We start from the raw sequence: 144179 nt of genomic DNA on the forward strand, positions 1-144179 counted from the left end.
GTTCTGACATAAAATGGCCCATTTGGATACCACCTAAGACCCAGTTAGAAACACACGTAAGCCCATATGGGCTAACACAGGTGGGCCCTTTTTGAAAAGTGGGTGCACGGCCCACTTGGAGCCCTTAATGGGCGGACACAAGTGTGGCCTACATGGGTCACATATAATTTACCCAGCTGGTACCCACTTAAGGCCCAATCAGATCCCAGTTAAAACCCATATAGGCAAACACAGGTGGCGCACACATGGTTCTGACATAAAATGGCCCATTTGGATACTACCTAAGACCCAGTTAGAAACCCACGTAAGCCCATATGGGCTAACACAGGTGGGCGCTTTTTGAAAAGTGGGTGCACGGCCCACTTGGAGCCCATAGCCCATAGCCCATGTCAATACCCAAGTGGGGCCCATATGGACATGTTAGCTGGGTTCAGATGCAAATAATAACATACAAATAAAATGTATGGTAGGCTATTTCCTATAATATCAAAGCAGCTAATGAACAGTGCAACACTGATCCAACTATTGTAACTTCAACGGGGGAGAGAGTTGCATCAGAGAGAGAGTTGCGTTAGAGAGAGAGACGCGAGAGAGAGAGAGACGCGAGAGAGAGAGGAGTAGGAGGAGGAGGGGGGTAGTGAGAGCTGTTTGTGACATGAGGTGCTGCGAGCTCGCAGATCTTACGCTTTATGCAACGAATGTACTGTAGCCTACGTTCGTTCTATAAGGCTAGATCCACTAACGTTTGGGGGCTGCTCAGCATGCAGCCCCCAAACGGTAGCGGATCTACCCGTTATGGAACGAACGTAGGCTACAGTAGCCTACATCCGTTGCATAAAGCGTAAGATCTGCGAGCTCGCAGCACTTCATGTCACAAACAGCTCTCACTTGCTTGGTTTTGTGTCATTTTCCTCCCTCCGCAGTTAGATTGCTGCTCTGTGCTGAGTGCTCTCGTTAGTTTTATTGTCCGTGGCCATGAAAAGTGCTTATAGTGGCGTTCTCTCCCGAAGTTTGTTGCGTTGTGCGCGAGTGTGAGCAACGCGACCACCGGCATCTGGACACTATAGTGACAGCCAGCCAGGGCAGCGAAGGTAACATATAGGCTATACGGCACTTGAAAAAAAAAAAAAACACAAAAAACCCGGCTAATAAAAGAAGGACGGTTTTTATTTAGTTAATTCAACGCCACCCCCGTTAATTAATAGGGGGACGGCTTTTTATTGAAGGAAGGAATGTATTTGAGGATTTACGGTAGTTACGTTAATAGTTACTGCAAAAAACAATACTGTTACTTCTACTAAAAAAGTGAGCACTTTTAACACCACCACTTATAGGCCTATGTATATAAATCAGGCATTATGACGCCAAGATAGATTTAGTCTGTCTGTCAACAAGCCCTCAGGGCTTTCATGTAATCCTTTAAGATCATGGTTTTAGATAATTTTTTAGATTATTGTGCAACTGTACCTCTGTCCTTTCTTTCACAAACTGTTAATAAAGTATTCATCCGTCCGTCCAGTTACACACCTCCTCCACCAGGGGGCGAAAAGCAGAGCCTTTGCATTGAGCAAACGGCCTGGAGGATCCATTGTTGCGTATGCGCTCGAAACACGTTGATCCGGAAACGCGTGTTGTTGTTGCTGTTAGCGCTGCAGCATTGAGGTTGTTAGTCTTTAGCTCTGGTTGTTTTTCACCGTGGTGTGAAATAAACCGATTGTTGCTAAAAACAACTCATAATGGAGGTCAAAACGTGTCAAATGGAGTCTGTGTGGCTGAAGATAAATGAACACATGACGTCGGTGGGAGAGGACATATTGTGTGTTTTGGACAAACAGCAGCAGAGTGGTGGTGCTGATGTTTGTTGTGTGAAGCTTGATGTCAGAGTGTTTGTGTTGGAGCGTCTCAGTTTGGCTGCTCAGGTCATGGTCAACCTCTTCCAGAGAGAGATGGAGACACTAGAAACTCTGCTGGAGAAACAAAACAAAGTGCTGGACATTGATGTTGATATGGACATCGATCTACACACTGCAGGTATGTGTGACACACACGCACACACACACAGCTAACTGAACTACATTTCCCAGTTGCTTATTGTCGTCACCTGTGTGTGTGTGTGTGTGTGTGTGTGTGTGTGTGTGTGTGTGTGTGTGTGTGTGTGTGTGTGTGTACGCCTGATGGGCCTACTATTGCCTATCATTTTGTTATTAAACCCCTCTGGCATCTCACTTTTTTCTGTGGTCATAAGTGGTATGGCCGACTTGGTACTGTAGCTTAGGGGATATTGCTCATGTTATTTTAAAGGCTTAAAAATGCATCTATCAGGAAGCTTTACAACAGAAAGCCAACTATTAGGGGACTATATATTAGAGCATTTGAACATAGGCCTATCTCACACTCACAGCCCTCTTTCCACGCCCCCTTCCGGTAGCTAGTGGTGTCATTTAACATTAGGCATTTACACTTTTTTTCTCTGGAGAATCTAAGTACATTTCCTAATGTTAAAATGTCAAAGACCGATAATAATATGAAGAAAACACAATGGTATAACAACTCAAATAAGTAGAATAAACCTTACCTTTACAAAACGGTAGTTTGTGGCTTGTGAATTTACACTTTTTTTCTCTGGAGAATCTAAGTACATTTCCTAATGTTAAAATGTCTAAGACCGATAATAATATGAAGAAAACACAATGGTATAACAACTCAAATAAGTAGAATAAACCTTACCTTTACAAAACGGTAGTTTGTGGCTTGTGAAAATACCTCTTTTAACATGGAAGTCTATGGACCGCAGAAAAAATAACACCATTAGCTCCAAAAGGGGGCGTGGAAAGGGGGCGGGGAGATGCTGTGAGATAGGCCTATTGATGCCTGTCAGTCACAATGTGGAATAGGGTCCCATTTTGTGGGACGCTTGAAACGTCTTAGAAATGAGGGACTGTCCCACGCAAAGGGAGACATCTGGTCTCTGTTCTGTGAGGCCCTCACCGTTTCCATGTGAATCCTGAGATCTACATGTTTCTCACTGTTCTATATAGCAGCTGGGTTTACTTTTTATCATTGCTGCCGGGCAGAGAAACCTTGTAACTCCATAATTCAGAAGGAGCGAGTGCATTCTCCCACACCGGCGATCAGACTCAGCACTGCCGGGGGGATGGGCGACACCTGCCCAGGAAGGTGGGGAGATTAGTGGAGTTCCGCGTCAGTGTTGGTTCGTTTCGTGGCCGACGCCGCAACTGCCGACAACAGTCGCGGCTCCCGATATGCGTTGCCAGTTAAAAATCACCCGTGTCTTCCCTGTGAGGTTAGAGTTAGGGTTTGGGTGTCAGCGTCGCTGGTTAAAACTCACCCATGGCTCCCGAGACAGCCGTGTCTTCCTTGTGAGGTTAGGGTCTGGGCCCTGGGTAGGGTGTCAAGACTGCTGCCGCCGGTGCCAGAAAATGCGCTCTCTCTCACATAATTTAACCTTTTATGTTTTTTTGTAAATGAATGTCCTAATCATCATTCTAGTGTCACCCAAAAGTAACCAAAATAGCCGATTTACAAGCTTTTCATTTTCATTTTTTGAAAAGTAACAGTTTTGGACATAAGAGGTTTCCACCTCACAGCAACAATATTATACCTACTTCTGTTATCTATTTCAGGTTCATTAATATGTTAATAAACTGATTGGCTGTTTCAAATATGCAATGAAAAAATTCTGCTTGCTAGATGTTCTTTCATTTTGTTCTTTCATTTTTAATTTAAAAAAAACAAACCAAAAAAACATGCTGATTCATAATTTAAATTAATTTAGTCTGGTTCAGTTTTATACAGGAGCTGTTTATAAAGTTTAATATCATAAATATATTATAGTCATTATTCATGACACATGATCAGCGGAAGCCTTTTTATGAAAGTTATTAATCTCACATGAAAATTCCTTATTCCATTATTTATTGTATTCCTTTAGGCTTTATTCCAGACCAGTGTGTGGAGTCCAGTCAGTTGAAGATCAGTTCTCCAGCCACAACTGTTTCTATTAAACAGGAACCTGAAGACCACCTTAAACAGGAACCTGAATACCACCTTAAACAGGAACCTGAAGACAAACAGGAACCTGAAGACCACCTTAAACAGGAACCTGAATACCACCTTAAACAGGAACCTGAAGACAAACGGGAACCTGAAGACCACCTGGCTCTCAGTAAGTTTAAATTACTCTGTCTTTATTTGTTTTATTGGTGAAAGTGGGTCGGTACTGAGAGTGTAAAGATGAACCGATATGACCCTGTTATGGGACGACGGTTCGGCAGTAAAAGTATGAATGGGTTCACTGAAGCTTGCAGTTAATTCTACTTCAGTATTAACTAACCTGCTGAAGAATACTCACTGACCTAACATTCAGCTCGTCTCACATCTTCTATGAGAACACTACAATGTAAACAAACGGCCATACAGCACAGAGCGCAGTCAGCGCACCATCAAAGTTAAATTTAGGAAAATGTGGCCAAAGAGTAATCTGTTGATACTCTTTCCAGCCACTACTCCGCACTGAGGTACAAGATTCAAACCTTTTATAGAGTCTTTGTATTTTTTCCTATACTTTCTGCACATTCTTGTGTGTAAAGAGGAGGTCTCACCTGAAGAGGAGAGGAGCTCCAGTCTGGTCCAGGAGGAACCACAACCTCCACAGATTAAAGAGGAACAAGAGGAGCTACTTCAAAGACCAGAAGAGGCTGGTGGGTCAATGACTGTTTTCAAATACGCAATAAAAAATACTGCTTAACTAAATACTGCTTAAAGAAATACTTTTACATTTTGAAATACATTTTAAGTAGGGCTGTCAAATGATTAAACATTTTAACCAGATTAATCTGAGTTTATAAATATATTAATCACGATTAATCAGCATTCAAACTATGTCCAAGATTATGCCATGTTTTACTAGCTCACGATACCACACACGTTGAGCAGCTTGTATAGATCAGGTATTTGTGTTACTCCTTGACTTTTTTCAATATAATTTTCATTTTCACCTGATGTTTACATACTATAGATAGATAGATAGATAGATAGATAGATAGATAGATAGATAGATCTTTATTGTCATTGCTTGCACGAAACAATGCAAGTTGAGCTTCACCACTGGCATACAAATAAACGCACTGTAATACATAATACCCAAAGTGCAACGCAACAAATATTATTCACCATTAATCAGCATTCAAACTGTGTCCAAGATTATGACATGTTTTACAAGCTCACGATTCCACACATTTTGAGCAGCTTGTAGATTGGCTATTTGTGTTACTTTTTTACCTTTCTTTCCCTTTTACAAATTCAATAAACAATTTATTTTCACCTGATGTTCACATCAGGATGGGGACAATTATTTTAGCACTTGAACAACTCCTTTATACTAAACTAGATATGATAAAGTTTGATTTGAATTTCTACTGGTGATTTCCACAGAGCACCACAGGGAGAGGTCTACAGTATCTAGAGAGATGGCCTCCAAAAGACATTCAGCCTTGTCAGAGGAACAGCCAGAGATGGACCAGAGATGTGGACTGTTTGATGCAAGGATGCAACCTGTAGTAAAATTGTACAAGATAGGTATGTAGTGTTTTATTTACTGTGGTTTAAACCTGTAGTAAAGTTAGACAATTTAGGCATTTAGCAGACGCTCTTAATCCAGAGTGATTTACAGTAATCAAGAACTGTCTCATGGACTAAAAACCTAAAAGAACCTTAACCGGTTCCCATTGGGAACCAACCGGTGGAAAGGGGGTCTCTGAGCTTGCTTATAGGTTAGATACTTTCAGCGAGCAACGCCGCCATAAGGCAAAATATAAATGCCTGAAGTGTAAAGCCAAATGTATTTTTGCCATATGACGGGGTCCTGCAGCGAAAATAGCCGCTCTACAAGCTAATCTGGTTGTCTTTTTGAATATGTTGCAGGGACTTTGCTCCTAGACCATAAGGGTCGTAACACATTGTATTTTTTGTGTAGACTTTCTGCACGTCCCTGTGTGTAAAGAGGAGGTTCCACCGGAAGAGGAGAGGAGCTCCATTCTGGTCCAGGAGGAACCACAACCTCCAGAGATTAAAGATGAACAAGTGGAGCTACTTCAAAGACCAGAAGAGGCTGGTGGACAAATATTGACATTACTAGCAGTGAAAAGTGAGGATGATGATGAAAACAGAGAGACAGAGCCTGTAGCCGGCACCTCAACTGTACACATGAAAACACAAGCTGATGTAGAGGACTGTGGAACATCACAACCAACTACTGACTCCATTAGGAGTCACACACGGAAGAAAAGTTTCAATTGTACAGAGTGTGGCAAAATGTTTAATCTAAAGGGGAATTTAAAAACACACATGATGACTCATACAGGCGAAAAGCCCTTCTCTTGTACAGTTTGTGGTACAGGCTTTTCTCAGCCGGGTACTCTACAAACACACATGATGACTCATACAGGCGAACGGCCATTCTCTTGTACAGTTTGTGGTACAGGCTTTACTCAGGCGTGTAACCTAAAATCACACATGATGACTCATACAGGCGAAAGGCCATTTTCTTGTACAGTATGTGGTAAAAGCTGTGCTCACAAGGGTGATATAAAAAAACACATGATGACTCATACAGGCGAAAAGCCCTTCTCTTGTACAGTTTGTGGTACAGGCTTTACTCAGGCGGGTACTCTAAAAACACACATGATGACTCATACAGGCGAAAGGACCTTCTCTTGTACAGTTTGTGGTACAGGCTGTGTTACCACAAGTGATCTAAAAAAACACATGAGGATTCATACAGGCGAAAAGCCCTTCTCCTGTACAGTTTGTGGTACAGGCTTTACTCAGGCGTGTCATGTAAAATCACACATGATGACTCATACAGGCGAAAGGCCATTTTCTTGTACAGTATGTGGTAAAAGCTGTGCTCACAAGGGTGATCTAAAAAAACACATGATGACTCATACAGGCGAAAAGCCCTTCTCTTGTACAGTTTGTGGTACAGGCTGTGTTACCACAAGTGATCTAAAAAAACACATGAGGATTCATACAGGCGAAAAGCCCTTCTCCTGTACAGTTTGTGGTACAGGCTTTACTCAGGCGTGTCATGTAAAATCACACATGATGACTCATACAGGCGAAAGGCCATTTTCTTGTACAGTATGTGGTAAAAGCTGTGCTCACAAGGGTGATCTAAAAAAACACATGATGACTCATACAGGCGAAAAGCCCTTCTCTTGTACAGTTTGTGGTACAGGCTTTACTCAGGCGGGTACTCTAAAAACACACATGATGACTCATACAGGCGAAAGGCCCTTCTCTTGTACAGTTTGTGGTACAGGCTTTACTCAGGTGGGTCATCTAAAAACACACATGATGACTCATACAGGCGAAAACAGTTTCTAGTACCACTCGCTACCAATTACCAGTTGAGGCACTCCGCTCAACCCTATTTTTCTGTCCAAAAGTCTCCAATGCATTAGGTAAGAAAGCATTCATATTTAAAGCCCCCTCTGATTGGAACAATTTACCAACGCATATTCGAACTATTTCATCTTTTTATATGTTCAAAAGTGCACTGTCTTCTTATATTACGACCTCTTGTACATGCCCATGACCATCTCACTCCATTGTATTTATTATTTATACATTCATACACTATTACTTAATATTACTTACTTACTTACTACTCCTATTCGTCCTCTATGGACATAAGGCTTCAATAGGATTGTTCATTGTAGTTTCTTACTTTATTACTATATTACTTAATATACTCTCATGCAAACAATGAACTTACAATCAATGAGATTAACTAAATGCTTCTTTGTATCAGAAGTTCTCCAATGCTGAAAACCAAATTAAATGTATCTTAATGCTGACCTATAGTGACAATGATACTGACGGAACAACTTTTCCATCTTGCTGCTACTCTGCTTGTCTAGTGCAATACCCTGTTTTGTGTTGTTTTGTAACTGTTTGTTTTGTGTTTTGTTTTGTTTGTTTTATTTTCCTTTTTTTCTTTTCTGTTAATTACCCTGTACTGTAATTACTTTTAATTACCTTGTACTGACTGTATACTGTGCGACTGTATACTTGTGGACCCTCTCGAAAACGAGATATTGTATCTCAAGGGGTATTCCAAATAAAGAATTTCAATATAAAAGCCATTTTCTTGTACAGTATGTGGTAAAGGCTGTGTTTCCAAAAGTCATCTAAAAAGACACATGAAGACTCATACAGGCAAAAAGCCTTTAGTTTAAGTCATAATGATCAGTCAGTCTAATCCAGGATGACAATGATGCAAAAGCAGAGGAATTGCATGTATGATCTGACAATATCAACATGACTGAATAAAATACACATTAATAGTTCCTTGTGATGGAGTTTAATTTGTATCTTGTGTATGGATCTTATTTTCTATTCTTTTCTATTTTTTTAGCTTGCATTATTCCCTCCAGCTCATAGGTTACTGTTAGTACAACATGAGCATCAGTGTGTGTCCACATTTGTCAGTATTTAAGTCTTATGCATTCACATTCATGCAATAATTATGTTCATTGCTATGCAGTAAATGATGGTGCAGTAAAGTGCTCACAAGCTGCTGGGTTTGTGCAGATCAGGGTGTTGCTACATCTTACATGATGTACCTTCAGACCATAACAGCCACATACATGTATGCATTGCAGTTAAACAATTCTATTTGTATTTTACTATCATCATTATTTAATTTCAATACTCTTTTGTCACGTGTGTGGTGTTAACAAAAAGTATAACTTAGCCTTATTACCAAACCAGACATTCAAGGTAAAGTAAATAAATAGCCTATTTTTATTGATCCCTTCAGAATGACACAACAAGGAACAATAAATCCTGACAAATTATACTCTGGGAAATGCCCAGGTTAATGAAAAACACTTTGGGCGCCCGCTGGCCTAGCGGTCCAGGCCCATGCCACATATAGGCTCTGGCCTAGTGGTCCAGGCCCATGCCACATATAGGCTCTGGACTAGTGGTCCAGGCCCATGACAGCGCGTTGTGTGTTCGAGTCCCACTCATGACTACCTTTGCTGCATGTCTCTCCCCTTCTCTCTCTCCCTCTTTCCTGACTATGTTCACTTGTAACTATCAATAAAGGCAAAAAGCCAAAAACAAATCTTAAAGAAAAAACAAAACAAAAAACAAGTCCCTTAACCGTTTCCGTCCATCCGACGTGTCAGCACGTCCTAGGGGTCCCAATTGACGCGTCCTAAAGACGTCTGTAGACGTCCTAGCGCATCCTCAATGATACGGGGCGAGATAAGAATATTCTGAATTTTTCCCTTTTTTTTATTTGTCAGTTCGCCTTTCGGCTACCGTATGCTCCGCTCTGTCCAGCGGATTCGACCGTTATCTCTGCATTGGAACGGCAAAATCATCCGTTATCAGCACGTTTGAATGGTGCCAAAATGTCCATACTGGCATCCTCACCACATAGCCTGGTCAAGGTTTCCCCCTGTTGGACGTGTCATTTCCAACTATTGTCGGTGCATGGAACTAGGAGCTACTAATATATACTATTCTCTGCCTATCAGGACGTAACTCGGACGGCGCTGAGTCAGGTCTGGTGGCCTTCGCAACGCTCGGCACGGCGACTCGCTCGGCTAGCGACTCGCTCGGCTGGCGCCTCGCTCGGCGGTGCCTCACGTAGCTCATGGCCACCAGACACGGCGTGCCTCCGTCAGGACATCAGTGATAATGATAATGCTACAATCGCAGATAATGACATACTGAACAGTGAGGATGCCAGTATGGACATTTTGGCACCATTCAAACGTGCTGATAACGGATGATTTTGCCGATTCAATACATGATACCAGTCGAATGGGGTGCTCTGTCCCCATGTTAGCTTATCATTGAGTTAGCCGTTAGCGCGGCGGAAAGAATGACTTGTCTCTCCTAATCCAGGGCGCTTTCCGTGGTGTTGAACGGATCGATATACTGGCACTGCTCCTCATTCGTCTCTCCCGCAAAATATGAACGCTTTTTGGATCATATATCGTATAAACTAAAACGATCGCAATGTAAGCTAGCTATGTAAAGTGAACTTTTTTTAGTGGATTGTTTCCGGGTCATGGCTTTCCGGGTAAAAGCGGCCATGTTGTTCCGGCACCCCAGAGCTCCTATTTTGAAGGACTTCCGGCACTGATTGTGATGTTGGTGGGCCGTTCATAATACATTTCAGGTATGAAACCACGGACCGTATTTATATATTTTTGTTTTGATTTGTCTGCCTGCACTTTTGCCCCCCAAAAATGAAATAATATATTTCTTATTGTTGCCCTGCCCAACACAACATACGTGGCCCTTTTCGTTTGTACATGGTAATGAGAACGTAGGCCAATGATATGGACCAAGTTATTGTGGAACACCTTTCCCCATTAGAATAATAAGACATACAATGCACCACATTTCTTGTGTGAAATGGCACGAGGGATCCCCACAAAATGACCACCCCAAAAACCGGCAGATGTGCCGTTTTGTGGGCTTTGAGCACCTGTCCCCTCAGTGCTCTCTGCACGGCCCTGCAGTAATATATATGTTACGGATCTCACTGTAGGTTCTGGGGGTTCTGGGCACTGTAGGTTCATTGATAGTCCATATTTAGGTGAGAACGGTGGTTTTGGTGGCGCCGCTCATAGTCCATCACCGTGCTCATATCAGTAAAAAGGGAGACATGGAAGAGGAAGGATGGATGAGGAAGGATCAACCTAACCTAACCTAACCTAACCTAACCTAACCTAACCTAAAATGTATTCTATTCTAAATTCTGACAGTTTTCTGAAATACCCATGTTTCTATGTCAGTGGTATCAAAAATAGCAGACCTACAAGCTCATAGCGCGCCACCGAGTGGCACGCTATGAGCTTGTAGATCTGCTATTTTTCAACAGCTAAAGCATCATCATCATCATATCATCATCATATCATCATCATCATATCATCATCATCATCATCATCATACTATAATCATCATCATCATCATCATCATCATCATACTATCATCATCATCATCATCATCATCATACTATAATTCAATCAATGTCTGAATGAATGTGTGTCTGTCTGTCTGTCTGTCTGTCTGTCTGTCTGTCTGTCTGTCAGAAACACCGCCGTAGCTCCTCACTGCCTGCACCAATCACTCCCACATTTCACACAGGCATTAACCATAATAATATGGAGGTCTTAACGAAGCCCTTTTTTCAATTTAACAAATTATAGATTAATAATGAATTTATTAGTGAATTAAAAACGCACCCAGGGCGCAGTACCCCCCACGGCCACAAGGGAGAGGCAATATCTCACAACGGGTAGGGGCTAGTCATGCTTAAAACACCAAAAGGGGTTCCCGCCTAGAATGGGTTAGAATAAGACATCCATTTCTGGTGTGAAATGGTGTGAAAATTAAAACCCCAAAAACCGACAGATGTGGCGTTTCGTGGGCTTTGAGCACCTGTCCCCTCAGTGCTCTCTGTACGGCCCTGCAGTAATATATATGTAACGGATCTCACTGTAGGATCTGGGCACTGTAGGTTCATTCATAGTCCATATTTAGCGGTGCCACCAAAACCACCGTTCTGGTGAAGAGGTGTCGTTCTTCCTCTGCTCTGTTTCAGGAGTTTGTTTGTTTTTCTGTCGGGAGCTCAGCTCGCAATGCCACCACGGAGCAAAGCCACACCGAGCACTGCTGTCGACCCCTGTGTCCTCCTGGCCGTGACGTGTGTGTGTGTGGAATGGGTGGGGGAACGGGGGGAGCTACGGGAGGCAGTTTAGGAATAGCGCGTTTGCGTTGTACTGGCTATACTGCAAGCCTGGGAACCCCGCCTCCCCGTTCCTCTGTCCCCACACACACTCATCTCTAATTACAGAGATCCGATATCCAATAATATGCAGCAGGGTCAAATCGTCCGATACCGATATATTACATTATTAGATATTATATTTATATTGAGCTCATTGCTGAAATATCAGTCAATACCGACGGAAAATATCGGTGAAAATCGGTTCAATACCAATAATGCTTTTATAATTAAATATCGGCAGATATATCAATATGCTACTGATAATATTGTGCATCACTAATTGCTATGGGACATGCGAGTTGGACCTAGAATACTCTGACAAGCCTGACAATAAAGTGTCTGACAACAATACCAAGTAATGAATATAAGAAACAACAACGTACCTTTTTATTTTGCTACCTTTATTGAATACAACAATATATCATATTTTATGACATTGTATGGTGAGTTTAACAGAACCTACTTAAGTTGAAAGTTTAAATAACCTATTCAGAGGCTTCTTTTCCCTGTGAAAAGAGTAATATACTAGACCACATTCAACATTCATCTTTAGTTAAATCTAAGCAATGCTAATCAACATGTTGTGACATTAGTAGGCCTATTGCTCGATGCACTTACCTTGCCGGCGGCATGGTGGCTTTTAGCTCTCATCTTGTTGACCTGGGCTTCAGCCATGTTGGCGCGCTCCTCTGCCTGCTCCAGCTCATGCTGGATCTTCCTGCACTTGGACAGATGCACGTTGGCCGCTTCCTCCTGGAATGTGACAGACAGGCGCGTAAACGTGGAAAAGAAAGTTCTCAGTCGCCACGACGGATTTCAGTCATTTGGATTCCATAGAAGCCATGCAGCGTCTTCTGTGAAAGCATGCTGTGCACTGAAAATAGCAGATCTGCAAGCTCACGACACGTCGAGCTCGTAGATCGGCTATTTACGGTCATTAGCTATTTTAAGTTGAAAGAGTATTTGATGTGATCAAACTAGGAATAGGATACAAGTTTAGAAGCATCTTCCATTAACATGAATTGCCTCAGAAATGTCATAAAAGCAAAGAGTTTTAATGCCGCAAAATACAATTAAAATAAAATGCTGTTATGGTTCCTTCCTACAAAAACAGATAAGGCAAAAATGTCATATAATTCATGAGCTATGCGTGGTCAAAGTTTGCATTTTCAATTGAGTGCTATAGCGCCACCCTTTGGCCAATGGTTGTGGTCTTCGCATCCTCACCGTTTGGCATGGCCCTCTACCATATTTCCAAATTTCGCAAAAAAGTGGAAGGAGAAGAAAAAGAACTAACAACAATAAAGGACCAAGTCCTTTCAGGACTGCTTGGTCCTTTAATAATATATTTTTTTTAAACCAAGGCTTGTTTTGGTCCAGTATGTTAAAGTGAATTTGCTATTTTTGTTTAATAATTAATGTTACATAGCATTGCATTCAGAGTTTTTTTGTTCAGTAACAGGGGTCTTCTTGTCTCTCCAGGTGTTATGTAGAGCTATATTGGATCACTCCAATATATGATATTTCCGCCACCAGGCGGAGCCATCGAGGGGACTTACGGATGATTCCCGTGCTAATACACGGGAAGTGATGTGTGGCGCACGCGTGCGTGCGTTAAGTATGAGCATGACACTGGCAGTGTTGATGTAGGAGTATAAATTGTAACACCTCAAATGCAGCTAAAATTATGATTTAAATTAAACTTCAGTTTTATGAAATTGAATCCAAGCAAAACAAATAAATACAGAGTGACAGCCGCGGCTGTCCACCTCTGAACAGCGCTCAGCGGGTCAATGGAGACCCAATTGGTCTCCGGTTCTTACTCCGATGTTGCGGATTTACCCCCTTTACCCCCCTGGGGTTTAAGAGGTTAAAATGCCTATAAACTGGGATGTAATACATACAAAATCATAACAATTATGCACTTGGTGACAAGTTTTTACATTTTGGCATGGTGTTAGGTATGGGCATAAGGTTTTCAAAAACCATTGCAAACGAGTTGGGCTCGCCCCCTAGTGGTCCGTTTGCAATGAATCCTATGTTCATCATCATCATTTTTCGACCGCGGTCGAGATCGTGGATTTCACAATATCACGCCAGACTTCCCGGTCCTTCATTGCCATCCCCAGTTCCTGCTTACTGATGCCTGTGTCCCTAGCGATGACATCAGGGAACGACAGTTTTCTACCTCTGGTCTGCTTTGAGGCAGGACTCCAGAGAAGAAGGGAAGATATAACCTCTTTGTTAGCTCTGTAGCAGTGGTCGGCAAACTGTGTTCTTCTGGATCGGACTAGTGAAGAAACACGAGGAAGGTTGATTAGTCGATGGGTGGCTCTTCCAAGACAGATTTTGCTCTCTCATTAGAAGGCGGGTGTAAGTGCCATCCAACCGTTTCTCTAGTTTCTTTGAAAGTGTCCATGTCTTGGAGCCATAGAGTAGAATTGGCTCAACGGTCAACATACATTTTTGACTAAATTTTACTGAGGGACTGCCATTGGATTTTTTTGAATTTTCGTTTTTTCATGTCAAGTGAAAGCAGGGAATCATAGCTTCAAATTTACATATTGGTTGTTCAGTTTGACCCTCCAGTTTTGGAGATATGGCTTATAGAGTAATGTCTTGCAGAAAACAACGAGTTGAGAAAACAGGCTTGAAAGGATCACTTCTGTGGACTCTAACATTACACCTAGCTACATGTTTAAGCATCTATTTCATATTTACATGTCGATTTCAGCTCTGACACTTATTTCAGACATGCTCTAGGATGTGAAGAGTCTGCCTGTGCTATAAACTCATTTTGGGGAAAAAAAAAAGAAAAAGGTTTTTCTCCTCTGGTGAAAAGCTGGAATTTGCACGATGGCAGTCTCTCAGTCAAATCTGGTCCTATGTTAAATAGGCCAGCATTAGATTCATTGCAAACAGACCACTAAGGGGCGAGCCCAACTTGTTTGCGATGGTTTTTGAAAACATTATGCCCATACCTAACATCATGCCAAATATCTAAAACTTGTCACCAAGTGCATAATTGATATGATTTTTTACATATTAAATCCCAGCTTTATAGGCATTTTGCAGCTATCGTGGATGCAATCTTGAAAATGATGCCTTTCCAGAAGTTATTATTTCCTACATTTTTACTATGTTATTTAGCACAGGGGTTCCCAAACTGTTTTGGACCAGGTACCCCTTTTGGGGTAGACATTTTTCCAGGTACCCCCTCATCTGAAGCGGCTGCAGAAACCTTTCAAGTGTCCTGAGTCTTTTTTGTTGTTTTTGCAGCATGCGTCCTGCTGTTACTGTTTGGGGTCACGACAGGTTGACTGATGTTGTAGTTTTAGTAATCATGTCAGCTATTGGCCCCAAAGCAAACATGGGAGAAACACAATGAACAACACAAAAAATATGTTTATTGCGCAACTTGGCAGAAATGACCACGTAGATAAACATAATTTGAATGTTAAAAAAAGTTAAAAAAAATAAATAATAATAATATATATATATTTTTTCTGGGAATTATTTCAAATGCAGCTAAAATAAAAATCACACCCCTGTGAAGTGAGCGGTGCAACTGTTCTCTACAGTTGCACCGCGCAACTGTAGAGAACAGTTGCACCGCTCACTTCACAGGGGTGTGATTTTTATTATTACAGTAGAAGTTTACAGACCAAACTGTAAATAAAAGGTTTACATGACTTTCTGCCTCAGTCCGTATATAGCGAGCTGTAGTGAATAAGTACAGAACAGTTGCAACGCTCACTTCACAGGGGTGTGATTTTTATTATTACAGTAGAAGTTTACAGACCAAACTGTAAATAAAAGGTTTACATGACTTTCTGCCTCAGTCCGTATATAGCGAGCTGTATTGAATAAGCAGAGAACAGAATATGGGACAGAGTTGCACCACTCACTTCACATGGGTGTGATTTTTATTATTACTACAGTAGAAGTTTTTGAGTGGTGTAAACCACTCCTACAACTGGCTTTTGTGTGCAGAAAAAAATGAGCATGGTTGCTATGTTCAAAATAATTTCTGACGTAATTAAATCACACCCGGGTGAACTGGATGACCGTAGCAACCGTGGTCATTTTCTCTGCGCAGAAAAAGCCAGTTGTGAAATCACATCCAGGTGTGATTTCATTACGTCAGATCAGAGCTGATCAGGCTACACAATACCTTACCTTATTTCATTACGTCAGACATTACGTCAGACCACAGCTGATCATGCTATATAAAACCTTACACCACTCAGTTCACACGGGTGTGATTTTTTATTTTCTTATGAAAGCAGTTCACGTTCACGTCCATGTCTTCTCTGAAGTTATCTGGTGGGCACAAGCTGCATTCAATAACCAATTACTGTCTAACTGTAGATGGGATCAATGTATACTGTTTTCCTCGTAATAGTACACATTCAGGGCTTTCATTCGGTGTATAGGATGTATAGGATATTTATTGGGTTCAATTTTATATCTGCCTGTCAATGTCTCTGACTTTAAACCATCCATAACTCTGCTCGCTGTTCAAGATAACCACTTCCAGGCAAATGCAGGTGTTGCAAAAAGGTCAATATCTCCAGAATGGAACATGGTAAAATCAAAATGTATTTTTTAAATTGAAGTGGACAAGTTCAGCTTTCTTTTGATGTATGCGTGTGATTCTCGCTATAAGAGAACATTTTGCTGTGGGCCCCCGAACAAGGCCTTTGTGCAATGTTAAACGGTAGCAACATCCAAATAGGCCTGCCGAGATCTTGTAGCAATCAAAGTGTTAATATTGTGTAAATAGTACATGGATTTTATCTTCATATCAGAAATTATCTTGCTATCTTTCAGTAGACACCCCCTATTTTGTCCATTTTTTCATGTCCCCAATGGCCTTCAATGAAAGTGGACTTGAGATATCACTATTAAAAATGTACAAAAATCCATAATTTATGCCATTCACATGTAAATCTATCGGTGCTTTATTGCTGGTCATGTTTAGTTTTTGAATAAATAGATGATTAATCATTAAAATAGCATTATATAGCTCTGTCCCCCAATCGCACAAGTCATTCTCCCCTCCAATCTCATGCATGCCATGTGGTCTCCTCTTAATCACCACAGGTAGAGTAGTGGCCTTCTTGAGTAAAAAATCACAACCCCGTTGTAATTTTCAACCAAATTACTATATTATTATATATACAAATACATACAAATATTAATTGAATGCCTGAGATGGGAAATAATGTTTTTCTGATAGCTAAAGATGTCCATAATATTGTGGGCTATTAAGAAAAGTAACCTTTCGGTCAATAAAAAAAAAAGGCCAAATCGTACCGGTTTCGTGAAATGACTCAATTATCTATTAATGTATTCCTATAGGCCTACATACTGTACTGTTTTATATATTTTCATGATATTGTATTTTGGTGTTATTTCTGTCTGAAATGGAAACAAGCCCCAGCTCTCAGGGCTTTTATATAATTATTTTAGATAATTGGTTTTAGATCATTGATTTTAGATTATTGTATAACTTCTGTACCTCTGTCCGTTCTTTCACAAACTGTTAATAAAGTATTCAATCCGTCCGTCCAGTTACACACCTCCTCCAACAGGGGGCGAAAGGAAGAGCCTTTGCATTGAGCAAACGGCCTGGAGGATCCATTGGTGCGCATGCGCTCGAAAGTTCGAAACACGTTGATCCGGAAACGGAAGTAAGTGCGTGTTGTTGTTGCGGTTAGCACTGCAACATGGAGTTTGTTAGCATTTAGCTCTGGTTGTTTTTCATCGTGGTGTGAAATAAACGGAGTGCTGCTAAAACAACGTCTCATAATGGAGGTCAAAACGACTCAAATGGAGTCTGTACGGCTGAAGATACATGAACACATGACGTCGGTGGGAGAGGACATATTGTGTGTTTTGGACAAACAGCAGCAGAGTGGTGGTGCTGATGTTTGTTGTGTGAAGCTTGATGTCAGAGTGTTTGTGTTGGAGCGTCTCAGTTTGGCTGCTCAGGTCATGGTCAACCTCTTCCAGAGAGAGATGGAGACACTAGAAACTCTGCTGGAGAAACAAAACAAAGTGCTGGACATTGATGTTGATATGGACATCGATCTACACACTGCAGGTATGTGTGTTACAGACACACACAGACACACACACCAACACCACCAAACTACACACTGCAGGTTAGTAAACTCAGCTTAGCTACAGGTAGCATTAAGCTAGCTGAACTGAACTAGATTTCCCAGTAGCTTCACGTTTTTCTTTATTGGTAAATCTTGTGTTCAGGTACATAAGAGTAAAACTTATTGTCATCACCAATTGCGTGTGTGTGTGTGTGTGTGTGTGTGTGTGTGTGTGGTGTGTGTGTGTGTGTTTTGATGTGCTCATCGGTGGTATGGCCGACTTGGTACTGTAGCTGGGTATATTGCTCATGTTATTTTAAAGGCTTAAAAAGGCATCTATCAGGAAAAGATACAATGAGAGAGCTTTACAACAGAAAGCAAACTATTAGGGGAGAGTTGGGCGAGAAAGGACGGATAGCTCACCCCGAAAGTCCGGAGTTGTCTTCACTTTCTGACATTGCGGGGTGAGTTGTCTGTACTTTCCGTGGCACCCACTACAGTAGGCCTAATTACATTTTGGGTCTAACTATCGGTTCCTACAGACGTGCGCAGTCACGCGCTAATTATTTATTTATTTAACAGTAAAATCCGGTGAAACAATGTTGTAAGTAAGGAGTAGAGCGTCTCTCTCACTCTCTATGCAGCACTGCACTCCCAACGCACGCATGATCAATCAATCACAGTTATAATAGGCTTATACTACTTATACTGACTGGATTACATCTGAATAGCAAAGCAATATTGACCCCCCCCCCCCCCCCCCCCCCAACAACGATGATGGTGGCATGTACATTAGCATGTGATAAATTACAAGTGACCTTATATAACCATTCAGCCATCTGTAGTAAATAAATTAGGAGGGGTTCAGGTAATATTAACATATTTATGGACAATTTGCCAACACAGTTTTACACATTTCTTCAGAAGTTACACACACACTCACACACACACACACACACACACAGCTGTTTTTCGAGAAAAAACTTTGTTTACAATGTTTCTATATTTAAATAAACTACATATACTACAAGTGAAGACATCGATCTCACCCCTGGTGAGTTGTCCGGACGTTCGGGGTGAGATGTCCGGACAACTCACTTGGAGGGGCAAAAATGGTGAGTTGTCTTGTTACCGGAATAACTATATTAGGGCATTTGAACATTGATGCTTGTCAGTCACAATGTGGGACAGGGTCTCATTTTGTGGGATGCTTGAAAAGTCTTGGAAATGAGGGACTGTCATCTGGTCTACGTTCTGTGAGGCCCTCACCGTTTCCATGTGAATCCTGCGATCTACATGTTTCTCACTGTTCTATTATAGCAGCTGGGTTTACTTTTTATCATTGCTGCCTGGCAGAGAAACCTTGTATCTCCATAATTCAGAAGGAGCGAGTGCATTCTCCGACACCGGCAATCAGACGCCGGCGGCACTGCCGGGGGGAGGGGTGGCACCTGCCTGGGAAGGTGGGGTATTAGTGGAGTTCCGCGGCAGTGTTGGTTTGTTTTGTGGCCGACGCCGCAACTGCCGACAACAGTCACGGCTCACGATATGCGTTCAAAATCACCCGTGTCTTCTTGATTGCCTGCAGACAGTTTGTGATCAATCAAAATTCAAAATTCAATTAGAAAATTGTGAAATCATGACATTGACTTCCCTGTGATGTTAGGGTTTGGGTGTCAGCGTAGCTGGTTAAAACTTTCTGATTCATAATTTAAATTAATTTAGTCTGGTTCAGTTTTATACAGGAGGTGTTTATAAAGTTTAATATGATACATATATTATACTCCTTTCATGACACATGATCAGCGGCAGCCTTTTTATGAAAGTTGTTAATATCATATCAAATTCCATATTAAATTATTTATTGTATTTCTTTATTCCAGACCAGTGTGTGGAGTCCAGTCTGCAGGTGAAGATCAGTTCTCCAGCCACGACTGTTTCTATTAAACATGAACCCGAATACCACCTTACACAGGAACCTGAATACCACCTTACACAGGAACCTGAATACCACCTTAAACAGGAACCTGAATACCACCTTACACAGGAACCTGAATACCACCTTACACAGGAACCTAAATACCACCTTAAACCGGAACCTGAATACCACCTTAAACAGGAACCTGAATACCACCTTACACAGGAACCTGAATACCACCTTACACAGGAACCTGAATACCACATTAAACAGGAACCTGAATACCACCTTAAACAGGAACCTGAAGACCACCTGGATCTCAGTAAGTTTAAATTACTCGGTCTTTATTTGTTTTATTGGTGAAAGTGGGTCGGTACTGAGGGTGTAAAGAAGAACCGATATCACCCGGTTATCGATTTTAGCATTAACAATGTGACTACATTCATCGTATTATGAATGGGACGACAGTTCGGCAGTAAAAATATGAATGGGTTCACTGAAGCTTTGCAGTTAATTCTACTTCAGTATTAACTAACCTGCTGGAGAAGACTCACTGACCTAACTTTCAGCTTGTCTCACATCTCCTATGAGAACGCTACAATGTAAACAAACGGTCACACTATTTACAGCACAGAGCGCACCATCAACGTTCAATTTAGGAAAATGTGGCCAAAGAGTAATCTGTTGATACTTCTTCCAGCCACTACTCCGCAATGAGGTACAAGATTCAAACATTTTATAGAGTCTCTTTGTATTTTCTCCTAGACTTTCTGCACATTCCTGTGTGTAAAGAGGAGGTTCCACCTGAAGAGGAGAGAAGCTCCAGTCTGGTCCAGGAGGAACCACAACCTCCACAGATTAAAGAAGAACAAGAGGAGCTACTTCAAAGACCAGAAGAGGCTGGTGGGTCAATGACTGTTAAAGGCAATAAAACATACTGCTTAAAGAAATACTTCGATTTTGAGTAGGGCAGTTTAAAAATGTATTAATCACGATTAATCAGCATTCAAACTATGTCCAAGATTATGCCATGTTTTACAAGCTCACGATGCCACACATGTTGAGCTGCTTGTAGATTGGCTATTTGTGTTACTTTTTGACTTTTCTTTTCCTTTTACAAATTCAATATACAATTAATTTCAACTGATGTTCACAACAGGATGGGGATAATTATTTTAGCACTTGAACAACTAGTGACTGCTCTTTTTTTACTGAACAAGACAACAGACTTGGTAAAGTTTGATTTGAATATGTAGTATAATGAAAGGTCTTTCTACTGTTGGTTTCCCCAGAGCACCACAGAGAGAGGTCTACAAGTATCTAGAGAGATGGCCTCCAAAAGACATTCAACGTTGTCAGAGGAACAGCCAGAGATGGACCAGAGACATGGACTGTTTGATGCAAGGATGCAACCTGTAGTAAAATTGTACAAGATAGGTATGTAGTGTTTTATTTACTGTGGTTTAAACCTGTAGTAAAGTTGAATACAATTTACAATTCAGGCATTTAGCAGATGCTCTTAATCCAGTGATTTACAGTAAGCAAGAACAAAACATGGTAATACATCAAATACATTAAAAGAAAAAATCAAGAATCATACGTAAGATAAGAACAGTGGAATATATCTACAGGGGCGGTTTTTAGCACTACGCAGCTGCGTAGAGCCCCGACGGCTAGAGGCCCCGAGAGTTCTCCCTGAAAAATGTCTAACCGTTCAGTCGCAGCGGTCGGTTTGTTTGGGCCCCCCAGGGGGGCCTGCGACGGCCGTCGCTTCCTCCTCCCAAGCGTCACTTCTTCATCCTCCCGGACAAGCGACGCCCGGCCGTCCCGTCGTGGGGTCCCCTGTTGTCCCCCTCTGGGGCTCAGTACCTGCTGCCTGGCCGCATCATCAGCGGCGCGCATCGCATGTAGTATGAATCCACCCGTGCCGTGCGCTGCAGAATTAGAGCAGATCTACAAGCTCACAACGCGTCGCGCTGCGACGCGTTGTGAGCTTGTAGATCGGCCGCCGCGCAACGCAGTCGAATTATACACACAATGGAAACCGAACATAAACAAGCTGAACACATGTAGGTTAGTTGAGTGCACAACCGCTCACCTCACAAACAAAACGACTCGTCACTCGAGTGAAGTGAAAAAGGTAGGCTGTGTCATGTATATGACTGTGGACAAAAAAAAGGTTTAATTTCAAATAATTTGTCACGCTGCACGCATGGACCGACGACCAAACAAGAGGGACCTCTCTCTCTCTCTGTCTCTCTGTCAGTCCAGTCAATGTCATGATTTCACAATTTTCTAATTGAATTTTGAATTTTGATTGATCACAAACTGTCTGCAGGCAATCAAGCAAATGTGATACTTAATAATTATAACAAATAACAGCAACACAAGCTGCTGTTCATTTTACTTTGAAAACCAGTAATTTGAGCTGCACTGCAGGGTTTATTTAACAGGGACAATACAAAAAACAAGTTGTAAAAACATGAAAACATGTTTAAGTTAAAGCAATTTATTCCCGAATCCCCATGTTCCTAAACATTTTCTCATACTTTATCTAAAGCTTCTGTGTTGCTTTAAATAATTATATTATCTGTATTACATGAATGTGAATCAGTGAATGTATTTGTTTTGCACTGGCATAGTAATGGCATCTTCTTAATTAGCCTATTTCTTTTCTATGATCTCATCAGGGAATTGAAGTTATTAATATATCTTGGTCAATAATATAGCTTTGTACTGATTGATAAAATCATAGACAAAATCTGAGATGCTTATTTACTCAATGTTCATATCTTGCTCAATACTGAGTGTAGATTTGTACTGATTGACTCAAGTATATTTAGTATAACCTTGTATCCCCATCCCCCGCAAAATGTGTCTAGAATCCCTAAAGTGCCCTTTTCAAATTTTGGCCCCTGCCCCTCCAAATCCCTGTGCACGTCCCTGAGCTAATGGCACAGTTTTTTCAGTACATGCATTGTACAGTTGGGGCGTGGGGGAGCTCACACTGTACTTTTTCTGCTATGCCGTTTTGCCTGGTAGTCTGCTATGCTGTTTTGCCTGTTAGTCTGCTATGTCGTTTTGCCTGGTAGTCTGCTATGCCGTTTTGCCTGGTAGTCTGCTATGCCGTTTTGCCTGGTAGTCTGCTATGCCGTTTTGCCTGGTAGTCTGCTATGCCGTTTTGCCTGGTAGTCTGCTATGCCGTTTTGCCTGGTAGTCTGCTATGCCGTTTTGCCTGGTAGTCTGCTATGTCGTTTTGCCTGGTAGTCTGCTATGCCGTTTTGCCTGGTAGTCTGCTATGCCGTTTTGCCTGGTAGTCTGCTATGCCGTTTTGTCTGGTAGTCTGCTATGCCGTTTTGCCTGGTAGTCTGCTATGTTGTTTTGCCTGGTAGTCTGCTATGCCGTTTTGCCTGGTAGTCTGCTATGCCGTTTTGCCTGGTAGTCTGCTATGCCGTTTTGCCTGGTAGTCTGCTATGCCGTTTTGCCTGGTAGTCTGCTATGTCGTTTTGCCTGGTAGTCTGCTATGTCGTTTTGCCTGGTAGTCTGCTATGCCGTTTTACCTGGTAGTCTGCTATGTCGTTTTGCCTGGTAGTCTGCTATGCTTTTTTGCCTGGTAGTCTGCTATGTCGTTTTGCCTGGTAGTCTCTGCTCCGGTAGTCTGCTATGCCGTTTTGCGCGCACACGCAAAGCACACATGGCCAATCTTTTGCGCGCGATGCAAGGGCCCCCTGACAATCCTTTGCTTAGAGCCCCCTGAATAGTAAATCCGGCCCTGTATATCTATATAATGAAACTATGTGTATACACTATAGAGTACAATGTCTACATTAAATGTTATCTTAGTTACGTAAATTGAGTCTTTGCATAGGCCTTTAAGGTCATCGAGGCTAGGGTAAGTGCTAAGGCAAGTGCTATGGACTTAGATGGAGTCTGAAGTTCTGATTGCAATGGGAAGTGTGTAACGGTTTCCTCAGTAGCTTATTTGGGGTGCCAGGCAGGCGTGTACCCACCAGAGAGGAACTTAGCCTCTCCTTTTTTGTGTAGCCAGGTGGTTTAAGGAAATCGGACAAAGGACTCAATACAAAATAATGAACCCTTAAATTAGATTGGAACAGTTTGTATTGAATGTTTAGAAGCAGGGATTGGCTTTCAAAGAAAATAACAAAATCAAACAAATAGCATTCAGTATTCAGAGCGAAAATCAACAAATAACGAAACAAAATATATTTAATTAATGTTCAACTCAAAATATTGGGCACAAATGGGATTATTAATTCTTTGGTCTTTGAGAGTTCAGTTCAAACAAAACAAAGGGACACAGATCATCCTGCTGTAGGGAGTGGGTTAAGAAATTACCGATCCTCGGTAACCCTTTCTTTTACAGTACAGTAATAACCATGAAATGACATGGTAATTACATGGTTATTACAAGGTAGTAAGGAGTAATTAATGGGTATTTACTAGGTAATTACATGGTAACTACAGGGTAATAAACACAACAATTACTAGGTAATTATCAAGTATTTTCTTGACTACTACCCAGTAATTACCATGTAATTATGAGTATTTACCAGGTAATTACATGGTAATGTAACCAGTAATTACTATGAAAACTAATCAGTAATTACTAGGTAATTATCAAGTATTTTCTTGACTACTACCCAGTAATTACCATGTAATTATGAGTATTTACCAGGTAAATACAGGAATTTACATGGTAATTACATGGTCATGTAACCAGTAATTACTCAGAAAATACAAAGTTTTCCCCAGTAAGTACTAGGTAATCCTTAAGTATTTTCCTGCCAACTACCAGGAAATTATAACCTATATACTAGGTAGTTACCAGTTAATTACACTGTAAATACTGGATAATGGCCATGTAGTTACCTAGTATTTACTATACAATTCACTGACGACTACCAGGTATTTACCCATGAATTATTGAGCCATGTGTTATCAATCAATTGGTGCAGTTGACCGTGAGGCTGTTAACGACGGTATTTACATTGTAATTACCAGATATTAACCTGATAACTACCATGTATTACCCAGTCCATTACATGTTAACTACAGGAAATATACCCAGTAAGTACTAGGTAATTATCATGTATTTTCTTAACTACTACCCGGGAATTACCATGTAATTATGAGTATTTATTATTGATTCATGCCTTATCAATCAACTGGTGCAGTGGCCGTGCAGGTGTTAATGACTATTTACATTGTAATTACCAGATATTAACCTGATAACTACCATGTTTTACCTGGTAATTACTCAGCATTTACCCAGTAACTAGAAAATATTTAACCGGTAATTACCTGCTATTTACCCAGTAAGTGTGATTTGTATTTACCTAGTATATACTAAGTAATTAAAGTGGAACTGTGACTGTAAAAGAAAGCGTGGTTTGTTTCCATATTACTACCTGGTACTTTCAGTATTTACCCAGTAATTACGGTAGAACTGGACTGTAAAAGAAAGCGTGGTTTGTTGCCATGATATTACTTGGTAATTACTCAGTATTTATCCAGTAACTAGACAACTATTTACCTGGTATTTATTTACCCAGTAATTAAGTTGGAACTGGAGTGTAAAATAAAGTGTGGTTTGTTTCCATGTATTACCCTGTACCTTCCCTGTAATAACCATATTTCAGTTTGTAATCAACGAGTAGCCCATGAACTCAAGAATGACACAATGATGACAGTTTAAGGGTTTTTATATAGAGATGGTTGCACAGCCACAGACAGACATGGATGGATGATTGTATGAATGGTATCTGAAATGACTAACCTTAACATGCGTTCTTCAGGAAGTATGCTCATTGTTTGTTTATACAGTGCAATATTAATTAATGTTGCAACAATTAATTCATCTATGTGTTCTCTAAAAAGTTCGTTTTTGCCTGTATTTGCTATGCTAAATCATGTTGCTAGGTTAACATTGGCAGCCATCTATGGTAGCCTAACAGGGCTCTAACAAGCTAAGTTAGCCTCAGCTAATGTATTTGAACTTTACAGTGATAAGAAGTATATAGGTTATAATTTCCTGGTAGTTGGCAGGAAAATACATAAGGATTACCTAGTACTTACTGGGGAACACTTTGTATTTTTTGAGTAATTACTGGTTACATGACCATGTAATTACCATGTAATTACCTGGCAAATACTAATAATCACTGGGTAGTAGTCAAGAAAATACTTGATAATTACCTAGTAATTACTGATTAGTTTTCATAGTAATTACTGGTTACATGACCATGTAATTACCATGTAAATTCCTGTATTTACCTGGTAAATACTCATAATTACATGGTAATTACTGGGTAGTAGTCAAGAAAATACTTGATAATTACCTAGTAATTACTGATTAGTTTTCATAGTAATTACTGGTTACATTACCATGTAATTACCTGGTAAATACTCATAATTACATGGTAATTAATGGGTAGTAGTCAAGAAAATACTTGATAATTACCTAGTAATTGTTGTGTTTATTACCCTGTAGTTACCATGTAATTACCCAGTAAATACCCAGTAATTACTCCTTACTACCTTGTAATAACCATGTAATTACCATGTAATTTCATGGTTATTGCTGTACTGTAAAATAAAGGGTTACCAGATCGGCTTGCTGTTAATTAAGTGGTTTTCATCCAAATGTTAAAGTGTTTGTATTTCTCCTGTTGTCAGTGACAGTGTCTGGGTTACCTGTGAGTGGTTTAGGGTCCCACTAGGTCAACTCAAAAATAGGGAAACAATCCTCCTGCAGCAAATCACCTCAGTGTACTTCTCCTCCCTGGATTTCAGCACAGTGGAGTTGGAAGAATCTCGGCAGGCCTTCTTATGCAGTGAGTGAATTTGTTTCTAAAACATGCTCCAACTCGAGCTACTTAAATGACCAAAATAAAAAACAGGTAGAGAAATTGCAGAGAGAGTGCTGGACACTGTCTTTGAGAGCTGCTGCCAGCATGCAAACTGTTTCTCCCACACCGAGTGACACACCTGTGGCAACTTTATCCTGACCAGGGAGATTGCCAGGTGTCAATCATCGTTAACAGGTTTACTGCCACCTGCTGGACGCAAAGCCAACGTCAGACTGCCAAGGGCTGCGGGGGCGATTTAGAGGGTGCACACACACCACAGAAACGGATGTTGTGGGCGTCCATCTTATGCTAAATAAATAGCGTCAATGCTAGCGAGCTAAAATATAGCCATCGTTGCTCTAGAAAGCGCCAATGTTTCCATCTACACCACCGGATAATCAGCAAAGACCTCCGAACATCGCGCGTTTTATCCAAACCACGGAGAGCTCCGTAGATTAGGAGTTATTCAGCTTTTAGTCAGCCTGTATAATGGGAGGTGGACGGCAGCACGGTTGCGCAATCCGGTCTAAGATCGCTAAAGAAGGAAAGGCAGAGCCAAAATAATAATAAAAAAATAGTAATCAGCGATCCGGTTTGATATCAATAATAAAGCTTATCAGACGGAGCATTCCGCCAGGAGCGGAAGGTAATTACATTCCTTATGGCGGAGCGTTCTGCCAAAAGCAGTAAGTCTGTTAAGTGGTGATGACCTGTTCATTATCCAATTAGTCAATTAAGAGTAAATTGTGACTCTGGCCGTCACAAGTGCATTCCATAGTTTTTGTTTGTTTGTTTTTTCTTTTTAGATATTTTTTGGGGCTTTTCTGCCTTTATTGATAGATTTACAGTAGGTAGACAGGAAACAGGGAGAGAGATGGGCAGAGAAGACACACAATAAGTTTGTTGGGATCGGGACTCGAACCCGCGACACACTGTCATGCTGGATTACCAGCCAAGGTTTCAAAGTTTTGGAGCCAGAAGGGAGAAGAGTGTGGAGCGCTGTCCGGCGCTTTTAGTGAATGTGCTTCCAGGTTCCCCGGCGTTGACTGATCTGAGCACGCAGGATGGTTTGTAGGGTCTGATAACAAGGATGCAAGAATACAAGAAAGCAAACCCCCCAAAAACATGCTCACTCCAGGTGTGGTAGGCTACTTAAAGGAACAAAATCACACCCGTGTGAAGTGAGGGGCGCTCTTATCATCTTACAACATGATGATGTAAAACAAACATCGAGACAAAACAAACCTTAAATTCGCTTTATTGTCAATGGTGTTTTTAAAACAAAACAAACATTAAACCTGTATATAGTTGGGTCTAGCGCCCCTCAACAATTAGGTGTGAAATCATGAGTGAATCAAGCGGTGGTTTTTGAAACATTAAAGTCATGCAAGGTAACACACATCACAAAATTCCAGCCGCCAGACCACAAACATGTCAATAACGCAAAGGCTATACTAGTGCAGCGCCAATCAACATCATCCAAAGGGGCCTGAGGGGTTTAAGTGTAAATGATAAATATGCTACAATCGATAATATGCCGTTCTTACAACTTTGTTGCATTACCTCAAACGACAGTCATGACTGAACTGAAGAAGTTCTGTCGACAGACAAAGTCCACAGTGTGTCTCATCACAACACACTGAGCTTGCTTGTACGTCAGATACTTTCAGCAAGCAACGTCGCCATAAAGCAAAATATAAATGCCTGAAGTGTAAAGCCAAATGTATCCTTTGCAGCGAAAATAGCCGCTCTACAAGCTAATCTGGTTGTCCTTCTTTTTGAATATGTTGCAGGGCCTTTGCTCCTAGACCATAAGGGTCATAACACATTGTATTTTTTTTTGTAGACTTTCTGCACGTCCCTGTGTGTAAAGAGGATGTTCCACCTGAAGAGGAGAGGAGCTCCAGTCTGGTCCAGGAGGAACCACACGATCCAGAGATTAAAGAGGAACACGAGGCGCTACTTCAAAGACCAGAAGAGGCTGGTGGATCAGCGTTGACATTACTAGCAGTGAAAAGTGAAGATGATGATGAAAACAGAGAGACAGAGCCTGTAGCCGGTACCTCAACTGTACACATGAAAACACAAGCTGATGTAGAGGACTGTAGAACATCACAACCAACTAGTGACAACCAGCTCCTCTCTTCACACTGTTCTGAATCTGACACTGAAGACAGTGATGAGTGGGAGAAGACTAGGGGAGATCAGTCAGCTTTAAACACACTGATATCACAAAACACACAAAATGTGGGAGGACAGCACAAGCTGTCCCAGGACTTGGAATCGTCAAAACAAATCACTCACACACGGAAGAAAAGTTTCAATTGTACAGAGTGTGCCAAAATGTTTAATCTAAAGTGGAATCTAAAAACACACATGAGGATTCATACAGGCGAAAAGCCCTACTCTTGTACAGTTTGTGGTAAAGGCTGTGTTAACACAAGTCATCTAAAAACACACATGATGACTCATACAGGCGAAAGGCCCTACTCTTGTACAGTTTGTGGTACAGGCTTTACTCAGACGAGTACTCTAAAATCACACATGATGACTCATACAGGCAATTGGCCATGTTATTGTACAGTATGTGGTAAAGGCTGTGTTACCACAAGATATCTAAAAACACACATGAGGATTCATACAGGCGAAAAGCCATTTTCTTGTACAGTATGTGGTACAGGCTTTACTCAGGCGGTTAATCTGAAAAGACACATGAAGACTCATACAGGCGAAAAGCCTTTAGTTTAAGACATATGGTCAGTCTAATTCACTAAAGTATTTTTAAAAAAATCAGACTTTTTACGTGTCAGCGTTCTCAAATAAACATGATAAATTGTTGCATCTGAGCCAGTCTTGCATTTTGTTATTTTGGAGCGCTGCTTTTTCCATTTAGTTGGTTTATGAGTTAAGTTATTTTCAAAGCTGAGCACCCACTGCCTTAAACAAAGGGCAGTCTCCAGAGGAAGCACACTTGTTCTTTCTTTCTTTATCTGAATTATATGTATAATCTGACAATATCAACATGACTGAATAAAATACACATTAATAGTTCCTTGTGATGGAGCTTAATTTTATCTTGTGTATGGATCTTATTTTCTATTCAACATGATGGAACTTCATTTCATCTTGCATTATTCCCTCCAGCTCAGTACAATATGAGCCTCAGTCTGTCCACATTTGTCAGTATTTAACACATCATGGTAACCCTTCATTGTACGGTACGGTAATTACCAGGTAATTACCTGGTAACTTCATGGCAATAGTAGGTTTTACCTGGTAATTACCTGGTAAGTTATGCAGTAATTACTAGGTAATTACCAAGTATTTTCCCTGACAACTACTAGGTAATTACCCTGTATGTATAACTATTATTACCAGGTAACTACCCAGTATTTACCCATTAGGTACCAGGTCATTACCAATTATTTCCCTGACAACTATTAGGTAATTACCCTGTATGTATAACTATTTACTGTACCTGGAAATTATATGGAACTTACCATGGTAAATGACCCACTTGTTGCCAGGTAATTTCCTGACAACTACCTAGTAATTACCTAGTATTTACTGTGTAATTACCAGGTAACTACCCAGTATTTATAAGTATTTACTCTGCTACCATGCAAGTTACCCAGTAGGTACTAGGTAATTACCAAGTATTTTACTGACAACTACCAGGTAATTAAACTGTATGTATAGGTTTTTACTATGTAATTACCAGGTAACTACCCAGTATTTATAAGTATTTTCTCTGCTACCAGGTAACTTACCCATTAGGTACCAGGTAATTACCAAGTATTTTCAACAACTACCAGATAGTTACCGGGTATTTATAAGTATTTACTGTGTACTTACCAGGTAACTACCCAGTATTTATAAGTATTTTCTCTGCTACCAGGTAACTTACCCATTAGGTACCAGGTAATTACCAAGTATTTTCAACAACTACCAGATAGTTACCGGGTATTTATAAGTATTTACTGTGTACTTACCAGGTAACTACCCAGTATTTATAAGTATTTACTCTGCTACCATGCAAGTTACCCATTAGGTACCAGGTAATTACCAATTATCTTCCTGACAACTATAGGTAATTACCCTGTATTTATAACTATTTACTGTGTAATTACCAGGTAACTACCCAGTATTTTAAGTATTTACTCTGCGAACAGGCAAGTTACATGTAGTTACTATAGGTAATTACCAATTATTTTCAACAACTACCAGATAGTTACGGGGTATTTATAAGTATTTACTGTGTACTTACCAGGTTGTCCAGGTAAGTTACCCATTAGGTACCAGGTAATTACCAAGTATTTCCCTGACAAGATTGCCAGTTGTTATTAAGTAATTCCCTGACAACTACAATGTAATTACCTGATAGGTACCCAGTAAGTAAGGAGGAACTATACTGTGAAAGGAAGTGTGTTCTATTTCCATGATATTACCATGTACCTACCTGGTAATTGTAGATTATAATCCTCCATTACCCATCATGGTGTATTTTTAATATAACAGCTAATAACTAGGTATTTACACAGTTGGACCACATAGATTTACAAAACGTTAATAGGTAAAACCTTTCACGTTACCCTGTAAGAAAGGTGGAACTGTACTGTGAACGGAAGCATGGCTTATTTCCATGATATTACCATGTACTTTCACTGTAATTGTAGGTTATAATCCATCATTACCCACCAGGATGTTTTGAACATGTTACCTGGCAATTTCCAGTTATTTACACAGTAATAGACAGTTGGACCACACACATTTACAAAACGTTAATAGGTCAAACCTTTCAAGTTACCCTGTAAGAAAGGTGGAACTGTACTGTGAACGGAAGCATGGCTTATTTCCATGATATTACCATGTACTTTCACTGTAATTGTAGGTTATAATCCATCATTACCCACCAGGATGTTTTGAACATGTTACCTGGCAATTTCCAGTTATTTACACAGTAATAGACAGTTGGACCACATACATTTTCAAAACGTTAATAGGTAAAACCTTTCAAGTTACCCTGTAAGAAAGGTGGAACTGTACTGTGAAAGGAAGCGTGGTTTGTTTCCATATTACTACCCTGTACTTTCACTGTAATTGTAGATTCTATACCCACACTATTGACCTAGCCTGGTATCCAGCCTGCTTCGCTACGTTCGGCGGATTTTTTTTTCTCTCTTCGCTTATCAGTCTGGAAAGCCTCCCATTGGGAGGTTTTGCAGAACTACACTAGAACTACATATGTTACGTAGTCAACGTCGTTGCTGATTGGATGTTGTTCCAACGAATGAGAGTAGCGTTAGGCAACCTACGTCATCAGCCAGCGCCACCCTCCATGCTTTTCACACTGTTGTTGATAAATGTATCGCTAGTTCGAGACTCGATCAAAAAACTATAGTAAAAACTAAGTAAACACTAGTTTGACATGTCAGATACAGTAGTACAAAAAACCTGCCGGCTGTGTGGGGTGAGCTTACTGAACGTTGGTGGGACGTTGCAGAGCATGCGTGCACTTTTTAAAGGCAATAAGAAAAATAAACCCTTGTGTGAGAGATTCGCCGAAGTTGGGGTGTCCTTAGTGGACAAGCCTGATCTGTCTCCACGCATATGTATACCATGCTACCATGTCCTTGAAAAGGTGGAGGTATATTTGCTCACATTAAAAAAATGGCAGTCAGTGCACAACCGTCTAGCCGACGCTGATGGTGTGAATAGAGAGAAGAGGACGAGGGACACTCCTTCTAAAACCCCTCGGTCAATAAAGAAGATGTGCTCCGTTGCCAGTCCACAGAAAACGACCGAGGCAGCGACCACAACCAAGCAAATGTTGCCGTCCAGAAGTACTACAGAGGTATGTTACTTTAGTTTGCTTGTTTATTACTTAGGCTAACTGTAAATTGTTTGTATAACCTTAGTTAATATGATCTTTAGAGTGTTGTAAAATTATCTAAGCAATCAAGGCAGCATGTAATACTTTAATGTTAAATTAGTGTTTGATTTAGTCCAAAAGACAAAGTTTCATGTTAAGCTTTCATTAAGTATATTTAGTTTAAGTTATTTGTAGATTTAGTTTGATTACAAAAACAAACAATAAGTAATTAAGCCCTATGTTATACTTGATAATAGACAGTGGTGGAAAAAGTACTCAAATGTCTATATTGCAATGTAGAAGTACTCTGTTACAAGTACAAGTCTGGAATAAAACATTTACTTGAGTAAAAGAACAATAGTATTGGTATCAAAATGTACTAAAGTACTGTAGTAAATGTAGTAAAAGTACAAAAATGTTTTAAAATAGCAGATCTACAAGCTCACTAACTAGTAACTAAAGTTTTCAAATAATTGTAGTGTAGTAAAAGTACAACATTTTCCTCTGAGTTGTAGTGAAGTAGAAGTAAAAGTATAGACAATTCAAAATACTCCAGTAAAGTAAAAGTACCTCAAAATTGTACTTAAGTACAGTACTTGAGTAAATGTACTTATTTACTTTACACCACTGATAGTAGAGCTAATAGAACAAGCTCACAATGCGTTGTAATGCAATGCATTATAAGCTAGTATGTAGTCTATAAATGGGGGAAAATTACATTTTGAGATTTTAGAATTTATACTTAGGTACTTACATTTGTTGTTGCCAATACTTTTGTACTGTCAAATTTGGATTACAGGCTTTTTACATGTAAAGGCCTGTAAAGTTTATTTGTATATTGTGGTATTGCTACTTTCACTTTACTAAAGGAATCTGTGTACCTGTCTTCCACCACTGATTTTAAGATCCCATAGATCATTTTTTTATTAACCACATGAACCCCAGCATCCATATTTTAGGGGTTTCATAATAGGAGTAAAGAGACAAAGATTTGGTGTAATTAGTTGAACATTCAGTGAGCAGATCTACAAGCTCACATTGTACCATGTTGAAATGTGCTGTGAGCTTGTAGACAGGCTATTTACTTATTGTACTTGATGTACAATCAATAATATATATTTTAAGCGGTTAAAAGGGAAGTTATCTGTATTGCACAATGCTGAATAATCTTCTGTCCTTGACCTTCTCATAGCTCCTCACAACCGAGGCAGCAACCACAACCAAGCAAATGCCATCCAGAAGTAGTACTGCAGAGGTATGTTACTTTAGCTTGCTTGTGTATTACTTAGCTGTATATTGTTTATGTATAACCTTAGTTATTATGATCTTTAGAGTGTTAACATTATCGAAGCAATGAAGGCAGCATGTAATACTTTTATGTGAAATTAGAAATTATCCAAAATGCAAAGGTTCACATTAAGCATGATCTGCTCACTGAGCATTCAGTGGGCAGATCTACAAGATCACAATGTGCCATGTTGAAATGCGCTGTGAGCTTGTAGACAGGCTATTTACACTATTGATGTACAATAAATAATATGTTTTAAGTGGTTAAAAAGGAAGTTATCTGTATCGCAAGATGCTGAATAATCTTCTGTACTTGACATAGGTGTTTGTCCAGTACCCAAGCAAAAGAGTGAGGCTGCAGTGTCATCCAGATGTGGCCGGAATCATTGAACATATTGCAAAGGGGAACTGGGAGGCAGCAGCCAAGCAAATTGTGCTACACAGGGCTCTTGTTGAGGAACTGAAACCTGAGGTCTTACAAATTGTTGAGGAAGAATGCCGTGTTCTCTGTGACCAAAAGCAGAGTTTTGTGCTGCGGCGGTCTTCCCCTGATCAATTAAGGACATTTTCATTTGCTGCCCTGGACAATGACCTGAGGCGTCTGGCTCCATTTATCTCCTCCATCTTCTCCACCATCACAAGGCAGTCTCCACATACTGCCTGTGCGGCTGCAGCTATTGCTCTCAGAGGGAGAGAGAACCGATTATCTGCATTTTCCTACTATATTAACAGTGTGTTGCAGTATGGTGGTGCCAAGAAGTCAGTATTCCAGAGATTGTCCAAACTTAGCATAACAACAAGCCATACCTGTGCCATTAAAAAGCAGAAACAGATGGCAACTCTCTGTGGAGAAGCTCTTTATCAGCTGAAGGTAGAAAATGAGATCTTCCTGAAGTACAAAACAGTCTTTGCAGCTAACCTGTGTCCAGAGGAAGAGGAGTCGCTCCAAGTTTGGAACAGTTCAGCTGAATTCACCTACTCTCAGTTATCTCCGTGTGACATATCTGATTTGGGAATAGGTTTTTTGAACATCACATCTCACAGTGAAGAGGGTGTGTCAACACAGTCTAACCCGCCACAGCCCACTGCACTCCAGCCTACTGCACTCCAACATACTGCACTCCATTCTCCAGCCTTACAGCCCATAGCACGCGAGTCAACAGTGCCCCATCTTACTGCACCCCAGCAGTCTACAGCACACCAACCTGCCACAATACAGCCAAATCCACCTTCCACCTTTTCTATTATTTTGGACAATATTGATTTCTTTTTGCATGTGCACCACCAAACCACTAGCCATGCTAACAAGTCTATTCACTGGACTCACCTTGTGGCTGTGGAAGACAGAGTCCCAACTCACCACCTCAGCGATCAGAAACCAGTTCAGAGTGTGATTGACTATGACATTTATGACGCGCTACCGACTGTTGAGACACAGGCCCACATGAGAAGGGATTTAATCATTCTCGCTAGTCGCATTGTCACTAAACATCTAGCTGCCTTCAAGCCCCTGTCTGCAGCTGTGGTCAACCATATTCCTCATGCATATTCTGATACCATGACAGAGGCTTCCACTTCAGTACGTATAAACACATGATGGATATATTATAGACATGGACACATATATATCAATCAGTTGATATATTATAAAACAGCCAGGTGCATAGACTGCACACAAGAGGAGAGCGTAAGTTGGGACAGCTGTTTTTCTATACAATGCAATCTGTGGCAACTGGCTCACGGTAAGATCCTTTGAGATTACGCTTAGTTATTTACAACTAGGCTTGAAGAAACAGAGGGGGTAATTAAACCCCACAGGGGTCTGCGTGAACTCCTTACCCTAGATGCATCCATGGGATAACAGCTGCATGGCATATTTTAGGTCAAGCTCTGCTCGGCTCTATCTGTCTGTCCTGTCTGTCATGAATGCAACGTATCTTTGTCAAATATGCATCTAGAGTCAAGAATACAGTCTAACTATTTCATTGCAGGTGTCAAATAATGTTCTGTATATTTTATATGGTACATTCATTCTTATTAGTATAGTTTCATCTGTTGCTAAGTTCTCATAGGAACCCTTGCCTGACAGTCCTGGCTCACTGATTGGCCAGTAAGTAAGGACAATTCTGAGTCCCACCCTCATGAGAGAGGGGGGGGAGTTTTAAACTTGCATTAGTATATAGACTACCTGTTTTCGTTCCGATGGTGTGCTCACTCGTACTAAGCTGATTTGAATAGGCGTGTGCGTGTGACTCCAAGGGCCTTTGTTCCCGAAAACTGCCTTGTAAAACTGCATTCGTACCTCTTTCAATAAAACTTGGATACGACTTTTAAGACAAAGAGAAACTCTCCGTTTGGACTTCCTTGACACACCACACCACTGCAAACTACACAGAACCGTTATTAAATATTCTTCAGATGGTGCCGATGCCCGGTTGCTGAAGGATCCCTCGTCGTCTTGAGCTGGGTGAGTTTAAAATTATTATTACAGCTGTTTTCACGAGGGGAGCCTGGTAAATTCGATCCAGGGTCGGATCTGTGCAAATAGGCCAGTGGTGAGGTGTCTCAGAGCGCGAGAATTTATCTTTTTCTTGCTAGGCAGTGGCAACGCATTCCATTTACCATTGTTTTATTTTAACTGTAAACGCCGGGCGAGCAAAAACCTCGTCCTAAACCCTGGTTTAAATTTCATTTTTTACGACAATTAAGTTGAAACTAGTTTTTGTAATGTTCCGCCGTCAAAGTGGCGGTTCATTATAAAAACACATACCTGGCCAAACGTGCAGAAGATATGGCGTAGCCATATAGAACAATACCTTTGCTTCCTGTGGGGGAGCGTGGATTCTGATATACCTTATAGGCTAAAGCGATTTCAAACGGCACACGTTTTTCGGGGAACCGGTGGGGTTGTGGATAGTAGCATGCGAGCAGACACAGTTGCCGCAGTGCTGTTCTGCCCCGCTGGGAGTCCCGGAAGGCGCGCGCGGTTTGCGAGCGTTTTTCATGACCAAGTTCTATTTTCGTGGCCGTCCTCGTATTACATGGGGTGCACAATATTTGGACGGTTTTGTGCATTCCTGAGGGCTAGCCGAAAGTGTTTAGTAGGGAAACTGAGGCCCTACGTTATTGGGCGTATGGAATAGGAATCTGAAATTTTGGATATTAATATTAATATTTATTAATATTATTCTTCTGAGATTGTCTGGATTACGCACGGCCCAGTAAGACGAGCCGGCGAGCGTATTGCAAAACAGGGATTTTGTGACGTATATATATATACGATGCATAAGGTGCGCGCACTGCTGTGTACTTGTGTTTTTTTTTGCTTACATTGCTGCTGGGGGTATGTGCCTGCATTTCTGGTGATTGTTTGGTTATGATCGCTTTGTGCTGGCACTATTTCCTCCTAGCGGTGATTTGTGGAAAAACACGGGTGTACGTTTAAATGTTTTACACCTTCGTATAAGTGGGGGTGGGGGGTCTCTGCTCGACGGGGTATGGGGTCCTTTGTTTAAGAAAAGTACAGGGGCTTTTGCTGAAACATCGCGTGGGTCTGTGTGGAAGTGCGGCTTTATTCTGGGATTAGATGAGTATTTCTCTTGTATAAGGGCTAGTCTGTTTTGAGCAGCGCTACACACAGATGCGTGGGATGTGATGGCAGAGTCGTATTCCTTTGTCCTGTGGACAAGGGTCTGGACAGGTAAAGTATGGCGATGTTATGTTGTTGCTACACTTTTGCCAATGATTTGTCGTCAGCGTACTGCTTTCCACGTTTGGGCGTATTGTTTTGGGGGAGTGGGTAACCTATATGAGGAGCAAGTGTTTCCAGGAATCGGATCTTTTTTCGCTTTTTAAATGTTTCTGCATTACTAAACGTGCGTCTTACATTCGATTAGGTTACGCTTTGCTTTTCATTGTGTTTATGGTTGCTCTTCCTGTGAGGCCTGGGTGGGACGTGCGGCGTGCTGATTTATTTTTGCTGTTTGTATCATTGGGGTGACGCTCATTTGGATGTGCTCATCTTGTTGTTAATATCTCTTCGTGGCCATTTTGGTTTTCCCAGTGGCATTGCGGCTCTTTGAGTACTGGCTATCTGGTGGCCGTACTGTCTTTGTTCCCGTTCGGGAGCGTTTCTTTATTTTTTACAGTCTCCTCATACTTCCGGTGTGTGAGCGGGTTTGTTCTGGGTTGGCTAGGGGCGTGGTTTTTGTTCTTTCTGTCAGCAACTACTGCTCCCTTGTGCCGTTCCGTGCGCGTGCGTGTGCGTGCACTCCTCTCTTTCGCTCCCGTTTTCCTTGGGAAATTATGACGTTTCCTTTGGGGTGGATCAGTTTTATTTCTGATTTAATCGACGTTATTGGGGTTACGTGACCGCATGTGTTCTGGTGCTGCCATGGGTCGTTTGACTCGTTTCCTCTGTCTTTGGCTTGACAAACTAGCCTTTTGATGCGTGTATGTGTGTGCCTGGGGCTGTGGGTGTCTGTGTATGTCTGTCCGTATGGGTGATTGAATGTTTTATGGGTGGCTTATACCTGTGGTGATGCCCGGTGCTTTGGCACTGTTCTTATGATGGACAGAATCCTGTCTATCTTTCCTATGGCTGAGGCTGCATGTTATTGATACATGGAGAAGTTTCATGTCTCAAATGGGGGGAGGTGTCGTTAGAATTTGTATTGATTTAAGGCATTGCAATATGTCTGTATACGAAATACGAGGGTTAAAGATGGTTTTAGATTACTCTTTATGTGTGCTTTTGTGGATGTTGTCTGTCTGTGTTGAGTATTCATTGAAGGAACAAAACAGTCTAGAAGGCCTCTAGGATGTTCATTTTCTGGCTGGACCAGAGAACGAATTCTGTTGGGTTTTGATAATGTTATTTATTCACTTGGACGGCATGTGTATGGGCACATATTTAGACGTGGTCTGGATCTGTTTGTTTGAAAGTTGTATTTTGAATACGAAAAGATGGGTAGGCTACATTTTTGTGTCATTCCTTTCTACATATTGTTTTTATTCAACCCGGGTGAAAATAATTGCTAGAATGACTATTATGATCAGACCATTTTTGAGTTGAGTGGTGCGGTCTTGAATGTGTACTGAATGGGTGTTGGGCTGTGCAACAATTTTTGCCAGCCAGGAGACATGCATAGCTCTGCACAGTAAGGATGGCTTCACCGACAAACAAAAGTTTGGTTCAGTTAGGCCAGGCAGTATAGTCTATTTTTTGATGAATTGAACAATGGTGGACCCTCTTGTAGGCTGTCCACTCACAGTTAGCGGCCTTTGGGTTGAGTTTGTGCTTAAAGGGTACTGTAATTCTGCGAACTGTTGATAAATATTTCAATCAATCAATTATCTTTAGGACTCGAACGGCTGGTTGCATTAATTGACAAGAGGCTAGCTGTGGAGTCACTAAAGATGGCCTAAGATAACAATCTGTTAGAGCTTACAATAGCTGTGAGTTCATCCTGTCATATAACAGACAGGGACCTTTTATTACTTAGGAATGCTCTCGGAATAGACCACCTGTGGTGACGTGTTGACTGAGGCAACGGAGGGTCAACACACACACACACACACAAGATGGGACAGAGTACATGGACTGATTCCTTGTCCTTCTACCTTGTCCCATGGGTGAAGTTATACGTGTGTGTGTGAAGTGGTTATGTTTGAAGAGTTGGAAAATAGTACTACTGAACCGTGGTAGTGATTTAAATCAACTCTGTGAGAGTCCTGCGTGATGAGTATGTATGACTGTACTCAATGTGTGTAGTGCGTGCCTGTGCGTGGGTGCGTGATGGATGCGTGTGTCAGTTGGTTTGTTCTGCTGACTATGGTTGTACTGAGCGTGATGTTATGGATGGCGTAGCACTGTTTTCTGTGATGATCAGATTTTTGTCATGAGCCATGTTGGTCATGGCTCAGGGGGAAGTGATAGGTTAATACATTTATGAACAAACTAGATAAATAAACAAAATTAATAGGAGGTTAACAAGTAAACTGGATGCATGAACTAGATTAGATAAGGGAACTATAATATGGCTATTCATGTACGTTAGAGTGTATAAATGTATAAGAGTGAAATTATATTTGAGAAATTATTTAAAGATCAGTGACTGTTTAAAGGTGGATTGACTTTTTTCTTAAATGAATAATATAGATATTACAGTAGGGAGGTTCATTTAAATTTTGACGGAGACAACAGCTCAGTCTATTTTTGTTGTCTTGTGCTCAAAAACTCAGAGATTGGGGACAATTAAGGTTTAAAAATGTGGGTTTAATTTGGGGGTCCAAATAAAATTTAGAGGGTAAATGACAAATGCATCTCAAATTGGAAATGGTTACATTTAGGTAAAAGTTAGGTTAATTAGGGATTGTTAAAAATACAGTTCTTATTAGTAAAATTTATATATAGTTCTGCATGAGTAATTTGATTCTGGGACAAAAACAGTTGCGTAGGGTGAGATAAATCTCCATTTACTCAGTATGGGGTTGGTTGTATGCAAATGAGTGTGGGTGATGGGGTAACTATTCCCCTGCATGTGTGTGTGTGTGTGTGTGTGTGATATCACGATAATTGATTGAGAATAATGTATGTGTGAGTGAATGAATGGTTGAATGTACTTCATACTAGACTTACTTCAAAAAGGTTCTAGCTATGTCCGGTGAAATATTGCTAGTAGAAGCCATTCTAAGAGTGATAGTTAAATGAGCGAATACATACAGAGCTACGTGTGAGGAATTGCAATGACAATTTTAGCATGCTCTGACGGAATGTGCTTTTAGGGAAAGAGGGGGAGAGAGCTAAAATCCCTTCCTTACACCCTCAATAAATAACTTGTTTAGTTCCAGAAGGAGGGGGGATCGCTATCGCCCTGAATCAACACTATGTTTCAGGTGAAGAGAGCTTTAGGGCTATCTCCTCTCCTTTGTTTTAAAAAGACCCACTGTGAGCTGTGAGCAAATTTATTGGGGGGCTATTTACAGTAAACAGATGGCTACCCCTGTTCAAAGATCTTTACTATAGTTAGGTTTATTACATCCTTTCTGTAGTAAGATGACATTCAGCATACCAGCTGACAAATATTTTTTATATATTTTGACCACTAAATGGCATATTGTTACAATGTTTCCTTCATCTCTTTCTGAGAGATCTTTCATGTCACCTTACTGTGACATGTGGTTGAAATTTCATTTGAGGGTTACTGTGAGGGGGGTTGAGGGGCAATGTATTTCATGTGTAGGATGTACCAGTCATTTCCACAACATAGTGGATTCTTTGTCCTTATGTTGACAAACGTCAATCTGTAATCCGTTCGTGGGCACGTCTTGTGCAAATATACAATAGTAACAACAGAGTGAGTCGTCATTTGGCGACCAGGTTATATTATCTTTGGGCCTTGTAGTTGTTCTCTTCTGTTACTGATGATTTCGGAATCAGGGGATATGACTACTACTCCCTTTAGCTCAAATGTTTGCAGGATACAGATACACATGTCTATTAAATCCGTCATTAATTATAAATACCATTTCTGTGGCTGTACTCGACAGTTTACATTTTTATAAAGTTAATCTGTCGCTAGGATGGATTGATCGTAGGTTAATTGTTTCCTTTTTCAGGTGATTAAGTAGTAACATTTTCAGTTTTTATTTCTTTCAGTTGCATGCGTGGTGGACAATACATGGGTGAGTATTGGAACGGCCTTCTCTTTGACAAAGTTTTTGTCTTAATTTTGAACAACTGGTAGGAATATTCCCAGGTGTTTGGTGTGTATACTTGAATTTATAGTGTACATTTTTTAGGAGGCCGGTCAATACTCTATTCATGATATGGCCTACCACGTTTTTTGTAACACATTTTTGGCCCGTAATTATAGTTAGTTTTTTAAAACCCCTTCTCACGATTTTCTTTTTAAAAGTAAAACCATTTGGTAGTCCATTTGGATATACGTGAGTTTTAGTGTAGGGAGTTAGCCCCATCTTTTGTTTTCGAGTTCTATTAACCTGCATGGGTGATGGTGCATGACTGTTACATGACTAGACGTTGTTCTGCCAGTTTCAACTCACAGGGTAACCTTGTCTTGAAACATTCAGTGTGTGACATGTTCTAACAATTTGTTTGGTTTGTATTGTTTATTGTAGACTTAGTTTAAGTTTAAAGGGGGGCTATTGTGGGTACTAATACACAGTAGGATTTTTGGGAAGTCACTGCATTTGTGATTTTCCGGTTAATGACACCCTTTTCACTACACTATGTTATAGGAGGATATTTGAGTTTTATAATAGGTTAATTTGGTTTCTGTCTCTGAACACCTAAATTTCGTTGCTTTTGTTTCCGCCTGTAGATACATATTTTTGTATCTATTCGTGTGAATTGTATATAGCTATACAGTTCACGGTGTACATGCTTCCTGTGATAACCGCGTTAATAACTGGTTTTCAGGTTGACCATTGTGAATCAGTGTGTTTCCTTTAGGGTTTTGACAACTAATATATGGGGTAATTTTGCATCACAGGGGGGTTATTTTTGGACAATTGTGGGTGCTTATAGTAGCGATAGAAGTGACTATAATTGTAATTCAATATTCTCTGACCTTAAGGTGTGCCCATATACCGCTCCAGTATGAGTGGGTCACATACACACGCATGCTCCTCCCCACCAAATGGACTGATGGCCGAATTAACTTCAATTTTGGTCGAATGGGACTCTAAATGGGACTTATGGGGCCCTTCTGGCCCATGGCCACAGGATAGCGTATTTTCTCCAGTTGTCATCAATGCCTTGAACGTACGAATACAGGACTATAGACTGGTCCTGGAGCATAGGGTTAGGGCAGAACGAAGGTTGATGGATCTCTTTCTCCAAAGAGGACAGGAAATGTGTGAGGCTTATGCCCAATGTCATGTTGATGGGTCACCAGTACAGAACACCCTGTCCACATCCGTTGATGGGTCACCGGTACAGGACACCCTGTCCACATCCGTTGATGGGTCCCCAGTACAGGACACTCTGTCCACATCCGTTCGCTCTCCTGATGAAGGAGCCTGCGTTTTTGATGCACGTGACTTAGATTTTTCTAGCCCCGATCCGGATGACGCATCAACGATCGCGGTGCCACAACGACCGGACGGCGGAAGTGGTGGACTGATTCTGGGAGGGGGTCCTGAGGCCACGGACGTGTGGATGGTAAAGCGACGGAATCGTAAGGATGTTCGCCCTTCTGATGTTTTCTCTCCTTCTGATGTTGTTTTCTCTCCTTTGGATGCTACAGAACCTCCGCTGACATTTGTCTCCCAGCAGCGTGAGGATGAGGGGACGATAAGGCAGTTGCATAAGAGACAGTTACAATGTTTTCAACAGGAATTAGCCGAGTTTCTTCTGAGAGAGAAAATTGAACAAGGCCTGCCTGAGGGTGTGCAGACCGCCTTGAAGACTGCGGCCCGTGCAGTGGACTCAGCCCCGCTGCCTCAGAACGGTCCACCAGTCGTTCAGGCACCTCTCAGGGTGGCGGGGCCACATGACGTTCCATTGCTCGACAACCATTCTGTTCTTCCTAGAGACGTCCAGCCTCGTCAGCGTTTTCGCCGTGGTCCCAAGCCGCGATACCAAGGTTGCTTCAGATGTGGTGGTTTGTCACATGTGGAGCGGTATTGTGTACAGTTGCCGCCCGGCTCCTGGCAGGGACAGCCGTCGTGGGGAGCGTCATTTGGATGGCGTGGGGTGATGGCGCCCGTCCAGCCGTTGCGCACCTGTCGTGGTTGGCCTGTGCCACCACCTGACCCTCAGTAAGAGTTCCTGCGGCTCAAGTTTACCGGGCGGAGATCTGTGGACTACAACTATGACGGCTGAGGTAACGTGTGTCAGTCATTGATCGTCTATTTTTGTTTGACATTTCTGGGAAAGCTGCTGATTTTTTCTTTTGGACATTAACATTAGGGCAAGTGTTATTTTTACCGCTTGTACAAGAAAGGGGAACCCGTCCCCTTCCCTTTCATGGTGAGGTGATAAACTGGTGACTAACGAAAAAAAAAAAAAAAAAAAAAGAGCTCACTTTCTATTATCTTTGTGGTTGGAGATTACATCCTTTTGTGTTCTTAAATTTTACTTTGTTATAGGTGCTAAGTAGTTGTGATTTTTAGTGGGCGATGATGACGGTCTGTGATTCAATATCGGTGGTTTGTTCGGTCATGAGGGGTAGCATGTGCGTGTTGGTTGTTTTCTCTGTATTTTCCTGGGGATGTTGGATTCCCAGGAAAAAGGGGGGAGTTGTATTATTTTATACTATATACACGTTATATTATAGAGGTCAAGTCTCTTGCATTTAACATAGTCTAAATGTAATCTCTCTCTCAAAAACCATGGTTAATACACACTTTGCCATGCCAGAACAAGAGAGATTAATACAAAACAGTGGGATTAATGTCAGAGAAAGTCACACTAAATTGTTTTAGGGTTGTCAAAATAACAAAGGGAACATGCCATGATTTGCAATTGAGTTGTTGGTGCTTTGAGGGGAATTAAATTACATTGGAGGTATATAAATGAAAGTCAAAACGAGGACTAATATGTTATAACACACTTTCTTGATTTTTGCATGGAGGACTAATATTCTAACCGCATGATTTGAGAGGGACTTCTAACTTTCTTTGGAGGAAGGCTGCATGTCACCCTTTAATAGGTGGTAATAGGTGGACATGGGAGAGGGTTCCATTCTGGTCATCTACACCGGAGTGATTTCCCGCTCCAGGGGCGTGTCAACAACTGACATCTGACAGCACCAAAAAGGGGGAGTGGCAACCCGACAGCATCCAGGGGGGTGTGTCAACCGGCAGCTGCCATCACAACAGAATGCTTCTCGCCTAGCCTCTATCGTCAGCAGGTGACCTTCACGGCCACTGAGATAGCCGGAGAGGTGTCAACCCGACCACTATTCTGCAGCCGAGACTACAAGGATCTCCTATGTTCACACTGGAGAAAGGAGTGTTGTTCTCCTGCTGCTATGGAGAAGGGAGCGTTTTGATGCTTCTGCTGTCATGATTGACATGGCTAAAGCAATAAGCTGTCATTCAGAATCAGAGCCTTGTGATGCTCAAAGGAGATTCTGTTGTCTTCTGCCTACTACAGTCCACTTTTGCCCCCGCCCCAAACCTAAGAGATCTACGTCCCCTCATCAGTCAATGCAAACTATGCCGAGTTCTGAGAATCAAGGAGGATTTTCCAAGCGTTGTTATTCTATAGGCGAAAAAATAATTGTGGGATATTTCCTACCGCGCGTTGGACGTCCGATTGAACAGTTTGTGACATGGAAAAAAAAAAGAATCGTTGTTTTTGATTAATGTTGAAAGATGTTATGTTTTCATGTTTGTGTTTGTTGTTTTCTGTGCTGATACAGCTCAAGTAGATTTAACAAGGTACTGGTCTAGTACTGTTGTTAGAGATGTTTTATTTTCGTTGTCTAAATCCATTTTTTCATGTTTTAAGTGTTAACTTTTCATTTACAGGTATCTGAATGTAATCAATATAGGCATTTGATTTAGTCTAAATAGGATTTCAGTTAAAGAAGGAGTTTAATTTCTGTTTTCAGTTTCAGGTCTGTCCTACAACAGAACAAGCCCTATGCTTGTTCTGTTCTAATTTGATACAATTCAGGTAGTTAACAAAATGCTCCTGTATCTAGGGGGGCCTACATTGGGACGTGTCACGTCAAACTATGGTTTAATAATTAATTTTGCATTTTGGAAAAAAGAAAAAAAAATGATTTATTTTTGGAAAAATTAATTTGGCAGGTTATGAATTCTGATCCTGTAATTGTATTGCAACAGGCGTAAAAGCCTGTTGAGGGAGGAATATGATGGATATATTATAGACATGGACACATATATATCAATCAGTTGATATATTATAAAACAGCCAGGTGCATAGACTGCACACAAGAGGAGAGCGTAAGTTGGGACAGCTGTTTTTCTATACAATGCAATCTGTGGCAACTGGCTCACGGTAAGATCCTTTGAGATTACGCTTAGTTATTTACAACTAGGCTTGAAGAAACAGAGGGGGTAATTAAACCCCACAGGGGTCTGCGTGAACTCCTTACCCTAGATGCATCCATGGGATAACAGCTGCATGGCATATTTTAGGTCAAGCTCTGCTCGGCTCTATCTGTCTGTCCTGTCTGTCATGAATGCAACGTATCTTTGTCAAATATGCATCTAGAGTCAAGAATACAGTCTAACTATTTCATTGCAGGTGTCAAATAATGTTCTGTATATTTTATATGGTACATTCATTCTTATTAGTATAGTTTCATCTGTTGCTAAGTTCTCATAGGAACCCTTGCCTGACAGTCCTGGCTCACTGATTGGCCAGTAAGTAAGGACAATTCTGAGTCCCACCCTCATGAGAGAGGGGGGGGAGTTTTAAACTTGCATTAGTATATAGACTACCTGTTTTCGTTCCGATGGTGTGCTCACTCGTACTAAGCTGATTTGAATAGGCGTGTGCGTGTGACTCCAAGGGCCTTTGTTCCCGAAAACTGCCTTGTAAAACTGCATTCGTACCTCTTTCAATAAAACTTGGATACGACTTTTAAGACAAAGAGAAACTCTCCGTTTGGACTTCCTTGACACACCACACCACTGCAAACTGCACAGAACCGTTATTAAATATTCTTCACACACTAGTGCTATTCATGTTTTGTTTTTTGGTCCACAACTCTAGAAAGCTGTATGTTATGTTTGCCAATTTATATGAACTCTAATCCCCAAGTTTTATCTCATTAGCATCCCCTTGGACTTCTTTTCAAGAATGAAAATGTGTCAGCTGACTTGGTAGATATTTTGCAGCACATACAGAAAGAGTAAGTTTTTTTGTGCAATTGAGTACCACAGACGAAAAACAGTCTAAGTCCAAATTTCAGACTGACCCCTCCACGAAAAGGCCTCGTTGTCCTGAACCCTTATCTATCATTTATATATTATGGATCAATAGTGTGGACTTAGACTGTTATTCGTCTGTGGTACTCAATTGTAAAAGTATGTAGAATAGTACATTAACATTTCTGATATGCAACAGTTGAATAAAAATAACATTTTCATTATTTCATCTATTACTATTAATCTAATTACTCTGTTGCGGTCACTGTGTCTGCCACGTTCACATTTCTTGACATAGGTATGCCCCAAAGATCCCTTCTGATGTAGCACACGCACACCTCTTAGTTGGAGGTGACAGACTCACTGAGGCTAACAGTCGCAACATCCAGTGGGCATTTGCTGACGGAGAAACTAGAGAGGAGAGGCTGGAAGACCTCATTTTTATGTTTTCTGATTGGCATGCAATCAGAAATTTGTATGAAGTGAGTGGTAGCAAGTAAGGAGAATTTGTGGATGTACACACCAATAATGATAACTAAGAAGTCAACTATAATGATGATGATGTGAGCACCCACACTGATGAATGATAACGCCCGCCAACATGTTGAAACTGTAAGTTCTGTGAGATATTGATTGGCTGTCATCATTCATCAATCACTGTCATTGTCGTTATAGTTGTTCTGTTTACTGTGCCATCCACTTGTTACAATGATTAAAAAGTAATAATACTAATAATAATATCATTATTGGTGTGAACAGCCCTTTGGTCAGGTGCTTGTACTGTTGGTACAAACTGTTAGTACTGTTGGTACGGACCGAATCATCATGACATCACCACAATCACAATGTATTTCCAGGTAGATAATGCCAGCAGTGTCGCATTGGACCAGTATTATTCATTAACCTTATATTGTTATTGACAATTATATTATTTTGTTTTAAATGTCCACAGGTTGACAAACTAGACATAGCTAATGTTCTGGACACTGGAAAAAAATAGACATTCCACCTGGAAATACCAGTTTGTTTAACAGACATTAAAGCATGCTGTTCTGGTCTATTAGATAGGCTAGTTATCTTGCATGTCTATGAAGTGAGTTGTAAAATGTAGGATAAGTGCTCAGTGTTTGTATTGCAGTTGTGCTGTAAAGTAGGGTGGTGGGGAGGGCTTGTACATCTCATATATAATGGAGAGACAGAGAGAGAGGCTAGATGAAACAATGAAAATGTTTGATGTTAGGACTATTGAATTTGATCTTTTAGCTTTTAAGCAGTACCAAACAAATCATGTAATACACTGTAATATCTCATTTAACCCTGTCATTTGTTCTTACTTAAATCTACCATCGCATTTTCTTCAAGCAGTCATCAGCCAGAGACCATGGAACCCTATTCGCCAACATGAACAAGGTCAAGTGCAGCAATGCCAAACCAGGGCCTCATGCTGCCTACAACCCCTACAAGCAGTTTGTTAGGAAGGGCACAGAGGCTCTCCTCCTGGCTGCCACAATGGAGTGTTTTGGCTTAAAGGATGAAGCAGGTAAGAGAGAGCCTTGACAGTGTTACGTTGATGGGGTGGGCAATGGGCATGGCTGACTGAATATGGACCAAGGCCTAAAATAAATGATGCAATAGTTTGTGTCTGTCTTTACAGATGTGCCTGATCATTTCATCCCTGAGGGAGTTCGGCTGGGCACATGCCAGGAGCAGAGGACATGGCTGCACACCGCTTTGGCACGGGTCATAGACAATTTTGTCATGTTGAACGCTAGTGACATTGCTGCTGCTGCAAGAGAAACATCAGTGGGATGTACAGACAGGGTAAAGTTTCCTTGCCGTAGTTCAGGGTGCCAAAAGGTCTACACTTCTGTCAAGTGGCGGGCTCGTCATGAAAAACTAATTCATGATTTAGAGGACAATGCAGATCTCCAAGATGAAAGCATCTCCAGCTCTGCTGACTGTGTGAAAGAACACACAGAGGCGAGACTTGGCTTTGGGCTACTTCTTACAGATATGCAGGATGCAGTGAAAGAGGGCGATGGCGAACGGCTAATGGGTTTGTACAAGGTGGCCTTGTTATATTATAAGGCATACGGGCATACTCAGTATGCATACAGCACTCTGCTTCTGATGGTGCAGCTCAAAGCCACTCTATCACCAAAGATGGCCCACTCTCTAACCTGGAATAGGTTTCAGAATGGCAAGGGGGGAAAGGGCAAGAACATTCCATTAGATCTGCACCTGGAGCATTTGAATAATTTTTTGAAATCCTTCTTAAAAGGATTAGGCCCAAACATGACGGAGAACAGTGCAGAGAGGATCAGCATGTCCCTTGGTGTCTTGAAAGACCTGATCTGCTCCGTAGACAGCGAGCTGGAAGTGTCAAGGTCCTCTGGTTATCACGTAGATACCAAACGTAACAAGGACATTTTTCAACTTGTTGAGGTCTTTAGGGAGTCAAAGGTGTTCACATACCATCCAGGAAGAGAGTATGCATCTTTTGCAGGTTTTAACAGAAACCTTTTGTCCCAGCTGAAGTTGACGGAACTTCGGAGCTGGATGAAAAGCAAGGTTAAAGAATGGAGTGAACTTTATGTCTGAAAAATAGAGCAGAACCTGGTCTACTATGTATCAGTTTGTAAATATTAACCCGGTGCTCTGGTGGCGCAAAGGTAAAGAATCCACCGTGGTCCAGCTTTGTCAAGCGTCTATACGAACACAATTTGTCCATGTTTGGGGGAGGGAAGCTGGGCGGGGAGGGTGTCTCTGCATGTACTCCTACGTGCTAGGGCGGCACCTCTCAGCAGGGAGTGTTGGGCGGGAGGAGTAGAACGAAGGCTCTACTACGTCCTCCTGGTGGGGGCTTCTCACTGAGTCAGTAAGATACAACAGCAGTGACAACACACAAATGTGGAATTAATTAATTAAATTACTAAATTTGGGAGAAAAAAGGGTAAAAACTATTAAAAAAAATATAGACATATTATTAGCCCATGATTGGAAAGTAAAAGGTATTATTTCTCACTTCACCAAACCGAATCAGTCTCGATTCCAGGCTAATGATTAGTAGCCTGGTATCCAGCCTGCTTCGCTACATTCGGCAGACTTATTTTTCTCTCTTCGCTTGAGAGAGAAAAAAGTCCGCCGAACGTAGCAAAGCAGGCTGGATACCAGGCTAAATGATTAGTGCAATACGTCCTGGAAATCTCTGTTTCAGAGCCAGAAACTCTTCTAGCTCGTCTGAAAAGGTTATCATGCCATTACATGTAATGCACTTGAAACCTATCATCACTCTAGGGCAGGGGTCTTCAACGTTTTCAGGCCAAGGACCCCTTGGCTGAGAGCGAGATAAAGCAGGGACCCCCATTATATATTGTATAAAATATTATTTTTTTCATAGATTTCATAGGCTTTGTTTCACAGCACTATCATGTTGGATTCATGTTAATGTGTATTTCCAGACATTTAACCATGCACTTAAACAATACTTAGTATACCTGCTCTTTTTCCCCCCTATGCTAAACCACTTTGCCGAAAATACAAGCACACACCGCCTCGCTGCGAGAGGTGTTGTGTGCTTGTAGATCTGCTACTTTTTGGCTAAAGTTCTCCTCATAATAGGGATGCTTGGTTGAAGTGGTTAATGTAAAAATCACACAAAGATTTGGCAGACCCCCTGTAGTAACTTGAAGACCTCTGCTCTAGGGTGTGCATTCATGGAAAATAGCATATCTACAAGCTCACAATGCATTCTGTTTTTGTAGAATGGCTACTATCAGAGAAAAGAGCTGTGGTTCTCAAAGTGGGGTCCTTGAAGGTGTTCCAGCCCAGGGTGTCCCCAGCAAAATCAGTTTAAAAACTTTAACCCTATAGGCTATTACTTTGGCTATTTGAAAATAGATCTACAAGCTCACAACACGCCACAATGCAATATGTGAGATTGTGGATCTGCTATTTTCAGTAAATATTCAAAGAATACTTCTAATGTTTTAAACATTTTCATATCAATTTGGGGGTTCTAGACATGACAAAGTTTGAGAACCACAGATCGAGCATTTTCTACCTTTGTTCTGGCATGTAAATATTTTACATTCTTTTGTATACATTTATAATAAATGAAAATATTCAATTGACCAAAAAGAGCTTGATTCTGATTATTTGTTATTAACATTTAAATGTTATTTATGGGAAGAAAATATGCTTGTCAGTCTATACTATGAGACACAAATACTTTCAACATGAATCAAAACAGAGGTATTTGTCATCAATAATCAAGGTTTTATTTGTAACATGTGACATATGGTCAAAACAGCAGGCCTGGCCTGCCCTACAGACGTACCACCATCTAATTGCTCATGTACAGCTCCATTTAATCCATATACACATACATACAAATACACTTTGTAGCGTGGATCGGCCCTCTGGCTGGTCCATGTACAGCTGTGACGTCTCACATGTGGCGTGTTGTTGATACAAGGAGTAACAAGTGGAAAATTGGAGCTGGTGGGGCCAGACGGCTGACTTCCTGGTAGGAAGAGAGTGGAGGCTGACCCACATATATAACAGGCCATAGGCTGACGCCATGACCACGGGAAACAGAAGGACAAAAGACCTGTGTGGTGCTACACTGAATAGAGCTATGCAAGTAGGATATATATACACCATCAGATGTCAACCGAGGGACTGGGAACCTATGTGTGTCCTTAGATATATGCCAAGGTTGAGAGTGTAGAATATTGACCCAAATGGATGCTTAGTGCTTACAAGTCAGGTTTTACACTCTTGTAGTTAAATTAACGCCAACATTTACCAAAAAACAAACAAACATATACAGTGGGTTGTCATAAGGGCTTGGGATTCCAGGTAGATTCTCTTGATATTATGATGGGGATGGGTGGTCCCTTAAAATGTCAAACTAAAATAACTATAATAAGGCCACATTCACACAGCTTGCCTATGAGTTGTGACATGTGTCAAGTTAAAAAATAAGATCCACCTGAGGAATACAGTGTCTGTTGTTCTTCTCAATAAGCCAACCATATGCTGTGGGCAAGTATAATGCAATAATGGCTAATGTTTTAATAGCATGGTCACAACTTCATATGGATTTTAAAGAGAACTTAAAAGAATGCTGGCAACGCAGGTTACACTTTTGCTACGTATGTGAAATACTGGGGGGCTGACTGCTATTATCACTTTTGCATACATGTTGGGGGCAGAGAAAAACCACGTCTCCCTTATGTTTAATGTTAATCATTAATAATAACAGAAGAAACTCCTACAAAAGGGCCATGGGTAGGTAGCTCTCAATTGACTATATAAACAAAAGCAAAACATCATAAATAAACCCAACAAATGGGACTAGCAAATGTTTCCTGAAACAAAGAAGAAAAAAACACGCCTACTTTTTAAACCAAATTAAGAGCACTTTGCTGACCTGGGTGATTATGGAGAATGTTGTCTACAGAAATGCAATTATGTACAAGTAGCGAAATGTGCTAACATTTGGACCTAATATATGAAAAATAAAAAAAGTTATCATTTAGCATTTTCTATAACTGATCAAAGCAGCAGTGTTCAAATGATCATGCATCAGACCCTGAGTAAACACTGGATGTTTCGCTGCCATCTTCCTCATCAAAATAACCCATGAAATCAAGATCTGGGTCTGAGAAGCTTTCCTCTGGTAAGCTAGGCTCAACTCTGTCTATGTCATCAAAAACTTCACTGATGACATGGAGTATCTGTATTGCATGTTGTGATCTAAATACTGGCATGTTTTCCATTATGTATTCAAGGTCAAATATGTAATCACAGTGTTCTACTACTGACTTGATTAGTTCTGTGCTGAACCCAGTGCATGCAGCTATGTCAGTGAACAGTTGAGCTGTGTCTGGAACTAAATTTGCCATGTAATCCTCCAGCATGTCTTTGATCATCGCTCTGTCATCTGCGTCTACCTGTCTGCATTTTGCTGGCTTGGGAACAGCTTCCTGTAATGCCTCATAATTAGGAATTGGCTCTGCACAAATGACAGATTCACATGTGCATTTTGAGTGGCAGTATGTGCAACATAAATGTCCAGGCTCAATGTTGGCTGGATTGTTTTCAAAAAAGCCATACAATGTTTTTCTGAAGCACATCTGGGCATCAGTTTTGACAATCTCTCTAACTGTTTTGTCAACAAGATGTGTGTACTTAGTAGAGACATATATAACAGCATGTGCCTGAGCTCCACTTCTACCAGCCCTGCCAATTTGCTGAACTATTGCCTCGGCATCCTCTGGTGCGCCATACATAACAACATGAGAAATGTCAGGGAAGTTGAGACCCATTCCAAGGGCAGTGGTGGCAACAACCACACGGCAGTTCCCATTCCCATTTAGAGAGGACACCACTCTGCTCTTGTTTTTTTCTAGAGTCTTGCAGTGGTACATCCCAATCAGTAGATTGTCATGTTTCTGTTCACTGTTTACCCAAGCACTTGCCCCAAGCCGAGCTTTAAGGTAGCCGAATACTTTTCCTACGACCTTAAGTGTGCGGCAGTAGATGAGGACAGGAGACATTGATTGGCTTTTATCTAAAACCTCCTTCACCACCCAATCAAGGCACTTCAGGTTGCTTGCTGGAACTTGAATTAGTCCAAGCCTGATGTTGTCTCGACTGGGACTGACAGTCACTTGAGTTGCCCTCTCCATGTTCAATATTTTCATCACACGGTGCTGGGACTCAAGATCTGCTGATGCTGTTAATGCCAGCACTGGGGTACCTGAGAAACATACAAAAAATGCATTTCATTGGACTGAATGCAGCACACCACCAATAGATATAGTTATACGTTTATTTTAAACGATTAAATGGTTTACTTTATTGCCGTGTTCAGTCAAGTCATTGGTTAGATAATGGCTGCCTACTTGTGACATAATGTAGTGATGGAAAAGGAGGATACTTTGTGCTTAAAGACACTATTAAACAGGCCTTACTCTGTGCATATCATCCTTTGCCTGAACCCCTGTGCCAAGCAATACAATAATGAATGGATGAGCACAAAGGTGAATTCCTTTATTTAACTTCTGAGCATAATGTAAAGAAGGCATATTTACATATATGCAGTGGTGTAAAGTAACTAAGTACATTTACTCAAGTAATGTACTTAAGTAAGTAATTCCAATTGTCTATTCTTTTACTTCTACTCCACTACATCTCAGAGGCAAATATTGTACTTTACTCCATAAAACATACATGAACCACTTTAGCCCTTTTTTTTTACCTAGGCTATTTGAAAATAGCCGATCTACAAGCTCACAACGCATCGTTGTGAGCTTGTAGATCAGCTATTTTCAAACATTTTAGTACTTTTACTTTTGGTACTTTAAGTACATTTTCATACCAATACTTTTGTTCTTTTACTCAAGTACATTTTCAATTCCTGACTTTCACTTGAAACAGAGTACATTGCAGTATTGATAATTTTACAAAAAACATTTCAGTACTTTTTCCACCACTGCATATATGTACATATTGCTTGACATATTAGAATATTCATATTCTGTATACATTGTATTTCAAGATTTGTTTACTCACCACTCTTCGTCAGGGATCGGAGCTCTCCAAGCCTTCCAAAACTCTCTCGAAATGCTGGCTGGCCATTGGAGCCCTCTCCCCTAGGACATTAAAAAACATTACATGTTTTGATGAGTGAAAAATACCCATATTGTTATTACTTGCCCACATAGCAACAGGGGATTCAATACAGTGTATTTGTCCCTGGTAAATCTATTCAAAGGACTACATTTATGTTTGGGGAAATTATCAATGCCAGTTAATTCTTTTTCACTTGTTAGTTGTGGGGAACAATTTGTAAATAAGAGGATTCAATCAGTCTAAAAATGCAACAGTTATAATAATGCTGTGATGCTGAATCTATTATGAGCAGGTATATTAAATAATCATATATTTCGTTACCATTTATATGCAACATGGACCTCATCCACGACGATACCAAACAGTCGGCTCCTGTAGACATCTGAATCGAGCATCTGCCTCCACTTCTCTTTTGTCAGCCATTTTTCAGGGCTTCCAAAAACGAGAGAACACCGACCATTCACGATGTCATCCTCCCTGCTGACTCCAAGCTGCAATGCTGTGATACCGAGCTTGGCTGCTTCTTTTCTCTGGTCCTCCATCAGTGCACTGAGGGGAGATACGACCATAACAATGGCCCCGGTGCGACCCATCTCCTCTAGAACCAGCGGGGCTAACTGATAAATAAAACTTTTACCAAATCCCGTTGGTAGAACACCCAACACATCGCCACCTCCAATAAAAGTTTTCAAAGCAGAATACTGCTCTGCTTTTAGAACCGAGATTCCTGTTACCGTCTGTGTATTTGCTAGAACTTTTGTAATCGCTACATCAATGCTGTTTTTATCCATGGCCGCCATGTTTCGCTCTGTCTGCAGTAGCTGCGCTTTGCTATGACGTCTCACTGGTGCTTTGTCCCGCCCACAGACCAATCAGAAGCCACGTTAGGTTTCGAAGCTTTTGGCATGTCCCGCCTCCCTTGGAGATAGGAGGCTTTCCAGACTGATAAGCGAAGAGAGAAAAAAAAATCCGCCGAACGTAGCGAAGCAGGCTGGATACCAGGCTATAACTGTAGGCCTTTACCACAGTAGCCTACTGTGGTAGTCTATCTCAGTTGAAGTTATATACCGGTGTAGAAAACCCCACCACTCTCCGGCTGAGAGTGGGGTGGAACTGGAGCTGATCACCTAATTCCTCCTCTAGTGGTGGGTGGGGCTATACCGATTGCTAGTTAGGCACACCTGTTGCTGGCCTATATAGGCCCGGGTGGTGGTAACCTCACAAACTTTTGACCTCTATCAGAGGTACTGTGAGAACCGTGACAGTTGTGCTACAAGCTGATGCATTATGTAAGTTTGCTCCTTTCTTTCTGTTGTTGTCCCTGAGTATTGTTTGTTTATGCCCCAGTTTGTACCCAGTTTCATTTGTTTACCTAGTTTCATTTGTTTATATCTAAGACTGTTTGCCCTACTGATTGTTACTATTTCCCTTCTTGTTCAGCTAAAAATCATCACTTCCATCTTGAACCATCATTCGTCATCATCCATGTTATGCCATAACCCTCCCACTGAGCACTATCCGTATTTTAGACGTCTGTCTAATTTCCGCACTTGGATTAGCCCGTCTAGATTGGGTCTAATACTGTCCCTTTTTTTAGACCTAGTTAATGTAATCCATTATTCAATAAATATGGTTAAAAAAACAACCGTACGTTGCACAACTGATCTCCAACTATTGCCTAAGATCATTTTAAGAGTCATTAATCTATAATTAGCTTTAGTTTATATTTAGCCACGTTTTATACGTATATTTCAAAACGTATATTAACCGTATTTTCTTATTCCAATTTTAGACTATTGCATTTAATTCCTTTTTCAATACATTTTGATTAAAGAAACAACTGTAAAGTTCCATAACTTATCTCCACATATTGTATAAAAACATTTGAATAGCTTTTTGATCAACATAAGATAAGTTTACGTTTAGCTTCCATTTAGACGTGTTATCGACGTCTATTTCTAAGACAATAAAAGTTATTATGTTTTTTATTCAGGGCCGGTTCTAGGGGGGGGCAGGGGTGGGCATAGCCCACCCAAACGTGCGTCCTGCCCACCCAATGTGGGTTCTGACACCCCACCCGATGCTTTTTCCCGATCCCAGGAACCGGAGGCAGAGACGTAATGCACAGGATAGGATTCTCTCTTTATTACTTATTTACGGACAGGACAGTACAATAGCAACGTTTGTGCTCCTCCTAACTTCTTGTAGAACACCAACACAACCACATTCCACACAGCGCACGTCACTCACTCATAGAGTGGCACTCACTCCCCAGTCCCGGAAGTCCCACCTCCAAGTCACCCCCATTGGCTGCTAGGCATGAAGTTTGCGTAACATATGTTTCCTGTTGGTGTAAACTGGCGTCTCTACTGCGCATGCGCGGGCATCCAGCGTCAGCGTGCTACCGCTAACAGCAGAAGAAGTATCGTCGGGAGCTTTGAACTGAAGTTAAAAATAAAATAACACAGATAAGGACTTCACATAAAACAAGACTGTACGCCATAGGTGAGTGCTAACGGATGTGGTTATTGAAAAGTTGTTTTGTCATCGTCTTTGTTCATTTTACTGTGATTAATCCGTTAGCATTTTACCAGCTAGCTGGTAAACTAGCTTAGCTGGTAAAATGCTAACTGATTTGCTTGCTATGGTCTTTCCACCAGCGCCTGCAGTTAGGCCTTCTTGAATTACTTTGAATTACGTTTGAATTACTACTTGATTGATCTAATTTGGAAGAAAATAAATGTCCTTGTGACTCAAGCATAATTCAAATGGGTCACTTCGCACTGCATGTTTGCTAATTAGACGTCCACACGTGTAATGTTAAGGGTCATGCCCCTTTTTAGCTTGTATTGACTGGCTTAATACTTAATAGCCCTGATGGAACATAGGCATGACCCCACTGTCCCATTTAGGCTGTATGCACATCTTTCACATGCCAGTAGGGCTGAGCAAGGCTGAGGCACCAATGTTTTTCCATTTTGGAAATAACTGTGGGCCCCTTCCCTACATCCTTCACAGGTGTTATTGATATTAATTAAGGCTCTGCCCATTATGGTCACCCCTTGTACATTCTCAGAGTTATGGATTCATTGGAATTAAAAAGTTTGAGAACCACTGTACACTATAGGGATCAGAGGTTTAAATATAATCGGTAAGACCTGTGAAGGAAGTACATTATGCATACAGCCCATTGACAAGTGTTTTTGTTAGGCCTATGTAGTTTTTAAGTGGTGCAACCACTTAAGTAGCTTTGTGTTCCTGGGTGGCTGGCTGGCTACCTGTGTCTAAGCATGGAAATTGCATTTGTTTTTGTTTTATTATGTGTGGTATGGTGTTATTTGAAAAATGTGTATTTCAAAATATCAGATCTACAGTCTCTCAAAGCGTGAGCTTGTAGATCTGCCATTTTCAGCATGCAACCAGAACCATGCATTATATGACTTGTCTTTTAGTTCTCCACTAGTCTCTCATTTTAGTCTAGTTTGTATTTCTTGATGATATTGACTAGGCGGCCTATATATTTAATCATAGATTCAGTCGTGGCTTATTTTTTATTCATTTAATTTTAATCAGTTTTCCTCAGTTGACGAACAATTTATTTTTAGTATATGAAATCAATACTGTCCAATCAATAGAGTGCAACTAAAACAGATGCCATAGAACTATAAATCTCCAGCAATTTTGTATCTTTAATATTGTTTTTTTTTTCAAGCCAAGTTTAAGATGGCTAACTACTTAAAGGATTGGAGGAGAAAACGCACTAGAACGGATGCCTTTTTAGAACAATTTGAAAGTGATGAAGACGTGTCACAGGAGAACGTTGAAACACAGGATATGCGGGACGCGCAGGAGGAGGGTGGTGCAACTCAATCTGGCCAGCATGGAGATGAGACATTACAAAGTATATCGTTCAATACAAGTCTGGATGAAGCGCCGGATAGACAGGAGGACTATGGATACACAGAGACCCCAGATACAAGTGACGAAGAAACGGAACTTGTTGATGTAGATTCACCATCCGAAGAGGAACAGTTTAGTCTTAGACAGGATTTGGCATCATGGGCCACTGAAACAAATCAGACGCACAACAGTACGAATAAGATGCTAGCGATCCTCCGCAAACACGGCCACAATTTGCCAAAAGATGTCCGCACACTTTTGCAGACTCCACGGTCTGTAGACAGCATTAAGAAGTGTGATGGGGACTATATTTATTATGGACTTGAGTCAGGCATCCACAGGTACCTTGAGCAATGCCCCACTTTCACTGGATCTGTCATGTTGGACATAAATATTGATGGAGTTCCCCTGTTCAAATCAAGCCTGAAACAGTTTTGGCCAATTTTGGCAAAATTTCACAAGTCTGACCCTTTCGTCGTTGCTCTATTTTATGGGAGTACAAAACCAGAACCAGTAGAGGAGTATCTACAAGATTTTGTTCAGGAGTTAGTAGACCTTCAAGAAAAAGGCATTGACCACGAAGGGATCCAATTCAATGTCAAGGTTAACAGTTTCATCTGTGACTCTCCCGCAAGAGCTTTTGTAAAGTGTGTCAAAGGTCACAATGCGTATGAGGCATGCGAACGCTGCAATGTTTTGGCCTGTCGTGTAGACAACAGGATGGTCTACACGGACCACACTACATGTGAAAGAAGAACAGATGAAAAATTTAGCAAGGTTGAATACATAGTCCACCAAAAAAAAGCTACACCCCTCATTACAGCCGGAGTTGGGTGTGTCAGCCAGTTTGTGCTGGACTACATGCATGTGGTTTGCCTTGGTGCAGTAAAGAGGCTTTTGATTTATCTGATAAGAGGTCCTGATCAGTGTAAATTGCCCAAAAGATCAAGAGACGAACTATCCCGCAGATTATTGGCACTCAGAGGAGAAATGCCGTCAGAATTTGCCAGGCAACCAAGGTCTCTAGTGGATCTTGATCGGTGGAAAGCCACAGAATTTCGGCAGTTCCTTCTCTACACAGGCCCAGTTGTGCTGAAAAACATACTGTCAGAGGACCAGTATCACCACTTCTTGTGTCTGACAGTTGGTATGTCCATCCTGCTTGAGTCAGATCTGGAGCAAAGAGAAGCATATCTACAGTACTCCCGGGAACTTCTGCAGCACTTTGTAGAGAACTCTGCTGAGTTTTATGGCGACACCTTTTGTGTTTACAACATCCACAGCTTGTTGCACCTGCATGAAGATGTGTTGCGTTTCAAATGCTCCTTGAATGACATTTCAGCTTTTCCCTTTGAGAACCATTTGCAGTCGATCAAAAGAATGGTTCGAAGTGGCCAAAATCCAATTGCACAGGTCACTAAAAGGATTGCAGAAGAGGAGCATGAAAAGCCAAACAAAAAAAAGTCTCTCAAGATGTACTATGTCTCAGCTAGAACTCGAGACAGTTGCTTCATCCTGGAAAATGAGATTGCTTTTGTGAGGGAGAAGAGGGGCGATGGCAAGCTGGTGGCTGATGTCATCACACTGGATGCTGCTAATGATCTGTTTGATAAACCATGCAAGTCCAAGCTGCTCAACATTACATACGTGGACAGACGGATGGATCAAGCACGACAACGACTGCTTGATAAGAAACAATTGCTAAGGAAGGCAGTTTGCATTGCACATTCTGAAGGATTTGCCATTTTTCCGCTTCTGCATAGCATTGACTAAATGGCCAAGTGCAAAGTAAATTGAACTATTAAAGGTATTTTTCACTTAAAAAACGTTTGGTCATCTACTCTGGCTTATGTGAACACCCCAGACAAATTTTAAGTTGCTTGATTAATTATTTAGTTCATATTCATTTTAACTACGGTATACAAACCCATTGCAACTTCAAACTCTATTTTATCCAATTTAATGAATCGTATACCTGTGCTATTTATGGTGACTCATACTGCCCTCCGAATAAGTGACGTGCTTGTGTTCTTTGTTTTTCAAATTGAATTATAGTTTTTATTTACAATTGGTTTGTATAGGAATGGGGTGAGGCACTAAAATGAATATCAAATATCTAAATATTACTCTCAGGGTGGATGTTCACATAAACCGTTGTAGACAATAAAATGACCAATTGTTTATTTAAAGTGAAATATTCCTTTCAGCTGCACGTTAGAAGTTTGGGAAAATTGGGCTCAACCAGTCAACCAATGAGCAACACAGCAGAACATAACTGCAGCAAAGGACACTTGTCAGTGTTGAAAATAATCATGGACAAAAATACCGTAAATCTATGAGCCTGCACCGATGGCTAAGGGCCTAGTAGCTGATGAACACATTGGTCATTCATCCGAGCAGCGCAGCAGACCAGTATTGGCAAAGAACAGTTTCTATGGCTAAATTAAAGACCCCAGCAGACACCCACCTTATTTGCAAGGCAGACTAAACTGGCAGCCCACCTGCAATCACTGTCTGTTAAAGCAATAATAGTAAAACGGAGGTATGACATCGCCGACGCCGTTCTCCAAACATTACAGCATGTCAAAGTACTAACAACATTATGTATAAATTGGTGATCGTGATAGAACATAGCACACTAATACATGAGAAAAAGAACACTGGAAATGGCTTCTCTATGATTTCACAGATAAAAAATATTCCAAAAAGGAATACGCTGTGAAATGTTATCAATTACAATGTCATGAGTGACTGAATCGCAAATAAAGTTCAGTAAAGTCCCCTTTTCTTGGCTGGGCCTTTACAACTAATCAAGCTCAATTTCAATATGTATTTGAGACATTTTCAGCTTTTGTACTCTAGTGGGTCACAGTGCAACTTTCAAATTTCTTTAAATGCAGATTTTTAAACCTATTTATGAAATGCATGCTATTGCATGCCATTTTATTTATCAGTTTGTATAGAATATCCATGAATGATGATCAGAGGTTAATTATTTTTCCATTTGCAGAACATGGCGACACAGCGGAAAACCACGCGTGTAATAAAAAAAAAAAAATTCAGCGATTGTGTTGAAGGTAATCAGCTGAGTTTCCTTTTTTTTTTACATTACACATAATGTTCAAATTCTGATAACAGTCATTTATTGCATTTGTCAATCTTATGTTTGTCAATTAATAGGTCCCCTATATCCAGAACCACCCAAAAAAATTAGGAAGGGGGTGACTACTGTGGACACGACAGGTAATTTGTGATGGTAGATATACACAGACAAAAAAATAATAACCCGCAAATCTTTTCAACGTAGGCTACTGAATGAACTATTATAACAAATGTTTGTGTATTGTCTTTTTAAGGCCCTGTTCCACTGCAACAATCCACCACCACAGGTAATTCTCAATGCCAATGTATTGTTAAACATGACCAACTTCAACTTTACCTAAATGTTTTTGCCAGCAGAAGATAAACAAGTACAATTTATTAATCGTGTATGTCTGTAGTTTGATGAATTACGATATTATGACGTTTGGTGTAATGTGAGCTATTTCTATTTTGTAAAGCCCTTGTCAACTCTCAAAAGGCAGCCAAATCCACCACCACAGGTAATTAACAATTATAATGTATTGTTTCACATGTCCAACAGTAATGGGCTAAAAACATTGTTCTCTGTAAAAAAAAAGAAATGTATTAATCTTGTACATTTTGATGAGTCCCTTGACTCATCAAAATGTACAAGATTAATACATTTATTTTTTGACGTTTGGAGTAATGTGAGCAACTATTTGTTACAGCCAGAGCCTTTGTTCAGATTCAGCCCAAGGCCAAAACGGCAACCACCACAGGTAATTCTCAATGCCAATGTATTGTTAAACATGACCAACTTCAACTATACCTAAATGTTTTTGCCAGCAGAAGATAAACAAGTACAATTTATTAATCGTGTATATCTGTAGTTTGATGAATTACGATATTATGACGTTTGGTGTAATGTGAGCTATTTATATTTTTTAAAGCCCTTGTCAACTCTCAAAAGGCAGCCAAATCCACCACCACAGGTAATTAACAATTATAATGTATTGTTTCACATGTCCAACAGTAATGGGCTAAAAACATTGTTCTCTGTAAAAAAAAAAAGAAATGTATTAATCTTGTACATTTTGATGAGTCAAGGCTTGACCAAATTTGACGTTTGGAGTAATGTGAGCAACTTCTATTTGTTACAGCCAGAGCCTTTGTTCAGATTCAGCCCAAGGCCAAAACGGCAACCACCACAGGTAATTCTCAATGCCAATGTATTGTTAAACATGTTAACTGACCCTAAAAAAAGAAAATGCCAGCCGATATTATATAAGCGGGCAAATCCACCTTCCCAGGTAATTGCAAATTGTAATTTATTGTTTAACATGTCTAACAGTAACTGGCTAAAAGCATTTTTGTCTGTAGTTACTAAACATCTATAATGTAATAGTCTTGTACATGTGTAATGTTTGAGTCTAGCAGTGACCAAATATGACATGTTTAGAGTAATGTGAGCTATTTTCTATTCTATTTGTTACAGCCTTTGTTCACACCCAACCCAAGGCCAAAACTACTGTCCCAGGTAATTCTCAATGCCAATGTATTGTTAAACATTGTCCAACTTTAACTGGTGAGTAGTTTATAAACGACCAGAACAGATTACTCGTGTTTATGTGTAGTTTGAATTTGGCCGATATTACGTTTGCAGCTATTTCTATTTTTAAACACACCCAAGCCAATGTGACTGTTCCCCTAATAAAATATTCTACTGCATTTGAAGATGGCGGGAGTTATTTCCTTTTTCAGTACGTCGGGGAACTGGCTGTTCTCCTACGCACCTTTAATTTGTTTTTGTTTTAGGCCATGATAATCCATTCTCAATGGACCTGTATGCGGATCATTCTGAGACCTTCATTGACCTTAATGACAAATGTAAGAATAATTTCAATAGTCAACTTTTATGATTTTCAGTTGTTTTGTTTTGTAATTTGTTTCCTTTTCTTTACCACCTTTTTTATCAGCATGGGTTCCAGAAGAAGTCGACTCTGTCACACAGATTTCTCGTGAGTTTGTAATCTACTCCTTTCTAGTTTTTGGGGTAAAGTCAGTTCAGTGAAATTCAATACCACAATAATAATGCTGGAATAATTCTACTCCCCAGGTAATACGGTGCTCTCGCCCATCACCATCCTCAATGCGCCTTGCCACAGTTCAACACCAGGTATACTTACATAGCATGTTAATTGATTTCAAACCATACACCTTATGCCCAAAATGTGATTACATATATTAGATTTAAATTACATCCCATGTAAGTATTAATGTCTGAATACAACCTTTTTTCATGAACTCCAAGTGATTGTCTACAGCAAAATGTTTTTTCATTATAAATTGATATGCCACTGTTCATATAAAATGTGTACAAGTATAGGAATGGTCAAATCACAATTGTGTCTGTAAGTTAGAATAACCTTTTTTTTTTTTTTACTAACAGTGGATAGTCCTGAGACTCCAAAGACTCCAAAAAGCAGAGCCAGGAGGACCCCTGTCCACGGCTCCAGGAGGAGCCTTTTCAACATGTCTAGGATTACCCCTGTCCGCACAGCCTGGAGGACCCCTGGCCGCATAGCCAGGAGGACCACTGTCCGCACACCCAGGACCCCACAGGGTATTTTTGAATTGATTATAGCAGTGATCACAAGGGATTGTGAAGTGTCTAATTTTTTCATTATAACCCAAGTCTGTTCAGAGAAACCGTTTACATGTATAGGTTGGAATGGTCACAATAGAGGGTATGCACATGCATAAAGTGAATGGCAAATCGAGTGTCAAAGTGAGTTTAATCTCGTCGTTTAATGCAATCTAATACAACCTTTCTGTTTGGATGTATGGGCTGTCATGGCCAGAAAGTAGGTTTTTGCCACTCAGTAGGTGTTCTTGCATAACTTCCGGGTTTTATGAAGTCACACGCATACCCTCTATAGTGCTGGTGTTCAGTTAGGAAAACAAATAATTGTGCTATGTCTCCTGCCCCAACAGTGAATAGTCCTCATGTCTGCCCATCCGGGAGGACACCTGTGTCCCGGAAGGCCGCTGTCCTCAAACCTAGGACCCCACAGGGTAATTTTGATTGATTTTTAGCAGTGATCACAAGGGATTGTGAAGTGTCTACTTTTTTCAATACAACCTAACTTTGTTCAGAGAAACTGACAGTGTTTACATGTATAGGTTGGAATGGTCACAATAGTGCTGATGTTAAGTTAGGAAAACAAATAATTGTGCTATGTCTCCCGTCCCAACAGTGAATAGTCCTCGTGTCTGCGCATCCGGGAGGACCCACACATCCGGGAGGACCCACGCATCCGGGAGGACACCTGTGTCCCGGAAGGCCGCTGTCCTCAAACCTAGGACCCCACAGGGTAATTTTGATTGATTATAGCAGTGAACAGGGACCCAGGGACACACACATATCTGTCTATAGGAGTGGTTGCACCACTCAAAAAGGGGGGTGGCGGGTGTATGTAGTCATAGCCACGGTGTGAATGAAATGAAGTCATCAAAATGCAGCATATACTTGCTACTAGTCAAGTGATGTCTCTAAAGTCCAAACTACCAAGCATCCATTCCCACTCAAATCAATGTTAGATCGATCAGCTGCTCAGATTGCACCACATGCTGCTGAATGTAACTGACGTGGCGACACAGAAGTTCTGGCCTTAGCTATAGGTCTACTTTGTTGCGTGCCGGTGTTTTGCGCAAACCGTAAATAACAGATCTGCAATCTCACAGCGTGTCACGAATGCTACACGCTGTGAGCTTGTACATTTTCTATTTACTGCACGAAACACCACTGCCAAAGTGTTGTGTTCGATTAGATTTCCCCCTGCCATTCTGACTTAAAAGTAGAACGGATTTCATTTACCACTGAAGTATTAAGTTTTTCCGCATGGATCATAGCAGCATCCAAAAAATGCAATCAGATGCACAGAGTCTGCTGCGCTCTGAGAGAAAAGCACGGCTGAATTCTTTGTTTTGATTAGCCGTTGAAATATCGTGTTTTAAGCATGGGTACAAAGCTGTTTCAACCATTCAGATTGATTCCTCAAAACGACCTGTTGTGTAATTGTCAAAAGTGCTTGCGTCTGTTGCATTCAATTACACAGCGGAACACTTGCTATGTTTGTCAATCAGAGATTTGAGAGTATTTATTACTCTCACAAAAGTTACCCATACAGTCGTGCAAATGCAAACATTTCATTGCAGTGTTTCATCTTTTTTGACTGTGCTGTCAAAGGCAGTCGCGTCCAAGCCTTAATTAAGGCCTCGGCCACACCACTCTGGATCTTTTGCAAAACGCAGATTTCTCTGTGCGTTTGGGCCTTTCAGCCACACGCAAACGGCGTTTTCGAAAATATCGGATCGGTGGAGCTGTGTAGTCATGCGAAACGGAGCTTTTGAGAAACGATGATGTCACCGCTCATTAGCGTGACATCCTGCTACTGCAGTGATTTTATCCTGTGTTCAATGCGTTTCTGCGTTTGGGTGTGGACCAAGATATCTCTGTCGTATGGGCAGGGATTTTTGAGTGGTGTAAACCACTCCTACAACTGGCTTTGTCTGTCTGTCTGTGCAAAAAAAATGAGCATGGTTGATGCTGATTGGTTGATGCTGATTTCATTACGTCAGACATTACGTCAGAACACAGCTGATCAGGCTATATAATACCTTACACCACTCAGTTCACACGGGTGTGATTTTTTTCTAAAACTGAGGACGAAAATATCCGTTTTCCAAAAGATCCAGAGTGCTATGGCCGAGGCCTAAGTTTCACTGCCAAGGCCTCCATGATTATCGCTCAATTGGACCGGCCGCTACCACATGGGAGACAAGAAGCTCACTTACTTCCTGGACAAAATGTTGTCTCCGTAAGACATCCACAAGGAGGAGCAGTGGGCCAAAGCATTATGGGAATTATTTGTGACTCATCAGATATTGGGTCATGGTCTGAAAATCATTTTCCGTCTTTTTTGTTTTGCTTTAACCCCTGTACAACAGTGGATACTAGTCCTGACACCCCGGTCCAAACATCAAAGAGGACCCCGGGCTGCAGAACCAGGACCCCAGGCCGCACAGCCAGGACTCTTATGGGTAATTTTTGATTGATTATAGCTGTGCTCACAAGGGTGATTTTGAAGTATTTCTTTATTATAAATTATCTATAGATATTCCAATCTGTACATCCTTTTTGTGCAGGTGAGAGCCGGCTTACCCAAGTAGCCAGGGATGTGCTAAGATCCCAGAGATCCACCAGTAAGTGTACACGGAAAAGTCGAGATTTTGAGATGTTATTGCAATGATTTACATTATTTTTCAAACTCAGTTGGCGTCCCGATACCTTTTATTTCTTCCAGACAGAGTACGAGTACAAGTACTTTTTAGTACTCGCTGATACCAAGTACCAATACGAATAGTTTTAATTTTGTCGTTGAGTAACCACTTATTTTTCCCCCTTTTTTTTCTCCAATTTAAATGTCATTGTCAAGCCTACACTTGTCAGTTGTCATTTTTGCTTGTAGATTGGCTGTTTTGCCCATTTGCTTCAGTGTTTGGTCAGACTTGCTCCCGTTGCATTCGTTGTTGTTGTCAATTCGATGTTTTGGTACTCGGCTCAGAGAGTACTTGAGGGTGGTATCGTCCCGAGTAGAGTAACCGATACCGGTATCGAAACAACTTTAGCTTCAGTCAAAACAACGTCACAGTGATATAACTGGTGAATTTTAAAGTTCCTTTCCCCCTCCACCAACAGAGACTCCAAGCCCTCCGCCCTCCTCCGCCTATCCCAGAACCGTTCAAGCCAAAAAAATATCTCACAGGATTCAAACAAGTAAGTTTTGATGACATTAGGCATGAACATTACTGGGGGGGAGAGGACGATTTTGAACTTGTAAAACACAATGTTTATTTACATGTTCACCAGCCAAAGTAAAGCATCACATAGCCCACATCACAGGTTTTATAAACAAGCGTCAATTTATAATTTGTATTGATGGTTGTATACATCATAATTGGGAAATGGATCTTTTACATGTTCAGCAAATATTTATTGTTACATTCTATAATTTCACAGAGAAGAAGACTGTATTTGACTACCCCTTGACAGAGAAAAGTAAGAATGGAAGTACCATTTGAATGGATAAAATTAATTTTGGTGTGAGTGTGTGTGTGTGTGTGTGTGTGTGTGTGTGTGTATATATATATATATATATATATATAATGTAGTTATTTTGTTTTTTTAATCAGAGTTTCAAAAGGTAGTGGTGGAGACGCTCCTGGAGATCCTGGAGCAGTTGAAGACTATCAATGGGGAATTCGAGGAGGAGAGTGTAGGATTCCCTATTAATAATGAGGAGGACTTCGAGAAGTCATGTATGGAGCTGGGGAATCCCCAATACAGGCGTACAGTGGTAAATAATAATAATAATAAGTCGTTAAATAATATAATTTAAATGACCAAGATTTACATCACTATTGATATTTTTTATACAGATTTCAAAGCTGTCACAGATTGGAGGGGAGGACATAAAATCCTGCACAAGGAAGATACTGGGCAGGTATGAATTCAAATTGAAAGGTTACAATGTGATATTGCTGTTTCATCTCAAGTGTTTGCTTTGCAAGTTGCTATAGCACGCAGTTATCAATGTATGGGTGTATTAGCCACTATGTACAGCTGCAGTTATCAATGTATGGGTGTATTAGCCACTATGTACAGCTTCAAGTGTATGACTGTCTGTTTAAGCACAGAATGTGCTCAGCAGATTGGCACTTCACAAGAGTGTGTTTTATATCTTTCAGACTTTTCACCAATGGCCTGATGTGCCATTTTAACATGTTGGGTGGTGGGCAGCAGGAGAAGAAGCCCTTCAGGAAAACACCCTTCTTTCCCCTAATTAACGGTAACATGAACAATTGTCTTTGCCAGTTGTTTGATTGTTCATATAATGTGTGTCTGACGTCCTTTATGTCCTTTATTCTGGAGTATACTTGGACATCTCTATTACAGATTATATTAGATTACTGTCACGTATGACCGATAACATTTGTCATTATTCTGATTGCAGAAATCGTTCGGAAGACATTTCCGGGAGCAACGGAGGGCCAGGTCAGCACAACAACTGCTGACTATTTCAAGCAGGCCCCGGCTCGAAGTGGTGGTGGAGGGTATAAAAAGGCAAAAGAGTAGACTGTTATGTCAGTCTACTCTTTTGCCTTTTTATATTTTGTCAAGGACCCCCAAATTGACACTCATTAGCCTGCGGACCCCCATTAGAAAATATATGCCAGGGACCCCCATAAGAAGATTTTTACCTGGACCTGGACCCCACTGCTGTTGATCGTTGATGCACTTTTTAAGCACTTTTTTTTTGCAGTATTCAGTCAGTTTGTACTTTGTTTTATTTATTATTTTTTACATATTGTGTATAAGTGCGTGCAATTGTGTTTCTAACTCAAATTTAAAAAAAATGTGTTCACACTTTTGTATGTTTTAATTGTTGAAAAATGTTTTGTGGTTGAAATTGCATTTGAAAGATCGTGATGGTTCAAAGTAAATCAATGTCTACATTATCTATTTATATCCAGCTTGTTAAAATATAAGAAAAAATCATTAGTGTTACACTGAAACATGTTTCAAATAATGGTCTCAAAATCCTGGGAATAAATGCATCAAGGTAAGATCTGTTTTGAAGATAACCTGTGTCAACATTACATTTTGAGGTGTTTAATCTACTTAATTTTGGTTTCATGTCAATTAGATTTTATTTTATATAATTCATTTGACTAGATATTGAAGTAAGTGTATAGACGTATAAAATACGTCTAGTCTATAATTGGTATAAAATTGGTATAATATGGCAAACGTCTAAAATATAGACGTCTAGGACTAGACGTTTGATAGTGGTTATTTAATGGTATAAGATTAGACCAGGTGTATAGACCTAGACGTGGTTTATCCGTCTATTAGACGTCTAAGCTAAAGCCTAGACCGCTAAAAAACTTTCATTTTTAGCCACTTTTCTACCTTTTTTTTAGCCTAGCCGTATAGTAGCTGAAAATACGTCTTTTAGACGTCTATTAGCCGGAAAAATGCTCAGTGGGCTCTGTGAACCAAATAACCGAATAAACATCTGTTAACCATCAAACTGCCTGGTCTGTGGCCCCACATGCTCTCATAGGCATGCATAGTGTAGGAGTGCACATAGCACCACTAGCCAGCCCGCCTTTACGAGTTCCAATATCTTTCAACCGGTATATTTGTGACCAGATTTGACTGAGGGACTGCCATTGTATTTTTTTCATGTCATATGAAAGCAGGGAATCGTATAGCTTCAAATGACAATGACATTGGTTGTTCAAGTTAAATTGATGTGTTGATGTTATTATGGTATTTACCATAGACAATATGCCAATAATGGAAAAACTGTTAAAATGACCATTGAGCACCTGCAACTGCACTGTTTAATATTTCATGAGGACTTGGTTTCAATAGGCTACATGAGCCCAATACATTTTACTGGGTTCTAACTGACCCAAAATGTGATTTGTTCATTATGATCAGTTTGAAAAGTAGAAATAAATGCCTCCTTCTTATAGCTTAATCTAATTAATCAGAGGCTTTGTAGTTAATTAATCTCGATTAATCGCATTTTAATCGCATATCAATATTCAACCCGAGAACAGTGAGAAACCTTTTTTTTTAAATGTTTTTTGGTATTCCAGTGAATAGTGACTATGGGATTCCACTCATTTTCAACATTTTACTGTCATTAATATACCTTAGAGTTGTTGTGGATATAATAAAGTCCCCCCCATTCTGTGTTGCCTAGAACTGGAGGTCTGAAAAAAATCAGTAACATTATGAAGTACATCTCAGTGACATCACAAAAATGTACTTCATAATGTTACTGTTTTTTTCAGACCTCCAGTTCTATAGGCAACACATAATGGGGGGACTTTATTATTTCCAGTGCACACAACTCCATAGAAAAATGTTGAAAATGAGTGGTATTCCCCTTTAAGCAATACAACTTTTTTTATCCCAACAGATAAACAAGAGCAGCAAGTGCCTATATAGTGTCTTCAGTGTGTATATGAATACTCAAATGTGCTTTACATGGCGGGGCATGAGAACAACTGTATTATGGGGGTAACATTTCACATGAGGTTGGGGCTGACCCACGCTTGCTACTTCGCATCGAGGACAGCTTGACAGCTTCGTGCTGTGGTGAAATCACCGCGTCTCCGGTGGTCTGTGAGACATGTTAAACTGAAGCAGCTAGCAAGCCTAGCATAGAAGCTAACGTTGCTCATAAATGGATCCTTTCCTTCTGACATTGCACACAGCCATGCCGCTATCCACGCGTCCATCCGATAGCTTTTACATCTAAATGTCCCATCCATGGAGCAAAAGCGATATAAGCGGCTTCTTCATTCGATTCATTTGGGTTTGGGCTTTCTGACGGAGCTGTAGCCTAGTGAACAACTGCTGCTGCTGCTGCTGCTGCTGCTCGCGTGCCGCAGCCTATTCAGTACTACTAGAAACGCACCCAGTGAGAAACGTTCCGCGGTGGAAAAAAAGGTGCGATTAAATGCGTTAATTTTTTTAACGCGTTAATTTTTCTGTAGTTAATTAATCTCAATTAACGCGTTAAAGTCCCGGCCCTAGCTTTTATAATTAAATATCGGCCGATATATCAATATGCTACTGATAATATTGTGCATCACTAATTGCTATGGGACATGCGAGTTGGACCTAGAATACTCTGACAAGCCTGACAATAAAGTGTCTGACAACAATACCAAGTAATGAATATAAGAAACAACAACGTACCTTTTTATTTTGTTACCTTTATTGAATACAACAATATATCATATTTTATGACATTGTATGGTGAGTTTAATATAACCTACTAAAGTTTAAAGAACCTATTCAGAGGCTTCTTTTCCCTGTGAAAAGAGTAATATACTTTTAGACCACATTCAACATTCATCTTTAGTTAAATCTAAGCAATGCTAATCAACATGTTGTGACATTAGTAGACTATTGCTCGATGCACTTACCTTGCCAGCGGCATGGTGGCTTTTAGCTCTCGTCTTGTTGACCTGGGCTTCAGCCATGTTGGCGCGCTCCTCGGCCTGCTCCAGCTCATGCTGGATCTTCCTGCACTTGGACAGATGCACGTTGGCCGCTTCCTCCTGGAATGTGACGGAGACAGGCGTGGAAACGTGGAAAAAAAAGTTCTCAGTCGCCACGACGGATTTCAGTCATTTGGATTCCATAGAAGCCATGCAGCGTGTCTTCTGTGAAAGCATGCTGTGTACTGAAAATAGCAGATCTGCAAGCTCACGACACGTCAAGCTCGTAGATCGGCTATTTACGGTCATTATCTATTTTAAGTTGAAAGAGTATTTGATGTGATCAAACTAGGAATAGGATACAAGTTTAGAAGCATCTTCCATTGACATGAATTGCCTCAGAAATGTCATAAAAGCAAAGAGGTTTAATGCCGCAAAATAAAATAAAAATAAAATGCTGTTATGGTTCCTTCCTACAAAAACACATAAGGCAAAATTTTCATATAATTCAAAATGGTGGGTGATCTAGAGGTCAGAGGTCAAAAGTAAGAGCATGAAACTTGTTCGGCATGAGGAGACGCATATGTGTATCGATGGTTCATTGCCGACGGTCAAACGGTTCATGAGCTATGCGTGGTCAAAGTTTGCATTTTCAATTGAGTGCTATAGCGCCACCCTTTGGCCAATGGTTGTGGTCTTTGCATCCTCACCGTTTGGCATGGCCCTCTACCATATTTCCAAATTTCGCAAATAAAAGACAGAACTGCTATTTTTGGCGGAAGGAGAAGAAAGAAAAACTAACAATAAAGGACCAAGTCCTTTCAGGACTGCTTGGTCCTTTAATAATAACATTTTTTTTAAACCAAGGCTTGTTTTGGTCCAGTATGTTAAAGTGAATGAGTGAATGTGCTATTTTTGTTTAATAATTAATGTTACATAGCATTGCATTCAGAGTTTTTTTGTTCAGTAACAGGGGTCTTCTTGTCTCTCCAGGTGTTATGTAGCCCTATATTGGATCACTCCAATATATGATTTTTCCGCCACCAGGCGGAGCCATCGAGTGGACTTACGGATGATTCCTGTGATAATACACAGGAAGTGATGTGTGGCGCATGCGTGCATGCGTTAAGTCTGAGCATGACACTGGCAGTGTTGATGTAGGAGTATAAATAGTAACACCTTAAATGCAGCTAAAATTATGATTTAAATAAATTAAACTTTTATGAATTTTAAATTCAGATTTTACGGGGGCCAGTTTCGAATTTCAGCCATCCGTAGGTGCCCTTTGAGAGCGGTTTTGAAGGATTCAAGGGATTTGCATGTCTTAATGACTGTTGGTAGGGCGTTCCACATTTTGGTGGCATAGGAGCGAAAATAATTTAGTCCCTTGTTTGTGCCGAATCTGGGTTGTACATGGTTCGTTGCACTCCCTCTGGTGTTGTGGGTGTGGACTTCGTTAACATTAAGGAAGTATCTAGACAGGTACATGGGTATCTTGGTGGTGTATCGAATCGTGTGGACCAGACCCATTGCAAGATGCTGTACTCTGTCGTCGACCCTAAGCCATTCCAGCCTGTCAAAGTGGGCAGGGGTGAGGTGGGTTCGGGGGGTGAGGCCAAGTAGGAGCCTGACCAGTTGGTTTTGGGAAGTCTGGAGCCTAGTTTTAAGGACCTTTGAGGTGCTGTGGTACCAGGAGGTGCATGCATAGTCAAATAAACCTTGTACAAGGGCTCCTGTTAAGGGCTTCAAGGTGTTTTTGTTGACCAGTGAGGAGATCCTGTAAAGGGTGGCCATTTTATCACCGGAAAGATTAGCCTCCAGGATGGAACCTAGGTAGGTAATTTCATCTTTACGTGTGATAACATTGTCACGCACTCTAACCAAGAAGCCATTTGCCTTGCTGAGATTACTATTAGAGCCAAAGAGAATGGATTCAGTTTTTCCCAGGTGTAAAGATAGCTTGTTATCAGCGAGTCAGGTGCAGATTCTACCGAGTTCAGAGCTGAGGGCCTTTTCAACTTGAAGTTTGTTCCTGTCCGAGACTAGCAGTGCCGAGTCATCTGCGAACAGGAACAAGTTGCAGTCACAAGCTGAAGTCAAACTGGGATGTAAACTGGGATGTAATACATACAAAATCATAACAATTATGCACTTGGTGACAAGTTTTTAAATTTTGGCATGGTGTTAGGTATGGGCATAAGGTTTTCAAAAACCATTGCAAACGAGTTGGGTTCGCCCCCTAGTGGTCCGTTTGCAATGAATCCTATGTTCATCATCATCATTTTTCGACCGTGGTCGAGATCATGGATTTCACAATATCACGCCAGACTTCCCGGTCCTTCATTACCATCCCCAGTTCCTGCTTACTGATGCCTGTGTCCCTAGCGATGACATCAGGGAACGACAGTTTTCTACCTCTGGTCTGCTTTGAGGCAGGACTCCAGAGAAGAAGGGCAGATATAACCTCATTGTCAGCTCTGTAGCAGTGGCCGGCAAGCTGTGTTCTTCTGGATCGGTGAAGAAACACGGGGAAGGTTGATTAGTCGATGGGAGGCTCTTCCAAGACATATTTTGCTCTCTCATTAGAAGGCGGGTGTAAGTGCCATTCAACCGTTTCTCTAGTTTCTTTGAAAGTGTCCATGTCTCGGAGCCATAGATTAGAATCAGCTCAACGGTCAACATATATCCTATGTTAAATAGGCCAGCATTGGATTAATTGCAAACAGACCACTAAGGGGCGAGCCCAACTTGTTTGCAATGGTTTTTGAAAACATTATGCCCATACCTAACATCATGCCAAATATCTAAAACTTGCCACCAAGTTCATAATTGATATGAGGTTTTACATTTTACATTTTAAATCCCAGCTTTATAGGCATTTTGCAGCTATCGTGGATGCAATCTTGAAAATGATGCCTTTCCAGAAGTTATTATTTCCTACATTTTTACTATGTTATTTAGCATACCCAATACTAATAGAATCCATTGAAACTGTTCTTTTATCAATTATTATGGTTCTTAACCATACTGGCCCATTTAATATTAGATTCATTGCAAACGGACCACTAGGGGGCGAGCCCAACTCGTTTGCGATGGTTTTTGAAAACCTTATGCCCATACCTAACACCATGCCAAAAATCAAAAACTTGTCACCAAGTGCATAATTGTTATGATTTTGTATGTATTAAATCCCAGTTTATAGGCATTTTAAGCTCACTGCAGCCCCCGTGGACGCCATCTTGAAAACGATGCCTTCCCAGAAGTTATTTTCCCCCAATTTCTGTGTAGGCCTATGTCATTTAGCATACCCAATACTAATAGAATCCATTGGAAAATCTATTTTATCAATTATTCTGATTTGTAACCATATACTGACCCATTTATTATTAGATTAATTGCAAACGGACCACTAGGGGGGCGAGCCCAACTCGGTTGTGATGGTTTTTGAAAACCTTATAACCATACCTACCACCATGCCAAAAATCTAAAACTTGTCACCAAGTGCACAATTTTAATGAATTGGGACCCAGCTAATACAAAAACTGACTATTTTAACAACAAATAAAAACTATAGACGAAAACGTTATGGGGTACTATAAGGGATCCAGTAGAAGTAATTAGGCATGTCATTTTATGCGTGGGTGTGTTGTCTCCCTCCGAAAATAGAATCTGCAATGCAAGCCCACAACGCGTCACATCGGGCCACGCTGTGAGCTTGTAGATTGGCTATTTTCAGCACAATGCCAAGTATAAGTCGACTAAAACTAGACTAAAACTAAAACACTTCAGATGACTAAAATGTAACTAAAACTAAATGGAATTTTATTCAAAATACTATGACTAAAACTATAATAATGTGCGGAAATCTTTGTTTTTCCTGACCTTATTACTTTACCTTTGGAGCTCTCCTCCATTTTTCTAAAGCTCTCCTCCATTTTTCTAAATTGCTTTCAACATACTTCTACAGTCTCCGAGTGTTGCTTTTGTTCAATGTTCAGTCACAGTGTGTAAAATAGATTATTCATACAATTTAGCACATTACTCTGCAAATAGAGTAGAATCTTATATTTGTGTGGAATGTAGGCTACATTGTACAATATGATGAAACAAAGCTTCATCATGTCATGATAAACCAGTATAAACCATCTGCTCCATGGATATGGAGTTATGTGTAAATATGTAGACATAATTGTCTCTTGTGCTATTTCTGCTATCTGGCATATAGGGCGCGTTCGGAGTTGTAAATACCAACCCTTGACAGCCCATTCATCCAAACAGAAAAGTCTAATCTGAATCTGATTGTATTAATTATAAATGACGTGAAACTCACTGCAGCTGCTGACCAAACTAATACATTGCCTTTTTTCTGTTTGTTTGTGTTTTTATTTATGTATTTAATTGAGTCATTCCACGAAACCGGTACGTTTTGCAGTCCCTATGACCTTTTAAGGTGTATTTTATCGATTGAGTCACCACATCTTATTTTTAAAAGCTTTTTTCATCAATTTAAATGTTCCCTTTAATATTGTGTAAATAGTACATGGATTTTATCTTCATATCAGAAATTATCTTGCTATCTTTCAGTAGACACCCCCTATTTTGTCATGTCCCCAATGGCCTTCGATGAAAGTGGACTTGAGATATGACTATTCAAAATGTACAAAAATCCATAAATTATGCCATTCACATGTACATCTATCGGTGCTTTATTGCTGGTCATGTTTAGTTTTTGAATAAATAGATGATTAATCATTAAAATAGCATTATATAGCTCTGTCCCCCAATCGCACTCAACCCCGTTACACAAGTAATTCTCCCCTCCAATCTCATGCATGCCATGTGGTCTCCATGGGGTTGACACAACCCCATTATAATTTTCAACCACGTTACTATATTATTCTATATAAAAATAAATACAAATATTAATTGAATGCCTGAGATGGGAAATTATGTTTTTCTGATAGCTAAAGATGTCCATAATATTGTGGGCTATTAAGAAAAGGCCAAATCGTGCCGGTTTTGTGAAATGACTCAATTATCTATTAATGTATTCCTATACATACTGTACTGTTTTATATATTTTCATGATATTGTATTTTGGTGTTTGTCTGTCTGTCTGTCTGTCTGTCTGTCTGTCTGTCTGTCTGTCTGTCTGAAATGGAAACAAGCTCCCAGCTCTCAGGGCTTTTATATAATTATTTTAGATAATTGGTTGTAGATCATTGATTTTAGATTATTGATTTTAGATTATTATTTTAGATTATTGTATAACTTCTGTACCTCTGTCCTTTCTTTCACAAACTGTTAATAAAGTATTCAACCCGTCCGTCCAGTTACACACCTCCTCCACCAGGGGGCGAAAGGAAGAGCCTTTGCATTGAGCAAACGGCCTGGAGGATCCATTGGTGCGCATGCGCTCGAAAGTTCGAAACACGTTGATCCGGAAACGGAAGTAAGTGCGTGTTGTTGTTGGCTCCGTTCTTTTGGCAAATCTAGAACTTCCTGTTTGAGAGCTAGCAAATTTAAGACATCCGGTTGCTTTCAGAATAAAAGCGTAGTTAATTAAATAATTATTACATTACATTATTAGTATTGTTATTACATTACAGTTATTGTGAAGACACACATTATGTTTCTGTGTAAAAATAAGTAATTAAATAACGTAAAAAAGTTATCTAAATGGATAAATGCCCAAGTCCATGCACTGGAGTGCCCAAGTCCATTCACTGGAGTGCATGGACTTTATAAAGTGGACACTGGACAAAAATCCCTGCTATGTATCGACTAGTGTGACATACGCACATGTCCGGGGAGACCTCCTCTACAACACCACACTGTCCGCTAAGCAGCAGAGGTGTAAAAATTTAATTGGCACACCATACAGCGAGGTGAAAGGTCAAAAAATATCCCATTTCCAGACTAAAGTCAACTAAAGTGGACACTGGACAAAAATCCCTGCTATGTATCGACTAGTGTGACATATGCACATGTCCGGGGAGACCTCCTCTACAACACCACACTGTCCGCTAAGCAGCAGAGGTGTAAAACAAAAATTGGCACGCCATACAGCGAGGTGAAACATAAAAAAATGTCCCATTTCCAGACTAAAGTCAACTAAAGTGGACACTGGACAAAAATCCCTGCTATGTATCGACTAGTGTGACATACGCACATGTCCGTGGAGACCTCCTCTACAACACCACACTGTCCGCTAAGCAGCAGAGGTGTAAAACAAAAATTGGCACGCCATACAGCGAGGTGAAACATAAAAAAATGTCCCATTTCCAGACTAAAGTCAACTAAAGTGGACACTGGACAAAAATCCCTGCTATGTATCGACTAGTGTGACATACGCACATGTCCGGGGAGACCTCCTCTACAACACCACACTGTCCGCTAAGCAGCAGAGGTGTAAAAATGTAATTGGCACACCATACAGCGAGGTGAAAGGTCAAAAAACATCCCATTTCCAGACTAAAGTCAACTAAAGTGGACACTGGACAAAAATCCATGCTATGTATCGACTAGTGTGACATACGCACATGTGGTGTTGTAGAGGAGGTCTCCCCGGACATGTGCGTATGTCACACTAGTCGATACATAGCAGGGATTTTTGTCCAGTGTCCACTTTAGTTGACTTTAGTCTGGAAATGGGAAAAAAAATTATGTTTCACCTCGCTGTATGGCGTGCCAATTTTTGTTTTACACCTCTGCTGCTTAGCGGACAGTGTGGTGTTGTAGAGGAGGTCTCCCCGGACATGTGCATATGTCACACTAGTCGATACATAGCAGGGATTTTTGTCCAGTGTCCACTTTATAAAGTCCATGCACTCCAGTGAATAGCATTTATCCATTTAGATAACTTTTTAATTACTTATCTTTACACAGAAACATTACTTATTACTTATTTTTACACAGAAACATAATGTGTGTCCTATAGCATCGTTTAAATGCTTAATTTATAGTTTTAATGTGCAAATTAATCTTTTTTTCGGGTACTCTTATTTTGAAGAGATCGTCCCCCGGAAGTCTTATATTTGCTAATTTAGATTTGCCAGAAAAACAGGGGAGGGGGTTTGGATGGATATGGCAAGAGAGAGCTAGGGCATATGAATTGGAGATGGCAGAATTCACTATGACCTCCCCAGTTAGTGATACCCCACCATGGCTGTTCCCAGAAGTTAAAGTGGACCTGACCATTATTGAAAATAAAAATGACTGGCAAGCAGAGGACATAGGAGCCCAATCCAACCTTTACCTCAGACAGAAGTACAGCAACTATTTGCACATATACACAGACGGATCTAAGAATGAGCAGCACAGGGTGGGAATAGGAGTGTTTATACCAGAGTTCAATGTCACTATAGCAAAGAGGATACCAGATCACTTGTCAGTATATACAGCAGAGGCGGTGGCAATCATCACTGGGTTACAATGGGTGGAGGAGGTTAGACCAGAGCGGGTGGTGGTGTGCACAGACTCACTAGCAGTGTTGAAAAGCCTGCAGTCCGAAAAGTCAGTGAGAGAGGACCTAGTTATTGAGATTAACCAGTACTTACTAGGACTACACAGAGGTGGCCTGGATATTCAGTTTTGCTGGGTGCCAGCTCATAAGGGGCTGGCAGGGAACGAGAGGGCGGACAAGCTTGCCAAAAGGGCAACACAGCAGGAAGTAGCAATACAAGTGTTACTAGGAAAGGGTGAAGGGAAAGCAATGGTCAAAAAGAAAGGGATGGAAATTTGGCAGAGAAGGTGGGACGAAGACCTGAAAGGACGAGGGTACTACAAGGTACAAAAAACAGTAGCCACTAAGGAGTATAATGAAAAGAATAGAAGTGAAGAAAAATGCATTACAAGGCTAAGGGTGGGCCACACTGGGTTAAACAGCACCCTCTTTACTATGGGTAAGGCAGAGAGCAACAAATGTGGAAGTTGTGGGGAAATAGAAAATGTTGAGCACGTTTTACTGAACTGTGATAGGTACATAGAGGAAAGAGCACAACTGAAGGACAAAGTTAATGATGCAGGACGGGAATGGGATTTGTCAGGGATTCTTGGAGCAGAGGGAAAGGGTGTAGCTATGGTGAGGAAGGCACTGTTTATATTTTTATACACTACAAACCTGAGTTGTAGGATCTAAGTAGCACTAGAAAATTGACATGATGTTACACACTCTTGTACAGTAGGTGGCGGTATGCACCTTTATGTTGGTTGCGATCCGCCAAAAAACGCAGAGAAGAAGAAGAAGAAGTGCCGTTGTTGTTGCGGTTAGCACTGCAACATGGAGTTTGTTAGCTTTTAGCTCTGGTTGTTTTTTATCGTGGTGCTGCTAAAACGACGTCTCATAATGGAGGTCAAAACGACTCAAATGGAGTCTGTACGGCTGAAGATACATGAACACATGACGTCGGTGGGAGAGGATATATTGTGTGTTTTGGACAAACAGCAGCAGAGTGGTGGTGCTGATGTTTGTTGTGTGAAGCTTGATGTCAGAGTGTTTGTGTTGGAGCGTCTCAGTTTGGCTGCTCAGGTTATGGTCAACCTCTTCCAGAGAGAGATGGAGACACTAGAAACTCTGCTGGAGAAACAAAACAAAGTGCTGGACATTGATGTTGATATGGACATCGATCTACACACTGCAGGTATGTGTGTTACACACACAGACACACACCAACACCACCAAACTACACACTGCAGGTTAGTAAACTCAGTTTAGCTACAGGTAGCATTAAGCTAGCTGAACCGAACTACATTTCCCAGTAGCTTCACGTTTTTCTTTATTGGTAAATCTTGTGTTCAGGTACATAAGAGTAAAACTTATTGTCGTCACCAATTGCGTGTGTGTGTGTGTGTGTGTGTGTGTGTGTTTTGATGTGCTCATCAGTGGTATGGCCGACTTGGTACTGTACAATTTACAATTACAATTTAGGCATTTAGCAGACGCTCTTAATCCAGAGCGATTTACATTAGGCAAGAACAAAAGTATGGGAATACATCACATATATAAAATGCATTTATCAAGAAACATGCGTAAGCTAAGAACGTAACTAGAACATATCTATATAATGACACTATACATATTAACTATGCTATACATATGTGAAATGAAATGAAATGAAATGATTACTATATTTACCCAGGGTATCTGGGCTAAGCTCAAGAACTTGTTTCCAGCCAGGCCCTGCTCATAGAACACATTTCATCGTAGTGGTTCAATGCCTTGTTCAAGGGCACTTCAGCGGTGGTAATTTTAATGTGTCGGACCGCTGATTCGAACTGGCGGCCTTCCGGTATCAAGACCGCTCCGCTATCTGTTCGGCCACCGCTGCCACATCATGTACTATGACTACATACAATGCAATTATTGTGCTGTCTACATGACATGCTATAAGTCTGTTTCAAATGCTATCTAAGTCTAAAAAGTGCTATCTAAGGGGGTAGGATAAGTGCTACCCCCTGTAGCTGGGGATATTGCTCATGTTATTTTAAAAGGCTTAAAAAGGCATCTATCAGGAACTATTAGGGGACTAACGAATACTGGACAACTCACCCCGGTGAGTTGTCTTCACTTTCTGACATGGCGGGGTGAGTTGTCTGTACTTTCCGCTGGGGCGAGTAGGGCGAGAAAGGACGGACAGCTCCCCCCGGTGAGTTGTCTGTACTTTCCGTGGCACCCATTACAGTAGGCCTAATTCAATTTCGGATCTAACTATCGGTTCCTACAGACATGCGCAGTCACGCGCTAATTATTTATTTATTTAACAGTAAAATCCGGTGAAACACTGTTGTACTCTCTATGCAGCATTTAGGGGGAGGGGGGAGGGGGGGGTCGTTTGTGGATAATGTTTGCGCTTCAAAGGCAGAGTCTCACAGCTGTACAAAGTTGCTAATTAAGACTGCACTCCCAACGCACGCATGATCAATCACAGTTCTAATAGGCCTACTTATACTGACTGGATTACATCTGAATAGCAAAGCAATATTGACCCCCCCCCCCCCCCCCCCCCCCCCCCCCCCAACAACGACGATGATGGCTACTGCTAGTTATACATTAGCATGTGAGAAATTACAAGTGACCTTATATAACCATTCAGCCATCTGGAGTAAATAAATTAGGAGGGGTTCAGGTAATATTAACATCTTTATGGACAATTTGCCAACACAGTTTTACAGTTTTTACAGTTTAACACACACACACACACACACACACACACACACACACACACACACACACACACACACACACAGCTGTTTTTCGAGACAAAAACTTTGTTTACAATGTTTCTATATTTAAATAAACTACATTACATTTGACCGTACATTTGACTCTTCTGTTTTATTCTTGTGAATATTCAGTAAAGTATTATTGTGCAATATTCAGTAAAGTATATAAAAGAGCTCAAAGGCTACATATTCAGTCAGACAACTCATCCCGAAAGTGAAGACATCTCACCCCTGGTGAGTTGTCCGGACTTTCGGGGTGAGATGTCCGGACAACTCACTTGGAGGGGCAAAAAGGGTGAGTTGTCTTGTTACCGGACTGAATATATTAGGGCATTTGAACATTGATGCTTGTCAGTCACAATGTGGGACAGGGTCTCATTTTGTAGGATGCTTGAAAAGTCTTAGAAATGAGGGACTGTCCCACGCAAAGGGAGACATCTGGTCTACGTTCTGTGAGGCCCTCACCGTTTCCATGTGAATCCTGAGTTCTACATGTTTCTCACTGTTCTATTATAGCAGCTGGGTTTACTTTTTATCATTGTTGCCGGGCAGAGAAACCTCCATAATTCAGAAGGAGCGAGTGCATTCTCCGACACCGGCAATCAGACGCGGGCGGCACTGCCGGAGGGAGGGGTGGCACCTCCCTGGGAAGGTGGGGGGATTAGTGGAGTTCCGCGGCAGTCTTGGTTTGTTTCGTGGCCGACGTCGCAACTGCCGACAACAGTCACGGCTCACGATATGCGTTGCCAGTTAAAAATCACCCGTGTCTTCCCTGTGAGGTTAGGGTTTGGGTGTCGGCGTTGCTGGTTAAAACTCACCCATGGCTCCCGAAACAGCCGTGTCTTCCCTGTGAGGTTAGGGTTTGGGTGAAATGAATTGAATTTTGTCTGGTTCAGTTTTATACAGGAGGTGTTTATAAAGTTTAATATGATAAATATATTATACTCCTTTCATTACACATGATCAGCGGCAGCCTTTTTATGAAAGTTGTTAATATCACATCAAATTCCTTATTAAATTATTATTATTATTATTTATTATATTTTATATTATTCCAGACCAGTGTGTGGAGTCCAGTCTGCAGGTGAAGATCAGTTATCCAGCCACGACTGTTTCTATTAAACAGGAACCTGAATACCACCTTACACAGGAACCTGAAGACCACCTTAAACAGGAACCTGAATACCACCTTACACAGGAACCTGAATACCACCTTACACAGGAACCTGAAGACCACCTGGATCTCAGTAAGTTTAAATTACTCAGTCTTTATTTGTTTTATTGGTGAAAGTGGGTCGGTACTGAGGGTGTAAAGATGAACCGATATCACCCGGTTATCGATTTTAGCATTAACAATGTGACTACATTGATCGTATTATGAATGGGACGACGGTTCGGCAGTAAAAGTATGAATGGGTTCACTGAAGCTTTGCAGTTAATTCTACTTCAGTATTAACTAACTAACTAAGACTCACTGACCTAACATTCAGCTCGTCTCACATCTTCTATGAGAACCTTCACCTTCACCTATCCCGTAACCCCGGAGGGTCGTTGGGGCACCACAGACGATCTGCTGACCAGCTCTCTCCATCCCTCTCTGTCCTCGGCAGCTCTCATTGCCTCACTGAGTTTCAAGTGTGTCCATTCTCCGATGTTATCTTCCCATCTTTTCTTTTGTCTCCCTCTTCTCCTGCCACCTCGTACAGTGCCTTGCAGGATGGTCTTTGCAAGGCCTGAGGATCTGGTGATGTGTCCATACCACCTCAGTTTACGCTTGATGACAGTGGTCAGAAGGTCATCATGTGGGCCGATGGCTTGGCTGATCTTTTGCCGTACTTCCTCGTTTGTGACATGTTGGGTGTAGGAGATACCCATGAGTCTTCTGTAGCATCTCATCTCCATGCTCTGTATCCTCCTCTGTAGCTCAGCTGTAAGGGTCCAAGTTTCACAAGCATAAAGAAGGATTGACATGACAAGTGATCGCAGTAGTCTCACCTTTGATGCCAGACTGATGTTTTTGTCTTTCCATATGGGCTTGAGTTTTGCCAGGGCAGCAGTTGTTTGCGCAATTCTGGCAAGGACTTCCCGTTTGGATCCTTCATCGGACACGATTGCTCCAAGATATTTGAAACTGGAGACCGTGTCCAGTGACTGTCCGTTTACTTGGATGTCTGAGCGTATGCCGCTGACGTTGTTGGTCATCATTTTTGTTTTTTCTGCATGGATTTCCATTCCATAGGCTCGGGAAGTGATGTCCAGCCTTTCCACTAGGCTGGCATGTTCGTTTTCTTCTCCGGCAAGCCCATCAATGTCATCCGCAAAGCGGAGGTTGGTGATTGGTCTGCCTCCAATACTGACAGTTCCTTCATGGTCTGCCAGGGCATCCGTCATGATACGCTCCAGAAAAATGTTAAAGATAATGGGTGAGAGAAGGCATCCTTGGCGCACTCCAATTGTTGTCCTGAACCAGTCTCCGATAGCTCCGTTGTAGATAACTGCGCTGGTAGCTTTGTTGTACAGATGTTGAATGACATTGACAAGGTTAGGACTGATGTTATACTTCCTCATGGTCGCCCACAGCGCAGCATGCCATACCCGGTTTCAGGCTTTCTTGAAGTCTATGAACACGTGGTAAAGGTGTTGTTGATGCTGCAGATATCTCTCGCAGATAATCCTCAGGTTGAATATCTGTTCTGTGGTGTTCTGTAGTGTTCTATGAGAACACTACAATGTAAACAAACGGCCATACAGCACAAAGCGCAGTCAGCGCACCATCAAAGTTCAATTTAGGAAAATGTGGCCAAAGAGTAATCTGTTGATACTTTTTCCAGCCACTACTCCGCACTGAGGTACAAGATCCAAACCTTTTATAGAGTCTTTGTATTTTTCTAGACTTTCTGCACATTCTTGTGTGTAAAGAGGAGGTCTCACCTGAAGAGGAGAGGAGCTCCAGTCTGGTCCAGGAGGAACCACAACCTCCACAGATTAAGGAACAAGAGGAGCTACTTCAAAGACCAGAAGAAGCTGGTGGGTCAATGACTGTTTTCAAATACGCAATAAAAATACTGCTTAACTAAATACTGCTTAAAGAAATACTTTTACATTTTGAAATACATTTTAAGTAGGGCTGTCAAATGATTAAACATTTTAACCAGATTAATCTGAGTTTATAAATATATTAATCACGATTAATCAGCATTCAAACTATTATGCCATGTTTTACTAGCTCACGATACCACACACGTTGAGCAGCTTGTAGATCTGGTATTTGTGTTACTTCTTGACTTTTTTCAATATAATTTTCAATTTCACCTGATGTTTACATACTATAGATAGATAGATAGATAGATAGATAGATAGATAGATCTTTATTGTCATTGCTTGCACGAAACAATGCAAGTTGAGCTTCACCACTGGCATACAAATAAACGCACTGTAATACATAATACCCAAAGTGCAACGTAATAGTGCAGTGTAATAATAATAGAGTTCAGCAATGCAAAGTTTAATGCATAGTCCAAGTCCAGTACAATAATACTATAGAGGAGGGTCAGGGATGGGGTAGGCGGGGGGCAGGTTGTTCATTCAGCACCCTGGCAGCCTGTGGGTAGAGGCTGTTGGTCAGTCTGCTGGTTCTGGACCGGATAGATCGGTATCTCCTACCAGAGGGCAGACGTTGGATAAGATGGTGTGCTGGGTGGAACTGGTCCTGTAGGATGTTATTGGCACAGCGTAGGCAGCGGGAGGTGAAGACTGTGGAGATCTCTGGGAGGCTGGTCCCAATGATCCTCCCTGCAGCCTTGACCACTCTGTGGAGGCCCTCCTTCTCTGCCCTGGTGCAGCTGGAAAACCACACCAGTTGGTGAGCACACTCTACTGCACAGTGGTAGAAGTTGATCAACAGTCTCTGTGGGAGTTTTGCCCATCTAAGTTTCCTTAGAAAGAAAAAGAGTTGCTGTGCATTCCCCACAGCAGAGGTGATGGTGGTCCTCCAGGACAGGTCGTCGGCCACAGTCACGCCCAGAAACGTAAAGTTAGAAACCCTCTCCACCTCCTCATTTCCGATGGAGAATGGCTGAGATGTCCGGAGACCTGCAGAAATCAATGTTGTTAGCGTTGTGGACATTGCCTGCCAATATAAATGTGTGTTTGGACACTGATGTGGACACTGGGAGGCAGAAATGCTGCTACTCTGTCATATCTATTTCATATCGATTTCAGGATCATTAATCTGTTATCAAGCTGATTGGCTGTTTATGCAACGACAAAATACTGCTTTAGTTTCTAGATGTGCTTTCATTTTGTTCTTTCATTTTTAAGTGGTGCAGCCACTCCAATGCACAGCAATGTGTGTCCCTGACTCCCTGGCTGGGTCTGTCTGTCCGTCCAAGCACGGAAATAACATTATAGCGTTTGTTGACTACCAAGTGTCACTGTTGCGCAGCCTAACACACACACACACACACACCAGGGAGGGCGGCTTGTACAGTACAGTACTACAGCACGAGTACAGTACAGCGCCACTCTGTTCAGACGGGTCTGATTTTATATATATTTGGTTAAGTCAATCATTCTGGTTCATAATATAAATCAATTTAGTCTGGTTCAGTTTTCTACAGGAGTGTTATGCTGTTTATAACACATGAACAACCTTATTATTAAAGTTGTTACTAATGTCACCTTCATTCCAGACCAGTGTGTGGAGTCCAGTCTGCAGGTGAAGATCAGTTCTCCAGCCACAACTTTTTGTCTTTATTTGTTTTATTGGTGAAAGTGGGTCGGTACTGAGAGTGTAAAGATGAACCGATATGAATCGGTTATCGATTTTAGCATTAACAATGTGAATGCGTTGATGCATTAACCCCTGCTTTGATCAAAATGTATTATGAATGGGACGCCGGTTCGGCAGTAAAAGTATTAATGGGTTCACATAAGCTTTCCAGTTAATTCTACTTCAGTGCCAGTAAGACGCCTGAGGGCGAGAAGCGACCTCAGGTCACGTGCACGCATCCACCTGGGTGACAGCAGATTGCTGGGCGAGCACTGGCACTTTGGCATCTAAAGATCTTAATTTTCGGGCCTGTTAAGAACTCTAGTTTTCGCTGGCTGCCGGGCGTGGCTGCACTAATAACTTTGGGGCAGGCCCATCTAGAGTTTAAATGGACAGGTATCGGTCATAAGGGAGACATCGAAGAGGAAGGATCATGTAGGATCAACATATGGCATGTCAGAACAGGTCAGCTCCATATATAGAGATCTTAGGGTTTGAGGTCAGATGTAGAGTTGCTGGCCAATATTGATGACATCAGGGATCTCCATTTACAGTATGGGCTTAATATTGATGAAATCAGGGATCTCCATCCCTGATGATGTCATGTGATGTAATGTGCTCCATCCCTGATGTCACGTGCTCCATCCCTGATGATGTCATGTGATGTCACACGCTCTCTCACCCCTACCACCATATATAACTGATGGGAAATGTGCGATTCCATAGTTAACACCTTGAGGGCCTTGGCTTAACCCATTAGCCGCCAGAGATCTGTCAAAATAGGTAGTTCTAATGCCAGGGATTAGGGGCAAATTCCAATACTTTTAGAATTTATAGAATATTCTCTGGTGGGGCTATAAGGACGCGGAATATCTCAAAAGAAGAAGTATAATGTCTGCTTTCATAGAAAAAATAAACTGAGTTGATAACTATGTTCTGTTATGTAGGTATCAACACTTGAATACATTGTGGTTTCACAAAAAACATGGCCCTGAAAACACTATTCTGAGATAAATTCAGTTGAAGTTTTGTAGTTAGCTAGGCTAGGTTCTATTATGGCTACATACACATGCCATATAAAGATAATTTTGTCTACTTTAATGTAGAAAAGAGAAATCTATTCCATTATGTTCCATTGTGTAAATATTAGCCTCTGAATGCAGCATGGTATTTCAGCGAGTGACAGGTCTGTGACACCGAATTATTTTTGACATCTTATAACTTCACAATGGTAAATGCTAGAGACTCACTTTATTTTTGTATCCAAGTGGACATCCTAATCTTTCATTTGAGATATGGTATGTTCACGTAGTCCCAGCAGATGATGTTCTGTGGATGCATTCGCAGAAATCAGTTTATGACATAACAGTTTTGGGAAATATACATCCATCACATCCATTCTGTTAGGACTTTGTGAACATGCTATATCTTAGCAGACAGGTTAGAATGTCTACTGTAATCCCAAAAAAAAGTGAGTTTCTACCATGCTCCATTATGTAATTCACAGTTGAATACCGCTTCGTCCAATCAATAACATGGGAATAGTGAATAGAATAGACAGCACTGTGATCTGACAGTGACCCTTTTTTATTTTAGCCACATCACACATCACACTTCAACTACTGTACTATATACATACTTACATTCAAATTGATAATTTATTATTTATTACTGTAGCATACTGTACTGTACCATACTGTGCGGTTCTGTGCAATAATGTACCGTACTGTGCCATACTGTACTGTACCATACTGTACTGTGCCATACTGTACTGTACCGTACTGTGCCATACTGTACTGTGCCATAATGCACTGTACTGTACTGTACTGTGCCATACTGTACTGTGCCATAGTGTACTGTACTGTACTGTACTGTACTGTACTGTACTGTACTGTACTGTACTGTACCAGACTGCACTGCTGCGGCCTGTATTTATACAGTACCAACAATACAGCATGGAAACCCCAATGATCCCCATATAAATACAATAAATAAATAAAAGAATATATGGAAATACAATAAATAATATATATGGGCTGTGGCCTGTATTTATACTGTACCAACAATACAGCAAAGAATATATGGAAATACAATAAATAATATAAATAATATATTGGCTGCAGCCTGTATTTATACAGTACCAACAATACAGCATGGAATTGTGGAATCCAACCCCAATGATCCCCAAATACATACAATAAATAAAATAAAATATGGAAACAGATGACTAAAACAAAATCTGCAGTCAAAACAACACTGGGTCAAAATCAACACTGTCTGTGTGTGTGTGTGTGACGGGGGGGGGGGGGGGGGGGACAAAAAACAGTTTAGTCTACATGAAAGTCCTGGTAGTTTGCTTTGGTGTGGTACCACAAGTCACAGAGGCCTCTGCACAAGGGGACCTGGCTGCACTGGAACCGTGTGGATCTGCGGCGCTTCCCCTGTCTCATGTGTACCCTGCAAGCCTTTTGTGGGTATTTCTTGTTTTTTGTCACTGGTATGTGAAGTAGCTGATGGAGCCGTTTGTTGCCATCCAGCCTGGAAGGTGGTCATAGTGTGGTGCCCTCGGGCAGTATTGGTACTGGGGCCCGGGCTCATCCTCTTCTCCTTCCTCCTCTCCTTCTTCATCTTCTCCTTCATCTTCCCACTCTCCTTCCCCGTCTCCTTCCTCTTCCCCCGGTCCTTCCCCTTCTCCTTCCTCTTCCCCTTCCTCTTCCTCACTCCTGTTCTCTCTCAGGGTGGTCCACGACGTCACCACATTCAGAATTAACCCATACAGGGCTTTCTTGCTGGCCGGGTTCTTCACCTTGTAAAGGACAAAGGCGTTGAACATCAAAATCTGAAGCAGATACATCACAAATGTCTTTGTCCACTTGCAGGTCCTCCTTACAAAAAAATAGTAGGCCAGGTTCTGGTCCAATTTATCTACCCCGTTCATGCAGAGGTTGTATTCTGCTACGCACACTGGCTTTGTTGTTGCCACCCTGTCTCTCTGGCCTGCCTGCTTCTCCAGGACCTCTACCATTCCGTGCTGGTGGAATGTAGTGACCATTTTCACCACCCTCTTGTCACGCCATGCCACCACCATGACATCGTCATCATGGCGCATGACCGTTTCCCCCATCTTCAACATGGCCGGTGTCAAGACTGTGATAGCCTCTGGTTCCCCTCTCCATTTCCTCAAAGTGCCACAGGTGTGGATCTGCAGACCCAGGAGCACTTTACAGAGGCGCACCGAGTTATAATAGTTGTCCATCCAGAGCCGGTAACCGAAACCGGTCAACCCTTCCAGCAGGAAGACAACTACCTCCTGAATCAAAGGTACGTCACGAGGCCCAGTAAGAGCTACAACAGGCCCGCCACTGTATGGCTTCATGGCCCAACAATACCCTGTCCTGCTGTCGGCCAAAATGTATGACTTGATGCCAAATTGAATGGGTTTCAGAGGGTTGTAAACTTTAAACCCCAGCCTACCACGCCAGAGAAGCGTCCCCTCATCAATACTGATGTCCTTTTCTGGCATGAACATCTCCTTGAACCTTTCCAGAAGGTAGTCAAGGACAGGGCGGATCTTACACAATTTGTCATTTGGTGCCAGATTGGTATTGTCCGCAAAGTGCAGGTTGCTCCAGATGAGTTGGAACCTGTTCCTGGACATGGTCTTGTTGAAATATGGGGTGGCTGTTGGCTCATCTGTTGCCCAGTAAAGTTCCAGTTCTGGCTTCTGTACCAGACCTGTCAGAAAAAGCAGCCCAAAGAAACGCTTCAGTTCCATGACTTCGACTGGTACCCATGCGTGGTGTCTGGAATGTGGCCGGTCTGTCGGGGTTCTCTGTTCAGCATATAGGTTGGTCTCTATACACATGTGTGTGAGCAGCTCATTTGTTAGCAACAGGTCCAGGAAGTCGGCAGGGTTGTCCGACTGGAGCTCAGCAGCAGCACCACGAGGCCCGGGAGTGGCAGTGAAGGGGAGGATCTTTGGATGCCAGTCCGTCGTCTGGTCAGACCAAACTGTCTCTGACAGGCCTATAAATGATAGAAATACATTATTTTACCATAAAATCGAGTGGTGCAACTATACTTTTATTGTTAGTTTCTTTGAGGGTCCCCGGGGGGTCCCCAGGGCATCCAGACCCCCAGGAATGCGCCCGAGGTGCCGGCCCGGTTCCGGCGAGCCGCCCCATGTCCGAAACGGTTGAGAAATGACAGAGTTACCGTGTGGGGGTCCCCGGGGGGCCCGTGGGGGTCCCCGGAACATCCAGACCCCAGGGACACACCCGGGGTGGCGGCCCGGTTCCGGCGAGCCGCCCCATGTCCGAAACGGTTGAGAAATGACAGAGTTACCGTGTGGGGGTCCCCGGAACATCCAGACCCCAGGGACACGCCCAGGGTGCCGGCCCGGTTCCGGCGAGCCGCCCCATGTCCGAAACGGTTGAGAAATGACAGAGTTACCGTGTGGGGGTCCCCGGGGGGCCCGCGGGGGTCCCCGGAACATCCAGACCCCAGGGACACACCCGGGGTGGCGGCCCGGTTCCGGCGAGCCACCCTGTGTCCAAAACGGTTGAGAAATGACAGTTACCGTGTGGGGGCCCGCGGGGGTCCCCGGAACATCCAGACCCCCAGGAACGCGCCCAGGGTGCCGGCCCGGTTCCGGCGAGCCGCCCCATGTCCGAAACGGTTGAGAAATGACAGTTACCGTGTGGGGGTCCCCGGGGGGCCCCGGAACATCCAGACCCCAGGGACACGCCCGGGGTGGCGGCCCGGTTCCGGCGAGCCACCCTGTGTCCAAAACGGTTGAGAAATGACAGAGTTACCATGTGGGGGTCCCCGGGGTTTCCCTGGGGGTCCCCGGAACATCCAGACCCCCAGGAATGCGCCCAGGGTGCCGGCCCGGTTCCGGCGAGCCGCCCCGTGTCCAAAACGGTTGAGAAATGACAGAGTTACCGTGTGGGGGTCCCCAGGGGGGGTCCCTCTACTGTTCTGTTCTGTACTGTACTGTCACTGTACTGTCACACCCGAAATCATGTAATGGCTGATAAAAACTCAGCTTCCCATCATGCACCTGTGCACAGTGTGAAGCTCAACAGCTGGTTGTGACAGACATAGGGACACACATTGCTGTTCCTTGGAGTGGCTGCACCACTCAAAAATATATATTTTTTTATTTGTGTGCTAAATGTGTGATGAGCAGAAAAGGTTCTTACGTTTCTTACTGCCTTTACGGCGAACAGGTGGGACTGCAGTAGAAGGTTTGGTGGACAACTGAACTGGCTTGTTACCACCTGGAATTATAGAAATACATTTTTTGTGTGGTAAATGTTTGACTGTATTCTGTGCCGTTTACATTTCTGACTAATAGACTAATAGAATCTTACCTGCACAGGTAAGACACCCAAAGAAGAGGCCGACACAGCGCGACGCCCCGTCACGCACGGCCTTCTATTAAACAAGCTCTCCCCCTCACGTCTTGTTTTACGGCCCGTCGCAGAATTCCAAAATGGCGGATCGGAATATCACTTGTGGAATATTTTGGACAGAAAGTAGCTCATAACATGTCTACGGGGGATTTTTATGAAAAACAAGCTTTAAAGATTGAAAGAGCAAAATTCAAGCTTGGACTACAGCTGCAATGTTGGTGAGTTTAACGTTGTTTAAGACCAGCAGATCGCAAACGCAAAATGATGAGTGGGGAGTCAATGGAGGGTATTGCAACTCTAGATTCATCCCATTGTAAAAAAATCTAGAGTTGCAAATTGCGGCTAGATGAGTGAGAACTTTCTCAAGCTAAATGAGGATAAGACAGAAGTTCTCATAATCGGATCTAGTGAGCAGAAATAATCAATAATAAGCAGACTTGGCTACCTGACTGTAGAAAGTAACAGTACAGTAAATAACTTGGGGGTCATTATTGATTCTGAATTGAATTTTAATTCACACATTAATCATGTTACCAAGATCGCCTTTTTTCATCTTAGAAATATTGCACGAATCAGAGCCTATTTGTCATTGGTCGATGCAAAAACGCTAATCCACGCCTTTGTTTTTTCTCGGCTTGATTACTGCAATGCACTTTTTTCTGGACTGCCGATTGATTGATTGATTGAAGAATTTATTAACAGTTTGCAGAATTACAGTACATTTCAAGCACAAACTCAATACAAAGGCTGTTAACTGTGAGTGGACGACCCAATTAAGCATTACACTTGTTTCCAATAGGGTCCACCATGTTCAAATCATCAAAACATTTAGAGACGTACAAATAGACACTTCTATAGACAGAACAGGAATTCATCATAAAGGAGGTAAAAAGGGAAAAGAAACATATACAGTGAGGGAAAAAAAGGGGTGGGCGGTGGGGGGGATTCACGTTCAGCTCCGTTAATTTGTTTGTTTTCCTTGGAGGAGCTGCGTTTGGTCCCCAAGTCGGCTCCGTGGCCGTACCTTGAGTTGGCTGTGTGGCCGTGACCGTCACGTGTGTTGTCCTTGCGATGGGTCCCCAAGTCGGCTCAGTGGCCATACCTTGAGTTGGCTGTGTGGCCGCGACCGTCTCTTGTGTTGTCCTTGCGTTCGTGTTTGAGGGATTCCGATTTTACAGGGGCAGTTTCGAATTGCAGCCGTCCGTAGGTGCCCTTTGAGAGCGGTTTTGAAGGAGTCAAGGGATTCGCATGTCTTAATGACAGTTGGTAGGGCGTTCCACATTTTGGTGGCATAGGAGCGAAAATAATTTAGTCCCTTGTTTGTGCCGAATCTGGGTTGTACATGGTTCGTTGCACTCCCTCTGGTGTTGTGGGTGTGGACTTCGTTAACATTAAGGAAGTATCTAGACAGGTACATGGGTATCTTGGTGGTGTATCGAATCTTGTGGACCAGACCCATTGCAAGATTCTGTACTCTGTCGTCGACCCTAAGCCATTCCAGCCTGTCGAAGTGGGCAGGGGTGAGGTGGGTTCGGGGGGCTAGGTCAAGTAGGAGCCTGACCAGCTTGTTTTGGGAAGTCTGGAGCCTGGTTTTAACCCTTAGAAGGTGAAAGACGCCAATTGGCGTCTTCATCAGAATTCCGTAAATGATCAATGACGCCAATTGGCGTCTTCGTGGTTTTTGATTAATCTAAACATATTAATATGCTCCGAAGCGCTGTTTAAATTCCTGAGCTTATATTCCAACTACATTACCCAGAAAACCTGTGTCACGTGACACACGTGTACGTGTTGCCATTGGAAGCTGGTCCCACCCCCTGTAAACAGTGGGGGCAGAGGGAGTCTTCATAGTTTTCATTGTTTTGCCTGTTTTGCCGTCTCGCCCGAGCGATTTTCTAGCAGAAAAAGTTGAAAGCAGTACTATTTATTTGAGCGAGTTTTGTGGTAGTAGTATTGATCCATACGCGTCCCAGTCGCCTTCTCCAGGCGGAGTAGCCCTGGTCCAGTGCTTACAGCGAGACTCGCTGCTCCCTCCCTCCTTTTTTCATTGTCTCCCCATCGTCGTCCGATGAGCTATACCGGGAAACCATTGAAGAAGACGATCAACCCGGAATGTTTTGAGGTAATCTTATTGTAGAAAATGCCCTTCTATAGTGATCAGAAATCATAAGATGATCGCTACAAATAGATGCTTGGATAATTACTACTACTAGTCAGATCATGACGCCAGAATGACTCACCACGATGGCCCCCAGCCATTAGCCAGCACCAAAGGTGCTGGCTAATGGTGGGGTTGGTGCATTGGTGCTGGCTAATGGCTGGAGGGGGGGGTTGGTGTCGATCGGTTGGTTGGTGCAGTACAAATGTATCGTAGCAGGCATGCACGCATGGCAGTACAAGTATTTTATATTGTAGCGTGCCTTATAGGCGATCTGATCTTTAGAGTAATGTTCGCTCCTTTTATTTACTGTCTACAAAGACGGAGAACAAACATGCATCGTTTACTGAAGCAACGCGTGGTTATGATGACCTTGCTACAAGGATCGGAGGGGGGACGGGGAGTGAAGCTAACAGTAGCGTATTATATAAGATCTGTATGACGTTTCATTGACGTCTGAGCTTGCATGATAATCGCATTCATTGTATATTGTATACAATCATGATTGTACATTGTTTAGTGTGTCTCCGTGTGATGATGATGATGACGATGATGTCAGATAGCCTACGCCCCCCCCCCCCCCCCAACTGGCTATTGGCCGGGCTGACTACAGCTAAATGTTTATTTTTATATATTTAGAACTGGCATCAGATGAGGAGGAGGAGGAGGAGGAGGATGATGATGATGATGATGATGAAGAAGACGAAGAGTCAAGACTGCGATGGAGTTCTCCGACACTGAACCGGATGCATTCATTCATTTCAGTTGTTGTTTTTTTTTAATTTAGCCTACACACACACACACACACCGTCAAGAACAACTGGAATGCAGTGGTTTGGGGACACTGGGGAGTTTGGGGACAACTGTTTTGTATGTAGGCCTATTTATTTTCTGTAATATTTATTATAATTGTTTTATGTTAGTAGTCATACAAAATAAAAGACGCTTTTACAATGAGTTAGACCTGTCATGGCTATTTTGTTCACTATTCTGAGGTTTATGGTTTGACTAAGCGAGTTTCAACTGTGATTTACTCTGTAACGGTAGATGTAAGAACCCAATTTTTTGTTATAATACAGTATACATTCAAGTCTATATTTTGATACATATCATGGGCACAAAGTCATATCAAAACAATGTCCTTGGATGTGTTTTTTTATCAAAACTGTTTCTTCACAACAGGTTTTTGAGATACATGCATGAATAGACAAGGTACTGGTAAGACTATGTAAACATGGTATATATCAAAATGTGCGTTAGAATGTCTAATTTTACCCCAAAAAAGAATTGAGTTTATATGATGTTCCATTTCAGAGCTAGGGGGACTTTTAGCTGGATAGGTCAGATTGATCATGACTGACCATGCTATTTATAGATGGCAAAATATCTACAGTGGTACATGTGAGAAACTTTTTATTTTATTTTAATTGAACTAGACAACTCACCCTTTAAAATGAGATATTGCATGGCTATGTACGCCCAGCAGAAAAAAAGTTATTTAGAAAATAAAACTTCAACCGGGCATAACTTTTTTTGTTGTCCTAGAAACACTACCCAGTGTAAATGCAGGCTCTTTTAAATGGCTTCCAACACAAAAACTAAACATTTTATCAACTCAGTTCATTTTTTTCCTGGAAGCAGACAAGCCAAGCTTTCTCTGAAGGTCTTTCGTTGTCACACATTCACAACAGAGAATTTTCAATAAATCATTCAAAAACGCCATTCTGCCATAGAGAAGTCTAAAAACTATATAGAAATCCTTGAAACTCTGAAAGAGTTAAGGGCCTTTTGAGGTGCTGTGGTACCAGGAGGTGCATGCATAGTCAAAGAAACCCTGTACAAGGGCTCCTGTTAGGGTCTTCAAGGTGTTTTTGTTGACCAGTGAGGAGATCCTGTAAAGGAATCTTGTTCTATGGTTGACCTTTTTGATTACGTTGGTGGCCATTTTATCACCGGAAAGATTAGCCTCCAGGATGGAACCTAGGTAGGTAATTTCATCTTTTCATCTAAGAAAACAACTGACAGATTACAACTTGTCCAAAATGCAGCAGCCAGAGGTTTAACTAGAACTAAAACGAGAGAACATATTACTCCAGTTCTGGCTTCATTGCACTGGCTTCCGGTTGTTTTTAGGATTGATTTTAAAATTATTTTACTTGTTTATAAAGCTCTCAATGGTCTCGCACCTTCCTACCTACATGACTGCCTGCCTGAATATGTCCCAAACCGCCCCCTAAGGTCTTCCACTGCTGGCCTCCTCGCTTTGCCTAAAAAAAATGGCAACTAAAAATACGGGGAAGCAGCTTTTTGCTTCTACGACGGCGTGGAACAAACTCCCACTGTACCTTCGACAGGCAGCCTCTGTAGACATTTTTAAAGCACAGCTCAAGACCCACTTCTACACCCTTGCTTTTAATTGATTTGTTTTGTATTATTTTTTTGTTTTTCATGTCCTCACTGTATTGCATTACTGCTCTTGTTTTTTAATGTTTATGCCTTGCTTTTCTTTTCTTTTTTTCTCTCTTCATTGCTCTGTAAAGCACTTTGAGCTGCATTTCATGTCATGAAAGGTGCTATACAAATAAAGTTTTATTATTATTATTATTATTAGCTACAAGTAGCATTAAGCTAGCTGAACTGAACTACATTTACCAGTAGTTATACTAGCCCTAGAATGTCTGTGAACATACATAAATGACATATATTCCTGTATAAACAGCCAAAGATCGGATGCCTCCGCTCCCAGTGAGCAAGGAGACATGGGTGGCATAAATGTGCTCCACGCTCTGTTTGTACCCAATAAATAATTCCAAAGACGTGGAGTGAGATATTGTCCTCTAGTTTCACATCCATGTAAAAATTCAGGCAGAAAACGCTTGTTTATTCAAATATCTGATCTTTTCAAACATCTCTCATATATTTTCCCGGGCTGCACACGGACGACATTTTCTCAGGGCGAGGGGTCTGGAATGACAGCTGGACTTCCATGTATGCCAGTCACTCGCAGGGCAGGGTTTTCTGCTGCAGCCTAGGCTCCAGAGTCACAGGCACGGTGCACACAGTGCCTTTTAAATCCATTCTCTGCAGCTGCAAGAAATGTATATCAAACCAAAAGAGCGCGTTTCATAAGGGCGTATTACATTCTAAAAGACAAGTGTAGGTTACATTAATGATGATAAAAAAACTTCGGCCACATCAGTGAAATAATGTCTGATGTCGGGCATCGGTGCCAAAAATTACGGATACATCGGTGAGACCGATGTCAGGCTCTACTCACAACGCCTTGCTCTGCCAGGCGTTGTGAAGCGACTCAAGACACTTATTTTATCCTGACAAAACAAATAGGAGAATGAATGTCATCTTTGAGTTGACAAAAGCACTTTGAGTTCCTCTGCTGATGCTACCTTCTCTTTCCTCCTTCTGTCTGTGTGTAAAGTGGTTTCATCTGAATATGAGGAGAGGAGATCCAGTCTGGTCCAGGAGGAACAACAACATCCACAGATTAAAGATGAACAGGAAGAGGAGACTGGTGAGTCAACTTTGACATTACTACGTAGGAAGATGTGGTGCAATACTCTCTCAGGTAAAACACAATGATGTTTTATTAGTATTATTCTAACAAGACTAAACGGTTATCCAGCAACTGTAACGATAAAAATATAGTTTGGTCCCCTAAAAGACAGACAGACAGACATACAGCATGTTGTTTCCGCTTGTGCCGCTACATAACTATAGCACAACAAGTTTGAACCCATAATCATGTTTAGCTATTAAGATATTTGGCATAAATGGTGAGAGTCACATAAATGGTCAGAGTCACAGGCACAGCACACGCAGTGGCTTTTAAAAAAACAGTTTGCAGAATTACAGTACATTTCAAGCACAACTCAATACAAAAACTGTTAACTGTGAGTGGACGACCCAATAAAAGCATTACACTTGTTTACAAGATGTTCAATTCATCAAAACATTTAGAGATTTACAAATATACACTTCTATTTTTCCAAAGAACACAACAGGAATTCATCATAAAGGAGGTAAAAAGGGAAATATACAGTGAGGGGGAAAAGGGGTGGTTGGGGGTAGATTACATTAATGTCTGGTCCTGGAGGAACCACAACCTCCACAGATTAAAGAGGAACAGGAAGAGGAGACTGGTGAGTCAACTTTGACATTACTACGTAGGAAGATGTGGTGCAATACTCTCTCAGGTAAAACACAATGATGTTTTTATTAGCATTATTCTAACAAGACTAAAGGGTTATTCAGAAACAGTAATGATAAAAATATAGTTTGGTAACTCATGGTCCCCTAAAAGACCCAGACACACAGCATGTTTCCGCTTGTGCCGCTACATAAGTATAGCACAACAAGTTTGAACCCATAATCATGTTTAGCTATTAAGATATTTGTGCGTGAGACTTTTAAGATTTTAAGCACGAGACATGGTACTGGTCCACTCAAAGGGTTAAGTGATCTTTCCAGGAAGGTTCTAATCATCAATCAGCACCAGACACTTCATTCAGGAGTGGTGGATTCTTGAGCCACAATGGTTCTGCAGGCTCCACCTGGGCAACGGTGGTGCTGCAGGCTCCACCTGGGCAACGGTGGTGCTGCAGACTCCGCTTGCAGCTTGAATGGCCCTCCTAAAGGCCTCACCATGGGTGTGTTGGGCTTCCTCCTCACATAATACACAGGCTGGGGCGCCAACCCATACTGCTCCCGGGTGCCGTCTACATTCCGGCTTTCACCCGTCTCTCCGGTGGTCACCAGACTACTCCTGGTTGTTCAGTAAACCCTTATTGAATGATAAGTACAAGTTGTTTCTACTGGTGATTTCCACAGAGCATCACAGGGAGAGGTCTACAGTATCTAGAGAGATGGCCTCCAAAAGACATTCAACGTTGTCAGAGGAACAGCCAGAGGTGGACCAGAGACGTGGACTGTTTGATGCGAAGATGCAACCTGTAGTAAAGTTGTACCGTATAGGTATGTGCTGTTTTGTTTACTTACTTACATGAAGGGATATTTCACTTTTAAAATAATTGTGGGTAATGTTATCGTCTACTATATTTATTTTTATCAGACAAGCCCATTGTAACTTCAAACTCCATTTTAACCATCGCAGATACACAGAAAACACCCATCCCTGGTTCTAGTGAATGATATTGTCCTTCCTTAGAGGGGACAGACATAGCTGAATGGGTAGAGAGCCTGTCTAGGAAACAGAATGTACCACAGTGATGTTGTTAGGTCTGCAGTGGGTCCCAGGACCCACGGGTGGGAGTCCTAGTAAAAATGTTTTTTTTTTCTTTTTTTTTCTTTTTTTAGAAATTGTAATTTTTTTATATTATTGCATTCATACAAATCATGCATCAATTCAAGATTGAGAGCTGTAGTCACCACTACACACTATATGTATGACACACTCAAAAATCATTGTATTATTGGAACATGTTTGTTGAAACTTCCAACAACCAGTTTGAGTTTGTGTCAATTGTTTCAGTTGTCTTTTCTTTTTTTCATAACCTTCTGTTGAACACGTATTACTTATTTGTAACTATTTAAATGCAACATTATAATCAATACAAACAAAAGATGTCTTCTAAAATCTTTACTTGGACAAGTAAGTAAATGTTCTTGTTCTCTCTTTGTGTCTTTTTTCTAGTCGTCCCGCACCTCCCTGTGTGTAAAGAGGAGGTTTTCACTGAACAACCGGAGAGGAGCTCCAGTCTGGTCCAGGAGGAACCACAACCACCACAGATTAAAGAGGAGCTACTTCAAAGACCAATGGACGCTGATGGGTCAACGTTGACATTACTAGCAGTGAAAAGTGAAGATGATCATGATGATGAAAACAGAGAGACAGAGCCTGTAGCCGGCACCTCAACCGAACACATGAAAACACAAGCTGATGTAGAGGACTGTGGAACATCACAACCAACTAGTGACAACCAGCTCCTCTCTTCACACTGTTCTGTATCTGACACTGAAGACAGTGATGAGTGGCAGGAGCCCAGTGAAGGTCAGTCAACTTTAAACACACTGAAGTCACACAAGACACAACATGTGGAAGGACAAGGATTGTCTTTGAACAGCAAGCTGTCCAAGGACTTAAAATCATCAAAACATATTCACTCCATGAGGAGCCACACAGGGAAGAAACGCTTTAGTTGTACAGACTGTGGCAAATGTTTTAATCTTAAGGCAAATCTAACTAAGCACTCAAGGATTCATACAGGGGAAAAGCCCTTCACTTGTACAGTTTGTGGTAAAGGCTTTATTCAGAGTGGTGATCTAAAAACACACATGAGGACTCATACAGGGGAAAAGCCCTTTACTTGTAACGTGTGTGGTAAAGGCTGTCTTCACATCGGTAATCTAAAATCACACATGAGGACTCATACAGGGGAAAAACCATTTACTTGTAAAGTGTGTGGCAAAGGCTTTGCTATGAGTGGTCATCTAAAAACACACATGATGACTCATACAGGGGAAAAGCCCTTTACTTGTAACGTGTGTGGTAAAGGCTGTCTTCACATCGGTGATCTAAAATTACACATGAGGACTCATACAGGGGAAAAGCCCTTTACTTGTAACGTGTGTGGTAAAGGCTTTGCTCAGGGTGTTAATCTAAAAACACACATGATGACTCATACAGGGGAAAAACCCTTTACTTGTAATGTGTGTATTAAAGGCTTCATTCATAGTGGTGATCTAAAAAACCACATGAGGACTCATACAGGTGAAAAGCCCTTTACTTGTAACGTGTGTGGTAAAGGCTTTATTCAGAGTGGTGATCTAAAAACACACATGAGGACTCATACAGGGGAAAAGCCCTTTACTTGTAACGTGTGTGGTAAAGGCTGTCTTCACATCGGTAATCTAAAATCACACATGAGGACTCATACAGGGGAAAAACCATTTACTTGTAAAGTGTGTGGCAAAGGCTTTGCTATGAGTGGTCATCTAAAAACACACATGATGACTCATACAGGGGAAAAGCCCTTTACTTGTAACGTGTGTGGTAAAGGCTTTGCTCAGGGTGTTAATTTAAAAACACACATGATGACTCATACAGGGGAAAAACCCTTTACTTGTAATGTGTGTATTAAAGGCTTCATTCATAGTGGTGATCTAAAAAACCACATGAGGACTCATACAGGTGAAAAGCCCTTTACTTGTAACGTGTGTGGTAAAGGCTTTATTCAGAGTGGTGATCTAAAAACACACATGAGGACTCATACAGGGGAAAAGCCCTTTACTTGTAACGTGTGTGGTAAAGGCTTTGCTATGAGTGGTCATCTAAAAACACACATGATGACTCATACAGGGGAAAAGCCCTTTACTTGTAACGTGTGTGGTAAAGGCTTTATTCAGAGTGGTGATCTAAAAACACACATGAGGACTCATACAGGGGAAAAGCCCTTTACTTGTAACGTGTGTGGTAAAGGCTTTGCTATGAGTGGTCATCTAAAAACACACATGATGACTCATACAGGGGAAAAGCCCTTTACTTGTAACGTGTGTGGTAAAGCCTTTGCTAGGAGTGCTACTCTAAAATCACACACAAGGACTCATGAAAGGGGAAAGCCCATAGACACATGAGGACTCATACAGGGAGGAAACCCTTTAGTTGCAGTTAGTGCCAAATGCTTGGTCAAAATGCACATCTGAGGATAATGAGGAGGAATCATACAGGGAAGAAGTGGTTAGTTTTAATAGTAATAAATGCACATTTTCCCCATGAACCCATTTGAGTTGACACATGATATAACATCATTCATTCTATTCCAGGATGACAATGACCGATAGATACTAAAGCAGTGGAATCACATAATCTGACAATAGAGCGTCACAGTCCCGCCCCTTTCAGAACGAAGAGGGCACCAGAAGATAAGTTCCCATTCATTTCCCCATAGACATATCAAAACGTATTTATTTAAAGACCTTTTAAGCCTCGGATAAAGCCAACTCAGATTGTGACAAAACATGACAATGACAACAAATGTTGGTCCGGACAAATAATTAGAAATAAGAAAAACTCAAAGTGTTACCCTCCCCTTTTTTTCTTCTAATTTGTTTGGCCCAATTATTTTTTGTTTATTGTTATTATTTGTCACCACCTGAATTTAAAGACCACCACAAGTTAGTTTCTTGTTATCTTTTTGTATGTAAAACCTATATAAACATGGCAGAGAAAGTTTTTGTCTTTGGTAGATTATTTCTCTATGGTAACACTGTTTAATTATACCGTTGGATGTTTCAGACGTTATACCTTTATACGTTTGGAAACTCAAAACAATTCAATGGCAACAGAAGGTTTGGCATTGGCAGAGATTTGTCACATTTGTTGTGGGTGTATCCCACACATACTAGAATGTTCATTGTCATTGTCAGCGTGTGTGGTGATATGTTAACACATTTTCCTGCACATTAGATTTGTTTCTTCAGTATTTTGTTTCTTTCTGTTTTCTTTTTTTTCAGGATTTGGAAAGTGAAAGTGGTTAAATGTGTCTGTGTTTTATAAATATTGAACCAATGGTAAAAGTACTAACAAGAGCTTGTGACTAAATAAATAACTATTTTGCGTCCGTTGGAATGAAGGTTCTTTCATATTCTGCAAACTGCATACAACTGCTACAGTTTTTCCTCATTTTTATTTTATTTTTTTCTTTAACCTGTAATACCTATACTCAAGGTATTATTATTATTATTATTTTAATTACATCCATTATTATTATTTGTTATTATTATTGTTATAATTATTTGGGGTCAAGTCCGATGGGGTAAAGATCCCTTATTGTTCGTACAGCAACGCAGATCGGCTGAGGCTGCCAAAACTTGCAGTTCTGGCTTAACTGTGCAGTCCAAAACTTGGCAATATGGTAGAGGGCTATGCTACTTTAAACGGTGAGGCCCACAACCATTGGCCAAAGGGTGGTGCTATAGCACTCAAGTGAAAATTTGAATATAAAAAAGATATAGCTCATGAATCTGACACTCAGCGGACTCCCTCTTTACCAAGCGTTTCCACCTTGCAAGTTTTGCCTCGCGTAGAACATACACGCCCGTTTAATCTAACGTGATGATGTTTATGGTCGCTGTCGGGACACCTTACTAACATGTTACAAATGGACAGATCTACAAGCTAACAGCGCATCGGTTGCGAACCGCGTTACAACTTGTAGATCAGCTTATTTTAGCAAGCAAGCCCCTATCCGATGGATCCACTGGTTAATAAAGTAGCAATCTGTAGGATATCCTTTTCCCACGTATAATGAGAAAGAAGGCAATTTATTTAAGTTTGACCTCAAGACTAAAGGCTAATACAACTTGGCAAGAATATTATTAAAAAAAATGATTGAACAATTGCTCACTCACTCCCCTTTGCAGATGTAGTGTTTCGCAGGTAGCGGGTATTGAACCCCAGTCTCCCACTCGCCAGACGGACACACAACCTGTTTTGCCAACAGGGCTGAGCCTGATTGGCAGGGCTGTTGTGGGCCGGGTCTTGATATCTTTCATTAGAGCTTATGATTATTATTTGATTAATATCATATCACTGTCGTATGTCGGAATGACTGGGGAAATGGATAAAATCTGGACACACAACACAGCTATAATTTCTTTGTCAGATGGTAAGTCCACTGATGCGTTCTTGTGATGATATGTCGTCATGAAATATTAAATGATTCACGGGACATTTGGAGTTACCGAGGCATGCATGTCTGGCGTTCATGTTGTGATCAATATACAGTAGCCTACAGTATAGCCCTATTGGCCCCACAGCCGATCAGCCTAAGTTTTAAGCCATGCTCTGCAAGCCAGCTCTCCTCCAAAGGTGAGATATGAGCAGGCAGCCTCATTGGGAACAGATGCACAACCATTTTGTCGTGGTATTTATATAAGTCACACATTCTACAAGCTTTGAACTGAGCAGATTTAGCAGATTGGCCAAAACATCTTTAAAACGGCCACATTTTGCATTTCTTTCACCATAGTACATGCTACTTTCATGGACTGAAGAGGGCAGTTTTTTACAGACGGGTAAAGGGGCAGGGGCTGAAGCCTATGCACGGGTCTGCCTTTTCTTAATGGTCACCAGTGGACCTAGAATACAGTGTTTTGGGGGTCTTCTCCTGGCTGGCAGGCCGGCCGGCCGGAGGATTGACATTAAAGATGTGGATTGATCCATCATGACATGCTGTGGTCTCACTCTTTCTACCAACACCTCTTAGTGCGGCGACACATTCCCATGATGACAGTCTGTTGTGACAGTGATCTTTATTGTCTGTATATATATAAATGATAAACCCTTATTCTGAAGTGCCACACCGGAAGTACCGGATATGCCTGTTACCCAATGTGTTTATAATGACACTGCTAATAAAGATGCTCAAGTTATTATGGTCACGAGCTGAATGTAAGTGCTGAGTCCTCATTCTTTTCCTCCGTTATGTTTGTTTATTCCGACTAGCTCCAGGCTATCTAGACTCTTCCTTATCGCTGTAATGGCAGCTCTGCTAACACAGTCTATACAGAGTAGCCTATCTGGTATTTTTGTAACCTCCAAAAGAAAAACTAAAAACAAGAAAAAAATATATTATGAGACCATCACTGCGTCAAATGTAATTCATTTTTTTATAATTTTACAGAAAATATACAATATTCAAAATTGGCCAAATTGTCACCTATCTAAGAAAGGATTAGAAATACATTTTCACAATATGGAACAGTGGTTCAAGGTTCAAGGTGTTTATTGTCACACAGATGTACAGGTACAGCATTGTGAAAAACTTACGTTGGGTGATCCTCCACAATACACATAAGTAAAAAAGTAAAAAAATTAAATAACGATACTAAGTATAAAAGTTTTAAAAAGTTTAAGGAACTCAGATCAGTATACAAGGCCGTAATACCATGGAATGTTCAATGTTCATTAATTTAGGCTTGTTAAGCAGCCTTACAGCCTGGGGGAGGAAACTGTTCTTTAGTCTGCTTGTGTTGGCTTTGATACTTTGGTACCTCTTCCCCGAGGGCAGCAGCCTGAAAAAAACTGTATGGGGGTGTGTGGGGTCCTTAATGATCCTCAGGGACTTCCTGAGGCATCGCTGAGTGTACAGTTCCTCCATGCTGGGCAGCCGACACCCAGTGATGCGCTCGGCTGAGCGCACCACCCTTCTGAGGGCCTTGTGGTCCCCGTCTGTGCAGCTCCCATACCAGCTGGTGAAGCTGCTTGTCAGAAGGCTCTCAATCGTCCCTCGGTAGAAGTTCCTTATAATTTTAGGACTCAGGCCAAACTTCTTTAGGCGTCTGAAACCATATAAGCGTTGTTGCGCTTTTGCAACCACCACAGTTGTGTGTGCCTCCCATTTCAGTTTTTCGTGGATGTTCACCCCCAAGTACTTGAAAGTTTCCACCCTCTCCACCACAGCGCCGTTGATCGTGACAGGAGGATGTGGGTCCCTCCCCCGCCTGTAGTCCACGATGACATCCTTGGTCTTGGAGACATTCATCAGGAGATGATTCTCCTCACACCACCGCTCTAAGTTGGTCACTTCCTCCCTGTATGCTGCCTCGTCGTCTCCGGTGATCAGCCCCACCACCACCGTGTCATCAGCAAACTTCACGATGGTGTTTGTAGGGTTGGGGAGTACAGGAGTGGACAGAGAACACAGCCCTGTGGTGCTCCTGTACCGAGAGTCAATGGGGAGGAGGTGCAGTCGCCCACTCTCACCACCTGGGGGTCAAACAAGATGTAATGCAAATCCTACTGCTTGGCAGGGTGGGGGCAGAGGCGGGGGGGGGGGGGGGGGGGTGCCCCATTTGAAATATATATTCTTTTGGGGGGTGTCCCTAGTTCAAACATGATTTTTTGGGGGTGTCTCCAGTTCAGTTATTAAGGGGCCAAGCTAAATGGCCTATGGTCCCTTATTGTAGTTGTTTGTCTTTAAGGGGCCGCGCCCGAAGTGCCTGGCCCCTTAAAACAAAATTGCATTTCTGGCTTAACCGTGCAGTCGGTTTTCGTGAAACTTGGCAATATGGTAGAGGGGTATGCTAAACGGTGAGAATGCAAAGCCCACGGCCATTGGCCAAAGGGTGGCGCTATAGCACTCAATCAATAGCACTCAAATGCACAATTTGAACAGGTATAGCTCCGTTTGACCGTCAACAATAAAACTTGGATAGACATATGCGTCTCCTCATGTCGAACAACTTTCGTGTTCTGACTTTTGACCTCTGACCCTGGCTAATGCTGCATTCACATGGAATCAGGCAAGCAGTAGATCAGGCAAACCGTAAGTCATTTTAGTGGACGGGAGCAGGACGGTAAACGGAACAGGACGGCACGGCAGCCTGGCAGCCAGATCCGGCGACGGTAACGGCAGACGGCATCAATGTTAAAATATTTAATCTTTTTACCGTGCCGTCCAGCAGGTTTTGCCGTTTGCCGTCTACCGCATTTAAATAAATAAAACAAAATAAACAAAAAGCATTTTGGTTCCAACACACCGGCCCCTAATTGGGAATGGCAGGAGGCCGTGAGCAATTCAATTCAAATAAATACAAAATGGAGCCAATAATTCATACAAAACTCAAAACCAATCCTCTCTTAGAGGTTTAAGTGTCTGCTTCGTGGATCAAGCAAAGCTTGGTTACTGGTCTGTCCAGTGTGCTGGTTTTGGTTTTGACCCGTGCAGAACGCACTAATCCTTTCCTGTCAGGATATGTCTCCAAGACTCTTCCCAGCAGCCAGGAACCACGTGGAGCTGTCGCGTCCGCGATCAGCACTATGTCTCCAGGTACAAGACTTCTCCTCTCCTTGCTCCACCTCTGTCGCTCTTGTAGCAAGGGTAAATACTCCCTGAGCCAGCGCTTCCAGAAAAGGTCAGAGATGTACTGAACCTGTCTCCATTTCCTTTTGAGGTAGAGGTCAGACTTCTCAAACAATCCTGGTGGAAGAATTGGCATCCTTTTCATGGTGAAAATGTGGTTGGGAGTGAGAGCTTCCAAGTCATTAGGATCTCCAGACAACTTTGTTATGGGGCGATCATTAAGAATGGCTTCGACTTCACATAGCACCGTTTGAAATCCCTCGTCATTCAAGGTTTGCTGGTGTAGAACTGATGTTAGTATTTGTCGAATCATCCGTATGATGTGCTCCCATGCACCTCCATGGTGAGATGCTGTTGGTGGGTTGAAGCTCCACTGAATTCCTTCCTCCAGGAATGCAGACTGAATTTTGCTTTGATTTAAAGCAGCCAGCGATTCCTTTAACTCTCTGTTGGCACCAACAAAATTGGTTCCATTGTCAGACCGTAAATGAGAGATTGGTCCTCTTCTGCAAACAAACCTACGTATGGCATTTATACAGGAATCTGTATCCAATGAGTAAGCAACTTCCAAATGGACTGCTCTACATACCATACAGGTGAAAATGACGCCATAGCGTTTTTCAAACGAACGCCCCCTCTTGATCTCAATTGGGCCAAAGTAGTCAACTCCAACGTTGGTAAATGGAGGAAGATCAGCAACGATGCGCTCTAAGGGCAAGTCTGACATCTTCTGCTCACCCAACTTTCCTCTATGGCATCTGCAGAACACACAGTCAGACAGGATCTTTCTTGTAGCTGCATTGGCACTAGTGATCCAATATTTTCTCCGCAATCTGGAGAGAACATGGTTCCTTCCGCCATGGCCCACTTGTTCATGGATGTGCTTCAGTATGAGAGTAGATACATGGAGGTCTTTTGTGAGGATAACAGGATGTTTGGATTCCTCAGGCATTGCTGCCCTACTCAGCCTCCCTCCAACTCTAAGCAAACCATCCTCCAGAATGGGGTCCAGTTTGTAGATGGGACTGTCTTTCTTCACTTCACCCGATCCAGATGTCAACACAGCAAGTTCATCTGGGAACCTTCGCTGCTGAGTGAAGCGTATGATGGCCGATTCAGCTGTGGAAAGGTCATCTGGTGTTTAAATGCTGGCTTCCCAATGCAGCTCTAAAGCTTCTCATTTCCTGTTCAGCCTTTTCCACATTTTCCTGTCTCAGCTGGTTTCTTTTTCGACTCATGTCTAATAGAGTCTTCCTGAATTTCAGGATCAGAGCAACTGACCTCTTCAACCTTTTCCAGTCAGAAAAGTAGGTGATCAGTTGGTGTGTGGCACTTGGTGTATCGATTATTACTGCGTTGCTGGTGAGATCCTTCTTGACCTCAGGGTCATCAGCAGCAATGTTACACTCCAAGGTACCATCTACATCTGGCCACTCATCCTCTGGTTTCCATAGAAACTCAGGGCCTTCAATCCACCTTCTGTTGTTCAGCAATTCATCCACCTTGACTCCTCTTGAGGCTTTGTCTGCAGGATTCTGGGTGGTATGAATGTACCTCCACTGTGTGACATCTGATGTTCTTCGGATGGCAGAAATCCTGTTTGCCACAAAAGTGTGAAATCTCTTTTCTTTCTTTCTGATGTATTTTAGGACTGAAGTGCTGGCAGTCCGGAAACAAGATTTCTCAAGGCAACGCTACATTTCTGCTCTGAGCATAGTGTCGATACGAACGGAAAGAACAGCTGCAGTGAGTTCTAATCGTGGAATGGTGACATGTTTTAGTGGGGCCACTCTGGCTTTGCCAAGCATGAAAGAGACATGAGACCTGTTGCTGTTGTTCCATATCTTCAGATAGGTCACATTGCCATATCCACTTTCACTGGCATCAGCAAAGTGATGTAACTGCCCACGGGTGGACTCTCCAAAATCTGCCGGTTTGAGGCACCTTTCAACTTCAAATGCCCTCACTCTTTCCAGTTCTCCCAACCACTTTGTCCACTGCTGTTGGAGAATTGGGTGAATCTCATCGTCCCATCCATAGTTCCTCCTACACATATCTTGCAGTATGAGCTTGGCTGGAAGAGTGAGTGGGGCAAGAAAACCCAACGGGTCGTAGATAGAGCGGACCATGGATAATATCCCACGTCGAGTATGAGGCTGTTCTTTGAGTGCCAACTTGAACTTGAAAGTGTCTGTCTCGACACACCACTGAAGTACAAGGGCTCTCTTGACTGGCAGCTGGTCTCGGTCTAAATCCAATTAATTCAGATTCTTGCATCATTCTTCCTCTGGAATGGATAGCAGCACTCCACGATCGTTGCTAATCTATTTTGTCAAATGGAAGCCTCCTTTTTGACACACATCTGTCAAATCCTTGACCATTTGAACCGCCTCCTCCTCTGATGGCAAGCTCTTAAGACAGTCGTCCATGTAGAAGTTTATTTTGACTGTGTCAATTACATCAGCAGGGAAACTGTTGTGGTTGTCTTCTGCTGTCTTTCTGAGTGCATAGCAAGCACAGCTAGGAGAAGACACTGCCCCGAACAGATGCACATTCTATAATCTACTAGTTCTTGGGATACGTCGCCGCCAGGCCACCACAAGAACCGAATATCCTCTCTATCCTTCTGTGCCACATTGACTTGATGGAACATTGCTTTAACATCAGTCATTAAAGCTACAGGTTATTGTTCTGTTCATGCAATGTTTTGCTGATTGTGAAAAAAAAGGGGAAAAAAGAGAAAAGAAAAGAGAAATGTGAAACGTGATATTTTGTTCATTGTTGATGCTATGCTGTTTTTGTTTGTTCAGTTGAAAAGTGAGAAGTCCTAACTGCATTTATAATTTTGTTTTGTTTACAAGAGAAAACAAGTTGAAAAGGGGAGATGTCATATATGGAATATATGTTTGCTGCTGCACCTTTAAGGGAACGCTACGACACTGCCGTAAAGCAGATCGTACGGGACCTGTCGTGATATATATATCTACCGGTACATGCTACTGCTGTTGTTGTTACTACTTGTTACCTGCCTAAAGCGTACAGTAAACTACTACTACTACTTGTACACGTGTGTGGTCATTGAGAGTCATTGGAACACATTACAGGCTCTTGCCGGAATCGTGTGAGGACTCCTAACAGAGTGCTGGTGAGGTATGGGCCTTGTAGAAGCTCCTTGTTGAGAGATTTTCCTCTGTACTCTGCTCCACAGTCAAATACCACACGCAGAGTTCTTTTCTTGGGATGATACACTCCATGGTGTGGAATGTACCACACTTTTCCATCTGAACGTTCCACTTCATGTTCAGGTACAAGTTCAGCATATCCTTTGCTGATTACATCATCCAGAAAGTTGGTGTACTCTCTGTGGAACTTTTCATCTCTCCCAAACCGCCTCTTCAATCCAAGTATGCGTTGCCTAGCAACACACTGATTGTTGGGTAGAGAGATTTCTTTCTTCTTAAAGGGGAGATCCAAGGTGTAATGTCCATCTTGAAGCTTGCAGGAATCAGCCATAATTTCCATGAACTTCATATCATCCCTTGACATTTCTTCTTTGTCTTCTGATGACTTCTCATTAAAATCATGGTTGTACTGATTGTGCAACAACTCCTCCAGATGTGTTATGGAGGTCCTGTTAACAGTAACACTCTAGCTCTGCTCACTGTAGCCGGAAAGGGGACCATTAATGACCCACCCCAATAGGGTCTTAATGGCATATGGCCCATTGCCACGACTGTTCACAACTTCCCACGGTTCAAGCAGTTTAGAGGCATTGGTACCTATCAATAGCTCAACATTGGCTTGAATGCGTGGAAGAACAACCCCATTCAAATATGGCCACTTAGCCAGCTCCTCTTCTTTAATGATGTTACTGGTGGTTACAGGCATTTGAGTGTAAACCTTGGGCAGGTCATAGAACTGTTCTCCAGTGAGGCTTGAGATTTCCAGGCCAGTCAGCATATAGCTGGAGACAATTGCCTTTGGGCCCATGGTTAGTAAGCCGATTTTGGCTTTCCGTCCATTTAGATTCAACCTTTTCATCAGGGCCTCTGAACAAAAGGTGTCGGTACTGCCGGGGTCAAGGAATGCATACGTTTCAATTATTTTGTGTCCCTTTTGTGTCCCTTGCTGGACTTCACCTGCACAGGTAAGATTGACAGAACGGCATTGCTGTCACCGGCCCCCGTTTGTCCACAAGTTTGCAAAGAGACCTGTGCATTGCTCACTGATTGTTTCTTTGGCTGTTTTGTGTATGTGTTGCTTGCTCTCTCCTTTTGATCAAATTCAATATGAAGAAGACTGGGATGTTTTTTGTTGCACACTTTGCAAATCAAACGGTCAACACAAAATTTGCTTAAATGTCCAACATGAAGGCAGCCAAAACAGATTCCTTTTTGCTTTATAAAGGTAACCTTGTCCCTGTGTGACTTCTTCTCCATCTGTGTGGGATTCTGAATGTCCCCAAAGACTGGGTCAGACACAATTTTAACCTGGCGCTCAATGAAAGTCACAATATCTGCGATAGTGTCTTTCCATTATCCCACACGCAGAGACTCTCCAAATCTCTCTTAGCTTGTAAGGAAGCTTTGAAATCACCGTTTTCATGTTGGCCGGCATGTCAAGTTCCCTCATATACTGTACCGTCTCCATGGCATTACAACACTTGCGAAGGAAGAGTGAATACGCTTGAAGGGATTTCAGATCTTCAGATTTCAACAGCGGCCAGTTGAGTACCTTCTCCATGTATGCTGCCGTGATCTTGTACTCATCTCCGAAGTGTTGCTCAAGGAGGTATTTTGCCATGTCATAGCCTCTGTCTGGCTCCATGTGTTGACAGCTGCGTACAAGCTCGTTGGGCTGACCCTTGGTGTACCTTTCCAAGTAGTACAGACAATCACCTTTGTTGCTTGTGTTTCTCTCCATGCAGTGTACAAAGGCCCTGACAAAGGTTCTGTATCGTAGAGGATCCCCGTCAAAACATGGAATCTCTCTGGGTGGCAGTAAGTGAGAGGTTTGCTGTTCCATTAGCATTGCCGTAATGTCATTTTGTTTTTGTAGCAAGTTGCATACAGTTGAGGTTTCATTGGGTTGAGGAGAAAAGACAGTCTGTGTCATTGGAGTGTTCAGGTGAGTAGTGTGGCTCTTGTACTGTGCTGCATTCAAAGGTACAGATAGTGGTGGTTGTGTTTGAATGAGTGCTTTCTGCTGTGGGGGTTGTGAACTGAGTGCTTGCTGCTGTTGTATGAGTGGTTGTTGTGTAGCTGGTTCATATTCTCTGGCATGGGGATTGAATGTGACTGAAGGTTCTTTTGGCTTTGCCCCTTTCCTATTTCCTAAGTATGAGTCCATTCCATCAGATGGTGCCTGTGAAGGGGTTTGGTGACTGGGGGATTGTAGCACTGCTATTTTGGCATTAGCAGCTGCCAGTTGTGTCTCCAGTTCCAGTCTTTCCTTCTTCTTTCTTAGCATTTCTCTTTTTTGTAACATTTCTCTTTGCAGCATTTCTTCCTCTTCCTCAATGGCATGCTTTTATTTTAATGCTGCAGCATGTATGGCAAGTGCAGCTCTCTCTGCCTCTGCCTGCTTGCAAGCCGATGAGGTGCTGGACCTGCTTGTTCCAGACCTGGTGTGACTTTTATGAGTGGATTTTGTGCTTTCAACATTTGAAATGCTGTCATTGGGATTGATTTCAACATCATCATCACTTTGCACAGTTTGTGTATTTGTCCAGTCATTCACCTCCTCAATAAAGTCATGGACATTGATAATTTTGGCCTTGAACCATATGTCATGTTTCTCATTTTCTTCAGGAGGGATTAATGGCAAGAGTGCATTTTGTGCCTCTCTTGCGTCCTTGCAGAGGTTGAGATATTTCATGAATACATTTTGCACTTCCTGTTTGCATCCTCCTCCACTTTGCATTAATTCTCCAATAGTTTTCTGCAAGTTGGATGCCTTGTTTAATTTAGATTTTTTCTCCTTTTGTAGTGAGTCAATTTTCTCAGCTAAGGCCTTTGGTGTTAATTTCACCTTGCTTTTTGTGGTAACCTGTGATTCAACCTGTGGTTCAACCTGTGATTCAATTTCACTGTGAGCACCTTGACCTGTGGTGGTCACATTGGACTGTGTTTCAGCCTCTGTGGACTGTTTTTCACCCTCTGATGGTTCAACCATTGCATCACCATTTGAGCACGTAACGTGCGCTTTAGCCACTGGGGGCTCTTGTGCCACGTTTGGCTCAGTTGGACCCAGAACACCATTATCTGAATCCATTATTGCAATTAAACCAACAGTGTCAAAATATAAAAACAGTACCTTGTTATTTCACAGTAAAAACCCACAGTTATTCATCACAGTTACAACCATCACATTAAAACCTTAAGACCTTATAAAAAAAGGAGTTGAAAACCATAAAACCACCAATGCATTGGATTTCACCAGAGCACTTTTGTTTTGTTCTTCTCTCTTTCTCAAAGTACCTTTTGTGTGCACACGTTTTTTTGATATGGCCATATAGGTTAACAGCTGGTAGCGCGCTACGTTACCTTTCTGTGCACAGAGGACCGGCCCAATTCAAACTGGGCTAGGCGTCCCAATGCCACGATCAAGCACCGGGGAGTTGTGCTGCTCCAAGCGCTGCGAGGAGGGCTGGCAGCGTGGCTGTCCGCTCACCGGGATGTTCTGGCGGGCAGTGGCTGCGCTGCAGTGCTGGTCCAAACCGTCGCGGTGCCGCCGGGCTGGCTGGCTGCTGGTCCGAGCGCTGCGAGGCGGGCGGGCCGGCTGGCTGCTGGTCCGTACGCGTGTCCTCGCGGTGCCTCCGAGCCGAGGCGAGGGTCCTCGCTCACGCCGGATATGTCAATCCATTTATTGAGCAAATCCACATTTGCAGCAGTAGTATTCAAACTTAAATAAACTGTGTAAACTTTCAAATAAACAACAAACTGAACCATCGACCACGCACGGTCGAAAACTGTGTCGTCTTCCCCTGTCACACCTGAGTGCCATCACAGTGACAGGTAATAAGGGTTTCCATGACAACCACCCACCATTCTGACTGACTGATTACCATGACGTCATGATATAGGAAGGACACATCATTTGGTCATTAGTTAATTTAAATAAATAAAACAAAATAAACAAAAAGCATTTGGCTCCAACAATCAATCAATCAATCTATCTATCTATCTATCTATCTATCTATCTATCTATCTATCTATCTATCTATCTATCTATCTATCTATCTATCTATCTATCTATCTATCTGTGACAGTTACACACCTCCACCACCAGGGGGCGAAAGGCATTAAGGCAACTGTGCCTGGATTCTTTATTGCGCATGCGTGAAAACTTTGACCCGGTCGGAAGTACTTGTTTGCATCACGTGGCCACGCTAGTTATCCACGGTAATGTTGTTGTCGTGCCTCTCGGGAATTGTTGATGTTTGTGCCTTTATTACACATTCTATATTACAGTAGGAACAGAAAGCTTGGTGGAAATGTCTCCCAAAGGTAAAAAGCGTCAAATGGAGTCTGTACGGCTGAAGATAAATGAACAGCTAGCGTCGGTGGGAGAGGAGATATTGTTTGTTGTGGACAAACAGCAGCGTGGCGCTGCTGATGTTTGTAGTGTGGAGCTTAGCGTCAGAGTGTTTGTGTTGGAGCGCCTCAGCGCGGTGGGAGAGTTCATGGTCAACCTCTTCCAGAGAGAGATGGAGACACTAGAAACTCTGCTGGAGACACAAAACAAACGGCTGGACATTGATTTTGATATGGACATCGATCTACACACTGCAGGTTAGTAGACTCTGAACAACACCAGCTTAGCTACAAGTAGCATTAAGCTAGCTGAACTGAACTACATTTACCAGTAGTTATACTAGCCCTGAAACATGTTGTTCATACTCCATATCCAACAGAAAAAAGGTGCAAAGAGGAATTGTAATTCAACGAAAAAATATGTAGGCCTATTATGTTACACAAAAGTCCACTTGAATAATCAAACTGAAAAGGTCAAATGAATAGCTCCAAAATAATAATAATAATTCGTATGCTAGTAAGTAGGTATGAAATAAGGTCAAAAACTGTATGCCAGCCTCACCAAACATTTTCCATTGTTCTCAAAAGGCATGTCAAGAGACCTTAAACAGGCTACCCCACTTCCTCTCCCACTGAGCCTTTCAAAATAAAATACAAGTTACAATTCACTGTTCCAGACTCACTGCAGAGGAGCTTTTACTTTGAAGGGGAGAAATTATAAAGGAAGTGCAAAGGGGCTCACTAAATTGACATGACATACTAAGTTTCTAATTAGAGGTGGAGGCTTCTATTAATCCAAATTATAACTATCTTTTCCAAAACAATATTTGATATATATGAAAATAAACATTATGAAAGAAGTGAACAAATAAATAAAACAAAAATGGCGCCAACACATGTCATGACACAACTGAAGCCAGTTTTACGCAATCGCTACATTTACATGGAAAACGTGTACATAAACATTCAGATTTCAAACAAAGTCCTCACCACATGTGCCACGGGTGTTAGAAATTTGCTGGTATTAGGGGCACGGTGGCACAGTTGGTAGTGCTGTCGCCTCACAGCTAGAAGGTCCTGGGTTCGATTCCCGCTAGGGGCGCTGTGGGTGCTGGCGGCGTGTTTCCCCCTCCGCGTCATCAGTGCCCATACCCGAGGCGGGGTTTGCGAAAGGGCCTTTCTGTGTGGAGTTTGCATGTTCTCCCTTGCATGTTCTCCCTGTGTTCCCTAGGGTAGGTACCCTCACAAAAACATGCAGTAATCCTGGTCTCTAAACTGCCTCCCCCTGGCCAGCCGGGGTGCCTGATGGAGGGGTAAGGAACTGGTTGGAATAACGTGTTCCTTCCACGTGCTACGTCCAACCAGGGAAACTCCCCCCTGTCAGGTGTAAAGGAGCAACTTGGACACTCAGGCATGAAGGAAGCATGAGTTCAAGTCCGTTGCTCTCCCCATGTCCCCCATATATGGGGACTAGGTTGGCGGAGGGTGTGTAGAGCCCAGGATCACATTAGATAATTGACACAGGTAAAAAGTTATTTGCTGGTACAGCGATTAGCATTGCTGCATCCCGCGTTGTTTAATAAAAAGCATTTTTATCCGAGCACCCCGACTACTTTTCTCAAACGGGGTTCGTTTGGGAAATTCACAGTTGCACACCGGGAACGCACTCGCCTATTTGTCTGTATTTGCAGTGCGGTCAGCGTGCCTTTATCGAACACACCCAGTTGAAAGGTGAAACGTAGTTGAAAGCCAATGGCAAAAAAACCCAGCTTGGATAAAAATCCCTTTTATTACACAACGCGGGATGCAGCAATGCTAATCGCTAGGGATGCCAAACGACTCATATTTGGCCAATCGATAAATCGAGGCCGCAAATCGACGAGTCGATCGACTTTTTTTCCTATTTATTTTCCATTATTTTTTATTTTTTTATTTTTGTTGTTGCTGCGCAGCAGTTGAGGAGAACGCAACTATGCATTCCTTTAAGCAACACAACTTCTGCAGCTGCATCCATATGTTTAGAATTTGCATCAATGATCAAAGCCCAATAATAAAAAATAAACTTTATTTTGTAAACAACGACACTGAAGGAGCAGCGGCGCTATCGGCTGCTATGCTATCAGCTAGTCCCAACTTTCAAGTGTCTGCAGCAGCCTGTCACAAGTCCCGTAATGAACTGATACGGGACGCACGTTGTTCCGTATTTTAATGTCTGGTCGGGGAATAAATACAGTATGAATGACGGCGGGATTTATTTGACAACGCTGTCCTGCTTTCTTCACGAGAAGAGAAGAGCGCTCACAGCTCAGAACAGAGCGGACCTGTCTTTGAGCGTGAGCAATGCGAACCTGGGGTCTGGGGGCTCAGAGCTGCAGCCATTGGCTCATGATACGAGCACACGACCAATGGGACAGAGCATTCAGTGTTGCTAAGATACCCTTCCCCTTCACCCCACACCCTTGGACGATGGCGCTCTAACTGCAGCCAAAAAAAATAAATAAAAAATAAAATAAAAACGATTTTTCGACTCATACGTTTTTGAGTCGCGGAAGGCATGAGTCGAAAATCGAGTCGATTTTCAACTTTTTTCAACATCCCTACTAATCGCTGTACCAGTACATTTCTAACACCCGTGGCACATGTGAGTACTTTATATTTGAAATCTGAATGTTTATGTACACGTTTGCTCTGTAAATGTAGCGATCGTGTAAAACAGGCGGAAGTTAAGCCATGACTCTGCAGCTGTAAGAAATTAATTAATATCAAACCGAAAGAGCGCGTATTACATTCTAAAAGACAAGTGTAGGTTACATTAATGAAAAACACATCGGTGAAATAATGTCGGCATCTGTGCCACAAATGACGGATACATCGGTGAGACCGATGTCGGGCTCTACTCACAACGCCTTGCTCTGTGAGGCATTGTGAAGAGACTCGAGACATTTTTAAAACGATGGTTATCCTGACAAAACAAATAGGAGAATAAATGTCATCTTTGTGTTGACAAAAGCACTTTGAGTTGCTCTGCTGATGCTACCTTCGCTCTCCTCCTTCTGTCTGTGTGTAAAGAGGTTTCATCTGAATATGAGGAGAGGCGATCCAGTCTGGTCCAGGAGGAACCACAACCTCCACAACATCAGGAGAGGAGATCCAGTCTGGTCCAGGAGGAACCACACCCTCCACAGATTAAAGAGGAACAACAGGAGAGGAGTTCCAGTCTGGTCCAGGAGGAACCACACCCTCCACAGATTAAAGAGGAACAACAGGAGAGGAGATCCAGTCTGGTCCAGGAGGAACCACAAACTCCACAGATTAAAGATGAACAGGAAGATGAGACTGGTGAGTCAACTTTGACATTACTACATAGGAATATGTGGTGCAAGACTCTCAGGTAAAACAAATGTATGTAATGTAATTATATTAGTGTTATTCTAACAAGACTAAAGGGTCATTCAGCAACTGTAACGATAAAGATATAATTTGGTAACTCATGGTCCCCCAAAAGACAGACAGACACACAGCATGTTGTTTCCGCTCGTGCTGCTATAAAAGTATAGTTTTATACTTAAAGTATAAGTTTGAACCCATAATCATGTATAGATCATGTAAGATTTTTGGCATAAATGGTGAGGAAAAAAGAAAGAAGAAATAACGCAAGTTACGAATGTAACTATGGTTATGTGAATTCCTGGATGACTGCCAGTAGGCAGTAAACAATAGTGAATATACCTCTCGCGCTCCGCGTAGGTCGAGTCTTAATATAAACAAAGTCATGTGACGTGTAGGCTGACCGTGCGTCCCGGTAGGCTATATAAGCACGTGACAGCCCACACCCGGCCTCTTAAGAATCTTCTCGCCCTGAAAGATTCCGAGTGACCGTTATTACTGGCAGTCATCCAGGAATTCACATAACCATAGTTACATTCGTAACTTGCGTTATGTTTCATTCCTTACTGACTGCCAGTAGGCAGTAAACAATAGTGGGTGACTCATACCAGAAGTGTCACGAGGAATCGAACCAACCTACTAAACTGCCGTAGCAGCCAGTGGCAGGATCGCTGACGTCAGTGAGGATCCAGAGGCCACATCAAGGCGATAGAACCTGGAGAACGTGCAAGGGGCTGTCCAAGACGCCGCCGCACAGACGTCCGCCAGTGACACCCCTCTCATCGCCGCCCAGGACGTGGCAACGCCCCTGGTAGAATGGCAGATGACCTCGGAGGGGGCAGGTTTACCAGATGCTTCATAAGCCTTCTTAATCGCATCCACTGCCCAGTGGGATAGCCGCTGTTTAGACAGCGTGCCTCCTCTATTCTTTCCGCCGTAGCACACAAACAGTTGCTCTGAGCGTCTAATATCCCGTGTTGCCTGAATGTACAGTTGCAACGCACGGACTGGACACAGTAAGTGGGCCCTTTCCTCCACCTCGGATGTAAACGGGGGAGGATGGAATGCCGCCAACTCTATGGCCTGGTTAACATAATCAGGGGGCAGAACCTTAGGCCTGAATGACACATTCGGCCAAAGTGTGACCCCAGTGCCACTAGCCTTCCACCGAAGGCATGTGGGGCTAATAGAAAGTGCGTGGAGCTCACTCACACGCTTAGCTGTCGTAACTGCCAACAGAAAGGCAGTCTTAATCGATAACGAGCTCAAGGACGACCCAGCCATAGGCTCAAAGGGCGCCCTGCTCAATGCCTGCAGGACCAGAGGCAGGTCCCAAGCTGCAGTACGCCTCACCCTAGGGGGGCGTAACCTCTTGGCACCGCGCAGAAACTGTGTCACCCAGTAATGCGCACCAACTGACCTGCCATCAATATGGCTATGATTGAAGGATATAGCGGACGTGTGCCCCTTCAAGGTGGAGGCTGCACGGCCGGCATCCAGTAGACACTGTAAATAATGTAGTACGTGTTGTATAGGGCAAGAGACTGGGTCCAGACCCCTGTCGCTGCACCATAATGAGAAAGCAGCCCAGCAATTCGAGTACACCAACCTTGTGGAAGGGGCCCTTGCATTCCGCAAGGTCTCACATATTGAGGGGCCTAGCCCACTCAAGAGTGATTGATCCCTTTCAGTGGCCATACCCAAAGCTGAAGGAGGCTCGGCGATGGATGCCACACCTTCCGTCCAGCTGGGACAGGAGGTCTATCCTCACTGGAAGCTGCCATGGATCCCCGTCCAACAGACTGAGGAGCGTTGAATACCATATTCTCGAGGGCCACCTGGGGGCCACTTAAGAGAACTCTGTGATCTGACGATCTCACCCTGTGAAGCACAGGCAACAACAGGGGGATCGGGGGAAATGCATAAAGGCTATGTCCTCGCCCACGCTGGGGCTGGCGAAGCCGCTGCCCACCTCTGGGCTGATATTGCCCTCCGCCTGCTGCCGCCTGGTCACGTTGCCAGGTCTGCGGCTGAGGATTAGCCAGGGCAGCACGCAGCGTTGAACGCAATGTGCAGAGCCCGATCCCCAGCTCAGTGCTTCCCGAGCTTTTGCGGGAAGTCTCTGAGCCATCCTCAGCCTGCACACTATCCACCTGGGGATCACCCTGAAACCCCCGTTCGGGGGAGGGGCCCCCCTGGGGATATCATCCTCGTCATGGGACATAGAGTCTGAAGCTCTAGTTGACATGGCGTCATCATCATCATAACCGTAATCTAATTCTAGATCATCATCGCCCTCCGGCTCCTGGACCGCCTGTGGCGGAGGAGCCGGTGGCTGCTGGACCGCCTGTGGCGGGGGAGGAGGTGGCCGTACTATTGCCTTAAGGCGCTCTATTTCAGCCCTCAATCGTCCATTTCATGGCGATATGGAGCAGTCGTGACAGCCGCCGTTGAACTCTTCCGGGCCAGGTGACCGCGCTCGGCGCGAGACCCGCGTTTTGAGCTTCACCCTCCCACCAGAAGGGACCCCAGCGGGGACCCCAGAAGGTGGGAGGTTTCCTTTGAACAGGAGGTTCTCCACCTCACGCAGCCTAGCCTCTCTCACAGAGAGTGGTAGAGTGCCACAGTTCATACATGGGTCAATCAGGGCTTCCCTGAGATGACCGACACCCAAGCATGTCGGACATAAGTCATGTCCATCGTCGACTTGGAGCTGAGCGCTACAGGACGTACGCGCCATAGCTCAGTAGTCTCAAGCCAGTTGTATAGCCAGGCAATACCAGCGAGAACTGTACGATCACAGAACGCGTCAGTAACCTCCAGCAAACAGGGTAGCTAACCGGTCAGGCTAAGATGGCCTGCTGTTAGCTTAATGTCAATTTGACACTTAACTGGGCAATCCCCGCGAGAGCTGTGCAGCCACATAATGCGTGGGAACCTCCAGTAACGTTTTTTTTTTCTTTCTTTTTAAAGATAAAGTTATTTTGATTGATTAATTAATTAATTAGATTAATCAAACAAGAATGTCAGATATTTAACTAGGCAATCCCAGCGAGGACTGTGCAGGCACAGACCATGTGGGAACCTCTAGTAATCTGAATTGTCTTTAAACAATTTAAGTTATTTAGATTAACTAATTAATTAGATTAATCATCAAACAAAAATGTCAATCAGATATTCAACTAGGCAATCCCAGCGAGGACTGTGCAGGCACAGACCGCGTGGGAACCTCCAGTAATCTGATTTTTTTTTTAAAACAATTCAGTTATTTAGATGAATTAATTGATTAGATTAATCATCAATCAACAAATGTCCATCAGATATTTAACTAGGCAATCTCAGCGAGGACTGTGCAGGCACAGACCGCGTGGGAACCTCCAGTAACCAAAGGTTTTTTTTTTTTTTTTAAGTTATTTAGATTGATTAATTAATTAAATTAATCAAACAAAAATGTCAATCAGATATTTAACTAGGCAATCCCAGCGAGGACTGTGCAGGCACAGACCATGTGGGAACCTCTAGTAATCTGAATTGTCTTTAAACAATTTAAGTTATTTAGATTAACTAATTAATTAGATTAATCATCAAACAAAAATGTCAATCAGATATTCAACTAGGCAATCCCAGCGAGGACTGTGCAGGCACAGACCGCGTGGGAACCTCCAGTAATCTGAATTTTTTAAAACAATTCAGTTATTTAGATGAATGAATTGATTAGATTAATCATCAAACAAATGTCCATCAGATATTTAACTAGGCAATCTCAGCGAGGACTGTGCAGGCACAGACCGCGTGGGAACCTCCAGTAATCTGAATTTTTTAAAACAATTCAGTTATTTAGATGAATTAATTGATTAGATTAATCATCAAACAACAAATGTCCATCAGATATTTAACTAGGCAATCTCAGCGAGGACTGTGCAGGCACAGACCGCGTGGGAACCTCCAGTAATCTGAATTTTTTAAAACAATTCAGTTATTTAGATGAATTAATTGATTAGATTAATCATCAAACAACAAATGTCCATCAGATATTTAACTAGGCAATCTCAGCGAGGACTGTGCAGGCACAGACCGCGTGGGAACCTCCAGTAATCTGAATTTTTTAAAACAATTCAGTTATTTAGATGAATTAATTGATTAGATTAATCATCAAACAACAAATGTCCATCAGATATTTAACTAGGCAATCTCAGCGAGGACTGTGCAGGCACAGACCGCGTGGGAACCTCCAGTAATCTGAATTTAAACAAATTAAGTTATTTAGATGAATTAATGGATTAGATTAATCATCAAACAAAATGTCAATCAGATATTTAACTAGGCAATCCCAGCGAGGACTGTGCAGGCACAGACCATGTGGGAACCTCCAGTAATCTGAAATTTTAAAACAAATTAAGTTATTTAGATGAATTAATTGATTAGATTAATCATCAAACAAAAATGTCAATCAGATATTTAACTAGGCAACCCCAGCGAGGACTGCGCAGGCACAGACCATGTGGGAACCTCCAGTAATCTGAATCTATTTATATATTCTTAATCAAATTAAGAATTAAATAATATAGTTTAATTGTCAAACAAACAATTATAACTAGGTAAATTAGGCGAGTGCTGTGGGAAACCGGCAGCACGCGGCCAACACCCAGTGTGGAGGAAGCCCTTTAACAACAATACATGAGAGTGTTTGTAGCTAGGGATCCTCAAGACAAACAAAGAGAAATGGTGATCATTTGACAACCACAGCCTTGAGAGGACAACAATTTGCGCTCTCGGCAAAGCCACAGGCAGGATGTCAACACCACGACACATATAGTGTCTTAACAACTCTTTGGACCTGCAATACAGAACTGATGTACAGATTCTAGGAGCTACACTTACCTACGATACTCACGTCAGGTAGCGAGAAGAAAAAAGAGGCCGGGTGTGGGCTGTCACGTGCTTATATAGCCTACCGGGACGCACGGTCAGCCTACACGTCACATGACTTTGTTTATATTAAGACTCGACCTACGCAGAGCGCGAGAGGTATATTCACTATTGTTTACTGCCTACTGGCAGTCAGTAAGGAATGAAACATAACTTGTGTGTGCGTGAGACCATTTAAAGCACGAGACATGGTACGTGCACCACTGGACTACTCAAAGGGTTAAGTGATCTGTCCAGGAAGGTTCTAATCATCCATCAGCACCAGACACAGTGGTGGATTCTTGAGCCACAATGGTTCTGTAGGCTCCACCTGGGCAACGGTGGTTCTGCAGGCTCCACCTGGGAAAACGTGGTGCTGCAGGCTCCACCTGGGCAACGGTGGTTCTGTAGGCTCCACCTGGGCAACGGTGGTTCTGTAGGCTCCACCTGGGCAACAGTGGTACTGCAGAATCCACATGGGCAACGGTGGTGCTGCAGGCTCCACCTGGGCAACGGTGGTTCTGTAGGCTCCACCTGGGCAACGGTGGTGCTGTAGGCTCCACCTGGGCAACGGTGGTGCTGCAGGCTCCACCTGGGCAACGGTGGTGCTGCAGGCTCCACTTGCAGCTTGAATTCCCCTCCTAAAGGCCTCACCGTGGGGTTGTTGGGCTTCCTCCTCACGGAAGACACAGGCTGGGGCGCCAACCCATACTGCTCCCGGGTGCCGTCCACATTCCGGCTATCACCCGTCTCTTCGGTGGTCACCAGATTATTCCTGGTTGTTCAGCAAACCCTTTTTGAATGATAAGTACAAGTTGTGTCTACTGGTGATTTCCACAGAGCACCACAGGGAGAGGTCTACAGTATCTAGAGAGATGGCCTCCAAAAGACATTCAACGGTGTCAGAGGAACAGCCAGAGGTGGATCAGAGACGTGGACTGTTTGATGCGAAGATGCAACCTGTAGTAAAGTTGTACCGTATAGGTATGTGCTGTTTTGTTTACTAACTTACATAAAGGGATATTTCACTTTCAAAATAATTGTGGGTAATGTTATCGTCTACTCAGGCTTTTTGTGAACACTTTGGACAGTTTTGAATTTGCTCAATTCAGTATTTAGATATTTTATATTTATTTTTTATCAGACAAGCCCATTGTAACTTCAAACTCCATTTTAACCATCGTAGATACACAGAAAACACCCATCCCTGGTTCTAGTGACTGATATTGTCCTTCCTTAGAGAGGGACAGCCATAGCTGAATGGGTAGAGAGCCCGTCTAGGAAACAGAATGTACCACAGTGATGTTGTTAGGTCTGCAGTGGGTCCCAGATAAATTGTAATTGTTTGATATTATTGCATTCATACAAATGTAGTCAAGGTAGTCAAGTTCCTTTAAGGGAAATTAGGTCCTAATTTTGTATATAATTACTTAAAAATGGATCAAATCAATGGTATACAATACTAGCTCCTCGATCAGATAAAACGTCAAGTTTTCTGACGCGACTTCTTTAACATAGCGGCGGCGGCGGTGTGTGGCAGCGTGTGGTCACTGCCAAACGGCTTCTCAGATAGTCTATAATGTCATTGATACGATAAGAGCAACATTGCTTTTATTTAAAGCAACGTACAAAACGGACGGACTGGAAGCAAAATAAAACAAAAGAATGGCGGCGGCTAAAAAGAAAAAAGCTGAAGATCTGGAGGAGATCAAGGAGACGCTATACTCTCTGACAGGAGAAGTTGAGAAAGTGTCCAAACAGCAAGAAATGATAATGAACCTGGTGGAACAAATCACAGAACTAAAAAATCTGGTGAAAGAGAGAGGAGAAAATGTAGTTCCTGGAGAGTCGAGTGGATGACCTTGAACTATATACCCGAATGGAAGATGTGATTGTAACCGGATTGAAAACCACTCACAGGAGCTATGCGAGAGCTACGGAGACCGGCGGTAACGCCGCCGACTCTGACGAGCCCCCTCCAGAAGAACAACAATCACTGGAGCAGCAAGTCGTAGCATTCTTTGTGAGTAAAGAAGTGAATCTACAAAAAACAAAAATAACAGCAGTTCAATACCAGCCATAATACCAGCCATAATAGTGAGAGGAAAGTGGAGTGTACATGAATGAGCATCTCACTAAAAAGAACGCAGACATTGCTAGACACGCTCGTATGCTAAAGAAGGAAGGCAACATCCAGGCAACGTGGACGCGAAATTGTAAAGTCATGATAAAACTTAACGGAACACCAGAGGAAGCCAAGGTCGTCGTGATCAGGCATCTCCAGGAATTGGACGAATATAAAGAATGACTTTGACATTGACTGTGACGGACATGGAACATACCGGGAAACGGGGATGGCCAGTCAGGCTACGTTTAGCCGAAGTCACGTAAACAATCACATGGATTCAGATCGGAGAGGGACATCGATTCGGTATGCGAGGGTATATTGGAAAGGCACCAGGGTGAAGTCGCTAGCCGGTTTTGGAGCCGGAATAGTAGGCTTGCGCCACCGCTTGACAGCGGACTGGCGGACGGCCTGCGCAGGGACTAAGACTGGGGCTGATGGAACGGCACTGGAATCTAAAGGTATTTTAAAATGCAATGCATCGATCGTGTATGGAAACAAACTGCAAAACTTTAATGTAAAAAATGACAGAGACAATTGAACATTTATTCCCAATGGAGGATGATACAGAGTATAAACTGCACGACTTTGAATATAATGTTGATCCTGAAAATCATGTGTTTAATTCCATCAATGCCACCTGTGATTATTATACAGAGGAACAGTTTCGGGATAAGGTTGATTTACGTAACACATTTTCGTTAATACATTTCAATTGTAGGAGCCTTTACAAAAGCTTTACTCCAATCAATGATTTTCTGAACACTCTTAAAGGTAAATTCAAGTTGATAGCCTTGTCGGAAACCTGGATAGATAAGGAAAGGGGTTGTGACTTCCACATTGATGGTTATGAATTATACCACACAAATAGATCAAATAAGAAGTCAGGAGGCTTGGCACTCTTTGTGGACAATAAACTGGATTGTAAATCAGTCGAATACATGACAATGGCAATTGATGACCTAATGGAGTGTGTAACGGTGGAAATACAGATGGAAAAAAGGAGCAGTATAATTGTTACTTGTGTATATATATATATAGGAAACCTGGGTCAACGGTAGAAACATTCACAGAAACACTTGAAGATATATTAAGTAGGGTAAACGAAAACAAAACATTCTTTAACTGTGGAGATACCAATGTGGACCTCTTAAAGGTATCCAGCCATAAGGCATCATCCGAATATTTGGAGTCACTATACGGCAGAGGATTATACCCATTAATAACAAAGCCTAGTAGAATAACGGAAACATCTGCTACATTGATTGACCATATTTTTACCAACAGCTTGGAGAAGAAAATCATAAGTGGTTTGGTGATAAATGATGTCAGCGACCATTTACCTATTTTTCTTACATTAGAATGCCAAATTAAGAAGGACGAGGAGGAAAATGTGCCTAGATATATAAGAATAAGAAAGGATAATGCAATAAACATGTTCAGGGATGATCTTAGGCAGGTTGACTGGACGGGGGTCTATGTGAATGAGGTTAATGCAGCATATGAGGCTTTTTTAAATAAATACTTGGCACTGTATGAAAAATACTGTCCATTAGTTTTACATAAGCAAAAAAAAAACGGCAACAGAAAACCTTGGATAACAAAAAGCTTACAGAATGCATCTAAAAAAATTGTATAGAGACTATCAAATCTAGAACAAAGAATGCCGAAATGAAATAAAGCGTACAAGAATAAGTTCATATTAATTATGAGACTGGCCAAGAAAGATTACTATAACAAATTGTTGGATGCAAATAAAAATAACATTAAAGGTACCTGGAATATTTTAAACAAAGTAATGGGTAATAAACCAGTTTCCACAAACTTACCTAGTTCTGCACCAACTCCACTGGCTACCCATCAAATACCGCATAGACTTCAAGATCCTCCTCAACACATTCAATGCCATCCATAACCTCTCCCCCCCATACCTGTCTGATCTCATCCATATCAACACTCCCACCCGGGCACTCAGGTCTGCCTCCTCCACCAACCTCACTGTTCCCCCAGCTCGTTTGTCCACCATGGGGGGTAGAGCTTTCAGCCGCTCTGCCCCTCGCCTCTGGAACAGCCTTCCCCCTGACATTCGAAACATGGATTCACTCCCCACCTTCAAATCCCACCTCAAAACTCACCTATTCAGACAAGCCTATGCTCACCTTGAGTAAAGGTCTGCTGCAGGCCTTTGTGTTTATTTTAAACTTGCTTTATTATATTGTATTTCTTTTCTGTTTTGTTAGGCGACCTTGGGTGACCTGAAAGGCGCTATATAAATAAAATGTATTATTATTATTATTTCAATACTAATAATACAATTATAAAAGACAAGAACGAAATGGTGAACGAATTCAATTCTTTTTTTGTAAACATTGGACCAAATTTGGCAGACTTAATTGAAAATCATGATGAAACAGATTGGACAGGAAGTAGTAAAGTGTTGCAGTCTATGTTTGTGGGAAATGTTAGTGAACAAGAAATCCTATCTATGGTAACAAAGTCTAAAAATAAGACATCCACTGATTGTGATGGGTTAGACATGGTTATAGTGAAAAAGACAATTGATTGTATCATCAAACCCCTTTGTTATATTTTTAATTTATCCTTTCAGTCAGGCAACTTTCCAGATCGAATGAAAGTTGCAAAAGTTATTCCACTTTTTAAATCAGGAGATAAGCATAGCTTCAATAATTAAAGACCAGTGTCATTGCTCTCACAATTCTCTAAGGTGCTTGAAAAGATATTTGCACAAAAGTCTGATGCTTTTATTGAAAAGCATCAATTGTTGAGTGAATGCCAATATGGCTTTCGGCAAAATAGGTCCACAGCAACAGCTTTAATGAATATAATGGAGGAAATATCAACATCAACACATGAAAATAAATATACAATAGGGGTATTTATAGATTTAAAAAAAGCTTTCGACACCTTGAATCATTCAATTTTGATTTCTAAATGATACACATACGGCGTGAGAGGAATGGTACTGGACTGGATGAGAAGCTATTTAGACAATAGACAACAATATGTGCAGTGGGCAGGTAACACATCAGAGTGTATGAAAATTGAATGTGGAGTCCCTCAAGGTTCTGTTTTGGGACCCAAATTATTTAATCTATACATTAATGACATTTGTGACGTATCAGAATTATTACAATTTGTTTTGTTTGCAGATGACACAAATGTTCATTGCTCTGGATATGATTTAAATAAGTTAGCTGAGACCATTACACATGAAATGAAAAAACTCAAAAAATGGTTTGATGTAAACAAGCTCTCGCTGAATTTGGAAAAAACGAAGTTTATGGTTTTCGGAAATAGGAAAAAGGATGACCAGGTGGAATTATCCATAGATGGAGTGGCCATCGCAAGAGTATCAGAATTTCGGTTCTTAGGTGTAATAATGGATGACAAATTAACCATATAGCACAAAGAGCATTTTTATTTTAAACAAAGTGAAGCATGTGCTAGAAAAGGAAGCAATGCGAATATTATATGTTTCATTAATTTCTCCATATATTGTGCTGAAGTGTGGGGGAATACGTACATGACCACCACAAAACCATTATACTTATTACAGAATAGAGCAGTACGAATCATGCACAAAGTGCATTATAGAGATCACACAAATAGTCTATTTATAAAATCGAGAGTATTGAAATTTGAACATATCGTGAAGCTACAAACCTTATTAATTATGTTTAGTGCAAAAAGCAAAACATTACCAGTTCATCTACAACAGCTATTCGATCCTAGTTCAGAAAGTAGGGATAGTAGGAGGAAATTTGACTTCAAACATAAGTTTGCACGGACCACTCAAAGACTGATGTGTCCTTCGATAACAGGAATTTAAATATGGAATTATCTGGATGACAATTAAAAGGGTTGTACAAATGTTTGCCAATTTAAAAGAAATTACAAAAATCAAATATTTAGACAATATGAAGACGATGAATAGGTTAACTAGAGCTAGAGCTATCATTTATTGCACGTGTCATTGCTCAACTTCTTGCTTGTTTTGTTTTACTCTTGTTTTGTTTTTGTTTTGTTTGTTTTTTTGTTTTGTTTTGTTTAGATGTGTATGCGCCAATCAATAAAGTAAACTAAACTTTTAAGTGAAAAGGGGGCAGGTATTTATAATAATTTATTCTTCTTCCTGCTCCTTTTCGTCATAGGTGTATCAGATACATTATGAAAGACAAATGAATTATGAAAGATATTAATTGTTATCTATTATGATTTGTACTGTATTGTGTTACACTATGTGCGAAATAAAAATGAAATGAAAATGAAATGAAATGCTTTGAAAAACCCCTCTTGTATATGAAACCAAATACACACGATAAATCAAATAATGAATTGCATTTTTATAATGAATTGCATTTTCATAGCACTTTTCCAAGTGGTCAAAGCACTTTACAATTCATTCATACATTGGGAGGTGAAGCGGCGAACAGTCGACGCCAGGGTCCTCACTTCCCACATTCAGACACCAATGGTGGCGAGCTCACACCAACCAACTCATTGGAGGCAATGTAGGGTTCAGTGTCTTGCCCAAGGACACTTCGACATGTGGACAGGAGGAGCCGGGATTCGAACCGCCGACCCAGGGATCATTGGATGACCTGCTCTACCTCCTGAACCACAGCCGCCCACGATGAGTTCCAAACCTGTATTTAGATTGTGCGAGCATATGCAATATTTATTTTATCAAATCCAAGTCACAATACATTCATAGCCGTCAGGTTTTTCACATAACAATAAACACAGCAAACGGGCACATCGTGAAATAATTCCCCTGGGGCATGAGCCGAAGAGAATTATCCACGCGCGTTGTTTGGCTGATAAAAATTGGGATTGCGCGTGCCGTTGCTTATTCGGTAAAGGCATGCGAATAAAGCAAGGGCGCATAGATCCCAATCTATCAGACACACAACTGTAGCTCCGCTTAAATCAAAACCACATTGCAAGGAAAATTAAAACAAGAAGGAAAAGGGGAAAGAAAGATTACAAATAGTTTGTTTAAACTTCAAGAGAAAAGCTGGTGCACAGGGTTGTTGGTGAGCTAAGATAAATGAGAATAATGACACTGACTTCGCTGATGACATCGTGCTTATCAGTCAATCATTGGAGTCAATCGGTCAATCAAGAGCTCAGGCTCTCCTTCAGTCTCTTGAGCAGGCCTCCAACTGTGTTGGTCTTTATCTCAACGAGACGAAAACTGAATACATAAATATATGCAAATCCAACAATAACCACATTATAAAAACACTTAACAACACTCCTCTGAAACAGGTTGATGACTACAAGTATTTGGGTTCATATATATCTTTCAAACTAGGAAGGGTATGGCCTGGTCAGCCTGCAATGACATGCATAAGATCTTGTCATCCCAGCTTAGTAAGATGTTAAGTAAAAATATTTAGGATGACCGTTGAGCCGATTCTACTCTATGGCTCCGAGACATGGACACGTTCAAAGAAACTAGAGAAACGGTTGGATGCAAAATCTGTCTTGGAAGAGCCACCCATCGACTAATCTAATATACGGCAACCTTCCCCGTGTTTCTTCACTAGTCCGATCCAGAAGAACACAGTTTGCCGGCCACTGCTACAGAGCTGACAATGAGGTTATATCTTCCCTTCTTCTCTGGAGTCCTGCCTCAAAGCAGACCAGAAATAGAAAACTGTCGTTCCCTCATCGCTAGGGACACAGGCATCAGTAAGCAGGAACTGGGGATGGCAATGAAGGGCCGGAAAGTCTAGCGTGATATTGTGAAATCCACAATCTCGACTGTGGTCGAACAATGATGATGATTTTCTCTCATCTTGACAGACATGCATTGGTTGCATTGGTTAAACTCTTGCTTCAAGACATTCCACTGTTCAACACAACTGGCATAATATTCATTTCAGCATCTCAGGGCGTCAGGCTACACAAATCATGCATCAACTAAAGATTGAGACCTGGAGTCACCGCTACACACTATGATATGTATGACATGTTTGTTGAAAATTCCAACAACCTGTTTGAGTTTGTGCCAATTATGTTTTTCAGTTATCTTTTCTTTTTTTGTGTAGTGTTATTTTGTCATATAACTAAAAATACATTGCATGGATGCACCTGGGACGTATCCTCAGTGATGTATCCTGAGGTCAACGGGGTTTCGGGTCTACCATCATCATACCCCTCACTCAGGCGACCCAGCCGGGGTTGATCAAATCCCGACTTATGTCCCAGTAGCTACCCTCGATCAGTCCATCAGGGAATGAGAAAGGCCATACAATCCGTTGCTCCGGAACTACTCTGCCGGGACTGGGAGAACCAAATTCTGGCGCGTGGAAGGACTAGGCTCTGTGGGTTGACTCCCGTCCGGGCCCCTCCTACATCTCGCCAGGTCCACTCCTGCTCTCACCAGGCCCAGGACCTGTGCGTTGCACCAGACTCCCAGCACCAGGCACTTCATTCAGGAGTGGTGAATTATAATGGCCCTCCTAAAGGCCTCACCAAGGTTTGTTGGGCTTCCTCCTCACGGAGGACACAGGCTGGGGCGCTAACCCGCACTGCTCACCCAGGAGCCGTCTACATTCCGGCTGGCACCCGTCTCTCCGGTGGTCACCAGACTATACCCGGTTGTCAAAGTCTATTCCTATGAGTCACTATAAATAGAATACCTCAGACTCCCAGCACCAGGCACTTCATTCAGGAGTGGTGGTTTATATATCATAAACTTCTGTTGAACACTTGTTACTTAATTGTAACTATTTAAATGCAACATTATATTCAATACAAACAAAATATGCAGGACAAGTACAAGAATGACTCAAATGTCAAGCCCTGAAAACTATCTGTGATGATGTTCCTCCAAAATGAAAAGTTCAAACATTAAATGTTTTTCTCTCTTTGTCTTTTTTCTAGCCGTCCCACACCTCCCTGTGTGTAAAGAGGAAGTTGTCACTGAACAAAAGGAGAGGAGCTCCAGTCTGGTCCAGGAGGAACCACAACCACCACAGATTAAAGATGAACAAGAGGAGCTACTTCAAAGACCAATGGAGGCTGATGGGTCAACATTGACATTACAAGCAGTGAAAAGTGAAGATGATCATGATGATGAAAACAGAGAGACAGAGCCTGTAGCCGGCACCTCAACTGAACACATGAAAACACAAGCTGATGTAGAGGACTGTGGAACATCACAATCAACTAGTGACGACCAGCTCCTCTCTTCACACTGTTCTGAATCTGACACTGAAGACAGTGATGATTGGCAGGAGACCAGTGAAGGTCAGTCAACTTTAAACACACTGAAATCACACAAGAAACAACATGTGGAAGGACAAAGATTGTCGTTGAGCAGCAAGCTGTCCAAGGACCTGAAATCATCAAAACAAACTCACACCATGAGGAGCCACACAGGGAAGAAACGCTTTAGTTGTACAGACTGTGGCAAATGTTTTAATCGTAAGGAATATCTGACGAGGCACACAAGGACTCATACAGGGGAAAAGCCCTTCACTTGTACAGTTTGTGGTAAAGGCTTTATTCAGAGTGTTAATCTAAAAACACACATGAGGACTCATACAGGGGAAAAGCCATTTACTTGTAACGTGTGTGGTAAAGGCTGTACACGAAGTAGTGATCTAAAAACACACATGATGACTCATACAGGGGAAAAGCCCTTTACTTGTAACGTGTGTGGTAAATGCTTTGCTCAGAGTGTTAATCTAAAATCACACATGAAGACTCATACAGGGGAAAAACCCTTTACTTGTAACGTGTGTGGTAAAAGCTTTGCTCTGAGTAGTCATCTAAAATCACACATGAGGACTCATACAGGGGAAAAGCCCTTTACTTGTAACGTGTGTGGTAAAGGCTGTCTTAACATCGGTAATCTAAAAACACACATGAGGACTCATACAGGGGAAAAGCCCTTCACTTGTAATGTGTGTGGTAAAGGCTTTGCTCAAAGTGTTGCTCTAAAAAAACACATGAGGACTCACACAGGGGAAAAGCCCTTTACTTGTAACGTGTGTGGTAAAGCCTTTGCTAGGAGTGATACTCTAAAATCACACACAAGGACTCATGAAAGGGGAAAGCTCATATAGGCCGTGCTGCGAGGTCCCTTTTTGTTCGGTTTCGTTCCCGCGTCTTTGGCACTACGATTTCAATGCATATTTCCATAGACAATACCCTTCTGGACTCAGGGTTAAAAGTTATCCGCATAATATCCTGCAGTATTTTGTCACAAGCCAGAAATGTATATACAAGTGTATAACCAAAAAACGAAAATCTTGTGCTGCTGTTTTTGCTTGTAAAATGTGTTATATTGATTTTGGCAACACCAAATCTTTCTCAAATGTCATAAATACATATACCTAACATCTGAAACAAGTATTGGTGCCTTAGTTTACTCATATGTGAATCTAGATCATGAAATGTAGCAAATTTGTTATAGAAAACGCTTCAACTTAAGTGATTGGCACCTAGCACAATGAAACATACACATAGAACATGTAGCCAAAAGCTTATGTTTCATACATAAAAAATGTCACAACCTACTGGGTAATGAAAGGTAGAAAAGAAAAGCAGCCCACCTTGGCCCAATATGGCTGAAAATCTATCAAAATGTTACCACGCCCCCAAAATGGACAAGACTAAAAATAAATGCACTAAAGGTCAGAATTATTACAACATATGGTATGAAACATTTATACAAGTACCACAAAGTGTCACAGCATCTGACATTTGCACATCACCCCCCCCCCCCCCCCCCCCAGCTCAAGTGCAGTTAGTCAGTCTATTTGCCAGCCCATAGAGTCCCATTGTGAACCTAGACATGTTGAGTACACCAAAGTTTTATAGTACAAATGTTGATGTTATGTATGGGTCCCCAGCATGTAGAAACCGCCGGATGCTAACTTGCATATGTTGAACAATTATAATTAGCTTTAATGACCATAATCACCTAATGTATATGGACAAGATTTCAGCAATAGTCACAGGCCTTATGGATTTTTCTGCAGCAATCAATATTAAAAGGACTAAATTTGGCCCAGATGTAGTCCTGCTCTAATGATTTAGCTAGGGAACCCGAGCCAGTTACCTTCGGGGTCGCCATGGCGGCCAAATCCAATATGGCCGCCACATAAAACGCCTTCCTCACCAGCCATTTGCAGCATCCTGTTGCACACACTAAAATATCTGAGCCTTCTTGAGAAGAACAGAAGACCAGAGTAGTCAGACCAGTCCAACGACCTGTTCAGGTGCACTCCTAGAAACTTGTAGTTGTCTACATTCTCCACTACCTTAAAGGTGTAGTGAAATGAAAAATACGTTTTTCACACTTTTAGACCATCTCCGTGGTCATCATATGAGCATACCTAACAATGGATGCCAAAAAATTTCTCATTTTTGTGTGTTTTTATATCAAAAGTCAAAAGTATTTTTTTTATTACTTCCTGAAAACGAAAACGTGCTGCGTGATGACGTGTCGAGGCCCACATCGATAAAAGCCAATAAAAATTAAGCTCAACCGTATCCTCTCCATATGTGCGCATCCGTGCAGCACAGCTGCTATTGATTACAGAAATCCTCCGTTTTTATTCCCATTCCAGATAACATCCAGACAGTGTATTACTCGGTTTAAACTTGAGACCGTCTGAAACGTCAAAATAAAAATGTCCACCATTTCCGTTTCACTACGCCTTTAATATGTTGCTGGGAACCGGAGGTACACTCTTGGTCGTGCCATAGTCCACCACCATCTTCTTGGTCTTGCTAGCATTGAGCCAGAGGCTATTTGCCTTGCTCCAGTGCACAACCTCCGTAACCATGCGCGCTCAACAGTGTTGTTACCTGAGATGCAGGTGACAACTGACATGTCTTGTAGTTGAAGTGGAAGTCAGATGTTTATAGGGTGAACAGGTGACAGCACTGTGCCCTGGGGAGCGCCCGTGATGTTCACCAGCACCTCCGATAGTCTGAGATCCATGCCACCAAACCATGGTCCACCCCCATCAACGCAAGCTTCTGTAAGCAGTTGTGACTGGATAGTTCTGAAGACTCTGGAGAAGTCAAAAAGCATGATTCTAACTGCGTTGCCCATGGTGCCAAGGTGTGTGAATGCCCTGTTTAGCATGCAGATGATGACATCATCAAACCCAATGTCCACCTGGTATGTAAAAACTGAAGGGGGCCTACGTAGTCACTCACCATCGGTCACAATGCAGCAAGATTTCCACAGTTCCTCCCTGTCATCAGGGAGGGGCATATCGTTTGGATCAGCAGTTCTGGACAACCTGATCTCCATATATGCCTATACTATATTATTGCGACCACAGGTCGCATTTACTATGAAATTGCGCATTTTCCGTCAGTCAGTCAGTGTATCACTCAAAATCCCCATACATGGGGAAAGCCCCCATATATGGTGCCCAGGTCTTGTTGTGAGTGACATCATGTGACATCATCAGGGATGGAGATCCCTGATGATGTCAGAACCTGTTCTGACATTCCATATGTTGATCCTTCCCCATCCATCCTTCCTCTTCGATGTCTCCCTTTTGACTGATACCTGTCCGTGTAAACTCTAGATGGGCCTGCCCAAAAGTTATTAATGCAGCCCGTTAGGGTGAGGTCGCTTCTCGCCCTCAGACTTACTGGTATATGCTATACTATACTATACTATACTATACTATACTATACTATACTATACTATACTATACTATACTATACTATACTATACTATACTATACTGATATGCCAATATCTATGTATGGGTGTACATACTGTGTTTGAATCAGCGGTTCTGGACAACCGGATCTCCATATATGACTACACTAACACTACACTACACTACACACTACACTACACAGATACTGATACGCCCATACCCATGCATGGGCATATATACTGTAAGTAGTTCTGGACAACCGCCTATCCAATCAACTCGACACCGGACATATAAATGTCCCTGTGCTGGGGTCAGCAGCAACAGTTAGTTGGTCCTACTCCTACTCATACTCTTATCAATAGGAATGTACTGAACTCCATTACTTTCATTTTGTATTGTTTTAAATAAATTAAATGTGTAACATACAAAGGTTGCTTTTTTTAGGCTGTTCCTAAATGTGTTCTGGGTGAAAATGTTGAATACATTTTTTGGGTATAGTGGCCATAAAAACATATATATTAGAGTTTTCTGGATAGATGTACTCATAAATCGGAGCATTCGTTTTCACTTAGTGCCATCTTGTAAATATGCAAATTAAGGTTCCAGACACACTCAATCATAATTATAAGCATTCCAATGTGTTTGTAATGGTCAAAAAACATGACATAGACACAATGTTTGCATTTGTAGCTCATCTGGTTCAAATATTACAGCAAAACCATTTTAGGTATAGCAGCCAAGGATTTGGCCGCTATGGCGACCCCAAAGGTTGCCAGCTTGGGCGCCCTAGCTAAATCCAGATTCTGTGACACTTTGTGATACTTGAATAAATGTTTCATACCATATGTTGTAATAATTCTGACCTTTAGCGCATTTATTTTTAGTCTTGTCCATTTCTTTTGCATTATTCCAATTTAGGGGGCGTGGTAACATTTTGATAGATTTTCAGCCATTTTGGGCCAAGGTGGGCTGCTTTTCTTTTCTACCTTTCATTACACAGTAGATTGTGAAATTCTTTATGTATGAAACATAAGCTTTTGGCTAAATTAACTATTGTGTATGTTTCATTGAGCTAGGTGCCATCACTTAAGTTGAAGAGTTTTCTTTAACAAATTTGCTACATTTCATGATCTAAATTCACATGATTAAACTAAGGCACCAATACTTGTTTCAGATGTTAGGTATATGTAATTATGACATTTGAGAAATAGTTTGTGTTGCCACAATCAATATAACACATTTTACAAGCAAAAACAGCAGCACAAGATTTTTCGTTTTTTGGTTATACACTTGTATATACATTTCTGGCTTGTGACAAAATACTGCAGGATATTATGCGGAGAACTTTTAACCCAAAGTCCAGAAGGGTATTGTCTATGGAAATATGCATTGAAATCGTAGTGCCAAATACGCGGGAACGAAAATCATTTTCTAGGCACTTTTTCTTGGGTCGCAGCACGGCCTAATAGACACATGAGGACTCATACTGGGAGGAAACCCTTTAGTTGCAGTTAGTGCCAAATGCTTGGGTCAAAATGCACATCTGAGGATAATGAGGAGGAATCATACAGGGAAGAAGTGGTTAGTTGTAATAGTAATAAATGCATATTTTCCCCATTTGAGTTGACACATGATATAACATCATTCATTCTATTCCAGGATGACAATGACCGATAGATACTAAAGCAGTGGAATCACATAATCTGACAATAGAGCGTCACAGTCCCGCCCCTTTCAGAACGAAGAGGGCACCAGAAGAGAAGTTCCCATTCATTTCCCCATAGACGTATCAAAACGTATTTATTTAAAGACCTTTTAAGCCTCGGAAAAAGCCAACTCAGATTGTGACAAATCATGACAATGACAAAAAATGTTGGGCTGGACAAATAGTTAGCAATGAGAAAAACTCAAAGTGTTACCCTCCCCTTTTTTTCTTCGAATTTGTTTGGCCCAATTATTTTTTGTTTGTTATTATTTGTCACCATCCGAATTTAAAGACCACCACAATTTAGTTTCTTGTTATCTTTTTGTATGTAAAACCTATATAAACATGGCAGAGAAAGTTTTTGTCTTTGGTAGATTATTTCTCTATGGTAACACTGTTTAATTATACCGTTGGATGTTTCAGACGTTATACCTTTATACGTTTGGAAACTCAAAACAATTCAATGGCAACAGAAGGTTTGGCATTGGCAGAGATTTGTCACATTTGTTGTGGGTGTATCCCACACATACTAGCATGTTCATTGTCAGCGTGTAGATTCATAAACCAAGTGTGAGGCTATGTTAACACATTTTCCTGCACATTGGATTTGTTTCTTCAGTATTTTGTTTCTTTCTGTTTTATTTTTTTTCAGGATTTGGAAAGTGAAAGTGGTTAAATGTACTAACAAGAGCTTGTGACTAAATAAATAACTATTTTGCGTCTGTTGGAATGAAGGTTCTTTCATATTCTGCAAACTGCCTACAACTGCTACAGTTTTTCTCATTTTTATTTTATTTTTTTCTTTAACCTGTACTACCTATACTCAAGGTATTATTATTTAAATACATCCATTATTATTATTTGTTGTTATTATTATTGTTATAATTATTTGGGGTCAAGTCCGATGGGGCAAAGATGCCTTATTGTTCGTACAGCAACGCAGATCGGCTGAGGCTGCCAAAACTTGCAGTTCTGGCTTAACTGTGCAGTCGTTTTTTGCAAAACTTGGCAATATGGTAGAGGGCTATGCTACTTTAAACGGTGAGGCCCACAGCCATTGGCCAAAGGGTGGCGCTATAGCACTCAAGTGAAAATTCGAATATAAAAAATGTATAGCTCAGCGGACTTCCTCTTTACCAAGCGTTTCCACCTTGTAGGTTCTGCCTCGCGTAGAACATACACGCCCGTTTAATCTAACGTGATGATGCTTATGGTCGCTATCGGAACACGTTACTAACATGTTTCAAATGGACAGATCTACAAGATAACAGTGTGTCTGTTGTGCACCGCGTTACACTTGTAGATCAGCTTATTTTGGCAAGCAAGCCCCTATCCGATGGATCCACTGGTTAATAAAGTAGCAATCTGTAGGATATCCTTTTCTCACGTATAATGAGAAAGAAGTTAATTTATTTAAGTTTGACCTCAAGACTAAAGGCTAATACAACTTGGCAAGAATATTATAAAAGCCATTTTTATTGAACAATTGCTCACTCACTCCCCTTTGCAGTATGTATGTATGTAGTGTTTTGCAGGTAGCGGGGATTGAACCCCAGTCTCCCACTCGCCAGACAGACACACAACCTGTTGTGCCAACAGGGCTGAGCCTGATTGGCAGGGCTGTTGTGGGCCGGGTCTTGATATCTTTCATCAGAGCTTATGATTATTATTTGATTAATATCATATCACTGTCGTATGTCGGAATGACTGGGGAAATGGATCAAATCTGGACACACAACACAGCTATAATTTCTTTGTCGGATTGTAAGTCCACTGATGCGTTCTTGTGATGATATGTCGTCATGAAATATTAAATGATTCACAGGACATTTGGAGTTACAGAGGCATGCATGTCTGGCGTTCATGTTGTGATCAATATACAGTAGCCTACAGTATAGCCCTATTGGCCCCACAGCCGATCAGCCTAAGTTTTAAGCCATGCTCTGCAAGCCAGCTCTCCTCCAAAGGTGAGATATGAGCAGGCAGCCTCATTGGGAACAGATGCACGACCATTTTGTCATGGTATTTATATAAGTCACACATTCTACAAGCTTTGAACTGAGCAGATTGAGCAGATTGGCAAAAACATATTTAAATGGCCACATTTTGCATTTCACCATAGTAAATGCTACTTTCATGGACTGAAGAGGGCAGTTTTTTTACAGACGGGTAAAAGGGCAGGGGCTGAAGCCTATGCACGTGCCTTCCTTTTCTTAGCGGTCACCAGCGGACCTAGAATACAGTACGACATGAAGTGACCACATTTATACTCCTGTTCACTGTGAGAAGTGTTTTGGGGGTCTTCTCCTGGCTGGCAGGCCGGCCGGAGGATTGACATTAAAGATGTGGATTGATCCATCATGACATTCTTCCTCATTCTTTTCCTCCGTTATGTTTGTTTAGTCCGACTAGCTCCAGGCTATCTAGACTCTTCCTTATCGCTGTAATGGCAGCTCTGCTAACACAGTCTATACAGAGTAGCCTATCTGGTATTTTTGTAACCTCCAAAATAAAAACTAAAAACAAGAAAAAAATATATTATGAGACCATCACTGCGTCAAATGTAATTTTTTTTTTTTTAAATTTACAGAAAATATACAATATTCAAAATTGGCCAAATCGTCACCTATCTAAGAAAGAATTAGAAATTAATTTTCACAAGTTATTAAGGGGCCAAGCTAAATGGCATATGGTCCCTTATTGTAGTTGTCGGTTTTTAAGGGGCCGCGCCCGAAGTGCCTGGCCCCTTAAAAACAAATTTGCATTTCTGGCTTAACCGTGCAGTCGGTTTTCGTGAAAATTGGCAATATGGTAAAGGGGTATGCTAAACGGTGAGAACGCAAAGCCCATGTCCATTGGCCAAAGGGTGGTGTTATAGCACTCAATCAAAAATGCAAAATTTGAACAGGTATAGCTCCGTTTGACCGTCAACAATAAAACTTGGATAGACATATGCGTCTCCTCGTGTCGAACAACTTTCGTGTTCTGACTTTTGACCTCTGACCCTGGCTAATGCTGCATTCACATGGAATCAGGCAAGCAGTAGATGGCAAACCGTAAGTCATTTTAGTGGACGGGAGCAGGACGGTAAACGGAACAGGACGGCACGGCAGCCTGGCAGCCAGATCCGGTGACGGTAGCGGCAGACGGCATCAATGTTAAAATATTTAATCTTTTTACCGTGCCGTCCAGCAGGTTTTGTCGTTTGCCGTCTACCGCTTGCCCGATTCCATGTGAATGCAGCATTAGATCACCCACTATTTTGAATTATACATATTTTCTTATGTCAGCGCTCCAGGCCAAACCATGCAGTTGTTTTTCACGAAATGTGGAAATATGTTAGAGGGCTATGTCACCCTGCTTAGACACAAAGCCCACAACCATTGGACAAAGGGTGGCACTGTAGCACTCGATTGAAAATCAGGCATAGCTCATGAACCACCAGCTGATGAACCACCAGTAATAATTACTAGGTAATTAGTACTAATACATAGATAATAATTTAGACTACCTGATGTTGGTGTCCAGTTATCGGTGGTGGACAAAGTAGCCTACGTATGCTCAAGTATTCCTTTTAATGACAAATTAGTGAAATTACAAAGTACCTTTTCCATTTAATATCAATGCATCATGGATTCAAATTGTCAAAAGTGTGCAAATAGCTTGTCTGTCTGTCTGTCTGTCTGTCTGTCTGTCTGTTGTCACAGCCCCTGTAGTTGGCCTACTAGGGCCTGTGTGTATTCCTATAGGCCTAGGTCTTTGCTTCCCACAGGTCCTGAGCAATTGCCAATCAGTGCATTGGGAGCACCTGGCCAGTGGTCCCAGTGTGTTCTATAAAGGGCTGGGAGTTGGCCGGCCTAACTCAATTAAATTCAATTCATAGGAGCTTTATTGGCATGAGAAAACATAAATACAAACGTTTACATTGCCAAAGCAAAAGTGGAACAAAACAATCAAGATAAAACAATACAATAAACATGTAAACAGAGCTGTGTTATATTAACACTTTGAGTGAGACTATAAAAGATTGTTCATTTTCTGTCAGAGATAGTTAGCCTATACATCCGAGACGTTTTATACTTTTGAAAGTTAACAGCAGTATTTCAATGTTTTAAACATGTTGTTTAGGCCTAAACATTTGGTGGTTTTCAAACTCTCCTTGGGTGATTGTAATCTGTGCAGGGAAGTACATGTCTCTGATGTCTTGGTACAGTGGACAGACGGTTAGGAAGTGTAGCTCAGTCTCTAGCTCGTTTTGTGTGCAGTGTGTGCATAGTCTTCTCTTGGGAGCCAGGTCTCTCTCTCTCTCCTTCCATGAGAGCAGCAGCATTTGTTTGCAACATTCAACACCCTACATTACATTTACCACAAATCCACTCACTTACACTACTGATCTACTGATTAACACAAGCCACTTAATACTTTAGTAGCCTATTGTTTGATGCATACGTTTATTATATTGTAAATCAATATTGGTTTGTGCACTTTTAAACAGCTGTGTGTCTTCCTCCCTTGTTATGGCCCAAGAGCCAGGTCATAACACTATCTATCTATCTATCTATCTATCTATCTGACAGTTACACACCTCCACCACCAGGGGGCGAAAGGCATTAAGGCAACAGTGCCTGGATTCTTTATTGCGCATGCGTGGAAACTTTGACCCGGTCGGAAGTACTTGTTTGCATCACGTGGCCACGCCATTTGTTTTCCACGGTAATGTTGTTGAACAAACATGTTGTCGTACCTCTCGGGAATTGTTGATATTTCTGCCTTCATTACACATTCTATATTACAGTAGGAACATAAAGCTTGGTGGAAATGTCTCCTAAAGGACGTGAAAAGCGTCAAATGGAGTCTGTACGGCTGAAGATAAATGAACAGCTAGCGTCGGTGGGAGAGGAGATATTGTTTGTTGTGGACAAACAGCAGCGTGGCGCTGCTGATGTTTGTAGTGTGGAGCTCAGCGTCAGAGTGTTTGTGTTGGAGCGCCTCAGCGCGGTGGGAGAGTTCATGGTCAAACTCTTCCAGAGAGAGATGGACACACTAGAAACTCTGCTGGAGACACAAAACAAACGGCTGGACATTGATTTTGATATGGACATCGATCTACACACTGCAGGTTAGTAGACTCTGAACAACACCAGCTTAGCTACAAGTAGCATTAAGCTAGCTGAACTAAACTACATTTACCAGTAGTTATACTAGCCCTGGAATGTCTGTGATCATACAGGCAGCGGTGGCCGAACGGATAGCGGAGCGGTCTTGATACCGGAAGGTCGCCAGTTCGAATCAGCTGTCCGACACGTTCAAATTACCACCGCTGAAGTGCCCTTGAACAAGGCATTGAACCACTACGATGAAATGTTCTATGAGCAGGGCCTGGCTGGAAACAAGTTCTTGAGCTTAGCCCAGATACCCTGGGTAAATATAGTAATCATTTCATTTAATTTCATTTCACATAAATTACATATTCCTGTAAACACAGCCATAGATCGGATGCCTCTGCTCCCAGTGAGCAAGGAGACATGGGCGGCATAAATGTGCTCCACGCTCTGTTTGTACCCAATACATAATTCCAAAGACGTGGAGTGAGATATTGTCCTCTAGTTTCACATCCATGTAAAAGTTCAGGCAGAAAACGCTTGTTTATTCAAATATCTGATCTTTTCAAACATCTCTCATATATTTTCCCGGGCTGCACACGGACAACATTTTCTCAGGGCGAGGGGTCCGGAATGACAGCTGGACTTCCATGTATGACAGTCACTCGCAGGACAGGGTTTTCTGCTGCAGCCTAGGCTCCAGAGTCACAGGCACGGTGCGCACAGTGCCTTTTAAATCCATTCTCTGCAGCTGCAAGAAATGTATATCAAACCAAAAGAGCGCGTTTCATAAGGGCGTATTATATTCTAAAAGACAAGTGTAGGTTACATTAATGATGATAAAAAAAACTTCGGCCACATCAGTGAAATAATGTCCGATGTCGGGCATCGGTGCCTAAAATTACGGATACATCGGTGAGACCGATGTCAGGCTCTACTCACAACGCCTTGCTCTGCCAGGCGTTGTGAAGAGATTCAAGACACTTCTTTTTTAAATGATGGTTATCCTGACAAAACAAATAGGAGAATAAATGTCATCTTTGAGTTGACAAAAGCACTTTGAGTTCCTCTGCTGATCCTACTGTTATATACTGTATAGTGTATGGTCTTGCTATAATGATCATGCCATGGTTTTCCTATAGCCTATACTATATCAGGACAGGAGATGGTGCTGTTGGCAGTTTGCCAGGTTCCTATGGTCATGTTAAATGGGTTCACTTCCAGGTTGCCTAGGGTGATGGAGAAAAGTAGCCATATTGAATCCCACATGGTTTCTGTATTGTTTGATCTGCAAATCTGATATAAAGCGTCAAAGACATAAAGACTGAGTTTGTGCCTTTCTTGATGTGAAGTTACCACATCTTTTTGGCGACGAGGTAAACTGGATTACTTTCTTTTGCTCAAGCTGGATGATGTTTGTGCTCAAACTGGATGAGTATGAGCAGCAGTAGCAGTGACTCGGCAGAGGACGAGCAGAACGGAGACGTGGGACAGAACGTGGCAGTGGCCGGCGAGCAGCGTGTTCAGATGGCAATGTTCGGAGCTATTAGTGAGTTTGTGGAAGGAAACGAGGACTGGACGGAGTATGAGGAAAGGTTGGGACACTTTTTCTCTGCAAATTACATTACTGAGGAGGCTAAAAAGCGCTCCATTCTCCTGAGTGTGTGTGGGGCGAAGACTTATAAGTTGATAAGGAACTTGGCCACTCCACGGAAACCAGGAGATATTTCCTATGATGATATTGTCCGGCTCGTGGCAAACCACCACAACCCAAAGCCCTCTGTGATTGTGCAACGGTTTAAATTCCACAGCCATTTCAGAAGGCAAGGCGAGTCAGTGTCTACCTTTGTAGCCGAGCTACGGCAGCTATCTGAA

General features: G+C 41.9%; 4 protein-coding genes across 4 annotated transcripts in view; all 4 read left to right on the top strand.

The window, feature by feature from the left end:
• Positions 1 to 1578: 1578 nt before the first annotated feature.
• LOC306917979 (uncharacterized protein) lies at positions 1579 to 11754 on the top strand (the record flags this gene model as incomplete). The annotated part of the gene is made up of 3 exons (XM_079530880.1): positions 1579 to 2031; positions 3953 to 4186; positions 11654 to 11754. Exons 1-3 carry the CDS (start codon positions 1737 to 1739, stop codon positions 11752 to 11754), a joined length of 630 nt encoding a protein of 209 aa, XP_079387006.1. The 5' UTR covers positions 1579 to 1736.
• Positions 11755 to 17507: 5753 nt separating this feature from the next.
• Positions 17508 to 86459, top strand: LOC306917981 (uncharacterized protein; the record flags this gene model as incomplete). Its single annotated transcript, XM_079530881.1, has 8 exons — positions 17508 to 17948; positions 19833 to 20189; positions 20633 to 20770; positions 21160 to 21304; positions 28583 to 28720; positions 82747 to 82935; positions 84581 to 84715; positions 86380 to 86459. Exons 2-8 carry the CDS (start codon positions 19899 to 19901, stop codon positions 86457 to 86459), a joined length of 1116 nt encoding a protein of 371 aa, XP_079387007.1. The 5' UTR covers positions 17508 to 17948; positions 19833 to 19898.
• Positions 86460 to 114226: 27767 nt separating this feature from the next.
• On the top strand, positions 114227 to 124718 carry LOC306917982 (uncharacterized protein; the record flags this gene model as incomplete). The annotated part of the gene is made up of 4 exons (XM_079530882.1): positions 114227 to 114666; positions 117478 to 117747; positions 123544 to 123636; positions 124624 to 124718. The coding sequence occupies exons 1-4, from the start codon at positions 114369 to 114371 to the stop codon at positions 124716 to 124718; spliced, it is 756 nt and encodes a 251-aa protein (XP_079387008.1). The 5' UTR covers positions 114227 to 114368.
• A 17296-nt stretch (positions 124719 to 142014) lies between these two features.
• LOC306917983 (uncharacterized protein) overlaps positions 142015 to 144179 on the top strand; it is a gene marked incomplete at its 3' end in the record, with an annotated part of 13945 nt that continues 11780 nt past the window's right edge. The window contains exon 1 of the mRNA XM_079530883.1: positions 142015 to 142321. Within this exon, the coding sequence (XP_079387009.1) occupies positions 142021 to 142321 (301 nt within the window). The 5' untranslated portion in view covers positions 142015 to 142020. The remainder of the gene's footprint in view (positions 142322 to 144179) is intronic.

Source organism: Electrona antarctica, assembly GCF_951216825.1.
Source record: "Electrona antarctica genome assembly, contig: scaffold_40, whole genome shotgun sequence".
NCBI classification, from domain to species: Eukaryota; Metazoa; Chordata; class Actinopteri; order Myctophiformes; family Myctophidae; genus Electrona; species Electrona antarctica.